At 33.5% G+C, this 127560-nt stretch overlaps 2 protein-coding genes across 6 annotated transcripts in view; both read left to right on the top strand.

Moving 5' to 3' along the window:
* Positions 1-7632: 7632 nt before the first annotated feature.
* LOC143247045 (serine/threonine-protein kinase ATR-like) lies at positions 7633-73685 on the top strand. Of its 3 annotated transcripts, none has more exons than XM_076494370.1 (20): positions 7633-7852; positions 8624-8766; positions 11732-11831; positions 18311-18430; positions 20891-21066; positions 23924-24119; positions 24299-24409; positions 32403-32471; positions 43899-44101; positions 45429-45558; positions 46424-46513; positions 50086-50193; positions 51598-51755; positions 55508-55603; positions 55812-55965; positions 57707-57772; positions 65195-65280; positions 68519-68621; positions 71492-71605; positions 72319-73685. In XM_076494370.1, exons 1-20 carry the CDS (start codon positions 7715-7717, stop codon positions 72376-72378), a joined length of 2421 nt encoding a protein of 806 aa, XP_076350485.1. In that variant the 5' UTR covers positions 7633-7714; the 3' UTR covers positions 72379-73685. The 3 variants fall into 3 exon arrangements, with proteins under 3 accessions (XP_076350485.1, XP_076350484.1, XP_076350487.1); XM_076494369.1 differs by having other exon boundaries at positions 7712-7852; positions 24299-24424; XM_076494372.1 differs by lacking the exons at positions 68519-68621; positions 71492-71605; positions 72319-73685 and adding an exon at positions 61597-61713 and having other exon boundaries at positions 7712-7852; positions 24299-24424.
* A 24680-nt stretch (positions 73686-98365) lies between these two features.
* Positions 98366-127560, top strand: part of LOC143247044 (acetylcholine receptor subunit alpha-L1-like) — a 100511-nt gene continuing 71316 nt past the window's right edge. The window contains exons 1-4 of one of the 3 annotated variants that reach the window (XM_076494366.1): positions 98366-98732; positions 113801-113845; positions 122708-122817; positions 126724-126904. In XM_076494366.1, coding sequence (XP_076350481.1) covers positions 98523-98732; positions 113801-113845; positions 122708-122817; positions 126724-126904 — 546 coding nt within the window. In that variant the 5' untranslated portion in view covers positions 98366-98522. Of the gene's footprint in view, positions 98733-113800; positions 113846-113872; positions 113890-122707; positions 122818-126723; positions 126905-127560 lie in introns of those variants that run through there. The other 2 variants (XM_076494367.1, XM_076494368.1) reach the window with 2 other exon arrangements.

Genomic DNA, 127560 nt, shown 5'->3' with positions numbered 1-127560 from the left:
GTCTTAAAGTAATGGGGACAAAATAAACTGAAGAAACAAAAATATAAAAGTTCTGAGGTTACATGGAGAATGGTACATATCATTGTGGATATCTTTGAAGTAAATGTTTTAATGTCTAATTACATGGAGAATGGTACGTATCATTGTGGATATCTTTAAAGTAATTGTTTTAATGTCTAATTACATGGAGAATGGTACGTATCATTGTGGATATCTTTGAAGTAATTGTTTTAATGTCTAATTACATGGAGAATGGTACATATTATTGTGGAATGTGGATATCTTTGAAGTAATTGTTTTAATGTCTAATTACTTGGAGAATGGTACATATTGTGGGTGTCTTGAAGTAATTGTTTTAATGTCTAATTACATGGAGAATGGTACATATCATTGCGGATGTCTTTGAAGTAATTGTTTTAATGTCTAATTACATGGAGAATGGTACACATCATTGTGGATATCTTTGAAGTAATTGTTTTAATGTCTAATTACATGGAGAATGGTACACATCATTGTGGATATCTTTAAAGTAATTGTTTTAATGTCTAATTACATGGAGAATGGTACGTATTGTGGATATTGTGAAGTAATTGCTTTAATGTCTAATTACATGGAGAATGGTACATATTGTGGATATTGTGAAGTAATTGTTTTAATGTCTAATTACATGGAGAATGGTACATATTATTGTGGATTGTGGATATCTTTGAAGTAATTGTTTTAATGTCTGATTACATGGAGAATGATACATACTGTGGATATGTTGAAGTAATTGTTTTAATGTATAATTACATGGAGAATGGTACATATCATTGCGGATATCTTTGAAGTAATCGTTTTAGTGTCTAATTACATGGAGAATTGGTACATATCATTGTGGATATCTTTGAAGTAATTGTTTTAATGTCTAATTACATGGAGAGAATTGGTACATCATTGTGGATATCTTTAAAGTAATTGTTTTAATGTCTAATTACATGGAGAATGTACATCATTGTGGATATGTGAAGTAATTGTTTTAATGTCTAATTACATGGAGAATGGTACGTATTGTGGATATTGTGAAGTAATTGTTTTAATGTCTAATTACATGGAGAATGGTACGTATTGTGGTGATTGTGAAGTAATTGTTTTAATGTCTGATTACATGGAGAATGATACATACTGTGGATATGTTGAAGTAATTGTTTTAATGTATAATTACATGGAGAATGGTACATATCATTGTGGATATCTTTGAAGTAATCGTTTTAGTGTCTAATTACATGGAGAATTGGTACATATCATTGTGGATATCTTTGAAGTAATTGTTTTAATGTCTAATTACATGGAGAATGGTACACATCATTGTGGATATCTTTAAAGTAATTGTTTTAATGTCTAATTACATGGAGAATGAATGCGTATTGTTGTGAGGATATTTGAAGTAATTGTTTTAATGTCTAATTACATGGAGAATGGTACGTATTGTGGATATTGTGAAGTAATTGTTTTAATGTCTAATTACATGGAGAATGGTACATATTGTGGATATCTTTAAGTAATTGTTTTAATGTCTAATTACATGGAGAATGGTACATATCATTGTGGATATCTTTGAAGTAATTATTTCAATGTCCAATTACATGGAGAATGGTGCATATCATTGTGTATATCTTTGAAGTAATTGTTTTAATGTCTAATTACATGGAGAATGGTACGTATCATTGTGGATATCTTTGAAGTAATTGTTTTCATGTGTAGTTACATGATGAATAATATTTACCATTGTGGATTTCTTCAGGTAGTTGTTCCCCTCATTCACCTGTGATTGGTGAGGGGACCTCCCAGGGGAGGTTCTGTTCTTTTAGTTTACCTCTTTTGGGATCTAAAGATCCACCAACATGTGTGTTGTGCATGGTGACCCATGAAGAGGAGGAGAAGATCCTGATGGTTGAGGGGTCCAACCCTAACATACCACTGTGGCCTTGAATTCCTGTAGATGGGCAGCCTTGGGGTGGCTCCCCTTGGGTCATTTGGCTGGTTCACTTGGCCTAGGGTTAACCAAGTACCAGTGTTGGATGTTCTCAGCAGGTGTTGTGGACATTGTACCTGATGCTCGTGTTTGGGTATAGTGCTCATGAAACCCTGGTGCTGCTGCAGTGTTCTTGTTTGGCATTGTAATGCATCCACTCATAGGGCTTTATTGTGGGTGGGGACAGTGGACAACGAAAAATTCTTTTTTATTATGAATCCTGCAAATAAAAAGTTAACCAAAATAGTGAAAAACAGTTTATGAGTAAACAATCACATCTTGAAGATTCTGAGCAGCAATCTTCAACATTTGTAACTTCCGTACCTTATTTTATTATACTACATTTTCTTTCAGACAAACCTTTAGGGCAAATGTCTCCCTTTTTCATTCAGAAGGGACCAAAAGGTCTCACTGGCTCTCCAAAGTTGGTCAGAAGGATTTGCTCTTGTGACATATTGGTAGAAATATCCACATCTCGAGCACAGTGAATTCCTCTTACATTCCAAGGCAATATACCTATTGAGGTTATGCCTCATTCAACTTTGAATTCGTAACAAGAAGTTATTGTTGATAGGGATTTGAAGAACATCCTGAGTCAGAGATTCCCACTGGTTTCTCCCACCACAAAGAGTTTCTTCAGTAAGGTGTATCTCTACTCCCAAAGATGGAATTATGATGCCGATCAATGTCCTCATTTTAACATTCACATCACAGCATCCACCTGCTACCAACAAGGCAGGTTATTTTAACTGCAAGGTATGGCCATACATTCCAAACCCTCTTGGATAGTTCCAGTATAAGCCATTTGATCGCTCGGAGACATCATGTCTTGGTTCCTGACATGTGCTCGTTGCAGTGGCAAGGATTATGGTGCCTATGAGTATGAAACAGACCCTTGTTGCATCACTTGCAATGGCTCTCGCCCATCTTACTTTTATTCTTGCCCTAAATGGTTGGAAGGAATAAAAAGGTACAGTGTTTAAAGACGATTCAAAACATTACTTGCCCTGAGGCTTGAAAATTGCTATCTACCGCTTTATGTTGGACTTATGCTGATGCACTTCATTCCACTACTACAGTGGGAGTGCAGACAGATCTCTCTGTACCTCCAAAAGAATCATTCTCAAAACAAACAGAAAGTCTTCTGACATCCATGGTTAAAAAAGTTAATGAATCAATGTCAACACCCATCTTTGTCTCTAACATTAATTTCAGCAAACCCCAATATCTGCTTCCTTTGGTTTTGGTTACACTTTCTTCTCCTTTCCCAAGGTGCAAAATGATCATTTGTTTGCACCCTAAGTCACTGGCATCCTCGTCTAACAACAAAGACTTGCCCAATCAACCCAGGGTAGGATCCATTGAGGTTGGTAAACCTCCCTCGAATAAAGACAATAAAGAAATAAAACATGGTCTGCACCCAATTTGCCTACACATAAGTAAAAGTAGCCACCTTGATACAATGGAACTGTTGAAGTTTACATTCTAATCTGGGTGACATCAAAACACTTATTTCTTCCTACCATCCTGTATGTCTTTCCTTACAGGAAATCTTTCTGAAACGTGCTGATACAATCACCTTTCAGCAGTTTTCTTTGTACAGAAATGACAAGCTGTGTGATGGATAAGTGCATGGAGGGGTAGCACTGTTGGTTGATCAGCATGTGCTTACCCTGTCTTTGTTACTCAACACACCCTTGAAGGCTGTAGCCATTTGTGTTTCTTTGTGTTGTACCATCACTGTTTGTTCTCTCTACCTGTTGCCTAGAGAGACCTATGATCAATCAGACCTTGATGCTCTCATTAAACAGTTGCCATCTCCAATTTTAATGCTGGGGGGCTTTAATGGAAATCGTCCCCTCTGAGGAAGTGCTGATATTGATGGGAGGGTCTCCGTAGAGTGTATGCTCTCTGATCACAACTTTTCTCTCTTCAATAGTGGTTCTTATACTTATTTTCATGCATCTAGTCAGTTCTTTACTGCTTTTGATCTCTCCATTTACTCCCCTTCACTATTCTCCCACTTTTCATGGAAGGTTGACAATAACCCATGCAGCAGTGATAATTTTTCTACAATTTTGAGAGAGACTGGCTGTGGTCAATGCCACCCAACCCATGTGCACCAATGGAAAAAGGTTCAAGCAAACTTGCTCTCTTTCACTGTTCTTACAGAACTTGATCCTGCCATCATCTGTATGCCATCAATAGACGACTGTGTGACAGCAGTAACTGACTGTATTGTACAGAAAGCTGCTCAAAGTATTCCTAAAGCCTTGACATGTTTTCCACAATATCATCATCTGTGGTGGAATCTTGCCTGCCACATGGCACAGAAGACTCAAAAATGGACGTGGGATACTTTTCATAGGTATCCCACATTCTCGAATCGCATCGCTTTCCAACAGGCCCGTGCACATGCTTGGTGGGTAATATGTCAAAGCCAGAAGGACTCTTGGATTAAGTTCACAACCAACATATCTTTTATCACCAGTTGGGCAGAGTGATCACTTCTTTCCTTTGAGCTGATTGTCTCTGTGACTATAATCGTCCCCTTATACTGGCTCTTCATCAGTCTGTCAGTACATTCGGTTGGACCTGATGATGTGCACTATGAAATGCTGTGCTATCTCTCTCCTGCTTCTCTTGCTGTTGTTCTGATTGTTTTCAACCAGATCTGGCAGGAGAATGTTTTCCTGATGCCTGGCACTGAGTTATATTCCTATCTTTCTCTAAGCCTGGGAAGGATCTGAAGATTCCTTCAAACTACCATCCAATTGCTTTGATGAAATGTCTCTGTAAGACCTTAGAGAGGATGGTTAAAGCTCGTCTTGTTTGGTTCCTTGAAGAAAATAACCTCCTCTCACCCACCCAGTGTGTGTTCTAACGACAGTGCTCCACCATAGACCACCTGATTCGACCTTAAACATTAATCAGAGAAGCCTTTCTCAAATGACAAAATCTTGTATCAATATTCTTTGATATTGAGAAGGCTTGTGACACAACATGGAGGTATGGCATTTCGCGAGACCTCCATATATATGGGTTACTTGGCCATTTACCCATGTTTATTAAAAAATTTTTTAATGGACAAGTCATTCCAAGTTCATGTGGGTTCAACACATTCCCGTTTTTATCTACAGGAACTTGGAGTTCTTCAGGGCTGTGTTTTGAGTGACACATTTTTCAGTATAAAGATTAATGCCATCACTGAACTACTCCCTCTTACTGTTGCATACGGTCTCTATGTCAATGACTTTCACATTTCATGTCAATCATCAAACATGCAGTATATTGAGCGACAGCTACAAACTGCCCTCAATTGTTTTCTGAAGTGGATCACTGCAAACAGTTTTAATTCTCTCTCTCTAAAACTGTTTATATGCACTTTTTGCCACCAATGGGGTATTCACCCTGATCCTGAACTCAGTATTGGTGAAATTGTGCTAACTGTGGTCCCTGAAACAGTTCTTTGGGCTTATCTTTGACTGTAAGCTGAGCTTCATACCACACATCAAGCAGCTGCAGGTCAAATGTACAAGAGCACTGAACATCCTCCATGTCCACTCTTTCACGTCTTGGGAAGTGGATCAATGTTCTTTGCTAAAGATATATCAGGCTATTACTTGATCAAAACTAGAGTATGGATCACTGGTCTATGGCTCTGCCAGCACCTTGGCCTTCAAGATCATCATCAGGGACTTCAGCTCTGCACCAGGGCTTTCAGCACTTCCCCTGTTCATAGCTTATACGTAGAATCTCATGAACCTTCTTTGCACCTCTGCTGTTTGCAACTGTCTTTACTGTATGCTTCAAAACTTCAGTCCTTACCATAACATTCCACCTGGGATTATGTTTTCCTTCCTCAGTGGGCCATGCTTTTGCAAAATAGACAATCATCCATTGCTCCTTTTGGCCTTTGTATCCAAGTACAGTTGGATGAATTGGGTCTTTCCTTGGATAACATTTGCTGTATCCACTGGTCAGCTCATCCTACCATGGCTTATTACAGTACCCAGATGTAACCTTTCTTTAAGTCATCTGAGAAAAGCAGGCACTCCTGATTGGAAATACTGTATGTTATTTGCAGAACATCTTTCAAACCACCCTTCCATTCCTATTTATACAGATGGTTCAAAATCAGGTGACTCTGTGGGCTCAGCCATGGTTTGGTGGTTGTGCAGAGAATCCTCTCTACAGTTTCTGTGTTCACTGCTGAACTGTATGTCATTTCTCTTGTCCTGTATCACACAGAAGCTAAGCAGTACTCAAATTGTACTATTTATACTGACTCGCTTAGTTCTCTACTGGTCCTGGAATTGTTTCATCTTAGTTCTTACTGATATTCAAAATCGACTGGCCCATTTCTTTTTAACATCTACTTCTGTCCAGTGTTTCTACATACTGGGCCACATTGGTATTTGCAGGAACGAGCTTGGTGACACTGCAGACAAATCTGTCTGCTCTGGCTCTATTACTGCTGTTTCTGTTCCATACGTGGACTATGGTCCTGTATTCAAGGCTCAGCTTCATGCCAGTTAGCAGTCGACTTGGAGTGAGCAACGTGAAAACAAGCTTTTCTAAATAAAACGTGCTATTGGACTTTGGCTATCTTGCTTTCTTAAGGACCAGAAATGGAAAGAGGAAATTGTCCTAACTAGACTACACATTGGTCACAGTTTTTTAATTCATCGTTTTCTTTTATCTGGGACTGATGCATCAATGTGTTGTCTGTTACATTAAGCCACATTTTACTGTTTCGGTGTCATTACGACTCAATTATGGCACCATTTTAAACATGTTTTGTCCCAAGGTTTATTTGTTGGACATTGTTATTGGCGATGGTGACATTGTCCACCTTTGAAATGTTTTTAGTTGTTTAAAGTCTATTAATCTTTTTAATGCTATTTAAGTTTGTTTTTTGTTGTTTTTTTACTTTATATATTAGACATTTTTTTGATGTGATTCACTTTTAAGAATCAAAGTACATCTAGTTCGATCTAAAATTAGAAAATGGCCATAACATCCAATAACTTGAAACCAGGAATGGAAAGGCCAACTTCAGGTGACTAATGCTACTGTTTAACTATCTGTTGGTCATTCTGGCAAGTTATGATGATTATAATTATGCTATAAAAAGTCCTTCACAACTTGTATTACTGTAGTTTTTTTTCTTACTGCTGTAGACTAGATGTAAAAGTTGGATTTAATGCTATTTGTGTTTTTAATTCAAAAATGTAACTTTGTTTTGTTTTATTTTAATTTCCTTTAATGAATTTTAATAATTTTACTTTACTTTTAACTTTTAACCAGATGTTTGGTGCACATAGCCTGGTTGCTAGAACACCAAATCAACCAGCCATCCATGTAATTGTTTCCATGTTTAGTTGCATGGAAATGTTACATTATATTTGGGGGGTATCATCATATCATCAGATATTATTCTTTTATCTTAGTAACAGTGAATTAGAAGTATGTTTTTTTATTATGCTGCTTTCAGCTGTGTTTTCTTTTTCATGCTAAAAAATGTTTAAATGGTTTAGAAAGATATTTAACATGATTCTCTATCTCAGTTGTGTTTTTCTTTTTGTTAGTTTACTTTTTTTATATATATATACTAGTTTTTCTGTATTTGTCAGACACTGAAATGTAGTTTGTTAAGATTTTAGGGAGTATGTGTTTGTTTTTTCTTCTAGACTACACATGTTGACAGATATGGAGAAAGCAGCCCAAGTTTTTACAGGTCTCTGCCCTTCATTTCAAAGAAGCTACTCCTCAGTCAGTGGATTGAACATTGATAAACTCTTAGAAGAGTGGAGAGGAAGAAGAAAATTGGTTCAAGTATGTGTTTCAGGTTTTACTTTTATTACAAATAGAATATATAACAACTGCAGTCTCAAAAGCTAGGAATGATTTTTTTATCTAATGATATTGATAATTTAACTTATAGTTTGTATACATTACTGATTATTTCTTTAAAGCTTTAAAGATACCAAATGAGATGTGAAGAGAAAAATAGAAAGCACTTATCATTCTTGTTTTAAAAAAAAAGTGTCTCATTATATATCGGGAGCAACTACTCTAATGATAAGAACTTCAACATTTATATCTTTGATATTGTACATTTTTTAGGTACGAGAACACATTTCTGAGTTTAAAAAACATAAATTGTTTAAAGCAGATTATACAATATAAATAATAAAGAATCATTTAATGATCATATACACAAACGTTTTAAAATAATTAGTATACTAATAATCAAAGTCTACATTAAAACAAAGATTAACATTTTACTAATCTAACCTTGAACAGGCACTTATAGTTCTGTTTGTCTCTCTAGAAATGAAATTTACTGAAATACCATGACCCAAACTTAAAGATATGCCATTTTAATTATAACAACTGTTTCATTGGTTTTCATATAATATTTGTCTATTTTTACTTAATTCTTTATTTTAAAGTCTAAAATTTAGATGAATTATATTTTATGATTATAAATGTTTGTTAATTGCATTTAACTTCCCTTTAAACAGTACTTAGTAGAGGAGATCTTGAATTAGAAATAATATTTTGTATTCATGAGTGTTGTTTTTTTACTTCTTTGTTTTACAGTCCTCACTTCGTTATCAGGAACCTCTTCTTAATTTGTACCGGGTTCTCCTTACAATAGCCAAGAACCACATTCCTGAGCAGACTAAAAAGATTGATTACGAAATTGTAACTTGCTGGTTACAAAGTGCAAAACTTGCCAGAAAGTAGGTTTTATTACACTGCAAATAAATTCTTATAATCACCTCATCTGTACTGTTCCTTTAACTTTTCAGTCAATTATTAATCTGATCTATTCTTTCATTAATATCATATAGTAACATACATTTCTTTGAAATGTGTATGGAGTATTTCAGAGGCATCAGACCTGGAGGTGTTGTAACATCCCCACTTTTACATATTTTACATGCATAGCAACTGTAAATTATTATATCAATTTTCTGGTGAGGACATGCCCTAAATCTTTACAGACTTAGCTGACTTTGACAGCAGGGGGAAACACTTTTAGCAGCTTCTTGTACTTTAAATTCCTCGTTGTAAATTTTGCGTGTCTAGTCAAGCACTCCACCTATTTCTCTCCTTCCTGCACCACTAATACTGAAGATATCACATTGAAAAGTTCCTAAACCTGTCAGTGCATGCATGTAGAAGTTATTACTCATTTCTAATTCTTTGTAAGACATTATTGAGCTTTTATGTACATTCTCACAGAGAGAATATTATATAATGTGTTTATGGGGTATCATTTTCTTCTAACACTTTGTCCACATTAACAGAATCATTAATGTTTATTAAATTATTTTAATTTATAATCACAGTAAAGTTATATATTAGTCTCACAATTTATACAAGTAGCACACCTTGGTTGTAAGCTTCTGATGAAAATTTAAACTAAATGCAGTTTTAAAAAAAAATTCGTAATCTAGTTTACTGGGTTAAGTTGGGGGAGTATTTCTCATCAAAATCTGACTTTTTGATTCTGTTGTTAGTGTCACATAGTAAAATGTTAAAGAAATAATTTATGATCCATGATGGTGAGAAAAACTACATAGAGTTTTTCTCTGCCCATACCAGCCGTTTTTACATATATATTTTAATTATGCATTGTCACTTTAGCCTAAAATTATGTCAAGTTAAAAGACATGTATTATTTGTAACCCAGTTATAAGTTTTGAAAGAAAACTTCATATTTAAAATGATTCTGTCTTCATAGATAAGGTCCATAAGTTTTATACAGGAATGATCAAACAAAAGAGGACATTACAAACCAAATTATACTGTTTCAAAAATAATTTTGTTTACCATCTGGCATTGCTTTTATTTCTCTTTTTGTCAACAGTATGATAATGGAGATTGAAATGTGTGCCATTACTCAGAATATTGTAAGAACCATTGAACTTTTTCTAGAATAGATTATTTTTGAAGTAGTGTAATTTTTAGGGATTAGCTTGATACCAGAGTAGCAAAATGTCCAAAATCGTGAGGGTACAGACCTCAAACTTTACAGAAATATGGAGGCCTACTGATGAATGTAATGAAACTAAAGCTTGTTTCAGTTGATCTGATAGATATTTGATTATGTTCTTCTATCTCACATTTTCTGTACATAAGTGAATAAATACAACATACATGTTTCAGGGGACTGTAAGTCTGGCATAAGAGGTGATGAGGATAACATTTTGTGTGTGTGGATTAATATGGTTCTTGTGCAGAACTGGGTTTGAATATGAAAATGATATTTTATTGATAATTTGACAATTACCCCACTAGCAGTTTTCTGAATTTTAAGGTAGAATTATTCTGTGGCATGGTGGGCTTTTATAATAGATTACTTTTACCAGTTACTGTGTATCTCTTATATTTCTGAATTCTAGTGTTTTTTAGTCTTGATGTTTCTACAGCATATTGGAATCCACAGAAGATGCTGTATATGATCTCTCTCAGTTAGGTGATTTGATGCAAATTAATTACAGTTGTTTTTGGCTTCTAAATGCTTTTCTGACTTAATATTGTGTGCATTATCCTGTATATGTTTTTTAGAGAAATCTCTGACATATAGTTTTCTTCTTAGAGTAATGCTAAAATAATAGGACTTGAACCCCATATAACAAAAGGTAATATGAATAAATGTATACATCTGGTTACTACTGATATCATACATAATCTACCTAGGATATCAATCAATCTAAACTTGTATACCCCTATTGAAAATATTCAAACACAGAGAATGAGTCAATGATTTTGTTGGAGTGCTGCAGCTCATGCTGCCACATAGTTGTGCTCTGTCTAACGATTGTACATCTTGACAATATTCTGACAGCACAATCTCCATTACAGAAGGCTCTTTCATGCAACTGTCATGTAGAAATTACATCTGAAACTTGATAATTAGGCTTTTCAGCTCATAATCTACAGATTACAGGATTGAACCTCATTACTGAACATGTTTGGCCTCTCAGCTGTGGGAACATTATATATTGTGACAGTCTGTCCCACTATTCAGTCTGACAAAGGTTAGTGGTGGATGGTATTGGCTAATTGCTTTCTATATAATTCATCACTCAAAATTAGAGAAGGCTAGTGCAGATGGCTCTTGTGTAGCTTTGCATAAACATTCAACAACGAGTCTCAGGACACCATGCTTTCTATAATTGATTTAATTTATGGGGACATTAGTTTCTCAGTGCTTGTTTTGGAAGTTTTTTAGCACAGGAATCTGTAAGTGCTGTATCTAGGTTTGTTTTTTTTATGATATTAAATGCTCTTTGTTTTAATTCGTGTATTTTTATAGCCACTTCAAGTTCTTGACATGCTTGAAGCTTTCATGTGTTCATCAACTAATCTTGTGCATATTAATAGCTTGTATTCAAGTTCACTGGCTAAAGTCCAGAACTGGTACTAGATTTGAATCATTAGAATAAATATTATATTTGATAGTAATTCATCTGATAACTGTAGAATTAGTACTATACACTAAGTGAAGAATTTATTTAAGAATGAGTTGTAATTAAATTATATCATTAGATTTAACTGTTATTAAAAACTAAGAAGTATCTGTGTAATAATTAATTGCACTATTATATTGCAAACATTATGATTAGAATCCATTAACTGTACAATGAATCATGTCCATTAATTTTCAGAATAGTATTTTCAACCTGTGTTTTTTAGAAGTGGTCATCAACAGAGGGCTTATAGTTGTCTGCTAGAAGCTTCAGTATTAAACATACCTGAGACATTTGTGGAAAAATCTAAGTGGCACTGGAATAAAGTAAATATAAATCTCAGTGGTAATATTTTTTGTAATTATTAAAGCAGATACTGTTCTTAGTTGTTTGTAAAACTTTTGATGAAAGTATTTAAAGTACCTCTTTTTAATATTTTTGAAATGCCAAAATTGTGAAATTGGAAGCTCCAGGATTTTGCTGTGATTTAAAATTTTTGAACTATTATGTTATAATGTAATAAATTTGAAAATTATTAATTTAGAAATATCACTTTTTTTAAACTTTGAAACTGTTAAATTATGAACATTGTATGTTCTAAATGTATACATTTGGAAGTACAAGATTCTGGAACTTAAAAGCATTAAGAATTTAACCTTGGAAGTGAAAAATTTTTACATTTGAGGCAGTAAAAAATGTTTTCTCATCAAACACCATAACATTTGGTATTTCTAAACTGTAATATTTACTTTGAATCTGAGTTTTTGTGAAGATTATAATGATGAATTTGTAATTAACAAAAATGTTACAGCAGTCTATTTATTTTGGCACTTTACTGGCAAAATTTAGTGTTTAGTTATAACAGTTTTCTGTCGACTTGCATTTTTTGAACTAATAGTAAATAAATAAATTTTATTTATGCATATGATTGTTATCAAATTAGAACCACATCAGTACAGTATTAGTATCTTATACCTCTTAAAAAAGAAACAGTTAGTTCAAATGTGAGTTGCATTACATCAAAAATAAAATTTCCAAAATATATTTATATCTTCTTACCTTACAGTTATTATTCAGCTGCTATGGTTTCTTTTCCTTTGTCCATCTAAGTATAGGTCTGATTTTTTTCTCCCTTGCTCCAGTGTTTTATTTCACCTTTAAATCTATCTCATTACACTTTTCACCTACATCAATGTGACCTCTGTTTTAAAACTGTATATAAGCATTTCTTAACAGGTGCATGTAGTACAGTTGTTGAAGATATTTTATGCATTTTTTCAGGTTATATATTTGACTATCATGAAGTAAAAAAAAAAATGTTTGGTATGTACGTTTACAGCTTGAATTCATGAATTAATGTATCCAGCATGGAAACAAATTAGGTCTCTCCTATCTCACCTCTGATATATAACATTGCTCCCAAATTTGGAAAGGAGTCGCTCTTAGTTGAGGCTGTCCATGACCTTATCTGTAGTAAGGTGGAAACATAGGTTTGATGTGGTGGTCTCCAGGGGACTGTGATGCTGAACTTTTAGGTAATCCTGGACATTCTGGAGAGAATTTAGATTTGCTTTTTCTTGTGCCTTCCTTTCATCTGTTTGCTTCTAATGAGGCTAATTTTGATCAGCTTTTACCAACTTCTTTTCTTTACTTAGTTCATTCAGTGTATCATGTTTTTTGTCATTACTTGGTGTGTTTTTTTTGGGGGTGGAAAGGTCTGAAGGTGAGTACTTAGTCCTCCCTCCATTCCCTAATACTGAGGCTCATATAGAGATGTTTACTGCTCAGTTTGGTGAGTACTTAGTCCTCCCTCCATTCCCTGATACTGAGGCTCATATAGAGATGTTTATTGCTCAGTTTTGTGAAGGGACAGCTATGTCTTGTCTGCCATGTTTGTCAGAACAGCATGTTTAACTCATTATCATGAGGTAGATACACGTTTAGACTGTCAGAGAATAGATCAGCTCCTGAAAATGTGAAGTTCCATAAAGAAGTATATGCTTAATCTGAATATATCACAGTTTTGTAGGATTTGTTTGACCTTAACTAACACTGTAATATTTACTGTATGGACACTTTTTTTTTCTCCTCATTTCAGTTGTCGACTTCAACACTTTCCTGAATTTCGTGGTTGGTATTTCATTGAAACATATTAGAGGGCATTTGTCTACTTACTGACAACCTCCATGTGTTATATGAGTCCTTTTTCTCAAACCCTTGATTTTTGCAGGCATTTCAGACCCTTCATATTCAAGGGCTTATGTCACCCATCTGCATTCGTCTTAGTTGTTGGTTGCTTGACTTTCCTCAGCTCTTACAGGAGGACTAGTTCCAATGTTGTCCTGACCCTAACAACAACCCCTTGTTTCATCGTTACTTACAATATTTTATGCCCTTATCTACAGGGTTCCATGTTCACTTGATTGGAGTATTGCCAGCAGTGTAAATGACTACTGTATTCCTTTGTGTCCTGTGGGGACTCATCTACATTAATTTTTGTACATGTAGAAAACCTTTACCACAGATCCATGGGTACTACAGGCCATTGCTTCAGAATTGATCATTCATTTCTCATATCCACTACCATTTTTTCATCATCTTATAGTATTTCACTTCCTGCAAGTCCTCAAATGTTTTAACTTCATTCCATCCATGGTTATCAGAGATGTGTTGGTCATTGGAGTGATTGAGAGAGTTGTTTTAGTTCTTACTAAGGTTTATTTCTGTATATTTGTTGTGCCCATATTGTCACGAGTTTTTTTCATTTAAATCAATTCCTAAATCTTCCACAGTTCACGGTGGAGTCATTCCTCATTCTATATTGGTGTTTTTTTGTTGGGAATGTTGTTGACCATGTTTAATGTTGCTAATGCCTATCTACATATTTCCATGGTGAAGTCATCCTGCTACTATCTATGTTTTGTGGACAAGGGTTTGGTGCTGCAGGTCATCTCTCTGCCCTTTAAACTCACACTGGTTCCATATGTTTACAGTTTATAGTTCATGTTATTTTCTTTACCCTATCTCAAAATGGAATCAGTCAATATTAGCTATCTCGTAAGCACCAGAAAAAAACAACCAAAAAAGCACCCATCTTTTCTTTCCAGAATGACTTCAAATTGTAACATAAACCTACATTCTTTTATCTCAAGAAGTTTTAAGCTCATAGCAGAATAAATCTACTTATAATTAAACCATTATCCCACCATTATAAGATGTTAATCACCTGGGAAACATGCAGCTCACATTACATTAATAAATTAAATTTACTCGTGAGTTGCTTGCTCATGAAAAAATATTATTATTACTTATTTTGCCTGAACTAAACTAAAAGGATACTTATTTTTACACTTTAGTTACTTTTATAAATATACATAAAAATAAAAAATAAAATGATTAACTATTTTCATTTTTTTCTTGCTATTGACTATTAAAGTTTACAAATCTTTTTTTTAATTAACCCCATCCCCTGGGCCTGTGCACACACCATTACATGGACATCTTGCTACTAGTAGCAGCATCACAGCACAGTCAGATACTATTTCTCTAAAGCAAAAAAGATAGAATTTATTATCAGAGCTAAACCTTCTCATTTTCTTTGGTACACTCAACTACTAGCCTTTTGGTCTCTAGTAACCCACCCTTAGGCATTGACAATAGTTCTATTCAGTCAGAACTGGACTGGATTGTGCTTATACACCTACCCACTGATTAATCTGTTACCCAGCTTTAATTTGCAATCGTATTCTGTTGATTGCACGAGATTGGCCTAATCAACCCTTATCTCATATACCATGTACCACTTTTCCCTTAGGGTTTATTTTATGTTGCTTCTGGCCTGTGGACATCACCAGTCAGAGTTATTTGCATTACACTTACAGGGGACACTTTTTCATTCTACCCATGTCATTCTGTACCCTGATAGGTCCTTCTTACCTTACCACTGGCAGCCAGGGAAAGGGATAAATACTTTTCACTGATTCATCTGACCTCTTTATTTTCACACATATAAATGATTGGGTCCCCATTGTTTCTTATGTCCAATGAAGGCCTTGAGGTGTTAGGTTGCCTAAACTAAAGGTTTTAGTGGTGCTGGACAATGGCTTTTTATTTATTGTGTCTCTTTAGTTTCCCAGGGCTTACCTCTGGTTACCTCAATGGGATGAGTGGTAGAATTGATCCATATTGATTTTTATGGGCTCCCTCTGAAGGCAAGGAAAATTCTACAAGTCTCAACTTATCAGATTCATCACATTTCTATGTTCATCGTGGCCCAGTTGAATTGCTCACTGGAGGACATTCTGAGCTTGTGTGTGAACCTTCCCCAATACTTTTATCTCACATTATTTACATAATCTGGCATTATCTTTCTTTGAGGGTTTTTTTACTACCCCTACATCTATGTTAACCTCATCTGCTAGGTTATACTGAAAGGTGAGTATTTGCATTACTAATCTTGTCTTTTTTTTTTAATTTCAAAATTCTACTTTTTGGTGAGTGTTGCCCAATCAAGTGTGCTTTTATCAAACCAAATTCACTCTAGCAACTACTGACACAGTATACTTTATCTAGGTTGTTACAGGCTCTGTGGAAATATGGTGTCACACACAACCACACAGAAACAGACTGAGTGGTATTTCTCTACTATGCTGGATTACCACTCAGAAAATATAATGAATAAAGCATAAGGGGATCCTCCCCATCTCTGATGATCAGTGGATTGAATAAATCAGGGTCAGTTTGCTTTTAGAAATTTAGGAAATTTGGTTCACTTACTTTGCTGATTCTAGAGCATTGTTTTTTAGGACTTCTCTGATGTGCACTACCCCTGCCCCCAGTTAGAAACCTTTCTACTCAGGATTTTGAGTGTATTTTTTTTTTCCAGATTTTGGTAGGAGCAGCACCAGCTTAAACAGGAGCTTACTCGTAAGAGTAGTTCAGTTTCAACACTCAGCTGTCCAGTTGGGTTTGGTGTGGTCTTTCTTCTTGATTAATGTTGGTTCAGTACATTGTTCATTGTCACTTCATAATTGTGGATGCAGAGTAGTCCCATTCTGTGTTTTTGGTTCATCACAGTTTGTTCCATATCTTTCCAGTAATTCCAGGGACAAATGGAATTTATGCTGCCCACTTGGCTAGGGAGAGAGGATGAGTGTCTGTAGTTTCAGGTTGGATAAGTTCTGTTTCCTCAGGTTAAATATTGCATGCAGTATCATGTTATTCCAAATCTGTGGTTTTGCTTTTGGACTTCTTCAGTTTGAGGAAAGGGCTTGTCCACATTGGTGTTATTTATTTACTTCTTATGATTCCAGATGCATCACTCTGTAGCTATGGGTTTTGATCCATCCTGTCTCACACACACATATATATATTATGATCCAAATGCCCTATCCACCAACATGGGATTTAGGAACCATGATCCTGTGATTCCGACCCTGAACAGTGATACCTTGGATATGTGGTTGGGGCTTGGCCAGTGATTATAACATATCATTTCAAGTTCCACATCCACTGCACAGTTTAGTTTCTGAGTGTGTAACATGCCTGTTGTGGCTGTGGTGCAGTTCCTCACTATGTTGTTAGTATTATATATTTCTTTTAGTATGTCCACAGTCTATGCAGACATTCATGTCTGAGGGAGGGACTGTGGATTGGGTCTGTCTCGAAAAAATGTCAGTATTGTGCGGAGGTATTTATGAACACTATCAATATAAGATAGAGGGCACATTGATGTAGGTATTAACTTCAACTTACTTTTTACTTGTGAACAAATTCAACACTGTAGGTTTTAGATTACATGAAAGTTAACAATTTCCAAATGAGTGTTGCTCTCTTGAATTGTAAGATTTATAGTTTAAAGTGAGTTTGATTTGTTTTGAGTATTTAATGTTATGTGGTTTGGGTTAAAATAATGAACAGTAAGTTTTCTGTGAAAAATCTTACATTTTAAAATCTTATCATATATTTCTGATGTACTAGCTTTCTATATATTTTGTATAGAAAACAATCTATATTTTTTCCCCTACTTATTGAAAAGTTATATCTGACTTTTAAACTATAACACCTCAAATTGAATGATCATGTATCACTTTTCTTACATTAATATTAAATTGTACTTGTGATAATATAGTCTTAGATCACTGTATTAAATGATCCTGTTTCCATTCAACTGTGCCTAATGTAGAACTGTACTTGTGATAGTGTAAACTAAGATCTCTGTATAGAATAACCCTGTTATTCAACTAGGTCTTTACTTGAACTGTACTTGGGATAATCTAGTCTTTGATCTATCTGTATAATATTTTGTTATTACTCATCTAGGCCGAATATATTGTATTTTATTCGTGATAATGTAGATTTGTAACCACTGTACTGAATGACCCTGTTACATCTTACTGTGGTCTAGTATTAAAGAAAAATGGAGAATAAAAATATATACCACAAAAAATGATAAATAGCCTGAACATCCTTCCTCTGTTGATATTAAAATTTAATGAAACAGAAGGGTTGATAACACAGTGTTATCAAGTAAAGAATCTTGAAAACGGATGTTGTACAAGATATTTGTAGAAACATACATGTGAATCAGTAGCAAATCAATATTATTTTAAAATTAGATCAAAATTGATATGTATATAAAAATTGAGGTTTTAAATGTTTTTAAGTTTTCAGTAGATATTGATATCAGTTAAATAGGATGATACACCAAAAGTTATATGATATGCAAACTTGTCATGTTTCTAAAATTTTAATAGCCAGCTAGTACTCTGGTGCCTGTATGCTTATTTTGTGACTTGTTATACAGAATGAACAGGAACAAGCTATCAATATTCTTCAGAAAGGAATTCAGGAACATTTTCCAGATGTTTCTCAGTTCAAGAATAACCCATCTCAAAAACAGAAAGAGGCTGCTGCTTGTGCCAAGGTAATACTGGATGCTACTTATACAGAAGTTTTAACACTTATGTTACATTACTTAGATACTTTTTGCTGATGATAATGTAGAAAATATTAAACATGTAGAACAGAGGTATACAACATGTGGCCTGAAGGCCAGATTTGGTTCACCAACTCACTATACAGCTTATGACATGAAATTATAGTGCTTAAATTTGATAGTTTTTGTTTTTTATCTGATGAATTATTTTTCATCTGTTATTAAATTTAAGAGTTTCTATCTCACAATTTAATAGAAATTTGATTAGTTTTATAGTTGGTAGAAAATATAAAGGACTTTTTTTTGTTTATTTTATAGAAAGAAATGTTATGGCCTGCCAACTCTCAATCACACTTTCAATTGGCCCCAACCAAATAGAGTCAACATTTTATAGGCTGTAGGTTGGCCTGAATTTAAAATGTGATTGATTGTCTATCTATTTTAATATTGTGTGTTATTCTTTAATGTACAAGATACAAAGTTTAAGTGTCTTACATTCAGAAGTTTATTAAACTACTTCGTGTTTGTGTTATACTAATTACAATAGCATAGCTAATAATCCATATTTTAATAGTGTATAAGTTTTAAATTCTACAATATTTAAAATCATGTATTTCTTCTGTTCTGACATCTTTTCTTCTAGCATGTCATCTTTCATATTTTTCAACCACTATTCAGAAAAGTAAAAAATTCAAAGTAAATTTCTCTATAAACTCATCATGATTTAGACAAACCAGATTTTTTTATAGCCTTCAATTCTGTTTGGTTACAGAGCAAAGAGAAAATCAGAGCCTTCCTGTCACATCATCCCTTTCATAATTCATCAGTTGTTCTCTGCTATGTTTAATGATATCTTACCTATGATCAATAGAAAGTCAAGGTTTTTATGTATCAAATGACATATTGTACAATGTTCTTAAATGTTGATGTCACTCGGAGTACAAACGTCGTTCTTACAAGAAAGTTAACAACTACATTGAATGAATTTGTAATGACTTTTGTCACATAGCCGGAAAGCCAGGGAAAATTTTGAGAAATCTATATTGTTTGGTGCATTATTTAATTAAATAAAAATTATTAAATGCATTACTATTAGGAGTCTAGCATAATTAGGATGAAGTCTCTTTAATAGTCAATAGCAAGAAAAAATGAAAATGGTTAAGCATTTTATTTTTCATGTTTATTTTTATGTATAGTTATAAAAGTAACTAAAGTGTAAAAATAAGTATCCTTTTAGTGTAGTTTAGTTCAGACAAAATAAGTAATATTTTTTTCATGAGCAAGCAACTCACAAATAATGTAATTCATTAATGTAATGTGAGCTGCATGTTTCCCAGGTGATTAACATCTCATAATGGTGGGATAGTGGTTTAGTTATAAGTAGATTTATTCTGCTATGAGCTTAAAACTACTTGGGATAAAAGAATGTAGGTTTATGTTAAAATTTAAGTCATTCTAGAAAGAAAAGATGGGTACTTTTTTTTTTTTTTTTTTTTCTGGTGCTTACAAGGTATCTAAAATTGACTGATTTCATTTTGAGATAGGGTAAAGAAAATAACATGAACTATAAACTTTTACTGGAACAAAAATTGTTTGAAATGTATTACTTAGGAGATTATAGGGACTACACAAAGGAAATTTGAGATTCTTGAGGTGACAAAAAAGTATTTTTTTTTATTTTAATATGAAAATTACTTTGCCTGTGGACTATTCAAAGTAAATGCTCAATAAATTCATGAAAAAATCTCCATTGTATTTTTTTTTAATTCTTCACTAAAAATATGATTTTTGTATGTGAATGACTTGGAATGTTAACTGAAAGTATGCCAAATTTTGTGAGGATAGATACACTGCATTGAAAGTTAGAAGTATTAAATATAAAAAGAGTAGAAATGAGTGCAAAGAGGTCTTGTGGTCAGTCAAGTCAACCAAGCCCATGTTGAGAGAGTTAACAATGGTATTTCTTTTTTGGGTATTTTAACAAAAGCAAAAATACATAATAAGTGCTTCATTTTTGAGTAATTTTTTAACTTTTCTAATGGTAAGTTATGATTTAAGAGTTCAAAGCTGAAGTTTTCCATTCTCATTTCAAAATATCTAATATTTTTGTTAAATATATACTGCCTTTGTTACACTGTTAAATCCTCCAGAGTTTTAATAGTTTATTCAACTGTAAAATTTGAAGCTTCAGTCTGATCAAATAATGTAAAATATTATTCCATCACCCCAAATTATTGGTATCTTCTCCTTCCATCTGGGTTATTAGTGTGTAGATATAAAATCATAATGTAGATTGGGTGTTTTGAATAAATTCAAATCTGAATACTGTGGTAGTTCCATCTCTGTATAAATTTTGCTTAGGACCACATGAATAATATAGAACATATGAAATAATTTAAGATAACTAAGTTCATTTATTGTAATACCACTTTCTGTTATCTTTATTAGGCAACATTAATGCTTGCCAAATATAGTGAAGAATCGGCTGTCTTGGAGAGTAATGCCCTTATTCTAATGTACCGAGATGTGGTTGCCATTCAGCCTGAATGGGAAGAAGGTCACTTCCATTTAGCCAAGTATTATGACCGAGTTATGACTACATTAGAGAAATCAGAAAAGAAAAGGTGTGTGTGCCTAGGTTGTTTATTTCACAAAATATTTTGTTGCTAAATTTCTTACACAGTATAAGTATATGTTTTTTTACACTCAGAATTTTTTCTTCATCGAACAAATTCATCATTATATCATATACATCTATGCTGAATGACTTTGCTTGACAATTTCAGAGTTATGTTGCATTTTACAAACACTGTTGAATTAACATCTTCTGATAAATTTTACTATTTTTTCCTTTAAATCTAATTTGTCTTTATATTTTTTATGTTTAACATTTTCTATACAAGCACCCTTTTCTGCACTTTGCAACCCTTTTACAGAATATCATGATAGTAGTATCAAGATCTTGAAATAAAGATGGTCACAAATAAAGTTAATAAATCAAATGTTAAAAATATGTAATATTATGTCAGTTTGAGTTCTTAATTTTATACAGTATGAAAATTGTGATGTCTACTCCCTAAGTCTCCTCTCTAATTAATTTACTATCCCTTCAAGGAATATGGAACTGATGTAAATTACTTATTATAATATTGTTACTACTCAGGCAAAGCATAATTTTTGTAGTGATTAACCCCATCGAGGCAAATTTCCCTATGGATTGGAGGCAGAGGGCATGTTATCATGTTTGTAGAGTTATATTCAAAATATTATTGAACTACTATTTTATAAATTCATGTCAGTAAATTTGGCATAAAACTATACATTATTTAATTTCTTAATTTGAAAATAAATATCAAAATAAGATTGCTAAATCAGTTTTTTTTGTCATGTGATGTGTTTGGTCATATTACATTTTATAAAGCTCACAATACAACATCTCTAGTTTCTTATGAGTTACAAACTCAAATTATTAATATTGCAAGCTGGAATATAAAATAAGAACCTCTTATATTTTCTGTGTCCTGAGTAATCATTCTGTTCAATGAATCCACCATAATTGCTCTGTCTCCTTTTCCATTTTTGAAACCATATTTTTACACATAACCCACTGCACTTCATGAGGTATACATAGCAAATCAAAAGCTCAGACTTCTCCTTCACATTCTTTTCTCAGCCTTTGCAAGGCTTAAGTACTGAAGAACCACCTTTTTTAAATATAGACAAAATGAAGATTGGATGCATTTTTTAGACCCAAATGCTGCTTAGTTGGTAGCCTTGGTACATTGCAGTGAAATTTTATGGCATTTACATAATAATTTATATATTTTTTGTCATTTCAAAATGCATATATAAAATTTAAAAAGATTATTTTGTTTTATATTTTTCTCGTGCCAAATTTAATAATGTTTACAATTTATGCCAAGCAAGTATAAACCTTAACATTTGTAGGTAGCAAAGATAATTATTTTCTTTATTTGTTCACATAGTTTTCTGTTTTATGAATAATGACTGAAATTTAAAAATTAATTTGAAAATAGTAATAATATACATACATACATAATGTAACTGAAATGTGATTTTATTTTACAAAACACTAGGTACACTATTTGTAAAAAACTAAGACAGTTGTACTTTTTAAAGGCCACTGTTGGATATGATAATATGAGCTGCTCATGTGTCACGTGATTGCAACTTTTGTGGCATTACTGGTATTCAGACACAGCTGAAAGCTCAATAAAAGATAATAAATGTAAATAGATGAATAATGTTAAATTTAAATTATGCTTTGTTCATTCTAAAATTACTGTAATATGTTAATAGGAAACTTCAAATGTTTATTTTAAGTACAGGGTGTTCGGAAAGTCACTGCGCAGTTTTATAATCATATACATGTTTTGACTGTTTTCTTTTTCTGTGATATGTAATTAAGCAATACAGGGTTTTATATATAAGTGGAAGACAAGGAAAATAAGGGATTAATGTCGAGAAAAATTACACCAGTGACAAGTTTATATAAACTATGTCAAGTGTGTGAGTGGTGAATAAACTTAGCTGAATATGTCTAATGTTACTGGGAACATTATCTCAGTTTAGTGAAAGTACATTTGCTTTGATGACTTCTGTTGTTTATTAACATGCCTTTCCTTTCCAGTTTTGGGTTTTGTTGGAAAACAGTTTTGTTTCCTAGTAAATAATAACAATTCTTCAGAAGGTATGCTCATGGGGTAGGTAATTTTATACACTAATGTCAGTTGCATATTTGCCAAGTGACTTACTACTTATATGGCAAGATTATTCGTTAGGCTTGTTTCAAAATAGCTTTAAGCTATTTAGGATAAACAAATTGTATTGTTATGTAACAATATGCAATCATTCTATAAGGAAAAGTATGATGTAGATTTATTGTCTAGTTATTTATGGTATCTACAGGTTGGTAAGCATTTGATACTAATTTAAAAGGTTTTAGAATTGTACAGATGAAGATTTGCAATTTTCAGATAAATAAAGGTATTTTTCATCTTAAGATTGAAATTACTTTTCACTCTTGGAAGTCAGCATTTTGACTTCATGTGTTCATGATGAAGTTTTTTAGTAGAAATACTTAATTAAAAAGTAATTCTGTTAGATACAAAATAGTGGTAATATTTACTGATACTCTGCAAAACAGCATGAAGATATTCTTACATTATCAGAAGTTATAGTATGACTAATATAGTGGTTACCATGGTGGTTGCAAATGAGATGTATATGGAAAGAATTGAAAACTAACATGGTTTCCACAATTTTATCCTTTGTAAAACTTTTTATACACTCAGTTTGTTTTTGTTTCAACTTTTAAGTTTGAGACTCATTACAAAAAATATTTTGGTGAATAAATACTATCTTTTATCTCTAGTAAACCCCCTCATCTTCTTTTTTGTGGAAAGTAAAGAGATAAGAATGTTATTACAATGGTATATTTATTTGATGTCAATATTTCAGTGAAGTTATTGTCCACATGGTTCAGTGCTATGGGCGCTCTCTACAGTATGGATGCAGACATCTTTTTCACTCCATGCCGAGGATGCTGTCACTTTGGTTCGACCTAGGCACACAAGTTGTAGAGCACCAGAAGAGTAAGAAACCTCCTCAGTATCTGGAACAGTGGGAAAGGATGTTAAACGTTATGACAACCAAAGTAAATAAAATCTCTTCTGTTCTTACAATTCATTGTTGTTTTTTGTTTGGTAACAAAAAAGTATTATTATTTTATTATTATGTAGAATTACAGGTAAGACAGTAACCATACCTTAAGATTTAAATTCTAGTATACCAGTTTCTATGGATTGTATTTTATTCACAGTTTTAATTTTTCAGGTCATTCCAAATTTTGTGGAAAAGCTTCCTCCATATCTATTTTATACAGCATTTTCTCAGCTAATCTCTCGCATATGCCACTCCCATCCTGGAATATCATTACAGCTTCAGGTATGTATAGAAATAGTAAGAAAGGAAGAAAATTGTATATATTTATTCCTAGAGTACTGAAGGTTAATCATACTTGATGAATTACATACGCTAATGGAGTGATGTGTTGCTACAGATATAAGTGTTAATGATATGTTTAACAGATTTATATATTGAAGTTCACAGTTCCACACTATTTAATAATACAGTTCTGTCATATTATAAGACTTGTAGGTGGAGGAACATATCATAGGCCTTTCATTTCATGTAATGAAATTATTAAATGATATAGTGCCAAAAACAACATTAACATAAGGAAGGCAGTTTTTCACTTTTCATCAGTGAAGTATAGAAATTTTGTGACTAAACAATTAGGACAACAACAGAGTCAGAAACTACACCCTAAACCAATTGGAACAATGCTATCATCTGCAGAACAGGGATTTTGATTATCAAAAGAACCCCTAACCCAGATGATCACTGAAACAAATTTTATTGTACCACTAGCTAGATAATAAAGAAAGTTTGAGGTTGAACAAATCTCATTAGCCAAAAGTTTGCAAATTACCAACTAAATTTCAGAATCATATAATTTTTTTTGAAAAATATGGGTAAATAAACTAGAGTCACACTAATTCCATCTGATCACATATGTATGAAGAGTTCATAAAAGTTTAGAAAGTTAATAAATTTCAAGCCAGAAGCCCTTGTTCTGAAAAGTTCTTAAAAAGTAAGGGAAAAAAAATTGCCTTCCAGTATGGTACATTATACCCTCTCAAATGTTGCTCCCCATACAGAAATGTTTTTTTTCATATGCAACACGTCTTGAGCATTTACATACCTTATAATCAACTGATTCAAATGCATCTCCCCTGTAAATCATCATGCAACATCCCTCTAGCAAACAAAAAGTAGTGTGACACACACTCTAGACACATGTGACACTCCTATTGAATTTTGCCAAATTATCACTTCTCATTTGGCAGTACTCATGTCAAGGTGTATTTTGTCATGCTTTTTAAATTTGTCCAATTTTATGATTTTTTTTAATATTATTCTCAAGAGACTAGGTTGTGGTTGGTAGTTCACTAACCAGTGGTATGATCCTCATCTTAACCCTCCTCCCCCCTTCCACCTGTGTTATCAAAAAAAATAATAGATATGTAGTATCTAGCTACTTCCATTCTGTGTTTATTGGTATCTAATCTTACTAATGTGTTTACAAATTCAGAGAATATTTCTATGTTAATCAGCCATTGTATAAATAAACATCATTTCAGTTATAGTATAGTCAGTGAGGCACAGTATCACCAAAATGATATAAATCAAGAGGTGTGACCCAAATGTAAAGTGGGATTTTTTTCTTTGTCAGATTCAGAAAAGTACAAGGCTTTTGAATATTGGTTCTTATGGACTTAATATAGTCCAGAATGTTTACAAAATATGAGATAACTGAATAGAACTATAGCTTTGTCATGCTAGTACTAACTCATTAATAAATAGCACAGCTATAAGAGAGAGGATGGTTTTACTCTTTTTTATTAAAGTTTGTGGTACATAGAAGTCTTGATAATAATCCTGTCTTGAAAGGACCATACAAATTTGGAATAGGAGACTTGTATAATATTTAGGTGTTAAAACCAAAACTGACTGAGTCCAAATGTAAGTGGTTCAAAAAGTTGTTTGTTAACTCATAACTCTGGCTAAAAGGTGATTCTGTAAGTCATTTCCAACTGTTCTGTAACCACTTCTAGTTTTGTATCAATCGACAGGCCTATGTCTGGTTTTTGGCAGATAAAATGATAAAATTTCTAATAGGTAGATTTGTAAAGTTTTGTATACTTTCTGCTGCTGACGTATGTATTAAGTTAGTGAATATAAATATAATTAGCGAAAGAAATCACTGCCAACCTTTCTAAGTAAACTAATATATTCAAACTGACCACTATAGCTGAGCAGTTAGTGGTATTTTAATCAATTAATTAATTAGTACATTGTTTTAGAAATAAAAACAAATGGTGGTGGGTGCTAACAAACAGTTGCCTTCTCTCTGATCAGCAGTTCAAAAATAGTAGCACTGAGAAATAGCCATAACAGAGACAGGGCCAACAAGTTTGGTGGAAGTATGAATCAAACTCCAGATGTTTGAAATGTCAAAACTGAACAAGCTTGAAGTAAAATACAAAAGACGACAACTTATGAGGCAGTAACTACCCATATTACAAATAGTTTGTCCTGCAGATTTGTACTTAGCAGTAAACAAACAAATATAACATTAGTTTTCTTAGTTGGATGTTTGATATTATAAAAAATGGTAATAATTAAAGTTGTTTTGGATTTAATATTCAATTTCCCATAATTCAGCTCCACTGGTTTTAAAAATAATATTCATTTTTTTCTGTCAAATAAGTTTTTACAAATCAGGAAGAAGAAAAAACCCTTATTTAGATCAAATTATTATTTTGTTTATGATAATGGATAAAAATACAAACAAACTAAAAAAAAGAAAGGACACTGATATCAAATGAATATGCATTCTCATTCTTCCTGATTTTTTTAGTGAAGTGTACATCTTTTAGTCTCAAAACTATGGGATGTGGTCTTTTATATGTTGCTTCTGGCTATTTTATTTCAATTTTCAGCAATAATCAGACATCATGCTGATGTTCCACCTTCCCTTAAATCTTGCCCCCCAGTGGCTCAGTGGTATGTCTGTGTACTTACAATGCTAAAAACCATGTTTCAATACCCATGGTGGGCAGAGCACAGATAGCCCATTGAGTAGCTTTGTGCTTAATTCAAAACAACAACAACCTTAAATCTTTGTGCCAGCAGTGAAATGGACATGAGATACAAGAAATTAAATTTGAAATTCATATTGCAATCCAACTCTTTGCATTTATTGAACATGTTATAGAAAATATATTAATAATTTGGGTCCTTGTTGTACTCTAACAATTTGTTAATAACTCTTTCTGTACAAATTGTGAAAATTGCCACGTGTAGCATAAAATGATTTTTACCAACCTACCAATAAAATAATTAATTTTTATATACTTTGTTTTTATGAGTGTATTACTTATATAATATGTTCTTGAAAAATATGCGAGTATATCAGTATATAACTTTATTGAATTATACTTACGTAAATGGAAGAATCCTATTTATTATGCCATATTTCAAAGTGTCTGTATTGCATTGACCTGGTTTTTCAGAGCATTCATTACAACACTTTCTTTTTTCCTTCCATTTTGGATATCACACTCTGCATCACTTTTTTGGATGCATATTTCAACCACCAGGCAAGGGTGGAACAGAAACTAAAGCATGGACAGTTTTTTCCAGGCTATTGCTTGCAACCTACATGAGGATTGCTAGCAACAAATTTCTCTTGAGTGGCAATTCCATCTGAATTATGCATTTCCACCAGTTGCTGTGTGACCATTACGACATACCTCTTGAAAGTAAATTTTTTTTTTGCAGTATTTTTGTAAACATGAAAACTATTTAGCAGCATACATGTCAGCAAGTGTAGGTCTAGCTTCTTAAACCATGCATGAGGTTTATGACTCGGCTCATAAAGCTTCAGCAACTGTTCTGCTTTATCAACTGCTCCCGTGTTTTCATTAAACTTTTCTATATAGTATAGTTTTTTTGTAAAATTGTCTGATCCCCCCCCCAAAGTAAGTTTTATCCTTTTCAACAAAATCAGCTGAATATTTTGTGGTTATCACATATACTGCTCTTTTGTCTTCCCATTTTACTATCAGAGCATTGTCATTACGAACGAAAGCTGTGTCATGACTCTCCAGATGCTCATTAGCGAGCTCTTTTGGGATTTCTCTATTAGTGTGAATAGTTGTCATCCTCATTATATTTTGAGTTTTCAAAAAATGTGCCAATCAAGTACTTGTATACCAGTTGACTACAGTTACATGACACCCTTGTTCAAGAACAGATTCTAATAAATGGACAGTTATTTATTTTTTCATTAGATGTAAGCTTATTTACTCCTTCAACATCAAGTAAAGAATATTGATTGTTGGGTAGTCTCTGTAGTACACCCTTAAGCTGTATTCACACCAATTGTTTTCACTGTTGCACATGACAAATAATTTGATGCCTTGTACATTTAGTTTTTATGAATTGGCGAAAGCCTAGTCATCCTTTCCATAGAACTAATGCTTCATCAATTAAAATATGTTCTCCTACATCCACAGTTTTCATCAAAAATTTTCTGAAAAGCTCACCAATAGCATCCAAGCATGTATAAGTTACATTTTTTGACATCATTTATTTTAGTAAAGCATAAAAATTTTACAAATGACATGCACGTCTCTACTTGTTATGGCAGCCCAGAAAAAAATGAATACCTGTTTTATAGGGCATTCTTGCCCAATACTGGTTCATATTGTTATATTTACATATTCTAGTTTAAAAATGAAGAGTAAAAAATGTAAATATATCAATTTAAATGACATCTTTACACTGGATGCCATTTACAATTTCATTAGCTTGTGGATCAGCATCAGAAAAAGTCTTTGCTTTATCCTTTACACAAAAAGCAATATAGTTTGTAACTTCACATAATAAACTTTTTCACATACTCTAAAACTCTTTTGTTATCTGAAAAGCCAGCTGTAAGGTTGATCCCAATGAAATTACATGCTAATGTAGTTCCAGTTGTAACCCAGCATCATCAAACACATTAAGAATATATTTCAGTTCTCCAGCCATTTCATTTGATTGAGGCAAGTCTTGAAAATTTTCACTGAAATCTCAATAACCATTGCTATCTAATTCCATGTCACTTTCACTACTACTGTCAATCTACCCTCATTACTTGACATTTTTTATATCATTTTACTCAAACAAATTGTAAATGTATGCAAAATAAGACATATTTATAGCTAGTTACCATTTGATCAACACTCACATGCAACTGACACCACCCTGTTATTATTTTAGTTAATTACTGCATAACTTATTTTATGAAAGTTTCTAATTGGTCAATAAAAATGAAATCATTTAGATTGAACAGCATTATGAGACATTCAATAATGTTCTGATAAGTATAATAGGATATTTTCCTTATTAAACAGTTATCATACGAGTTAAAGGCAGTTCACACTTCTTTTTCAACTTTCCTTATTGTCCTTTTGAATTGTTCATCTAAAGTGAATTTCCTAATCTGAGGCTCAACAAAACTCTACCACAAATATAACAGAATATATGTTTAGGTCCTTTACACAAACCCCTGTTGCCATAGCAATGAATAAATAATATTGAAAAGAAAAATAATGTCATCTGGTATCCAGAAATGACACATTAGCATTGTGTATCTCATAGATAATCTTTAGCCAGTTGTTTTAAGTATTTTAAGCACAAAAACAATGTGACCCATATTCAGTGAAAATGATTCACTTATGTAAAAGTTCTAGAATTATTGTAGAACGTGTAAATATTTCAAGATAATAAAACCATCACAGGCCTGTTGTAATTAAACCATCTATCTTTAAAAAAATAAAAAATATTAAGCTAAATCCTGATAAATCCACTTTGGAATATAAAATAAAAAGTGTCCCTCAGTGGTATAGTGGTACATCTTCAGTTTCAATACTTATGCTGGACAGAGCACAGATAGACCATTGTGGAGTTTTGTGCTCAATTACAAACAAAAATGGAAAGTAAGGCTTTTCTTATAAATTTGCCCAAGCAATTCTTCCAGACATTTCCAGTTACTTATACACCAGTATGTTATTCCCATCAGTAAATCTCAGAAATATTGATTTCTCAACTGAAAGGAGAAACTCTGAATCTAAAGTTATGAATTTGATGTCTGTAAGAGTGAGCAGTACCGAAGTTTATGAAGCAAATTCCTCTAGTTGTGGAGAAGTTCATAAGAATAAAGTCAGGCAGATATGTGAAAATGCTTCATATTGTACAAATACTCATGTCCAAGCCTTTGTTGAGTGGCTTTAGTGTGAACGTATATTTTCTTACTGTACAGCACATCATGGTTTTTTATAATGTTTTTTTTTCTTCTTTTAATCGTAAGTAGATGTTTCTTCTGTTGTGGAATTTTGGAGTTGTGCTTACCATCACGTTGATGGTATCTGTTATCTCAGCCTCTTTTAAAATACCAGAACTATCCAGAAAAAAAAAGAAGAAGAAAGGAGCACATCAAATGGAAGAATCTCCTTGAGGATATTAACTCTCTGTCTGTGTATCATTGACTACACATGTCACAAGGTTTAAGCAACTTAAATTTTAAAATGTTATCAAACTACTTTTTATGTTATACCAATTAGTATAGCATAAAATCATGGCTAAGAATCCATATCTTTTTAGTATATACATTTTAAGTTCTTAATTTTATAAGGCAGTATTTAAAAAAAATCCTGAATTTCTCCTAATGTGCAACCATTTCTCCATTTTAACTATCACTCCAATAACTACAAAATAGTTTTTCAAAATTCTCTCATGTGATTAATTCTGTATTCACCTCTCAAATAACATTTTCTGAATAGAGAATTGTCAATTTCACTGTAAGTACAAGCTTTTTTGTTCCTACTGGAAAGATAATGACTAACTTGGATGAATATGTAATGGCTAGAAATCCAAGAAAATTGGGATAGTTAGAAGATATTATTTTATTTTTGCACTTCATATCCTATCTTCTTTGGTGGATTATTTAAGGTAGAGAAAACAACAGATAAATGTAAAATTTTACTGAAAAGAAACGAATATATTTAGTAAGTTTAAGGGGATTATACACAGGAAATTTGAGGTTTTTAAGATGAGAAAAAGTATTTTTTAATTGTAAAATGGAATTATTTTGTATGTAGACTATTCAAAATAAATACTCATATATTGATGAATAAATCTGTGTTTTAGTTTATTTAAAATACTTCACTAAGAATATTATTTTTTGTATGGGAAAGTCTTATAAGGTTAATCAAAAGGTTGATAAATTTTATGAAGGTATACACCATACTGAAGGTTAGAATAGGATAGTTTTCTAATAGGACTTCAGCATTTTTGTACATCACATGGTCAGTCAAATTCACTGAGTCTGAGTTGAGAGAGTTAATAAAAAAGTATACAAAGAAATATTTATTCACTTACCAAATTTTAGGTATTTGTTGGACCTCATAACAACTAAACTGGCAATAAGTAAAGGTGTGAGAAGCACAAAATAGAAAATATTATAAGAGCATCTGAAGATCATCTCATTGATAAATTACAACTAACTTGATATGTACAAATGTGCATTAGAACCTGTGTAATTTTGATTAATGTGAGCCATTGAATGTCATGAGTGTAATGTATAAATAGTAATAATGGTATCAAACCTCCCCTCCCCAAAAAAGTATGCTATATTTGTTTCTTCCTTTAATAACAGTTCTTGTTGGAAAATAGTTTTGTCTGTAAAAGTGGCTGTATGGACAGTTTGTCAAATTATAAGAGAGTTTTGGGGGAATTTCAGCCCACTTGAGTGGTGTTTTAAAAGCTGGCATTTTCCCTTATAAGATGGCTTGTGAAAACTATATAAAAATAAAACTGACCTCACTGCCCACTATGAAACTTATTAGTGGAAATTATAATGTCTGGCAGTTGTGTGTAATTCTGACCATCACAATAGAAATTATCTGTCTAAAGCCAGCATGAGTTGTGAGATGTCATTTTCACAGTTTTTATGAAATTACATACATTTTTAAATGAGACAGACTTTGTTTTAAAAAATTGAAGTAATTAGAAGCAAATGTTAGAAAATATATATTATTGGAAAAAAATTATTGTTCCAAAAACACAAGTTTGTATATAAATGTGGTTTGATTACTAGTGGTAATCAAACTGTTTTCAAATTTGTTAAGGTGTTCATTGTTTTGCACCATTAACATGTGTTACTTGATACACCCTGTTTATTTACTACTAGCTTATATGCTGAATAATGAGTGATGTGTTTTACCCAGCTCTTTATGGTTCACTCATCTTATTTGTATTTTTCCAGGATATTATTGCCAGGCTGTTAGTATCTTATTCACAGCAAGTGATGTGGATGATAATGACTGTTTCAAAGGTAACTTTTGGATAGTTTGATTTTTAAGCTTGTCAAAAAAAAATTTTTTCTGCCCCCCCCCCTTTTTTTTTTCTTAAAGTTTTTAAACTACAACATGCTACCAGATAGAGAAATTGTGTCATCTTTAGCAGGTTTAGACCAAATACCATATTTTTCTGTAAGCCTTGGAAAAACATCTAAATCAGTATTTTAAATTTGAATTTATACATTTGGCTTTAACACTGCATACACTGCTGGCCAAAATCTTAAGGCTCATAAACATAAAGAAAAAACATGCATTTTGCATTGTTAGACTCAACCACTTATTTGAGTAGAGCTTTGAAAGATGAAAATAAGAAAAAGGAAAATAAAAATAAAATTTTTTTAGCATTTAATAGGGGAAATGTGAACACTATGAAATTAGTCTAAATACTAGCTGGTCAAAAGTTTAAGTCCATACTGAAACAAAGTGTTAATCGGTAAACACGTAACGAAATTTAGTCATTTGTGTTCAAGCATTAGCATTGTCAACATCTCCCACTGACATCTCCTGTGTTACATTGGGTAAAAACATGGCAAAGGCTAAAAAGTTGACAGTGTTTGAACATGGCAGAATTGTCGAGCTGCAAAAGCAAGATCTCTCTCAACATGCCATTGCTGGTGAGATTTGGCAAAGTAAAACTGAGGGATATGGAATGAGAATTTCAAGTGGTCGGCTCAAGAAAATTTCACCGGCGTTGAGCAGGAGGATTTGACGGGTTTTCCGGCAAGACACCAGCCGATCGTCGAACCAAATTAAGGCCCTTACGGACACAGAATACAGCTCAAGAACTATGAGAGAAAGGCTTTAACAACCGTAAAAATCATCAAAGACCACACCATGAAACAGCTCAGTTAAACTTTGCTGAGAAGCACCAAACATGGGACGTAGAAAAATGGACGAAGGTTTTGTTCTCTGATGAGAAAGAATTTAACCTGGATGGTCCAGATGGCTTCCAATGTTACTGGCATGATAAGGATATCCCACCAGAGATATTTTCTACACGACACAGTGGAGGAGGTTCCATCATGATCTGGGGTGCTTTCTCCTTCTATGGAACAATGGAGCTTCAGGTTATACAGGGGCATCAAACAGCAGCTGGCCACATTGACATGTTGGAGAAAGCATCCTTATTGATTGAAGGCCTCACTTGTGTGGAAATGACTGGCTCTTTTAGCAGGACAATGCTGCAATCCACAGTGCCTGCAGAACAAAGGACTTTTTCATGGCAAATAACATGATTCCTTTGAACCATCCAGCATGTTCATCCAAACTTAACCCCATTGAAAATATTTGGTGGTAGATGGCAAGGGAAGTCTATAGAAATGGACGTTGATTCCAAACAGTGTATGATCTTCGTGAAGCCATCTTCACCACTTGGAGTAACATTCCAACTAACCTTCTGCAAACACTTATATTGACCATGCAAAAGCGAATATTTGCAGTTATTTGCAGTGATGGCCATGCAACTCACTACTGAGACCTCTTGTTGAGCACTTCTTACCCTGTTTAGGACTTCTTTTTGGTATGGTCTTAAACTCAGACCAGCTAGTATTTAGGCTAATTTTATAGTGTTCACATTTTCCCTATTATATGCTAAAAAGGTTTTATTTTTATTTTTACTTTTCTTATTTTCATCTTTCCAAGCTTTACTCAAATAAGTGGTTGAGCCTAACAACGTGAAATGCATATTTTTTCTTTATGTTCATTGGCCTTAAGATTTAGGCTAACAGAATATATCTAATAGATATATAGTATCTGTAACTTGAGTTATGAAACATGAGAATATGATTATTTAGAAGTGTGATAGTAAATTAAGTAATCTCTTTGTTCAAGTCTTTGGCTTATGCAGATGAGGAATTGATGGAAGGGGGAAAGATAAAAGGAATAGAAAAGTGTGTGAATTATGAACCTAAAGAGGATATAGTTATAAGTGATTTCTTGACACAGCACGGGGATAGAATAGTCAGTGGGGTAAGTAGGGAAAAAAGAGTTAGATTATGCTACCCTAAAACACAAGTAGAAGCCATAATTGACAGAACAAGAGATGTAATGAAAGGGACTGGCAATGTTTCAGTTTTTGTAGTGCATGTAGGTGCTAATGATGTAGGGAAGAGGAAGTCAGGGGAGCTAATTAGTAAGTATAGGGGGTTGATGAAAGCATTTAAAGGTAAAGGCTATAGATTGTGCCAAGATTAAACTCTGGAGATGAAATTTTGAGTAGATCACAAGGGTGAAATGCTAAGCTGAAATTTCTATGTAAGCATGAGCAGGTTCATCTTGTGGGATTAGTTCAGTGGGAGGAGAGATTTTTGCAGTGGACAGTTTACACAAGTAGGAAAGGATGTGGTGTGTTTGCAAGAGCTATTAACTTAGCTGTAAGGGAAGTTTTAAACTAGGACTAATTAATGATGAGGGTAAAAACAAACTAAATGAAACAAAATTAGTATAGGAAATCAGTATAAAAGTAGTTATAAGAATAGGCTTAAATGTTACTGCTGTAGTTCTAGAGCTATAAGAAATATAACACAGTTTAAGGAATTGGTATGAATAGAAGATTTTATATAATGGGAATAACTGGAACATGGTTGAATGTAGATGATTTTAATGACAGAAATTTCATGGAAATATATGGATTTATTTTATTTAACAGGAACAGAGTAGCAAAAGGAGTGGGAGGAGTGGTTCTTAATGTAAAATATGAGTTAATTCTGTTAAAGATAATAACAAGGAGATTGAATCCATTTGGGTTCATGTCAGCGCATATCAATGATAAGTTAGCTGATTGGATAGAAGATTGGGTTGATGGAAGAAAACGGGGGGGTTTGTGATGATGAGAAACCCACTTGAAATAACCATTAAAATCTTTTTCTTTCATGACAAATTATACTTATAATTCAAATTGTGATAACCCACATACATTATCTTACATTTATCATAATTAAAACCTTTCTAACCTGAAGATGACCTAAGAAGGTTGAAATGGTATTCTCTACTTTATTTTAATGAAAATAGAGGGTTGTTACAAATGTAGTTCAGTCAAACAGGATTAATATCACAAGTGTTGTACCTTAGGGCTTGGTCTTAGGACCATTGCTCTTTTTGATTTACATTAAGGACATTGATGAAGGAATATTTAATCAATTGCTTACATTTGCTGAGTATATTAAGGTATTGGGTGTTGCTAGCTGTGAAGAGGGTGCTGCTTCTTTACAAATAGATTTAGATCATTTAGTGAGTTGGACAGACAAATGGCACATTGGTTTTAATTATGATAAATGCAAGATATTGTATGAGGGTTATCATAATTTGGATGAGAATATCCTTAGCAGTTTCATGAAAGAAAAGGATCTTGGTGTAATGATTGATTACTTTCTTAATTAAGCCATCCAGGCAGTCACTAGTGTTAGGGCAAATGGGATTTTATGTTATATCTACAGAAATATTGAATATGAGTCTAAAGAGGTTATAATTTCATTGTATAAGTCACTGGTTAGGCCACATTTATAGTAGTGTTCAATCTTGACTACTTAACTTGGGAAAGGCATTGAATTTTTGGAAATAGTTCATATTAAGATGGAACGGAGAGATTGTGGTATGAAGAGAGGTTAAGATCCTTAAAATTGTTTTATCTTGAAAAAAGAACAGTTGGGTGGAACTGATTGTTTAATATTGTAAAATGAATGGATAATGTTGACACACCAACATTTTTCATATTTAACAATGAGAATAATAGAACTAAGGAACACAGATACAGATTTAAGGAAGGTAGAAGCCATTTTCAGCTAAGGCAATTTTATTTTTTAATAGGGTTATTAGCATATGGAATGGGTTACCTTTGGATGTTATGGAAGCAGTAAATTTGAGTGGGTCTAAGAGAAAGATTGACTGATATATGAATGACAGGGTCTGGCTTCAAGTATATATATTTTTAATAGTTTTAGTTTAGCTTAAAGGATAGGATAGACAAGATGGACCAACTAGTCCCTAAATATAATGTTAAGCAATGTCCAAAAATGAAGCATTATACATTTTGCAACATTATTTCAGTCTTTAATCTTTGGAGCAAAATGTATGAAGTATGCTCAAAAGTGCTGCCTTTGAATTTTTTTTTTTTTAATTTTGCACAAAGATACATGAAGGCTATCTGTGCTAGCCATCTAGCCATCCCTAATTTAGCAGTGTAAGACTAGAGGAAAGGCAGCTCGTCATCACCGCCAACACTTGGGCTACTCTTTCACCAACAAATACTGGAATTGACTGTCACATTATAACACCCCCACAGCTGAAAGAGCGAGCATGTTTGGTCCAATAGGGATTCAAACTCGCAACCCTCAGATTACGAGCCGAACACCTTAACCCACCTGGTCATGCCGGGCCAGGCTGCTTTAGAAATAAGATTGCTAATGCAAAACATTTAGTTTGCTGTTGTTTTGTTTTTTATAACATTTTAAAAAAGTAAATTGGTAAGTCATTATATTTGTTTTAACACCTAGTCTTAGAGTTGGAGGGAGATGTCTGGCAAGTTGATTTCCAAACAAAGCTTTATGACACTCTTGTTTTTGTAAATTCTGAATAATAATCTTATTTCTCATGATATTTTTAACCATACTGCTTACCAGTGAGGTCACATTTGCAGTAGTTTCTAGGTTATGAGCAATAAAAACCTCTACTTCTATCCAAAATCTCTCACAAGACAATATACAGGCTACACGTTGTATAGTACCTGAATTAGGATGTTCTTAATTTTCCTCTCAATAGCAATGATCAAGGATGTTTCAATGAATCATACTCTTCTCCATAAGTTGGGTATTTGGGGTACCTGCTTGAATTGAACACTTCTAGTTAAACAAAAAAAAAAACTGGCAGCTATTTAGTTTTTAAAGGAAAAATATACTTTTTTAAACTGGGGTGTTCAGTGACATGATTATCTTCCTTTACCCTGCTCACAAAAATAAAACTTTTTCTATAATTGTGGGTTAAAAAGTGTTTACAGGGATAATTTGTATTTGCTGGTTAGCTAGTATAGAAACTTGACAGATGTTTGGAATCTGTGAGGCCAAGGCTGATGACAATGTTGATGAGAAGGAGATTGTATATCTTGCAAGAAGTATATTTCAGTAAACATCCTATAATCAGGGTCATCTAGAGGCTAGAATCTGAAGATTCAATATCATGACTGGCTGGGGTCAAAAAATCAAATAGTTTCAAGGAATATGTTATGGGAGGAAACAAGAGATTACCAAGAAAATCCACTTCCACAGGACAAATGCTGAACAGTCTACATTCCCTGTTCTCAGAGCTGGAAATAAAACAATATGAATGTGTGTGAATGAAGTTCAAGGTGTATTTAAGTTTATTTCATGGCTGAGTATTCATTGTATGAAGATATTGTTTTGTATGAGACACTTGTCATTGTATGAAGATATTGTTTTGTATGAGGCACTTGTCATTGTATGAAGATATTGTTTTGTATGAGGCACTTGTCATTGTATGAAGATATTGTTTTATATGAGGCACTTGTCATTGTATGAAGATATTGTTTTGTATGAGGCACTTGTCATTGTAAGAAGATATTGTTTTGTATGAGGCACTTGTCATTGTAAGAAGATATTGTTTTGTATGAGGCACTTGTCATCATATGAAGATGTTTTGTATGAGGCACTTGTCATTGTATGAAGGGTAGTCGTTAAAATTGTCTTTTTTTTTTCTTCTGCTTTACTGTAGTATTTGAATTGTGGAGATCTTAATATTTCATTTATTGTTTGTATATTGCATTTTTTTGTGTAAATAACTTGTAGAGGTGAGTTTTGTGAGTCTTAAGGCTAGGTTAGTGACTCTGTTTTGTTGAAGTTGTAGTTTTCTTTTGATTCTACCAAACCTGTTAAAAATGACTTGACACCTATTCTCTATTAGGGGACATATTTAAGCTAAGTAGACTTTTATTATCATTTGTGATTTTCAATCTTTATTTTTGATGCACTTAACCTTAAATGTGCAATACACTTGCTGATGAATTTATGAATGTTCAGCTCATGTAAGATAGTTGTCAAAGGTTATATTTAAAAACTTTGCTGTGGGACACAGTTTTATATCAGCATCATTTAATTTGAGTTTTACTTTTTTAATGTTTTTTGAAAAGTTTATTGAGGCTACATCAAAATATAATTTCTGTCATTTTGATTGCAGTTTTATTCTCCAGTTGTTGCATCAGTTTACTGTAGCATCAAGATATTTTTATTCTCTGTTTCTTGTTATCAGGGTTTTTGTGCGAAGTGCCTCGAACAGCAGTATTGTTAGCATAGTGGTAAAAGTGTGTATATGTTACATTTGGAAAGAGTATGTTAATAACAAAGTTATGTAAAGGAATGGTGAGAGGATATAGAGTCTTGATGGGCTCCACCATCTAATGCTAAATGATTTTCATATAATGTTGTTAGCTCAAACAGAGACTGTGTAACCACAAAGGAAATTAGATATCCATCTTAGGATTATGTTATTCACTTTCTTATTGTGTAAGTGGTATCTAATGACATTGTGCCAGACACAATCAAAAACTTTCTTTACAGTTAATAATACAGCAAGAGTAGCTTGATTATTGTTAAATGTTTTACAAATAGATTTAGTTGATTTGGCTCGGTGGTCTACAGTTTGTCTATTTTTATGGGAGGAGTTTTGGACTTTTGGAATCAGGTTGTTCTTTTCTCAATACAGAAGCAGTATATGCTATCTTATGTGCTTAAGTAACTTGTCTAAACAGCTTAAAAGAGTTATTAGTCTGAATTTATTAGGATTTGAATTATTTGTACCAGATGTTGGAATAAGTAAATGTAATAACAAGTTGTTTGATGAATTTTTGTGGATTATGTTATGAATGCTGTCAGGGCCAAAAGCTAAATTTTTTAGTGATATAAGTTAGTTTGATGCAGATATTTTTCTGTTAAAAGAGAAAGGAATATCAGATATGAGGAGCATCAGGGTAAATAGTTCAGGTCAAAGGTTATATGGTTGTCAACTTTTTGTTTGAGTTGTTGAAGTGAATTGATGCTGGTAATAGTTGTCTAACACATCACTTTTATCAGTCTGTGTTTTGGCAGTAATATTACTGTATTTAATGTGGTCAAATAATTTGTGGTTTTTCTCATAGGTTAAAGATTTAATTTTTTTCAAAATTCTTTTCGTTGATTTTTAGGATTTTGTCTAGTATGTTACAAAATTGTGGCCAATTGTCATTTCTCATGAGTACTATTTTTGTCTTAATAAGAGATTGTATTCTGTTTAACTGTGGTTTCAGTGATGTTACCATGAAATTTCTCAGACATATCTTTCAATAATTAAGTTATGTATTTATGGGTTACATTTCTACTGCTGTAGTTTGTTACTTCTTTCTGTTGTAAGAGTTGTCTTTTATGTTGCTTGGATAATGGTTTTTGTAACCTTTCTGTGTAAATGTCTTGGTTACCTTTGCATGCTGTCATTGTAATACGATCGATAAGAGATTGTCTAATAAAGTGTTGAAATTGTTACATTTGGTTTTTCATCTAATTGTAAACTGATAGGTGGTTTGAAAATATGTTCTGTCCATTAAGTTGTAAAGTGAAAGAGATAGGACAATGGTCACTGAACACAGTGGGATGTACTAAGAAGTTCCAGAAGAAAGGTGGAGTCTAATTGAGGATTATAGCAAGGTTTAGAATGTAAGGGTTGATGGCTGCATATTAGTGTGTTGAGTGGTTAGTATTAATAACATGCATTTTGTTGTTTTCCAGCAAAGTGTTAAGGACTGTTCCTCTAGTGGGAAGTTGTGAAAATTGGTGTGAGGGGCATTGAAGTTTACAACTGTAATGGTTGCATTAGTAAATAGGTTTGAAGGAAATATAATGGATTGGTTGAATAACAATACATGGCTAGAAGTGAAATGAGCTTTCTTTGTTAAGCTGGATGTTGCATAAGATACATTTGTTAATTTATGAAAAAGTGTTTGTTTCAATACCCTCTCATTGAGAGAGGTGTTATTGTTTTTTATATAACTTGCTAAACTTGTTTCATTTGTTCAAGGGTGTGAAAAAAAATTAAAGCTTGGAATGTTTATGTTACTGTTTTCTGTCACTGTGGTTTCTAAAATCATAATTATTTTGGTATCAGTGTTGCTGTTTTGGTTGAGAATCTCAAAATTTCTTGGTAACCAGATTTTCGTACTAGTTTATGTGTAGGATGTTTATTGTGTTTCTGAAGATTCTGCTTTCCACTTCAGTCTGAAATGTAATGCAGCGTAACGTAACATTGGGTTGTGGAAAGTAGTGTCTGGCAGATTCACAGATGTGATTAATGAGAGCAATGTGTTCTTTCATAGAGGTTATGTCTTGACTGAAATGTACATACCTTATTAGAGAAGCCAGTAAACTTATAGTTAAGTCACTTACACTGATGAGTGAATGTCTCGAGTGATCTTGCATTTCTCACATTACAGTAGTGTGTTTGTCTTGTCTGTGTAAGAGGTGGATTGTGAGGCTGTGTTGTTTAGTGTGGCAGAAAAGTGGATGATGGTGATGTTTAGTTTTGTGTAGTGTATGTTGTCTTGTTATTTGTGAAGGGGAAAGGGTTGGCTTACATCTGTGTGATTTGTTAGGGTGTTGGGAGTAGTGGGGCTTTGATTTGCTACTTAGGAGGTATATATGTGAGGTTGAATGTTGGTGTTGGTGTGATGGACTGGGTAGTTAAGATTTGTGTTGAACTGGGATTCATTTGGTTCTCGATGGCTTGTTATTCGGGGGAGGCTCTGTAACTTGTGGCATGGAGGTCTTGGCAGTTAACATGCTCTCGTTCAGTATGGCAATTCTCAATCTCATATATGATGGAGCACTTAACACATCTTGGGTTGGCAGTGCAGTTGGGTCTGGAGTACCAAAATCTATGACACTTGAAGCATTGTAAAACTAAATTCAGTTCTATATTTCACGTAAAAGTGTATGCAGTCATGATTGAGTAGTCAAAGTGTTTCTTGTCTTCAAAACTAACTGGTATGAGAGGTATTCGTCTTTTGTTTTAAAATGAAGAGATCCTCTATACTTTTATTACTACCAGCTCATTCTAGTTTTCATTGTTCTACTTTTGCATTTTATCCCTCTAATTACAGGTGTGTGGAGCTGGTAGGTGTTAGTGTGGAGTTTGGATAGTTACCTTGCCTCCTAATGCAGTGGTTGGTCAGTAGGCTAATAAGTTAGCTAATCTTCTGGATTCAGTGGATCTAAGTACTAAGCCATCCTTTGGTAGCATTTTAATTTCTTAAGTTTAATGTAGGGAAACAATGTCCTGAATTCACTGGCAATATATGGTTGTGAAAAGGTATTAGGAATGCCTTTAACAGTTAGGAATGTATGAGTATTACCAGTTTTGGGTGTTTTGGTAGTGATGAGTGTTGTGGTAATGTTTTCAACATTGCATGTGTCTTTGTTTTTATTTACCTTAGCTGGTAGTGATAGTATACTTACTGCATGGCTCTTCTTGTCTCTGTGCTGTTTTGTTTTCTTAATGGTAGTCTTTATTGGCGACTATACTTGACTTGGAGGAGGACAGAGCTAGTGAGTAGCTGGGTAGTGAGCAATCGATGTCAATCTTGTGTTTGTTGGCAACAGTTAAAAGGCTGTAGATCTACTTAGGATTAAGGGTAGCACCAACTGAATGAGTTATTCTTTGATAGATTGTTTAGGCAGAGTATTCATGATGAAACTTTGTAGAATGGATGGCAACTGCCTGTTGGGGGGACAAAAGTGTAGAGGATGACGTTTCAAAAGTCTTCCGCCTTTCATTTTCAAGTTAGTGTGTGTAGGTGTTGATGGTCTTTTATAGTTTCCTGATGGATTGTGGAGAGCGTGTTGTGATTGGTTGGATATCACTGTTTCTGATTGGAGAAGAGATTTCCTGTAGATTCAACCAGTGGCAGCCACAAGTTACTCACCTGTAATCTTGAATCTCTGTTCAGTGAATGTTTAATAGTGTTAATATACAATGATTCTTTGATTTTTCTTGTCTTCCAGAATTTGTCTGTGTTGATTCTAGTTTTCTCCCAGTTTATTTTGTGTCCAATTGGCATAGCGTGCTCTGCAATGGCTGAATTTTGTGTTTTCATGAGTCTTGTACTATCTTTATGTTCTTTTATTCTTGTTGGGAGTTTTCTTCTCATTTCTCCAATGCATGTATCATTGCAGGAACACGGAATTTCATAGATGACATTTTTAGATTCTCTTTAGTAGGTCGCTGCTTGTTTTTTACCAGAATGGACCTTAAGGTATTGTAGGATTTCCACTGGACTTCTATGTTGAATTTTTTTGGCTATGTGCTTCAGTTTTTCACTCAAATGATGTAGGTATGGTAGGTAAATGGTAGTAGTGGTACTTTTCTGATCCTGGTCTTTTTCAAGGAGTTTTTGATGAAGGAGGAGGTGTAACCATTTTGTTTAAAACTCTCTACAACAAGAAAAATCAAAGAATCATTTTATATTAACACTATTAAACCTTCACTTAACAGAGATTCTGGATTAGAGGTAACTTGTGGCTGCAGTTGGTTGAATCTTCAGGAAATCCCTCCTCCAATCAGGAACAGTGATAATTCAACCAATCACAACACGCTCACCACAATCCACCAGGACACTATAAAAGACCATCAACACCTACACACACACTGACTTGAAGACGAAAGGCAGAAGACTTTTGAAACGTCATCCTCTATGCTTGTGTCTCCACAACAGGCAGTTGCCATCTATTTTACAAAGTTTCATCATGAACGAGTTATGACCCTCGGAGTGGATCCACTTGTTACTGGATTATTCTTCATAACCCTGACAAGCACTGGAAGTTCTCCATCTAAAATGAAATTATAAGAAAAAAGTTATGTGGCTTTCCTTATTATGTAACTCACCTTGTGGTCAAACACTATTGAGAGGCAGTTGTTTTGATAGTAAACTGTGCTACTTTTTTGTTTCTCAGATCAAGCTCTTTTTTAGAAAACTGTTTCTTTTATTCTTGAATAAAACCACAACACCTTCTGTAGCCTGTTCATTCCATTGAATTCAGTTTTAATGACTTGCAGACTGGGTGTTAAGAAACTACATTTCTAGTTAAACAAACTAGTTTTACATCTTTTATTGTTTTATTTAACTGTAGAATAGTGTACCTGCTTTACATCTTAATTTTGGTGTCGTAAATTATATTTGTAGGTTTGCAATTTGAGTGATTGTACAAGATTTATTACATTCCTGCAGTTTATAAAGAATGAGGTGGAATTTTCTGTCGAGAAGAAAAATACCTAGTAATTTATTCATTGAATCTTAAACTAATATATCAAAGATGTTGCTTAGAGCCATGGAAAGTATTTTTGTATACTAACTGATGAGCGTTTTGTGAAACCAGTCATCTTACCAAATGAGAAGACAACGATGTCTGGAGATTTTTAACAAAGCCAATAAGGTGAAACCAGAACTTTCTAAGTTTATTAATGATGCTACTTGCCTAGCTGATCAACTTTTGGACCTGTGTAATAAGAAAGTGGAGACCATTAAACCTCTCAGTATAAATCAACACATGAGGAGCTTGCCAAGACTGATTACAGAAAGGTATGTTTTATTAATCCACACAGAATAAAATCTACCTACAAAGCAGGATAAGTGTGTGTCGAAGTCACAATAGGAAGTTAATTTGAGTTTATTTGGAATAATACAGATAATTTTGTTTATTGAAAAATCAAATATAATCTTTAATGGTCATCATAATTTGGCACCAGATGTGTACAAGAAGATAAATTCATCTTGACAGCTTACATATACTTATTAAAAACTACCCTTCTATATCACAAGTGTGTGTGAAGCCCTTTACTATAAAAATGAATTATATTTTAAATTATTTGTCAATGTCAAATTATTTTGAGCTAATTGACTAAAAACATGTGAAATTTTAAAAGTAATAAAAGAATGGTATTAAAAGAGTACTACTGGTAATGATAACAGTTATGTTTGATTTTAGAATATTATTTCACTAATTATTTTATGCTCTTCTCGTAAAATAATAGTTAATCTCAGCTTAATGTGCAAGCTGACTGTGGGTATCATACATGGATGCTTAGTTCAAAAAGATCATCTTTTACAACCTTTCTTCTAGTCTCTTTAAGTTGAATGACATTATGTACTACTTGATTTTGTTTGTTTTTTGGTGAGAAATTTAGAGACTGACATGCAACTGAGAAAAATGCATTCTCAGAAAAGTGTATGCTTCTTTATTATTTGATTACTACTGTCATACAAAGAAATTATATAATAGCATTTTGATATAATGGTTTATATTCTATTTCTGGTAAAAACAAATTGAAGTTAACTTCCAATTTTTCTAACCTGTGTTAAATTATAACTTACGTAATCATATGAATAAAGTATATAGCTGTATGAAGTAGAACTCATATAAGTAAGTAGTTTGTGACTTTAAAAACATACACATACACAGGATTTACAAAGGTCTTTGATATCATGGAAAGTCGTGAAAAAATTTTCAAAATTTCATTACTGAAACTTCTGGAAAAAATGTTTTTTTAAATCAGTTCTGGAAAAGTTCTGAATTTCAGTTTTTGTTTTAAGAAAATACTACAGGAAATGACTGGCTTAATTTACAAAATGAACAAAATGTTTGGGTTATTAAAAACAGTTTGTGTATATTTCATGTTGGTGCTACTCAGAGCATTGCAGTTTCCTCTGGATGACATTTTTGATTAACGAAAATGCAACTTTATTCTTTTGTGGCAGAAGTCAAGAGTCTTGTTAATGTTAGAATGGGTCCTGGTAAAGTTTTTATTTGCACAGTTTATGTGTTTGTGTGTGTATATATATATTGAATTGGAAGTCCAGGTTTTATAATTTTAAGGTAAATCATTGTCTGTTGATCATAATTATGCAGAGACTTTAGCCAGATACTCCTTCCTGTCCAGTCAGTTATGACAGTGACTCTCCCCAGTAAGATGGGATCAGAATGTGGCCATAATCCTTTTCCACAGACACCTGTGTACATTCAAGGGTTTGAAGATACAGTGAGTATTTGTTAAAGATTGTCACCACTATATAGTGTTTGTTTCAAAAATCTGCAGGGAGATTTTTTGTTCAGTTTTGGCCAAAGTGCTCTCTTTGTTTGATCTAACACACTTGCATTTGTTTGTGTATATAACTGTAATTGACTTGTGTTTAGGATGTTTCATTACATTCTACATGACAACCTGATTTGAGGAAAAATGTATTGACAGTTTGCTGTACACAATTGCTACCAGATCAAAGATAATTCTGTATTGTGTTTTATTACAACTTGCAGTTTTTTATAATACGTGAGATTTGTTTATAAAGGTTTCAATCTCTGGTGCAATCATTCTCAAGTACATAAGTTTTTTGGAAAAGTACATCGGGGTATTAAAGTCAGCATTCAACAGTCTATCAATGTATTTAAATTTTTTAATTTATAGTGGTTACTTATGCTTATACATATAAATCTGTGCAAACTGAGAGATTATTTATGACTAAACAGAAAAAAACGGTCAAAAGACATGAAATATATTATGCAAAATATTTGTGCAAGTTTAAGAATATCTTGTGAAATAATGGTAAAAGACATGTAGAGATGTGCCTTAGTGTTAGTTATTTGTGGGATTGTTTGATATTATTAATAAAGCTCCTCTGTTTTTGTTTGTTTGTTTTTACAGTTAATGTCAGTTTCAGTTTTTAGTATTGTAACATTCTGTTCAAGAAAAATTGTGGTCCATTTTATTCATATGTTCATGGACTTGGGAAAGAGGTGTTTGGTGTTCTTTTAACCTGATCTTCAAATTACATCGTGTTTCATCTCTATGGAAGCTATAACTTGTAAATGCATTACTAAAACTATAAATTTTCTGGCTTTGATTTTAGATAGAGATATTGCCATCTCTTCAGCGTCCAAAAAAAATCACTATCAGAGGCAGTGATGGAAACAAGTATCCTATGATGTGCAAACCAAAGGTTTGTTCTAATTTTATTTTTTAAGAGTAGTAGTGTTTCTTTATAATTTGTTTTTTTTCTTTAAAATGCTCATAGTCAGAGTTATGTCATCTGTATTATTGTGTCCATCAATTAGTATTGTCTTTTTATCTCGTAGTGAATTAAGTTTGAACATGTTCCATTCTCTGCTTTAAGTATTTGAGTGACCTTATTTTAAAGTGTTTTTTTTAAAGCTAGCTTTATATATGTAGTTATAAGCATACTTTCCCTTCTGAAATGTTACTAAGTAATTATCATGAAATTCAGAACAGTATATATTTAAATGTTTAGTGTTAATAAAACCTGAAGTGTTCAGTAAACTAACTACAAGGACCAGACATTTGTTATTATTAGCTAGCATGGGTCTGGTTTAAGAATATGATGTTAACAGAGTACTTGAATATCTTTTTTTTTTTCCCCCCTTTGTTAAATATATACAAGAACATAAAATATACTAAATTGAGCATCCTCTCCTAACTCCAACTTGGCACCCAATGTATTCATATTATATGATGCTACTTAACTCCAGAAACAGACTTTCTGACCTGTGAGAATATAACATTATGCATCATGGTGGTTAGAGAGTCATAGAGTCTAGGAATAAACTATATATTAACCACTGTTGAAATAACATTTTTTTTTTACTTGATGTCTCCATCTGCAGAGCAGACAGACCAGATCTCTTCATCATTCTAAAATAGATGTTAAGCTGTAATTGGAAACATTTCTTGCATTCATACAGTACCTCGAATTGAGAATTATTTATATGTTGTCGTTGTTTGCTTGTTTTTTTTGCAAAATATGTAACCTGCTTTATAATAACCCCACCTCTCCTGCTTTTGTTGGCAGGCCAAAAGTCATCTTAAAGTATCATTAGTTGTAAAATAAATGAAGGAGTTTTTGTAAAAAAACAAAACAAAATCCAAGATTCTAATAATTAAAGGTTTAAATTTACAGTCAATATAAAGAAAGAAGAGAGCTCTAAGACAGTCAGATTGTAAGCAAGAAAATAACCAAGGCTTTCAACTGGTGTATCTTTCAGTTTTTTAGCTTTAAAAGCTTGCAAGTTATAAAAAAATATAGTAAGTTAAATTTGACACTTTTTGGCATGACCAACTTCAAATATTCAGTTTTAAACTGTTTTTGCTAGGAATAAGCAACAAACTTCTACAAAAACCACTTGTTTTCAGATTTTTTGTGTGTGTTTATGAGAAGGAATTTTAAATATTTTTCTTCCCCAAATAAAAATAATTGTTGAAGGGGTAGATTGTAAATTAGAAAAATTCAGTTATAGTTTTATTTTGTTAGGAATTTCTTGAACAATTTTTAACAGACTATGAAACTTGCCACTTTTGATAGAGACATCCTCTTTTGTACATGTCAAGTTTTTTGTGAGTTGTATTCAAAATTTAATCAAAAACCTTTTATCATGCTATATAAATAAACTAGGCACCAAAACAAACTTTGATGTAATATATGTTTTAAGTTCTTAATTTCAGAAGGAAATTTTTTTTTTAAATCCTCAATTTTCCTTAGTATGAGAATTGTGAAATTTGTTTTCTAAACATTTGCTCTTCTATAATTTATTTACCACCCCTCCAAGAAGTACAAAATTTAATGTAAATTGCTCATTATAATATTGTCATGACTTAGGCAAAGCATAATTTTTATAGCCTTCAATTGCATTTCATTGCAGACATAAACGAGAAAATCAAACTCCAACTGTGACATCCTTTTCTTCACAAATTGACAATAGCTCTTTCTGATGTTTAAAAATACGTCAGTGAGCTTAGGTGAATTTTTAATGGTTCTTGTTGCTTAGAAATATTTTAGTACAGTAGTGCTCTTAGTATATGAGTAGGGTTAGTGTCAATGACAGCAAAAAAAAAAATTTATTTTATTTATTGTATTTCATGTGTATTCTTTATTTATTATTATAATAACAAAAACACATATAAATTAAAAATTACTACATTAGATTATTAGGTAAAATAAAGAATAATAGTACTAAAGATTGTCATGTGACACATTCTCAAGTAGCTAGTGCATTTCATAATTTGATATGGTAATGTGAGCTACATGTTCACCAAGTGCTTTACAGCTTTTATGTGGTGGGAAAATTAGTTAGACATTGTACAAAAGAGAAATAATAGTTAAATATAAACAGATGTATTCTATTAAGAGTTTAAATCTATTTATTATAAACAATTGTAGGTTCATGTTAAAATTTAGTCATTCTAGAAGAAAAAATATGATTTTGATTTATTTCAGTTTTTATTTGGTGGTTACAGGTTTGATCAATTTGACCCAATGCATATGGAGTTAGGGTAGAGAAAATAGAAAATTAAAGTTTTACTGGAGGAAACAAACATTTGTAATATATTTAGGAGATTTTAGAAACTAAGCAAATGAAATTTGAAATGTTTCAATCAGAAAAGTATTTTTATCGTAACATGAAAATCACTCAGAGTACTCAACATTTTGACTTCATATATTCATGGTGAAATGTCGAATAAAAATATTTCCTTTTTGTCTGCAAATGACTTTTAATTATTAGGGAAAACTTGTGCAATTTTTTGACAATACACAAAACGTATTAGAAGCTATAGTATGGAAATTATAAAGGTGAAGTTAAGGCCACAAACTTGGTTGATTTGGTTAAGCCTATAGCAGAACAATTAATGATATACTTGCCATGGGAAAAAAACACAAAAGATTCTGGACTTTTTAATGAGTTAGATTTTTAATAAGGAATTTCAAAATTCTGTATGCTTCCATGTTAATGGCACAGCTATAAGTCTGTATATTTACTAAACTAAAATTAGGGGTTTGGTTGTGCTATGAAAAATATACAAACACACATACCTTCTTAATAATGGCCCTACAGTGATGTTTTATTCAAATAACATATCAGTATCCCCTCCCTTCTCTTCTTGTACAACTTTCAATAGTTTGGTTAAATGTCCAAGGTCTGCAGTTTTCAAGCAAGTTCTTAAGCAGACCACAGGTACAAAAGTGCATCATGGAATTTGACAGTAATGTGGTCCATGAAAGTTATGTTTCTAGTTTTTCTTTCTATTGTCTTGAAATTGTGGCTGTAAACTTGTCATTTTCAAATCTTTGTTTATTATTGTAATGATGTGAAGAAAGACACTCAGTTTCATTTGCAATAACTTTATGTCTTAGGGAGAACTTTTGTCAAACCAGTCTTTCTTCTCTTTGTAGATGAGGACATTTATCCTGAGTGATTTGAGATTATGTTTTAAATTCCATCACTGTTAAAAATGTTTCTATGTGTGTTTCTCTGCCTCCATTGTAAACCTAGGAGACTTCACATAATTGTAATGTCTCTTGACTCTACGTATTCAACAGTCTTACTGCATGCTGTTTGAACATTTTTCTCTGTACCAATCCACTGCTTTCAGCAGAGTAGTAGTTAATTAATATGTGTCTTTAGAATCTATAAATTGCCCCTATATAACAGTCGTTGTAATAGTATTAATATAGTATAGGGCCAAGCTTAAAAAATAGCATTCTTTATTTTTTGTTTTCAGGATGATTTAAGAAAAGACTGTAGGCTTATGGAATTTACCAATCTAGTCAACAAATGTTTAAAAGAAGATCCAGAAGCTAGAAAAAGGCAGTTGTACATTAGGACATATGTGAGTTGTTGTCTGTAATTTTAATTCACGTTCCTGCTGGTGTACCTTGATATTATTTGGTTTAATTATAATTTTGATTAAGCTTAAGAAATGTTATTTAATAATATAAGAGCCAAGCATTTAACACATCAGTACTTGAAAATCTATATTTTACTGTATTTCTTGTATACTTGCATTTCAGTTATGAAAGTATTAATTAACGTAATATTAATAACAACTTTAATCAATTATGTATTTTCCACCATTTTCAATAACAGTCTGCCAGCATCTCAAATGATTTTCAACACTTACAAAAATCACGTGGATTTGAGACAAAGAAAGGCTATTTTTTTAACTCAGCGATATAAGTAAACTGTTTTTCATTCCGATGATGTTGCAAGCCTCTGAAAAGATGGTAATCTGAAGGAGCAAGATCAGGAGAATAAGGGAGATAGGGAAGTTTATTCTAGCCTACCTTTTCAATTTTTTTGAAAGTGATCCTAGCAGTGTGAGGACATGCATTTTCATGATGGAAAACAACTCCTTTCTGATTCATCAAAGCCGGTCTCCACCAACTCACTGTCAGTGGCACTTAACATTTTCATAGAATATCCATTTCTCATCTCCAGTCACTAGGTGGTTCAAAAGTGAAGTTTGAGGTTTACAAGAGTGAAAAGATGTGCAGATATCTACTCATTCTCTCAGATTATCAGCTGACAACTCATGTTACCCATTTTCCCAACTTTGAAAGTCTTCAAGTTATTGCAAATGTTCCTGAAAAGCGGAAGGAGATAAATTGAGTTTCTGGGCTAACACAATTCTTCTCGAGTGTTGGTAGAAGCAGATCATTATCGAACTCAACAGGGCACCCAGTGCGAGCTCCATCTGTCAAATTGCAGTCATCAGTTCTAAACTTATTGAACCATGTTTGACACTTCCTCGCATTCAGAATGTCATTGCCATACACCTCTTGAATGTTTTGTATAGCTTCAGTAGCACCTTTTCCTTTTCTGAACTCGTAAAACATTGTAGGACTTGTGTGTTCCTCTGACACCTCCATGATAGTTAGGGCTTCTAAAATAAATAAAATAAAAACTAGTAAAGAAACGAACTGGCTTACACTTAATACTATCAAGTTATCCCATAAAACTTATATGACTTTGAGAATAACTTTATTTAGCCAAGAAATATGCGTTTAAACTTATCCTGTTCCAAAAAAACATTATTTACGGTATGACCTGATGATAATTTAGTTGTTCTTAAAGACTTCTCTGTTGTTTTGTAACTTACTAAAATCTTAGGTTTACTATTTTGATTAAATCCAAAGCTTGGTTATTAAGAGTGTGTAGTGTTATTTTTTATCATTTGTATCTTTCTATTACTATAATGTTTCAATAAAATCTTCCAAATATTCATTTCTGTTAGGCTGTGATACCACTAAATGAAGAGTGTGGCTTGGTAGAGTGGGTTTCAAACTTGAATGGTCTTCGTCAAATTTTAAACAAAATCTACAAGGAGAAAGGTCTTTTTACGTCAGGAAGGGAACTACAGAGTATGGCGCCTGCTAATGGTGCACCATTAGAGTAAGTGCATTTATAAATATATATATATATATAAATACACATGCCAATGAAATCATTCTCATCTCAATGGATTTATAAAGTAAAACCCTAAAAATGTTGTTTAGTAACTCAATATAGGATTATTTCTCATGTCTTGTAAACGTAGAGACATAGGTTAGCACTTTGGTAAAAATCTGGGTTTTGGTCTGTTAACCCTTTTACAATGGGCTCAATATAGTATACACGAGTTCATATACACATTTGCACATGTTAACTATTTATACTATAACTTTTGATACAGTGTACCTTCATAAAATTTGCCAGACTTTTAATAAAGATTACAAGTTTCTTTTGTACACAGCAAATCAGGGTTTTTACTGAAATATTTTTTACTACAGATTTGTTTGTGAATATATCAATCCTGTTTGGTTACTAGTCCAAATGCAAAGTTATTTCAGGTTATGATTTTAAAAAATATTCTTTGTTCCTAAAATATTAAATATCATTTGTATAATTTCTAAAACCTCCTAAATACACTTCAAACATTTTTTTTCAGTAATACTTTATATTTTATGTTATTTTCTATACCTTCTGTAGGATCTGTCAATTGACCAACCTCGTAACCCTCGTAAAACTTTAGGAATTAAATATAAATTTTGTTGTTTTTTTTGTGTGCTAGAATGACTACGTATTATAACATGAAAATATGAAAATACATTGTTTAGTCTAAGTAGCATAAGTCTCATAACATTATATATATTTATTATTTTTTATTATATTTATCTTACAGTGATGCCTAGCTTACTTGTATTGACGCTGTGTGTGTGCACTCATATTACCATGTTAAATAATATAAAACTAACCTGGTTTTGGCTGTGTTTTAGTGGATTAGTATTTTGTATTGTACAGTAAAATTCAAATTATTGTACATTATGTGTGTATGTTGATTATTACTGTTTAGAAATAAGTTATGAAACATATATGTCTTAAAATATAAAACAATAAATAAAGAAGTAAAGCAAACAGTTATCTCTTTTTAGTTATGAACTCTTTACTTGGTTCTTGCTTGACATAGGCTGCTAAGCCTTTTAAAATTTTACATGTTGAGGATATAAACAGTTGAATAACCAAACAAATCATAAATGACTTCAATGACATCACAGAACTCCACTATGATTTATTAAGCCTAGTAACTAAGTTGTATTCAAGTCTAAAAAAAGTATGGAAGTTTTAGCAGACTAAAGACACAACCTACTTTCTTGAAATCTTGGTTTGAAAGAACATGATAGCCTAATCACAGATTAAAATGTCTGAGAAATCCACTGATGGGACATTTTAAATTGTCAATCGGTTATTCACATTTCATATTGTGCAGTAAGTATATATAAAGGACTGTTTACATAAGTAGAAAAAGGTGAACAGTGCCACTGTGTTTGATTCAGTACATGAGCTATATCTCAGCAGAATTAAAAGATGATGTTCCTATTTTATATTCTAGTTTGTCAATATTGGTAATTTGATTTTCCAATTTGTATGAAACTAAAGAATTATTATTTTGGCATCACACCATCTAATTTTAACCAGCACTGCATTCAATATACCACATTTATCACAAAAATCAGCATTTAGGTGTGGCCTTTAAATATTTAGTTTTAAATTAAGAAATTAACTCATATATAATATTAAAATTTGAATTATAATCTTCAATTTGATTCCAAACTTATTGACATTAATTCGTAAAATATTAGTTTAATAAAATTTTGAATGCAAGTCAACAATTGTGATGACATGGCCTTTGACCTGTGACCCATCGTGAAAGGGTTAAATAGAACAAAATATGGTAAAATATTTTGTGGTTCGGATGATTTCATGCCACAGCAATGTGAACATGTATGGTGAAACTAATGCTATACTAAAATTTTCTTACAACCTTATGAACTCATTTGGGTATCAGTGAAACTGCATGTGGATGTATTGAATGTATGTGTGTGTATGTGTATCTACACATATATGTTTTCAGCTGAGCTAGAAATTTTTTTAAGTCGTAACATTTTCTGTTAACCCTCTCTCCACAGATATATTTTTCTGAGCATGTTATGAGGTATGAGTATAGCATAAAAACATCGCTAATAAACCATATTTTCATAGTATATAATTTTTAAGTTTTTACTTTTATAAGGCAATATTGCTATGTTTTGTTTATTCTAACGTAACCAAATTACAACCTTCCAGCAACATTACAAAACCATTATTTGTTAGATGCAGGTGAATTACACTATGTAACAAGATTTTTACTTTTTCTTATTCCTGGACAGAAAGTGTTATTTCCCAATTGCTTATGCCTAAAGCAAATGGAAAAGACCTATTTTTTTCCTCAAACTTTTCTTTTGTGGCCTGGGTAATGAAATTTTCAAACTTACCCATTTTCCAAAATATTTGAGGTAGATTAGTGCTGAGTAGCTGATAGAGAATTTTCTCGAACTTACAAAAATTTTCAAGAATTTTCTAGAAGCCTTGAAGTATGATGAGTATGACTGGGAGGTTATTAAAGACTTCAAAATAGAGGCATTCCTGATGGGTCTCCAAGGAGGCTTTACCAAGTTTTCCTGTTATCTTTGCCTTTGGGTCAGCAGGGACACTGCCTCACACTACAACAGGAAGCCCTGGCCACAACGGACCGAGTTCTCTGTGGGGAGGCACAATGTCAAGTGTGAGCCATTAGTGGACCTCCAGAAGATGTTGTTCCCACTATTGCACATAAAACTGGATCTTATAAAACAATTTGTATCAGCTCTTGATAAGGAGTCTGCAGCCTTCAAGTACCTTCGAGACTTCTTCCCTAAGCTGTCTGAGGCAAAGGTCAAAGCTGGTGTCTTTGTTGGACCACAAATAAAGAAGATCCTGGAGTGCACAGAATTTCCCAAGATGCTCAGTAGAAAGGCTAGAAAAGCTAGGAGCAGCTTTATTGCAGTGGTTCAGAGCTTCTTGGGCAATCACAAACCCAAATGTTATGTGGAACTGGTTGAGACTCTGGTGAAGAACTATGGCAAAATGGTTGCAGGATGTCCCTGAAAGTCCATATCCTTGATGCTCTCATTTTGATAAATTCAAGGAGAACATGGGAGCATACTCAGAGGAGCAAGGCGAGAGTCTCCGCCAAGATATACTGGACTTTGAATGCCACTACCAAGGAGCGTATAATGAAAACATGATGGGAGACTATATTTGAGAGCTGATACGTGAAAATGATTTACATTACAGTCACAAATCTCAAAAAATTACACACTTCTAAACATTTCTGTATAACTTTAGTATAACTACCAGTAAATCTTGATTCATATGCTGCTTTATTCAGACCTTATGTAAATGAAAATGTGCAAATTTGCCTGTTTTTACATAGAAAACAGGTTAATTTCTAAATTTCATTATCCAGGTCACAAAAGCAATGTTTGAAGGGAATAATGGTCATATTCTGTACTTTTACAACATAAGCAATTAAGAAATAACACATACTATCCATGAAAAATATTTGTTACACAGTGTTATAAGAGTGATAGTCAGTCTGTTAGTATTGGTGGTAGAGTGATACTAACTCTCTTCCTTCTGGTCAGTAGTTAAAATTAGAGATGTCAGCAGATTGCTGAAATGTCTTTGCCAACAAATAATGTAAAGTTTGTTAATGTTTTCTTTAATTGTTACTTATAAATAGCATACTTTATATGAACAGTTGTAAAAAATTATATTTTAAAATACTTTTTTTTTTCTAAACTTAGGACCAAAATGGAAGCATATAAAAAAAATTTTTTACCTCACTTTCCACCAGTGTTTAGTGAATGGTTCCTGACTACTTTCTTGGATCCCACTGCTTGGTAAAGTATTTTGCTGGAATTTTTCATGGATAAATAATGTAACCATTATAGTCACTTTAAATTTGTTCAATACCCAAAATTCTATCTGAAGAGTATTCAAGCATAGATAAAAGACAGATTTATAGGTTTAACTTAAGACGGTAGTCCAAATTAAACAAATATAGATATAACAATTTTCACTTAATGATAGTTAAAATGTATGTTTTAGGTACTTGGCACGTTTGGCATACTGTCGCACTACAGCTGTGATGAGCATGGTGGGTTATGTTCTTGGTCTCGGAGATAGACATGGTGAAAATCTGCTGATGGATTCAAGCTGTGGTGATACTGTCCATGTTGACTTTAACTGCCTCTTCAATAAGGTAGTAAGACATCAAAATGGAAACATTATCCATAATTTTATTCCTATATATCTTTAATTATCTACTAACTATATTTGTCATCCTTTCTCAACTCAAAAGGTGTATTCAGTTTTGATTTTTATCACAGACATTAGACCTTGTGATTCATTTGCTTTACTAGCTTTATGCATTTAATACCATAAAATTTCTTTTCCAATACAATATATTACCTCTCTTCATAAAAAACTTTCATGACTTATACTACTCACTGTCAATGCAAATTTTTTTTGTCTCTAAACTCTCCAATACTTTTTTTCCCTCATTTTAGTGGAGTCTGGAAGTCCTTGTCACTAATTGGTTTCTAGTGATTGGGGTGGTTAACCATGTAGACCTGTCCCACTGAGTATGCATAATACCACTCAGTTGAGAGTAGGGTAGTGACATTCTGTTGATGTCATGATGCTCTTATCATGTTAATACTGTCTGTTTATTCCATTCAGTAAATAAAGCTACAAAGGCCTTTACCTGTTAATATTTTGTGTGTGTGCATGTCATGGCCTTTTACATAGCTACATTTTAAAATGTAATCAAACAACTTTATTATAATATACTGCAGTAAACTTAACATCAGGACATGTTTTATAATTTAATTATTTTAATTTCAAGATGAAATATTAAAACTTTTCCAAGTCTTCACTTCTTTGTGTTAGATGATATATTTATACTTTGAATTCTTTTTGGTTTTGTACTTTTCTTAGCATACCTTTCACACCTATCAGAGTGTCCAAAAATTGGGAATGTGAAGAATAAATAATTACAAAAGAGAATTTAAAATTTGACCCTCCTGTCATCTGTTCTTGATTTCCCATCGCTAAATATGCTCACTCTTTAAGCCTTTGGAGATGTTATAATGTGACAGTTACTCCCATTATTCATTAGTAAAAGATGGGTCAATATTTGATGTGATGATGACTTGCTGTCTTCCCTCTAGTCTTTCACTGCTAAGTTAAGAACAGCCGAGGCAGGTGGCCATCATGTATCTCTGTACAAAATTAGAAACAAACCAAATTTTATTTTTGATTTGCTAAAATATCTGTTCATTTGTCAGATGCATCAGTGAAGCCATTCCTTCTTAGGCTGTCCTTTTTATAATCGTTGCTAATAATCCTTGCAAGGCTGATGGGTATATTTGAAACTTATTACAATTTTCTGATATTGGTAGCAATAAAGTAACAGTTTGATAGTTTTCTACATGTGCCATCTATCTAAATGTTTAATAGTAGCTAAAATTTCACTATTCCTAGTAACTTACTTTGTATGGAAAGCATAAGAAGAATTCAAGAATATTTTTACTTTGACTTCGCCAAAGAAAGTGAGTCATTATTATTATAAAATGTAAAATAATTTTAATCAGATATTTAATGTATAGCTAAATCAGGACTGATTTGTCATTACCCTTGAAGGTGTCTCTGAAAAATAAATCTGCACCTAATTAAAGTTTTGTTTTGTTTTTTGTTTTTCATATTTCAGGATGTACTTGTGATGAACAGTTTCTGAGAAAAGTCATAGTAATAATGTAGTCTAGGATTTCTTTATCCAGTCATATACTTTCAAAATGCTTATAGATAACTTATTTTGTTTGGAAAGCATTAGTATTTCCAAGAGTATTGCATTCACACCAAAACTCACTTTGAAAAGACAAGCAGCTATTACAAATAAATTATTTTTTAAATTTGTTTTTCTTTTTCTGTCATTACTATAGGGAGAGACATTTGACTGCCCTGAACGTGTTCCATTTCGTCTGACTCACAATATGGTTGAAGCTATGGTATGTTGTTTTTTAATTATTTAAATTATTATTGTCATTAAATGCTATAAAAATGGTCAGTTACAAGAAAGATGTAAGTGTAGTTTCACTGGCTGTGTGGAATCTTGGCATGTTGTCTTTTGTAAACAGTAGCAAAATATCATATTTTACTGTACAGATTTGTATAAAATATGCTCCAAAGCAATATTTTAACTTAGTTATTATAGGGAAAATAACTTTCCTTTGGTAAAGTATAGTATAAGAATAATATGATTTGATTTGTAGTTAACTTCCACTCAACACAATATGCTGAAACATTGTTTGGTGTCAAGCTTCCTGTACGTGTTCCAAGAAAGGCTTGGTCTCCTGAAATTTAAAAAATGTATGGATGGAAGTTATAAGATAGTGTGGAAGATATACAGTACTGATATCTATATTTAAGGAAGGTATACTTCTGCTTCATTCATTTAGTAACATTACAGGTGTGAATTGGTGCTGCTTACATCAAAGTAGTGGTCATATCTTTCTCCATGCAATTGAAATAGGGATCTGGTGCCCTTTGCCACATGACTATTAGGGCAAAAGTAGGGATTTAACTGAATACTAATAAGGAGCTATGGAATGATTGGAAGCAGGAGGGACATAATTATGACCTAAGTAGTATCATCGCTTCTGAAAATGCAATCCAGAATTTAGTATAGTGCAAATACCTGTGGAATCTATCATGGAACCAAAAATTCATCTTGTGAATCAAAAAAATGTCATACATGTAAAAGGGTTAAAAGTGTGGGTACTGGTACCAAGAAACATCCTTTTTTATTGGTACTGAAGATACAATTGAATAATACTGTAAACCGTAAAAAGTGCTTAATAAGCATAGAAAACTCCTTCATAGGTTTATATATAGAAATAACATGTCTTTTCAGGCATGCTTCTTCAGATTAGACACTTGATGGATGAATTGACAGTATGCAGAGTGTCAATTAAAGTTTTTCAAGGATACTTGAATGTCCTCTTAGGACTATTTTCATGGTAAGGGTAGCAGTTAAGATCATATTGTATCTGATCATAAGAACAGATGGACTGGTTTAACTGGTAAGATAGGTTTGGACTTGGAGAATTGTTTCAGTTAAAGAGTATCAGGAACATGCTTGTAGCTACAGATGGGCTTATTGAACTTGTACAACCCTGATAATATGAAACTGTGATAGAACAGAACCAAAACGATAATCAGAAACAGACCTATCAGGTCACTGGTTAGATCACATTTAAAATGTAGTGTTTAATCTCGGGCTTCTTATCTTAGAAAAGACATTGAATATTTTGAAAGGGTTCAGAGAAGGGTTACTATAATGGTGCCTGGGATAAAGGGGTTGTCATGTGAGAAGAGGCCAAAGTGGTCTCTCAAACTGTTTTCTCTTGACAAAAAAGAAGAGCTTAGGGGGATCTGATTAAAGTGTTTAAGATTGTGAAGGGAGTTGACAGTTGTGATGCATCATCTTTTGTGCATCCAAACACAATACAGGTTGTAATGTGTGCAGGAAAACTTTGACATCATAAATATGGGTAAAAGTGCAATTGAAAGCCACATGTAAGGATCCAAGCACATTGCATTATTTAATCAATACCAACCAACAGTGTGAATTGACAGCTTTATGAGAAAAAAATGTATCAATTAGAAATAATGGAAAATTGCTAGTGCCTCTCAAAGTGGATATACTGTAACTACTAAATCTAGTATCACTAACAGTCATGATTATTTCTAGAATTGTGGACATTTCGACACTAAGTTTAAGGTTCATCAACAGTGCTCCAATTATATAACTTCAACTGACTTTTTAAAATCAGAAATAATATGGACCTAGAAAAGCAGAACTTGAGGTTACTTGTTCATGATGTCACAATATGGTGTGATTTTTTTAAAAAATATAATTATTCACTTGATTGTTGCTGGAAAATTCCAGGAACTTTTTCAACCTATGCACAGACCCTGCTCTTCCACTTTGACCAAACTAGCTTTGCTTCTCTTCCATTGCACATATCCTTTAGGTGAGTCTGACAGTAAACTTTTCGGTGTCTTTTTCTCATCAAGATTCAGTATATCATGGCTTCTCTTGCCTGTTTTTTTTTGTCACTAGTTTTTGGAGGAGATTCTTAGGTCAGTAATTTATCTTGCACTGCTTGCATCATTGGGAAGTATATCTCTGATTTTTGCCTTTGTCAACTGCGATGAGTTTGTGCCTCCTGTGGTCTTCAGTCATTTCCATGTTGTTTGTGTTTTATGTGACCCGTGTGTGTATGCCATGAATTTTATGTATATTCAACTAATTGCAAATTTCTCAAAGAACAAAAATGAAAAAAAATAGACAAGAATATCTCAATACATTTGCTATGAGTATCTTTTTCTCTGCATGTTATGAGGTTTTACTGAGTTACCTTCAAATTTAAATTAAACTAGTCTCTTATCATGGTATATAAATAAGTTTGGCTTAAAAACTTATGTACTCAACTTATGATCTGAGGGTTGCAGGTTCGAATTTCTGTCACCACATACTCCTTTCAGCTGTGAGGGTGTTATAATGTAACAATCAATCCCACTATTCATTAGTAAAAGGGTAGCCAAGAGTTGGTGGTAGATGGTAACTAGCTGTGCTTCCTCTAGTCTTACACTGCTAAATTAGAGACAGCTAACACAGATTGCCCTTGTGTAACTTTGCTTCTCTACTTTATTTATGACCCCTCCAAGAAGTTCAAAATACAACATAAATTATTTATTGTAATGTTGTCATCACCAGACAAAGCATAATTTTTATAGCCTTTGATCTTCTTTAGTTACAAACCTCCTCTGGCCACACTCGCCCATCACATCCTCTCATTCAGGAATTACCAATAGGTCTTTTTATGTGTAATACTGTATTACTTGTAACCAGTAGAAAGGTTTTAGTTTATCAAATGGCATACTGTGCTATGTTTAATAAATGTACACAACTTTTTCATTTAAATTTAATAAGAGTGCTATGATTTAGATAGTTTTAAAGTATGAATAGTAAATCTCCTATTTTTAAGTGATAAGTTATTGTAAGTTTAGTTACTGATTCATCAGTTGTTCAGTTGTTGTGAATTGCCATCTTTGTTTAGACCTGAATTTTTCTTATAGTTTGTAGAAAATTCTAGGCCTCAGTTAGGCAGTATATATATACATGTGTGTGTGTATATATGATCAAATTGGCACAAGTAAGAAGTTAGTGAAATCGAAAGTAAGCCTGCATGTGGAGGATTTCTTAAGTGAGTTTCACAGCTTGTATTGTAATAAAGATACAAAGGATAATAATTTTTCTTCTCAAATAATGTTCTAAAGTAATTGAACCTACCTGTATGGACTGACAAAATGAGACAATTATTTTAAAGCTCTGTATACAGCTCTGATAATCAGTAGTGTAACAAATTTTTGTATGCATATTTGACTAGTCTTAAATATATTATTTTAAAACAAATGGATTGTGTGCTGTTCATTTATTGCCAACAAATCACAGGCAGTTCAGCCTTACAACATTGTTCTCTACAAAGAGAATAGACTATGTACCTTCCAACTTAAACTTTATTCCCATGGGAAATAAATCGATGAGCTTAGCTAAATTTTTAATGGTTTTTGCATATTATTATTCTGTGTTTGTTGGTGCATTATTTAACTTCAGGAATATGCCAAAGTAGCATTCCATGTAACTAGCAAAACAACATAACAATAAAAATACAGTTTTTCATCTTATAGTTTTTCAAATTTCTTTTGTATTACCCCTAGAACTTTCAAAATACACATCAAAAGTGTTGTTGTTGTTTTTTTTAAGGTAAATGCCTCACTTCTATGTTTCACTTCCTCTATGAAATTACTAACTGAAGCTATTATCATCAACTTATACTGTTGTATAGTACAATGAAACATTTAAAATTAGGACAGCAAAAAGGTACATATCTTTTAACATTTTATTAAATATTTTTAAAAGATTTTCTTGTGGTTATATTCTTAATTGCATGTCTTTACATTTTGCATAAATAGTGTATTTTAATGTTTCAGTTTTCTTTCCTGACCTTTAGTGTTTTTATTATTTATCATGTTGCATGTCAGTGAGCATCCCCAGACACTATTATAATGTTGTTGGCAGAGAAACTTTAGCCATCAGCAATATTGTGGTGCCACATTTTGAACCAAGGATTTGTTGGCTTATATGTCTTAAAACATAAGTAATGCAATTGAGGAAAATATGAAATGAAAAGCTAAATACAGTTCAACTGTCTTATCATATTAACATATTTATAGGTGAGAAACAATGCTAAAGTCCTAGCAAGGACAGAAGTAGCATATTTTAAATAGCTTTATAACAGTAGTAGTTTGACTAGTTCTCTGTGGAATTCTTCATGCCAGTTTTAGAATAACTACTTGGAAATTGTATTTCAAGTATAAAGTGTTCTTTCTGTTGTTTATAAACGTATAGCTCAACCAAGAAATTGCAACTTTTTGTGTGTGTGCGTAGAAATTCACATAGCATTTGTCTGAGCTCCAAGAATTATATGTTTGTCATTTCTCTAAATGTGCCCTAAGAAGTTTGAAAGAATAATGTGTGAACAGAACAGTTTCTGCCTATGTGTAGAAATATAGTGCACATGAAAAAGTATTCAAATTAAAGATACTAGAAGTTAAGAATCAGTGAATTTAAACATCACGTAACAACAAACACTGAAGTTCAGTTATTTTTGTTTTGAAATAAAAGAATTAGAACTTAGACGATCTAAAATTTTGAACTACATTGTAAATTTTAATGCTAATGTTATTAACATACACTGATTGTAAGATTGCTTAATTAACTTTTGAATGAAACAAAGTAAAATATTATGATATGTGCAGAACTCCTGACCTATAAGCTTAAGGTTTATTCAGTAAAAAATTATGTAGTGCAGCAGTACCATTAGTATAAAATCAAGGTTAAATGTCAGGGATGACAATAACAAAAAAAAGGTAACTACTGCATTTCTTGTTTTTTTATATATATTCTTTACTTATTATCATAGAATTAACTACAATGTAAAAAATCAAACTTTTTTTGTCAGAGAAGGATAGATTATGTAAAATAAGGAATAACAATAGTAAATGTTCACAAAATATGCTTCCAAGTAGCCCATGCATTATGTAATTTAAAAGGGTGATGTGAGGTGCATGATTACCAAGTAATTTACAACTTACATGTTTGGAATATTTGTTAGACACAGTTCAAAGAGCAATAAGGGTTAAGTATGATCACAGGTATACTGTTAAGAGTTTAAAACTATTTAGTATACATAAATGTTTCATATTACCATTTGAAGTCATTCTAAAAAGAAAAGAGGCTCAGTTCAGTTTATTTTAATTTGTGTGTTTATGTGGTTACAAGGTTGGGAAAATTGACCATCTTCATATATAGTTAGGGTAGAGAAAATAACAGAATAAATTATAAAGATTTACTGAAACAAAAACGTTTTAAATATTTAAGAGTTTACACGAATAACATTTGAGATGTTTCAGATGAATAAAAGTATTTTTAACCTTAACACTAAAATCATTTTGAACTTGGAGCAATAAACAATTTAACTTCATTCATGGTTAAATTTTTTAGTTGAAATGCTTTGTTAAATATCATACATATTTGTCCACAAATGACTCTTAATTATTACTGGAACATGTTAGAAATTGTAGTTTGGGAACTATAAAGAGTCAGTTTAATGTCACAAACTTAGCCAATTTGGCTTAGCCTGTAGCAGCAGAGCTAATCAACTGTTACATGAGGAACCATCAAAACCTGCCATGTGGCCAGTGTTACTTCACCAGGAATACTTATCTGGAATTTATTTTGAATGAGGTTCAGAAAGCATTAAACCCCTTCTTAGTGTCAGCTGTAGAGAAAGAATTTTATACAAAATTGCCTCAGCATTGTTCCAGTGCCATTAGTGTTACACAGAAGAATCCTTACTTTCCCAGTCCAAACTACCAGCAAGTAGTGCTTTTCTCCCAATAAGAGACTGGTTGTGGACTCATCACTTGTTTGAAATGCAGGGCAAGACAATTCTCTGGAAGTGTTGTACAGGAACATATATTTGTCTCAGGAAGCAAATGAGGACATCTTCTCCTTCATTTTGTTTATACAATATCTCACATGAGTATTTCATTAAGATTGAATATTCTGGTGTCCTACCCACACTACATACTCAAACATTTGGTTCATTCTTGCGACACACTTGATTTCTTGATTAATATTCTGTTATAAAAAGAAGGTTAAGAGATGATCTTATTGAAGTTTAGAATATCTGGGGAGAATGAATATCCTCTGACTTCTTTGTGCTAAAGATCAATCACAGTCTTAATGTCATTATATTCCTTCAAATACACAGAGTGTCCAATTGGAACAGCTGCATAGACATTGTCATTATGAAGTAGAAGACTTCAAACTTTGCTTAGAACAATCTAGAAATAATCGCCAGAGGATATGAGATTTTGTGTCTGTTTTTCTTGCCAATGCCCTTGTATTGACCAGACAAAAATAGCACTCAGTTGTGTGGTCCATCGGTTCTCGCCAGGTCATGGAATTCGAAAGGTAAACCCTTACGCTTCCCTTTGTCCAGTCACGCAGCATTTCCTCAAGAGTTATGACACACAATATGTGGGGCCCATTTCTTGTCTTGGTTACCAAGAGCAAGTCTAAAGTACGCTTTATAAGCGCCTCACAAACGATGTTATATTACTTTGATGAATAAGCATGAAGCATCCACAAATATAACAGAAAGCGTCCGCTTGTTCTCACATTAACGCCTCCTTGTAGCCATGATCAGATCTGAAACAAAATTAAAACAATTTCAATATCTCTGTTGACGTTTAACACGCTTAAGACTTACTATTGTCTTACCTTTAACTAAGTTTTGGACAAACCTATCATAGCTCATAATAGTTTTGATTTTTTTAATAGTGGATTAATGTATAGTATGAGTTTCCATTGGCAACTGTGGAGGTTGACACTTCACACAAGTTTAAAAGTTAATCGGTAATTTTCTAAAAAAAATGTATTTTAATTTTTGCTTTTCTCAAGTCCAGGGTGTATGAGGACAACCTTGAAGTATCAAATGTTCCATTTCTGGCTGTCTGTTTTATCTTACATTTTAAAGCATTACATAAATATGTAGCTCAGATGTGGTACACCACACACAGATGATATGTTTAAGTAAGAAATGCATTATCTAGTCAAAGATAAAATGATTACTTTCGTAGAAGTTGGGAAAAGACAAGTTAATTGGATTGATGGATGGATAAGATTGGAGAATAAAATGTTGCTATAAAATTCATACTTCCATTGTTTACATGTTAACATTTTATGTAAAGTGATTCAGAGCTATTTCTTTTTCTTATATTATTAATGTTATCAGGGTCCTCTTGGATATGAGGGTATTTTCCGAAAAGCTTGTGAGGTAACTATGAAAGTAATGAGGAATCAGAAAGAAGCTTTGATGAGGTAATGTTTAGTATCCATGTGCTCATTCATGTATAGTTGTTTACTTACTCACAAAGTATACTATATATTTACAAAAATACATGTATTTGTATGTATAGCTGGCAGTATGTTACTTCAGATTTGCTATATATACAAGATGATTTTGGTAAAATAATCATTATTGTAAAAAGTGTATAAATAATTGTACTGTACTCTTTATTTATTAGTTGGTTTAGGAGGTTACTAACTTTAAAGTCACAAAACATATAACACATTTAACAATCAAGAGAAAAAAAACGTATTCAGTTTCAATATCTGTGTTATTCTGTAGTCATTGAATTAATTTTGAATAATGTGTCTTATCTGTAGAATGTGCCATAAAGAACTTAATATTTATAATAACATATAGTATTGTACTTTGTTAAGACACTTATATTAACAGCTGAATAAAGTTAGGTCCATGAGTGCAGCATTTATAATGAGATATAATAGTGATTTTTTACAGAATTTTACACAATGTATTTCTGAACCTTGGCTTGTTGACATATGTGGCCATCTGAAATGAAATTTTATTATTTGTGACTAACATTGAAGTTCTGCTAAATTTCTTAAAAAGCTCTATCTACTATGGGTATCTGTTGTGTACCCATCCATCTGATTACTTCATTGGGTGGTTTCTTGTCCACTTTACTCCTTGTCAAGCCTTCCAGATTGTTCCCTATTTACCAGATGAGCCTTGGTTTACAAGGTTAAGTTAACTGCTTCTCTTTCACCTCTTCTCTCGTTCGCTTCTCCCTTCTTTCTTCATTGGTCATGCTACATCCAACCTTCACATTCTGTGTCTTCATACCTACCTTTTATCAGGTCCTTGATGATCTGGTTTTAAACGTCAAGTCGCTTCCTTGTTAAAAAGCTCCACCTGTCCGTTTTATTGGTGGTGTAGACAAAGCAAGTGGCAGGTCTTCCACATTTGTTTTACTGCCAGGGGTTTCATCCCTGATTGGCCTACCTTAGCTCCTGTGGCAGAAATTCTTACTTATCCCTTTGACCATGGATCTTCAATCTCCATGTTTTCCATATATATCAGGCAGTCTTTATCTCTTACCTTTCATTTTTCTGATACTGTTTCTACTTCTCATGTTCCTGTGTTCTTTCCAGATATAGCACCTTCATTGGTATCCTACTTTTCTGGATTGGGTTATTCACTTGCTTCCATTTGAACCACTTCCTCATGTTCAGTGTTGCATCATTCCTATACTAAATAATTTATTGTCTTAGCCTGTGGACATTGATGGTTAGATTTATTTGCCATTGGTTTTATGTACCCTTCTCACTCTACCTGTCATTCCTTTATCGTTATTTTATCTCACTGTCTGTCACATCGATTCCTTTCTGTGGGAAGTGTTACCTGACCAGATATTATTTAACTATAAATCTGCACTTTCTATTCCATGGCTTTGCATGCTTACAGTTGAGATGGAGTGTTCTACAAGACCAGTTGACAGTTAATTATTTCACAGTGATTTGCTTCCTGATCATACCAGAAGAACCATTTGGTTGAGAGTAGGATAATAGTGATATGCTGGTTAGGATGCAGTGTGGCCTCTAGAGAAGTTGAGTTGTCACCTTGCTGGTTGATGTGGTCTCCTGATCACATTTACACAACTGGAGTTGAGCCACTTACTTACTGGATGAAATGGCCTTCTTCCATCATTTACACAATCAATGGAAATGAACTATTGCAATTGCAGTTCATCCCTTTGGTTGGTAGCCTTCATTTTACCTTTACATGGAGGTTGGTTCTCAGTGTTAAGTGAAAAAATCTTTGTAAGTCTTCACACTTTTTTCCTCTCCCAGTTGCTCTGTCTTTGTCTTGGGTCACAGCAGTGATACATGGGATTGTTCCAGTTCTATCTTTTACTGTCGTTCATTCTCTTTTTATGAGGATATTGTTCTCTTTGAATGGTGCTGATTTGTGCAATGATTGGATAAGTTGATTCCACATGATGGACATCCTTCCAGTACTGGATAAAAATTTCTGGGTTGCTAGATCAGTGATGATCCTTATGACATTCCCTAGAAATACATGTGGGTCTTAATCCCTGATACTTGAGTTTTAGGTGAAAACAGTATGATCCTTTTCCTACCCTCACATGGATGTTAGTATCCAGCAAGGAGATTTTTGGGTGTAGGTGACTTGCCTATTGTGGTCTGCCATACCCTAGCCACTCTACACCTCATAATTTCTGCCCATGAACAAAGAGTGTATGTAGCTCAGAAGTGGTGTAATTTATCATTTCTCATCTTTGCATCTGTTTTTCTCATTCTTGGGGTATACTTCAATATTTTCTGGAATACTTCTGTCATATCCTTGCACTGGTTCCTCTCTCTTTTCAGTATGGGATTCAAGCTAATCTAGTGTATAAATAAAACACAAGTAAATTGCCAGTACATTTGTCAAGTGTAAATTTTCTGTTTTACTTACATAATACTTTCATGTAAGGTACATTTTCTCTACTAATAAAATAGCTATTGCTGTTCAGTGCTGCCCTCTACATGCAAATTTTTTTCGGATGCTACAATTCATGAGCTCATATGCACCCCAGAATCAATTTACACAGAGTATAGTCATGTGAGCATATCATGCTACTGTTGGTTTAGGGATAACACATGATAGAGGGCAGCATGGAATGAGAACAGCTAATCTTGTCTAACAAGCATTACCTAACTTGCATTGACAATGTGCATGTGCATTCATGTTATATATTCAGTAATATAAACTTTAATATACTACTTTCATTGATTAGAGCAAAGGTGTTGGTTCAAATCCAAGATACCAAATTTTCAGAATTCAAAGAATGTTATACCGTATTTAAAAAAAGCAAATTTTACATAAGTACTGTGTAAAATCAGTTTTTTCAACAAAAATACAAAAAAATAATGAAATGAACTGAGAGAACTTATGCAAAGTTCTGATGTTATTAGCCAGTATTTAACATTTCTGACTATGAAACATGACAGCTCAGTTTACCAAGCACCTTTTCATGTTGATAGGAAATTTGTATTTAAATCTTAATTCTACTGTTTTTTTAAATTCAGAAGAATTCTAACATCAAAGGATGTTGTGAAACCTTTGAAGTATTAAATAACTTAGTTGTGTTCTTAAAACATATTTAAAGTATTAAATAACTTACAGTTGTGTTCTTAAAACATATTTCCAGATAGATTTTTATTGTTATATAACATCATTACATTTTAGTGTCTTGAAACCATTTGTTTACGACCCTCTTGTTGAATGGAGCAAATCAACTAAAAGCTTACGGTCAGTGTCTTTGGACTCTGGGGAAATCAACAATGAAAAGGTATTTTTTTCTAACTTACATATATTTGTTAAATAGATTTCTAACAATAGTTTAGTGTTTCGGTTTGTAGATGGACAACCATATAGTTTTCTGTTCATCATTTCAATATCACAGAGTATGTTTATTTATAAACAGCATTAAATGGATCAGTTATCAATTTAATTTTTAGTTTGTTGCTTTCTGTAACATATCTATCTCCCCAGTAATATATAAATAAAACATGAATATATTTGCAGTGCTTTTCTTAAGTGTAAAATTTCTGTTCAACTTACCTAATACTTCCATGATTTGGTACGTTATCTACACTCACAACAATAGTTATTCCTGTTCAGTGCTACCCTCTATATGCAATTTTATTTTTCGTACCACAAGCAAATCATCATGCAACAACCGTCCATCACTAGGAAGTACAACACTTTCCTGGCACGTGATTTCTTCTGTTTGATTTTACCAAACTATCACTTCTTGTTTGGTAGTGCTGACATCCAGATGTTTTTATTTGTGCTTTCTTTTCCGTGTTTGTCATTGATCTGACCAATTTTTGTCATTTCTTTGTACTTTCCCTTTTTTCCTATATTGTATTTTATCACATTATGATAGGTCTTTTCTTCAGGACTGAGGATGACCACAGTAAATCTTTTGAATTGTTATGCTCATGTTTCTATTTTCGTATCCCTCATGGTGCTGTCTTAAGTTTAATCACCATGGGTTTGTGTACTAGTTTTGTGTGTTTTGTCCTTCAAGCTTCTGTTTCTCTACTTCCTCATTCACTTGCCTTGACTGTTAATACTTTCAGACAACATTAGATCTGATTATACCTTAATATTCTAATTCTACTTGTCATCTTTCCTTGGTGATTTTGTTAATTTTGCCATTTGTTCTCAGACATTTCTGACTGCTCCTTCCTGACTGGTACAGATCTGTTTGTTTTTTGTTGGCTGCTTCAGCTCGTTCTGTCCTTTTTTTTTTGTTCTGGATAAATTTTTCCTGCTTGTACTTGATCTGGAGTCTCTCGTTAGTACAGCAGTAAGTCTACGGATTTACAATGCTAAGATCAGGTGTTTGATTCCCCTCGATGGACTCAGAACATAGCCCCATGTGGTTTTGCTATATGAAAACACACACACACACCTACTCTGGGTTGCTTCACTACATTCAAGGTTCTTCTAGTTGGTTCCTTTACCTGCTGTTTCATTCCATATCACCACTCTTCTGGTGACTTTCTCATTCCTCTTCTATATTTTGGATTTGGCTTTTGGTTTGATTGGCCATTTTCTTTCTTGTATCTTTTTTTCCCTTAATCAATCCCATGTGTCTTCACTCTGATTAGGCACCTTCTTTTTCCCCCATCTCACCCTCTTCCATCAAGTACTGAGATTACACCTCATACATTTTTCTCCCTTTTTCTGTTATTGGGTAGCTGTGTTTTCCTTGTTGCGGTACCACTTTCTGTGTGTCACCATTCTTCACTTCTTGGAGAGACTGTGACTGGGTATATTTCTATGTCTATACCTCTTATTTTTCAGGGGCATGTCCCTTTTTTTTCTTCTTTGTGGATCCTCTTCTGTGGCAAGAGGTGCCTTTTCAGATTTACTTAATTTAGCAAATTTTCACTGGAAATTAATGATTACAATTTTTACATTGTTGATATAGGGTGTTCCACAAGGGTGCTTGTTAGTTTTCCTTGAGATACATATGTTTCATTCATATACCTTTTCTGGACCATACTAATCCATGAACTTCATGGGCAAAGCAGAATGTGATAGCTGCCCATTCCTTGGATCAAAGAAAGTAGTGTGGTCTGCTTTTCAAATTAAGATTTTTGTGGTTTCTCATTTCACCATCTCTTATGTTGATGTTCCTATATTTACCAACAGTATGGTCCTCATCTTGCCCCCTCATTGATGGTGTTTCCCAGCAGATGGGTATTGGATGCAGTTGATTTGTTGTGTGTAGCCTATTTATACCTAAAGGCAAATTCTTTTGCTCTCACAAGATGAAAAGTGTATATAGTATGGAAGTGATAGTCTCCCATATCTGGTTTTTTACTGTGAGGATCTACTCTTTTAGGATGTATTTTATTTCCTCACACTGTTCCCTCCACCTATTTAATATGGGATTCTAGCTATTTATGGATTAGTAGTTTTCATTTTCTCTAAAATCTCAAAGTGATAGTTCAGTAGAATAAAAGAGAGGGAGTCACATATTTAAGTAAAATGTCTTACACTGACAATTAGATGAGGATTGTTGTATGGTAATTTGCATACGAGATCCAAAAATTACCACACTGATCTTTGGATATGCGAGTGCTCAAAGCTTGTGGAATGATAAAATTTGCATACAGAGAACAGCACTGAATAGGAATGTTTATGAGAGAGGAGGTAAGTACCTATCATAAATATACATCTTCAATATAGAAACAAAAAGACTGTCCATGGAAATTTCATTGTTGGGCCATAAGAAGAGTGAAAACTATTTATTAAGTTACTTGAATTTCATATAAGGTCAACTTGATATATCTCAAGTGTAATTAAAGAATTATTTTGCAAAATGTAAAGTATTATAGTTACTCAAACTTAATAGAATAATTCTGTATAGTTTTTAAAGTACTTTTGGTTTTAACTTCTTAGTTAACCATAATTAACTACAGCGTGCAAGCACGTAGAAGCTGAGAATATTCGGAATGGAAAAGTTAACATAATTACTAAATATTTGCATTCAGGGTACTTTTCAAAGATTCTGTTCAATTCTCTCACCCACTCTGTTGTGTCTACCCAAATACAACTGATAAGTTAAATATAATATTTCCTTCAGTTGTAGCAACAAGTTTTATGAAGCTTATCTGCACCCTTTGTTTCTTTTATTTACAGGCTTTAATTCATGTTCGTGACATTGAACAAAGGTTGAAAGGTGTTGTACGAAGCAAGCTGAAAGGTCAGGGATTGCCTCTGTCAATTGAAGGGCAGGTTAACTACCTGATTCAGGTTAGTTATATTGTCTGGTCTGGAATATTACACGTTCTGAAATTCACTTACTTCTATCTGAAAAGTTACAACTGATTCCAAAACTTAATATACCACATGTATATTTCATCTGCCATTTTACAAGAAAGCATAGCTGTTTTGGTACTTTTTCCTCACTTGTCTGTCCTGAAAATACAGTGCTTCCATTTTGTGTCTTTGGTTTTGGTTAAATATTTGTAAACCATTCTTTCTACTAATAGTTGACTGAAGTGTTTTTTTAAATTACAAACAAATGCAATGGCCATTGGCATTTTTGTTTTGGTATTTCTGACTCTACAATTAAAAGTTTGTAAACATAAGTTTGTAGAGTAGGCTATGTAGATAAGGTAGAGAAAAGTCTAGTATGTTGTATAATGACTGCTATTTACACAAAATATACATTAGGGATCACCATCTTGTTGTCCATTAATTCAATAAAAGCTTAAGGACAACAGCTGCAGTCATAAAGTGATAAAGAACAGATTTCATTAGTCCAGTCTAAAAGTCAGAAGAACTGCTTCAATAGCTTAATGTCACATGGCTCATTGTGAACAGCAACATCATTGAGAATTGTGTTTGAAGAGCTAAATGTAAGGTACTAGCATAGTAGAAAAGTATTCATTAAAATCATTTAATAATATTGTGTCGTGAAATGTATTGGATATATTCAAAGTTGATGATATTTTCAATTCTAGGAAGCAACAGATGAGAAGCTCCTTTGTCAAATGTATGTAGGCTGGGCTGCTTACATGTAAGGTTTTGAATTATAAACTGTCATAAAAATTCATGTGAATTATTATAGATTTGATATAATGTAAATGTTTTGTTAGCTTTTTAATTTCATTTTTGTCACAATCTGTACACGTTATGTGTTAAGTCAACTGGAGAAAATAAAGAAAATGTGTTATTTTTTAAATTTTTATAAAAATAATTCATTCTTGTATCAATTATTTACTTCTTCATAAATCACAAAGAACTGAGCTGTGCAAGTAAATTTGGTTTCATTGTTCAGTTCAGTGTTTTCAATGTTTAAAATGTTTAGATCAAAAACTTTTTTCAAGAGCAGCATTCACAATTTCTTATCCTTCCTTTGTTATATATAATGTCAAAATAATTTTTAAGTGATATTGATGTGTGTTTTAAGAATTAAATATATTGGTTGTGTATCTTTATAATTAATGGGACGACCATGACTGTTAGGTTTGCACATTGTAGGCAGCATCTCTTTGAACAAGCATTGGATGCTATTTTTTGTCAGTTTGGTTATTTTGTAGATATGAAAGTTCACTACTGAGGATTTCTGTAAACTGAGTTTTAGGATCCTGGAGGGATTTGTTATAGAAATTGGAGTCATCAAGTTGATAGTTAGTTTTTTAATGATTATATTTTTTGTCACACAGATAATACAAGTGTTAAAGTTAACTATAACTGTAGGGGACTTTCAGTAGTATTTTTGAAATAAAATGAACCTACTGTAAGGATACAGCTGGAAAAGCAAAAGGAAAACAAGGTTCTTTTATTATCCTGCAGACCCATATAAAGCTTTACTTTTTACTAATAATCACATATGGTAGCATGTATTTAAAAACATCCACTCTTTTTGGGACATATTTCTGTTCTAAAGAAAACCTGTCACTCACCTGTTGTGTCTAAAGAATACCCACATCTGAACTGTAATTGAAACATTATTTTTTAGAAACTTTGTCTGATGTACATGCACTGTGAAGACAAATATATTTAAAGGGTGTATGTTTGTGAACTGTATGTTTTATGAGAGTATTACTTCAGCCTACAATTTGGTGCTTTTGTACTCAGAGTGTTTCAATTGAGTGTATTTATATATATCAAGTTAAATCTGCTCAATGAATTACACTGGTATGATTTTATTAACAATGGTTTAAATGTTTAAAGCTGAATATACACATTATTTGCAGAAAAGTAACCTATCATTAAAATACATAGATATAAACATTTTAGAAGTATAAATTTTAAATTGCAAATCTCAAAATGTTAACACAGCTACTGATATTATATTGTGTTTTGAATAAACAAATGTCTTTCCTATTTTGGCCAAATCAATTTTTTTAAAAATTATGCAATAAACAGAAACCATATATATGAATAATATGCACCCAATTTAACTGAAGAAATAATTTTTGAAATTGTTATATATGTTTAACTATATTATTTGGTCAACAGTTTTGGTGTTTCATCGATTTTAACAGATAAGTAATAATACTCATGGAAATAGGCCACAGATACCAGACATCAAAATGTGACACACTTGTAAAATGAGCTGCCTATTGTGAGATTGAATGATACCACTTTACAGAAGGATAAATTGATTATTTCCTGAAAAGTAATTGGTTTATCTGAATATTTAGTTCTCTGAAGGGCAATTTCGAAGGAGTAAATATCACTCCTTATGTTGCTAATATTTATTCATTTAGGGCAGTGAAAGCTCTAGGTCTCTAGTATTACAATCATTAATAATTAGGTTATGAGCTATAATTCTCTATTCTTCTAGACAGATATTTATTTCTGAAATTTAAATGGTTAACATGGTTATAGGTGAGATCAAAATGTTAACACTTCTTTAAAAATAAACATAAAAAAATTTGTGATTAATACTTAACAGATCAGGAAAAAACCAAAATGTTAGTGATACCTAAACTCTAAAGAAAATCAATATGTTTGTCATATTTAACTCCTATTAGCTTTATTTTGTATAAATAAACAATAAGCTTCTTTATTTTGTATTGAATCATAACTTATTTTTTTCTGAAGTCAAGATCAAGTTAGATATTCAGACCAAATCTAAACACTATTTTCATGTTTTAATATGCACAGGTCTTTCTGGGTGCTTTTCATTTTTACAATACTTTGCCCACCTATAGATAGATCTTAACCAAACGTAGTACATGTGGAAATACATACAAGTTTTGAGTTTGTATTTAGATACTTTTATGGGCGTTTTTTTCACCATTACTTCCCCTTATCTGGAGGGATCTTCACCAAATTTGGTATGAAGGTTCATTAGATTGATGAAGAGATACATAGAAATATTCAATTTTTCATTTTTAAATTATTCGTGTACATTTTTTATTGTTTACCTTACCTTAGCATGGATGTAATTAATCTCCCTGCCAAAGTCAATGTAGATCAATTCACAGGAGGTGAGGTAGTGGTAAAATAAAAACTCAAATACGCAAAAACGTCCTTAAATCCACAAACACATACTGAAAATTTGTATTCCCCCCATGGACCAAATGAATCTCGATACCAGTATGGTCAAAAATCCATCCACAGAAAGTGAAACAATGGTAAAAAAAACAAAACAACACGCCTGTAAAAAAAACACAAAATAAAAATTGGAAAACGTATGCATACCTCCCCATGCATTAAAATTAACTTCTATAAAGAATTTGGTGAAGGTTTATTTGCAGAAATTACGGTAGTGGTGCAAATATCCCCATAAAATCTGCATAATGCAAAATATAAAACTAAACATTTCTGTGTATCTCCTAATGTATCTTCGAATCGAGTTTGGTTAAAATCCGTATAAGAGGGATGAAATAGTGGTAAAAAGCTCACGTTAAAACTGCAAAATACCAAATGCAAAATAAAAATTAATGTTTCTATTCACATGGATCCAATGAACATCCATACCAAATTTGGTGAAGATTCATCTACAGGAGGTGAAGTAGTGAAAATAATGGACAAACGTCCATGAAAAACTCAAAGTGTTTGTATCTTTCTATGGATCCATTGAATCTCCATACCACGTTTGGTGAAAATCTATTCACAGGAAGTGCGGTAGTGGTAAAATCTCAGAAGCACAAATGCACACAAAAACCTCAAAGTACAAAATGAAAAATTACGAGTATCTCAACAAGGAACCAATGAACCTCCAAACCACTTTTGGTGAAGATCAATCCACACCGTACAAGGTACTAACATGAACATACAAAAGTCGGTATAATTGTGTAGAATAGCTGGAGTACCCGTCCTCTGGGCGGAAGTTATGTGAATTCATAATTAAAGGTTATCTTACGACATTAAAAGTACTTTCCATTATATGTAATTTAAAATAAAACTCAAAACTTCGGTTCTCTATATGGATTCATTTAATCTCTATCAAATTTGGCAAAGATCAATCTACGAGCTGAAATATTAGTAAAAAAAAATAAAGTATACAAAATCACCAATAAAAACTCAAAATTGTATCTATTTTTCTGTGGACCCAATGAACCTCAATACCAAATTTGATTTTAAAAAACCGGAGAAACGCCGATATAAATGGCAAAACTGAATATTTATATGTATCTTTATAGATGCAATGAACCTGCAGACCAAATTTCGTGAAGATTCTTCTGTAGTAGTTGAAGTAGTGGTAAGTAACGCGTATAAAAACTGCAAAACCTAAAATGCAGTACTGAGAATTTGCAAATTTCCTTATTGGCCCAATAAACCATACCACATTTGCTGAAGGTCCATTGAAAGAAAGTAAGGTACACAACCCAAAATGAAACGCTGAAACTTTATATATACAGTGAAACCCCTCTAAGCGGCCACCCCTTGAAAGCGGTCATTCAATCACAGTTCCCTTTTTTGTTTACATAATCCCTAATTATGTACAGTGGAACCCTTCTAATCAGGCCAGTTTGTCTAGGTACCGAAGGTGGCTGCTTCAGAGGGGTTGCACTGTATTTCGCCATGGACCCAACGAATTTCCATACGAAATTTGTTGAAGATAATATCCACAGGAAGAGAAGTAGTAGTAAAAACCGCAAAAATGCAAAACTGAAAGGTTTTGTGTGTCCTCTGTTACGTATTAAACTTTATTTCGGACTACTTTCCGATTTATTATATATTTATTATTATTTGAATTTAGAAGTTAAGTGTTAATATGTATCAAATTTATGATATTTGTCAAAAAGACTGGTACACACAGTATTCTTTTTTAACCGAAATATATTTTAATATATAAAAAGCAATACAATTTATAATGGTTGTTACTGAGCTGTTATTAATGGTGGTGGGCCCAGCATGGCCAAGCGCGTTAAGGCGTGCGACTCGTAATCTGAGGGTCGCGGGTTCGCATCTCGGTCGCGCCAAACATGCTCGCCCTTTCTGCCGTGGGGGCGTTATAATGTGACGATCAATCCCACTATTCGTTGGTAAAAGAGTTGGCGGTGGGTGGTGATGACTAGCTGCCTTCCCTCTAGTCTTGCACTGCTAAATTAGGGACGGCTAGCACAGATAGCCCTCGAGTAGCTTTGTGCGAAATTCAAAAACAAAGAAACAAACTAATGGTAGTTTATGTAAAAGACGTGCAAATGGCCAAGTGATTAATGCACTAGATTCGTAATCTGAGGGTCACGAGCTCGAATCCCCATCACACTAAACATGCTTGCCCTTTCAGCTGTGGGGTCGTTATAATGTAATGGTCAATCCCACTATTCGTTGGTAAAAGAGTTGACAGTGGGTGGTGATGGCTAGCTGCCTTCCCTCTAATCTTACATTGCAAAATTAGGGACGGCTAGCGCAAATAGCTCTCGTGTAGCTTTGCGCGAAATTCAAAACAAACCAACTTTTACAAACTTACAGACAGTGACGTATTCAGGTAGGGGCTAGAGGGAGTCCATCTTCTTTATGGGGACCCATTGTTAATTTTATTCTATGTAGAATTACATGGGATGTAGGACCCACACAACCTTAAATCCACCACTGCCTACAGACAATACTTATATCCTGTCTGGAGAGCCAATTAATTATTTGCTGATACAACTGTACACTTCTTTTGACGGCTAGCTAGCTTGAAGCATCCGCAAGTTTTCCAGACGATAATATCTAATGTCCTCATAGAAATACTAACTTCCGAAGTTAATTCACTGAAGTTAAACGGTTTGTAATGTTTGAAATCAATAAACGTTAATGGTCAAATTCTCTATTTTTCCGATTAATAGGCGTTAATCACAAAATGTAGTTTCCGATGATTATAGCATGGTGACTGAAGCTGAGTAATAATCATCTTATCTTATTAGTGTCTCTTTTTTGTTTTGTTTCTTACGAATCACGCAAGTTTCTTTAAGTTCCAACGATGTTAGAAAACGCTAGAGCGTTTTCGTAAAACAAATATTTTTTATTCTTTCTCTCAAGAATACTCTACAAATTTCGAGAACAGGCGGGGGTTGCGCAAATTACACTCAAGAATATACGTCACATGCAAAAAAGAAAACGGTACTGAAACAAGCGTAGGCATTAAAATTAACATATAATGGTAAATATGCTACACATTTCATTGCTTCAATGAACCCTCATACTAACTTTGAAGGTCTATTCACGGGAGGTTAAGTAGTGATACAAAACTAAAAAATATATCCTCAAAAAATTGCAAAAAAGAATGTGCAACACTGTTAGTTGCCATGTATTTTACTATTGACCCAATAAACTTATATACTAAGTTTGTTATAATCCTTTCATAGAAGGTGAGAATTTAAATACTTTCATAAAACCGCCCGCATTATGCAAAATACAAAACTAAAGATTCATATACCTCACCATGAATCCAATGAACGTCCATATCAAATTTAGTGAAGGACCGTCCAGAGGAGTAAGGTGGTAGTAAAAACCGGAAGAACCGTAAATCGCAAATAATCAGTGATGACGAGAAAACCCACTTGTAAAGTAAAGTAGGTAAAAACGTATGGAAATCGCAAAATGCAAAATTGAAAATTTGTATGTTCCCCTGCATGGACTTAGTAAACCTTGAAAATCCATCCACACTCTTCAAAGCAAGAGACCACTAGTGGTACAGCGGAATGTCTTCGGACTCGCATCGCCAGTAACCGGGTTTCGAAAGCTGTGATTGCAGAGTACAGATAGCCCATTGTGTAACTTTGTGCGTAATTGAAACAAACAGTCGAAGCAATTACATGGACCCACAATATGCGTTAGTATTATGTTTAAAGACTAGCTGGAGTAGCTTTCACCACACACGTCTTCTGTTTCTCACCAAACCATTTCATTTCTTGATATAAATATTTACGTGACTAATGAAGGCAATCTCACAAAGTCTGTACCTTACAAACCAACAGCTACTTACATTTTCACTTCAGTCATCCTTAATTCTTTGAGAAAAACATTCCCAAATCCCAGATTACGAAGGCTTTGCAGTAATAACGTAGATTATAATGGCAAATCTATCAACATGCTTCACTTTTTCAAAGCACGTGGCTACCCTAATTTTCTTAATCGACCTTACAAACCAATAGCTACTTACATTTTCACTTCAGTCATCCTTAATTCTTTGAGAAAAACATTCCCAAATCCCAGATTACGAAGGCTTTGCAGTAATAACGTAGATTATAATGGCAAATCTATCAACATGCTTCACTTTTTCAAAGCACGTGGCTACCCTAATTTTCTTCATCGCATTGAAGATAATCTGCATACTAATATTAGCTTTTCAGAACTTGCTTAGCTTAAATTATATCAGTGATTATAACACCAACATTTTAAACAAGTGAAAACTTTTAGGTACACGCGTCCACACTCATTTCAACTAGCGCACTCATCAACACGTTCCCCTTATGCTTGTGTTTCACCAATTCAACAAGCAAATAACATGTATATTGTTTGAAAAGTTATACATTATAACACACGACATTACTATTAGTCACATGTTCTTTAACAAACCTGTAATTTCTCATAAACGAGGCATTAACATTAAAGACTTTTTGTTCATAATCAACTTCCTAACAACATGCAATTATCAGTTGTTACTGAAGTTATTATGTACAGTTGTCAGAGCAGCAGATGCAACACTGGTTCTTACACTGATCATATAACTCATGTTAGAGACCTAAGTCAACTTATTCTGTTAATATTCATTTCATCTGTACATTAAAAGTTGACAGTATTATTTGTAATAAATGTGATCAAATATGTGTAGAAGAAATCAACCAAATGATCGCTGAACATAAACGATAACGCTTACATTGCACGTTTATTAAAGATCAAGATAATCCTGTAACTCGGTACTTCAATAAAATTGATCATTTTCTTGATCACTTTAAAGTCCTTGTCTTAAGCCTTGCCCCTTCGACACCAATACAAAAAAAAAAAACACAATCTAAGAAGAAATAATTTTAATTTGGGTTTTTCGGTACTTTAGCTATTAACAAGCGGCTCAACTTTTTACATTTTTTTAAAAAATATCCTTCTTTTATTATTTCAAACCATTTAAGTTTCTTCTTTTTCTGCTATGTAAAGTTGTTCTGTACTTCAAGCAACTCTTGATACTGTTTTTAATCACCAGTTTTATTAGACTGTTTTTATTGTATTCTTAAATTCTCGTCGTTCTATCTCGTGTTGCATTCTATTTCTGTGTATTAACTATTTCAAAATGTTCTGTAGTTGTCATTAACCGGTAAAACTGTTTGTAGCTTGAAAAACAGCGTTTTCGCGAAACGTCGCTAAGCAAATAAATTGCTACCATAGTTTCAAAAGGTGATATTTCTCTAAAAACCTAATTTCTTTACTTTATCGCCTTTGCATTTTTCTACTTATCTATTATACTATGTAATGTATAATATCTTATTATATAATATTATATAATATCTTATTATTATTTTGTTGAGTGAAGGTTAAGGTTTAACTCCACTATACTTTACATTAGGCTAAGCATAGGTAATCCTAGTTGTATATTGTTTTACAATTTTATAGGTTTTTACATTATAATAGTCTTAAGACAAAGTTAAATCCATTTTGTTATTTCTTTATATTGAAGTAGGTTTAATGCTAATATATTCGTGTAACTTTGTATTAGGGTCAACCCAGTTTTCTACTAATTGTACGTATTTTTATACTGTATTTATCTTACGAAAATTTATATTTTAACAGTGAAATATACCCTCAAGGGTCATGGTAAATGACAAATTTTGATTCGAAGCCTTATTTGTAATACGAAAAGTTCTTAAAGTCACAAATTGAGTATTTAAAAGATAGTATGAAGATATTTCTATTAGGTTACACCCATAGTAAAGAACATATAGTAAAAATTTTCATTTTCTAAGATAGTGTTATAAGGCAAGATGAACAGATTGAAGGTAAAGCTTGTTTGTGTTTGAACAACGAATAGTGGGATTGACCGCTACATTATAACGCCTCCACGGCTGACAGGGCGAAATGTTTGGTGGGGCGGGGATTCAAACTCGTGACCCTCGGACTACGAGTCGAGTGCCTTAACCACCTAACCATGCTGGGCCGAAAAGTGAGGCCCTCTCAATTTAATTCGTAAGAAAAAAGGTTTGTACTCGAACACATTTAGAATAGGGCCAGCATGGCCAAGTGGGTTAAGGCACTCGATAGATAAGCAACCTATACCTACACAAGGAATTATTAAGTTAACAGTGTAAAACAAAGTCTTGCGGCGTAATGTGATGTTAAACGTGATATCCGGATATGGCTCATTACAACAAGCGTAGTATTTCTCTCTACGCTTGGCTGGTACAGACATGATATCCCATTCTACGCTTAAGTAAAATTTGGATAAGTCGATTCCAAGAGGCACGAGGCTGGTGTTTTCTACTTCTTCCAAATGCCGTAGATCAACCTGGAAGAAAATGAGACATTCAAATATGTTTCCCTCACTTTCAAAATGGGCAAGGTCAACTCAGAAAATCAGTTGTAGTTTTGAACCAATAATGTATGTATGATGGGTCATTAAATTTTTTTGAGATCAAGAGGAAAGGATTTATTTGCTTTATTTAGATATTTACGAAATAATATACATAAAATATATCCACAAAATAATGCATATATTAAACCAACCGGCACATAAAATCTAAAGCGGAAGCAATAAAAATAACTTTTCCCTTACGTTTATTAGTTAGAAATCTTCAATGACTCTTATAGGGCATATTAGTACATTTTCTAGAGACAAAAGTAACTTTTAGGTTGAAGTCATTTTAGCTTTTTGTTTTGTTTTCTATTGACGTTCCACAAATACATCATTTGAAAATAGATAAACGACTTTTGTCTACACAAATAACAATTAAGTTACATCATTAATGGTAAGTATAAATATTGTTTGTTGCATCAAGAACGGCAAGGACTTCTATAGTTCACTTTTTAACTGGAAAAAAGAAAAATTAAATTGTACTTTACTGTAAATAATATGTCCTAAAAAAGTCCTCATAGTTCACTTATTAACTAGAAAAGCTCACTTGTATTTTACAAAAAATAATATCGTTTAGAGAGGTCCTACCTTTTCATTCTTTAAGAGGAAAAGTTCACACATACATTTTTAGGAATGATATGACTTAATGAAGTCCTTACTGCTCAGTTTTCAGTGTGAAAAATTCGATCACACTTAAGTTGAAAATGGCAAGACTTAGATAAGACCTTAGCTCACTTTTTAACTGGAAACTTTAATGCTTACCAAAGCGATGGAGCGATAAAAGCAGATTCATGAAAAGAAAGTTTGTTATATAAGTGACAAAGTAATTTATAGATACTTATGTTTATTTTATAAAGTTTGTTATATAAGTGACAAAGTAATTTATAGATACTTGTGTTTATTTTATAAATGTAGTCGTGAGCCATACACTATTTTTTATGGAACAATTTTTTATCAACTGAATGATTTGTAAAGGTATTTCTAACGTCTTGTAGCTAAATGTTTTAACTACAGTCGCAAACGACCAGGCATGGCCAGGTGGTGAAGGCACTCGACTCGTAATCCGAGAGTTGAGGGTTCGAATCCCCGTAACACCAAATATGCTCGCCCTTTCAGCTATGAAGGCGTTATAATGTAACAGTCAATCCCACTATTCGTTGGTAAAAGAGAAGCCCAAAATTTGGCTGTGGGTCGGGAAGACTAGCTGCCTTCCCTCTAGTCTTTCACTTGTAAATTATGACAGCTGATGCAGATAGCCCTCGAGTAGCTTTGCAAGAAATTCAAACAAACATTTAGAATATACTTAGGATTTTCTGGATGCATATAAATTGATGAGGAGAGTATATCTCCAAATACCCAGTCTTTTGCCCACACACATTAAACTGATTTATAATATATTAGCTTTAGTTTCCCCTTTTCTCTCTTTTTTCAAACTTTCAAGTTCTTAAAAAAAGGTTGAGGATCATAACCAACTTTTTTCAGTCTTTTCCGGAATACCAGAAACTAAACCACTGTAGTTTATGGATTTACCGAAACCAACTAGGAATCTGTTGACACTAATGTTGATGAGTTTACCCAAACGTGTGTACATATGCTTCCTCTAGAGACAGAAGCTGTTAGGCTTTTATTACCCGTACTATAAATCACAATCTAAATTCAGTCTCATTCTCAAGAGACCGCTTCGCTTATTCATAGGTACTCCAACGTCTTTTAACCTTTCCGTAATAGTAAGAATAATACCTTATGGGAGCTGATAATAAAACAGCAAGAATTTCTGTGCCTTAGTAGATAGTTCTAAACAAAGTACAACACCTTTTGTAGAGAGAATGCTAGTCTATCTGCTAACCAGAGTACATCGCAGTGGAGAACATAATAAAGTAGTCGTTAGAAGTAGCGAAGATGAAACTAACCATATCGCTAGTTAATATGTAAATATCTTTACTTCTAATAGTTTAAACACCCTTGGTGCTGGTAACATTTCATAAAGTTAAGACATATTTAAAAACCTCTCTACGTTTAATCCATCGCTTTCCACAACGACACATATCTTTCTTCCCAAGTCAACTTCTACCCGCCCTGTTTCCAAATCCAAAATAAACTCCCATATCAAACCATTGAATTTTTTTTCCTTTAGTAACGATAGTATCAGTAATGTGATTGGATTCCTTATTTTTTATAATCCTTCCGCTGAAGTTAAACTGAACAACACCGTCACTACGTTACATGAAGCAACTCAAAGTTCAATAAGTAGTCATTTGTTATACATTATGTTTATTAACGAAGTTCCGGCTAATCTAAAGCAAAACATGAGCAATAACTTTTGGTAAAGTTAAGAAATTACCTCGTGTTAAACTAAACCTGTTCTAAGAAGTGGTTACTATAACCATTACAGTCAATAACCTCTGATTTTAGCGTTGTAAATCCGTAGACTTACCGCTGTGCTAGGAGGGGACCGATTGATGCGAAACAACACACGGATTTCCTTCACAGTAATAAATTAAGGTCCGCTGGTGGTTAAGAGAATGTTGAGTAAGGGAGTATGTTTTGATTTTACCCAACTCCTATCGAGTTCGTCATGAAGAAACATAAACAGGGGTAATCACAGTTTTTATTTAACAAAAAAGACAAAGTCAGACACAGTACAATAGTGTGATAAACTGGTTCGAGAACAATGAATATTCCTATAATACTTTCTCTTTCCAGTTCAGTGATCTTCGCCTGTAAAGTAAGCAACAAAAAATGAAATGAAACTGAAATAATCTCCAAACTTCTACAACAGAAACATAGCAAGGTTTGCATGTAAATCCATTTTACTCATCTCATCTTTATTTATTATGATATAAGCACAGTGGAGTAGTCTCTGGACAGTCTCTGATTCTCTGACAGAAAAGACAACTTATCTTCGGCCCGGCATGGCCAAGCGTGTTAAGACGTACAACTCATAATCTGAGGGTCGCGGGTTCGCATCCCGGTCGCGCCAAACATGCTCGCCCTTTCTGCCGTGGGGGCGTTATATTGTGACGGCCAATTACACTATTCGTTGGTAAAAGAGTAGCCAAAGAGTTGGCGGTGGGTGGTGATGACTAGCTGCCTTCCCTTTAGTCTTACACTGCTAAATTAGGGACGGCTAGCACAGATAGCCCTCGAGTAGCTTTGTGCGAAATTCAAAAACAAAACAAACAGACAACTTATCTTAAACTATAAAAAAACACGGCTAACTGCCAGTTAGTGGAAAAGTGTCGTCTGTGCACTGAAGAAATGGAAACACGCGCTTCTTGCTTAAGCAACTCTTTCGTATTTAAACTAAAGTGAAAGAAAATACAGACATTTCTTTAAATATAAATAAAAAGTAAAGAAAGAACTAATCTCCCGAACTACACAATTTCTTTCCTTCTTGCTTTCAGGCTAACCTAACTTTAATCCGGTGGTTGGCTGTAATTAAGCACAAAGCTACACAAAAGGCTGTCTGTTCTCTACCCACTATAAGTATCAACAACCCAGACATAGCTCTTCTACTGGGGGACCAACTTCACAGCACTGGTGTACTTATTTAGGGGCTAGAGAGTGTTCAGCCTCAGGGCTGGTTTTAATGAGGCCCTGATTTTATTCTAATTTTATTCTATGTAAAATTACATGGGATGTAAGGCTTACAAACTTTATTAGCTCATGTTCCCATACAACCTTAAATCCGCCACTTATTGACAGTCCAGAAAAAAAAATGAAAATTCTCTTGAAAGCAGAAAATTACACATGAAATGAAAACCCTTACAATGATATATTTCCCATTTAGAAGGTGATAGCTAACAGTAATGCTCATTCAGTTTAACAAACATTTTGTTAAACATACCTAAATTAATTCAAGTTTTGTATGGTGAAATAAAACGGATTCAAAACCCATAGAAAACAAAATGTTAACCCACGTTACGTAAAATATAAAAACAGGAAAACGAAGAATATAAGACTAGACGTTGCACTCTACAAACAAAAATTAAAATGTAAACCATGAGGCAAAAATAATCTATCAATTTTAACCTAGATATTAAAAGTGCATATGTACCTACACAATTGGCGATCCTAACAAAATGATAAAATATACAAAGATATACTATACAAACGAAAACTTTAATTACAGACATGATAAATATTGTACAAAGGTAAAATATGACTTTAACTACAGACATGATAATACTGTACAGGGTTAAAATATAAAAATGTGTATACATTCAAATTCATAAATTTATATGCAAGTTGGGAGGAATACTAGAGCTGCTCCAAAAAATCAAATAATCCAGTGTAGATGTTTGCTGGTGGGCTCGGGAATGATTTCTCTAGCTCTCACGAGAGTGTTTTGGATTCTTAAAAGGTCTCTGTACTTCAGTAGATGGTCTGGATGGAAGTGACATTTTACCACAGCTATCTGCCAGATCAGTATTTACTGGAATGAGTGCTGCTTTTTCATCTAGGTCAAAGTTTTAATTGGAAGATAAACTCCCTGACCGAGGATTACATAAGTTGAACAAGATAACTGCTTACTTTTCTTAGATGTACTTGTTACAGAAAATAATAATGGAACTATTTATACGAGTATTTGTCAGGAAAGCTGTTCAGCCAGTTTTTTGTTTAACAGTGAAAACAATAGGACAAGATGTCATAAGTTCACGATTTGGCAGCGTAGGAGTCTTTGCAGTGTAGACACTACTACTTTTCAAACAAAGTGGTTGTTTTCAGGAATGAGCTGCCTTCAAGGGTTGTGGAGGTAGGAAATTTAATTGAGTTCATGAAAAGATTGAATGAATACATGAGTAGTAAGGGGTTGGGAGCAGGAAGGGGTATCCTTGGTGAGCTAATAAGTTTATTTCTGTCACTTTGAAATATTATGAATTTATGATAATGTAAAGTTACCAAACAGATCTAGTCTTTTTAATGTTGGACATTGTATGTTTTAAATCATATTCTTATGTTTAATTTTAACCTGTTTGCACAACTGATTTAATTTTCAGTTGGTGTACCTTTGTTATGCTTAGCGAATTTTACTTTTCACTGATAATTCTATCTCGCCCAATAGGGTTAAAATTAACCGAAAGGTTACTAACCAACACTAAAGAAACGTAGTTTAAACTGTATTTTCCTACAAGTGTGGCGTGAGACTATCCATTACGCTAATCACTTCATATAAATTTCATTGCTTACTGAATGCTTCAGTCTGAAAACTGAAACATTCTTGCACCTGTATTAATAAAACAGGCAAGTCTATCGTTTCGTTAAGTAATGCCTTGCAGGCAGGTATCAGATTCTCGTATTTTCATTCAAAGGTTGCTCTCTGGTTGTGTTTTCATAAATTGAATCATTTTGTGCTGGAAAACACTTCTGAATGACTTTGCATAAAATTTCATATATGTGTGTGAAACCTTCACACACACAAGCACAAATGTATCATGATGTTTAGGTATCCGTAAATAATCCTCGTATCTTTTTAGTTTAGTAGCCTACATGAGATACTTTCGTAAACGGCTTGTCTGTGGTCAAGGTATAATACATACGTTGTATCATGAAATCACAACAGATAGCGGAAAAGGCTGGTGACACTACCTCCTTGCAGTAAGTGAGGCATGAAAAAAAAAATGACCAGCCTAGCTGTGATAATGGAATTATAATCACAAAATTTAAGCCATTTATCCTTCATGTCAACACCACCGATATCTTGAAGTCTAAGGGTTGTAAAGTCTTTTCAACTGTTAATTTCCTGACCAACAACTATACTAATTGTAATATTAAGATATTAGTGTTTTTTTCTACATTGTAAGAAGACATACCTGATTGGTTGGAAAGCAAGAATCACAACTTCTTTTAAATCAGTAATTGTGTAAACTATCAACTGTCATAACTACTGACCTCCAAATTAATGGCAACATTCCAGTTGATAACTGGTAATTCCCAAAACATTTCAGGTTTATCTTTTTCTGGCTTGTCAAAATCAGTCAAATAAATACTTTCATCTTCCTCAGATTCGTTAGCCTTAAGCACATATCAAAGCACAGGATGTTCAATAGATGGACACATAAGATTAAAGTTCATCTACATGTTGAAGGTGCTTCAACATGCCTCGTGAATAATGAATTTAATATGTCATTTGACTATTCTGTGTGAATGCTAGGTGTGAATCAGTCCAACCATAACAGAATGGGTTCTGTGCTGCAAGAATGTGTCAGATCCAGTGACACCACTAGAAAATTGTGCCTTATCTGTTTTGTCAAAGTGTATTTGTTGCTGTATAACAGCCTTTCCTAACTTCTGACATGCAAACTTGTGCATCTGTCAGTTGTTACATGCTATAATGTATTCCTGACGAATGTCCGATTTATTGTGTTATGCATTACGATTCCAAATAGCCTAAAACCGAGTCAAACTGTAAGTTGAATTTATGAGTGAATTAAGTGTAGAGATGTATGTAATTAATTTATGACGTTTGCCAACAAAATTGATTCACACAGTTTTCTTTCTTAACAAAATTTATTTTAATATACAAACAACAATAATGGTTATTACAAATAATGATTTGTACACAAAAGTTACACAAACTTACAAACAGTATCGAGTCTTCTATCTGATCTGTGTTGATAATATGCTTTAAGTATTTATCAAGGTTTTTTTGACATTGTCAAACAGAATTCACTTCGGAAAAAGGTCTTGTACTTGAAACATGAAAAATTATCATGATTTATTAGATATTAGCATTAATAGTCGAGCATTTAAGGTGAAAGATTTCAATAAAATAGACATTTTAAAATTCGAAGTTATAAATTTTCCAGTTCCAAATACGTTTACTACTCAAAGCTTATTAGATTCAACTGAATTTCTTCAATGTCATAAGATTTTATGGAAAAAAACTTATAAACGCACTCTCATTTTCAATAAACGATGTTTCTTCTAACGCATTTTGAACACATTCAGTTATTTGAGAAATCCAATAATATTCATGCTACTGGTTATGTTTTCAGGCGTTTTACAAAATATTAAACTTCCACGTATGTACTTTAAATTTTAAAAAAAAATGTTTTTATGTTTTATGTCCCGTTAGTTCAATTTCTTATTATATATATTCAGTTGATATTAGTTATATAAAACTAAAATACTGATATCGTTAGTTAAGCTGTCATGTTTTTTGCTGATTACTTCAGTTGTCAAAATTTACCGTTCTTGTAACTTCCCTCTTTAAGGATATTTATTAATGCTATGAGATTCGGCTTCCTTGAGTTTTATATTTACTTTTCGGCTACTTTTTGGAGTTCAATTTTGTTACTTCTTGCTGATATCCCCAGGGAATAGGATAGTTTAAGCCGCATTAGTTGTGTTAGATATATTTCACAGTATATTTAACACGTACGTTTTCTTGCCATTACATTGAACTTGCTTATGTTTTAATTAGGGTATGAAAATTATGGCCATGTATTCTGCGATTCTGTTATTGATTCCATATCAGTTAGAGTATTAATTGATAAAAATATATTTGTTGTTATTTTAGCAGAGTTATTCTTTGAAGCTCATTTATAGTAATTTACATAATGAACAGAATATTGTACACATTAATCGATCTATTTTGCAGAAAGTGATAGTTTTTTTTTTTTAATTTCGCGCAAAGCTACACGAGGGCTATCTGGGCTAGCCGTCCCTAATTTAGCAGTGTAAGACTAGAGGGAAGGCAGCTAGTCATCACTACCCATCGCCAACTCTTGGGCTACTCTTTTACCAACGAATAGTGGGATTGACCGTCACATTATAACGCCCCTACGGCTGAAAGGACGAGCATGTTTGGTGCGACTGATACAATATTATTTTGCATGAAAAACTAAACTGTGTTTCAAAACGTGCCGGAAACGCTTATACATTTCCTATGATTCAAGTCTTTATTACTTTAACATTGTGTTGTACATTCTAAACCTGCTGTTCACTAAAACTCTCAACAGGTACCGTTGTAAGCTAAGTTTACAGACACAGTGAAAGTGTTCGATATTACAGATTTTACTGTGGATAAAGACACACTTACGCTCATCACGTATTTGCTAATCAAATTTAATTAATTCTATCTTCTTACGTTCTTTTGACAAATATACAGAGGTTTAGTACATTGTGTTGAAAGGACTTTTGAGCTCCACCACGGCTGTACGTCTTGGCAACATCCCAACAGTATAGTTTCCACCGCTGAAGGCTCTGTCATAAGGCTGTCATTTCTAAGGGTCAGTCCTTCTTGCGTGCTTTTCATAAACTAATTAGCCAACCCTGGATTAACCATTAAGCAAAATAAGCACGTGCTTTGGGCACCAAAAAAAGGGGGCACCACAGAGATTTTCCCTTAGCTATGATGCCCTTCACTCTTTCACTGCCACACTTAAGTTTAATCTATTTTATTTGTAATTATCCTTATCTACCGTGTTCGGCTTTACTTTGCATTGTTAAAACAACGTTTTCTTTGGCTCGGTAAGTAACTAAAGTTTCGAAAAATTACTAAACTATGTATCTGAATTAAAAAGTAATTGATTTACGAAAGATTACTGGAAAGAGCAGTACAAAATGTTGATAAAACTTCAGGTAAAAGCTGATCATATGTTATGATGTCTGACCTGGAAGATGAAATATTTTTCTCAATCATTCCTTTTGTTGTGGCTATTTATAAGAAATTATCGGCACTGGAACTGTTTTGTTTACCTTTTACTGCTTTATTCAGTCACATTTACAGAAAAATAAAAGAATAATACCACAGAAACGTAAGTCAAACGAAATGGTGACTGATGTGGCTGGTTTTATGTTTTTTCGGTTTCTGTTTTCATACGTTATATTTGGGTTATTGTCTCGTTTGTTTTAGTTTTATTTCCGTTAGTATTGTATTATTCATGTATGTTTTGTAATATTTTCATAAGTGTGTTTCTCACTGAAGCTTTTCTGAGCCGTAGTTTTTCTAGCTAAAAACAACTTGCTGTTAAAAAACAACAAACCTCCTTTGTGTGAGTACATGTTTTGAAGTTTATCATACCAAGCAGAAATTTAGAAAGGAATGCCACAGTTTGTAGATTACATGCAATCTATTTGGGCATGTGTGTATTCCTTTGTGATTATGTAATAATATAAACAGATCTGAAGCTGAGGAATAGTCAGGGGATAAAGAGCCAACAAAATTTTGTCAAATATTCCATTTTTAGACCCAAAAATGGAGATAACAATTATATTATCCTAACTTCTTTCTTGATCTTTTCCTGACGTCATAAATTCTCGACTCGGCCCTCTGATGATATTATTTATGACATGAACGAACAATCCGAAACAGAAACACAGAGACAACGACGACAAACCTTTAGGTGTAATTCAACTATTTTGTGACTATAAATTAAGATTAGTATGTGTTATATTACATTTCTGAAAAGCTGGTAAAACAACTGACTGATCGGAGCAGTCTAAAGACGATAATTCGACCTTTTAGGTCAAATTGCATAAGACTTCTCATGTACGACACGATTCCTAACTTTGTTATGTATACGCTGTACTACTAGTAGTAGTACAGTACTGTGGCACCGTGGTCATGCAAAGATATTGTAAAGAACCAACAAATCAACAAAATCAATTTAGGATTGTCTGAAAAAGTGCATGAATTGAACAAGTCCATGTAACCTAGGTTAGTACTGAGTACTAGGGATAACGTTAGTGTTGTTATGCGAGAACTGGGTGAAAATAACGTTAGGCCTAAATAATGTAACTAGTTTAGTGTAAGCACACTGGAAACGCTACTGTAACTTGGAATAATGAAATGGGATATTCTCAATTTAAAGCCGTCGTTTTGAATTTGACTTTGCATCCAGGAGTGCAGGTAAAGTTTCAGACATATACCTGTTTTGTTTTGTTTTTGAATTTCGAACAAAGCTACTCGAGGGCTATCTGTGCTAGCCGTCCATAATTTAGCAGTGTAAGACTAGAGGGAAGGCAGCTAGTCATCACCACCCACCGCCAACTCTTAGGCTAATCTTTTACCAACGAATAGTGGGATTGACCGTCACATTATAACGCCCCCACGGCTGAAAGGGCGAGCATGTTTAGCGCGACGGGGATGCGAACCCGCGACCCTCAGATTGCGAGTCGCACGCCTTAAAACGCTTGGACATGCCGGGCCTACCTATTTTGTTTATGTATGGTTTGTTGGTTCATCTGAAGTCCCTAGGTCAAAACTGAGGTCAAAGTTAGGTTACAACTCATTCTTCGGATTATTTGATCAGGATTAAGGTACTCTAGCTTAGGCCTAACCCAGTATTTAGTAGTTCAATGTGCAGTACAGTTTACAATTGATTATATGTTATGTATGTGTACCAATACAGAATGATCACTGTGTATTTAGGCTACTACAGTATGTTTTGTTGATCACAAATTATTTTGGAATACTTTTTGGCTCACAGTAGATTTGCATATTACAATTGATATTGCTTCTTGCATACAGCCACCATAGCAACAACTTTACGAAAATTTTGCAATGACTGGGAAATTAATTCTGAAATGGAGTGAAACCAGTCTCGAATGGTTTTCAACCAATAAGAATGGATAAAATCGATAAAGGTATTTTTGAATTCATGTTTATTTGCTGATGGACCTAGTTCCTAGAATAACTTTCTGACAATATTTGTCTAAATGTAGACCTACAGTTTAGTATGTTTGACTGTTTTACCAAATTTTTTCTTTATGAATTTCAGTGTTTTTCTAATCATTATAACTATATATCATCCATATTATTTTGTGTTTTTATTAATTTTTTTCTGTATTTTTCAGACTGCAAGATGAAACGTGATTAATTAAGTGGTGCACAAAAGAGAAAACTAGCAAAAAAGAACCAACAAAATGCTTTGGATTTAGAGGCCAAGACTGGAAAGCTGACTAATTTTTTCGCTCAACTTACACAACATGATCTTCCAAATCAATTACTCAACTTATACATTATGATTTTTCAAATCAAAACCCATTTCCGCTATCAGAAGTCACTTGTACTGCGTCTGACTCTGACAAGATTGAAGTTGATCCAAACTCAACACCTACAAGTACCACTTTGTCCATTTCAAGATCAGAACATCATGACGTTGAGGTGTCACAGGCTGGCTCAACCGGCACAAGTCTCACAATTGATCTCACTTTATCTGTAAATTCTTCTGATGTCTCTAGTGTGATAATGATGCAAGTTGTTCTACAAGACAGTCTGAAGTTGAAATAATTGCTGAAAACGAAAATCTACTGGACTGTGGTAAAATCCTTCAGTCTTCAAAAGATGAAGAAACTAAAGCAAAAGATCCAGGGTTGTGGCTCGATTTCTCTGCTGATGATGTGGCTTATTGGATATTTTGTGGACCTTCTGACTGTCAGCACCATAATGGGCCATTTGACAAATCTTGTCGGACTTTCAATAGTGGCAAACCAACGAGATACTGTTCACAAAAAACTTTTCTTTTTGGGTGAAAGCCAACGGTGAGCAATACAAAAGAGAATGGTTATTATATTCACCATCAACAAGGTCAGTTTACTGTTTTGTTTGTAAACTTTTTGCCCCTAAATTTTCCTCGTGTTTTGTTGAAAGAGAAGGGTTCAGTGACTGGCGAAATACTATTGTAATTGATCATAATGAAAGAAGCACTACTCACCGAGCTGACATACTTAACTTACAGACAAGGTTTAGGCTTGCGACAAGAGTTGGAAAACAAATTAAAAAGGAGTGCAATTACTGGGAACATGTCTTGGAGCATGTAATAGTTGTTATTCGTACGCTAGCTGAACGTGGCCTGGCTTTTCGAGGAACAATTTGGTTCACTGCAGAATGGGAACTTTTTAGGGCTGCTTGAGCTCATAATTTAGTTTGATCCATTTTTAGCAGGGCACATTTCGAGATATGGAAATTCTGGAAAAGTAAATCCTTCTTATCCAAAACCACCTGTGAAGAACTTATTGAACCAATAGCTCAGAAGGTCCACGCATTCATTGTTGATGAAGTAAATTCTTCTGGTTATTTTAGCTTGTCAGTTGTCTCGACGCCAGATCTATCACATAGATTAGTTAAGTGTTGTACTTCAATACTTAAAAGATGAGCAGCCTATTGAACGCTTTTTAACCTTTCTGGAACTGAAAAGCCTGAGGAAATGGCAAACCAGGTATTGCAGAACTTACGTGAAGTTTGCATACTTAATTTTTCAAAATGTAGGGATCAGTCTTACGACAATGCTGCTAACATGTCTGGCTATTATAAGGGGATGCAGCAAAAGATTTTAGAAGAAAATAAGTTTGCCATATATGTGCCCCATGCAGCCCATTCACTAAATTTGGTAGGCTGAAGTGCTGTTGACTGCTGTCAAGTGGCAGTTACTTTTTTCTCTACAGTGCATTTGCTCTCTATATTATTTCAGCCTCAACCAGCAGGTGAAAAATTTTCAAAGCTTGTTTTGGAAATGAAAGTGTGTTAAAATCCCTCTCTGATACCAGATGGGAGACACATGCTATAACAACAACAGCAATTTTGAAGATTTAGGAAGCTTTAGAATGTCTAGTTGAAGACAAAAGGAAGACACTAGAAGAGAAGCAGACAATATTGTAAATAAGATGCAAGAGCTATAATTTATTTTAATGTTGATCATGTGGGATGAGATTTTGAAAGAGTTTCGTAAAGCAAGTGAAGTTCTGCAAAATGAGGATGTGAACTTAAAAACGTGCAGATCTGTAGGGTCATTAGGTGACCAAATACGCATTTTAAGGGATGACTTTCAAAGATTTGAAGCAGTTACAAAGGAAATACTACCAGATGTTGATTACAAAGCAGCTCAAACTCGCAAATGTATCAGAAAGAAGGTACTCAATGGCGGAGATCCATAAGAAGTATATCTGAATGCCAGAGATAAATTCTACACAATTGTTTATAAACTAGAAACCTAGATGAGAATAAAATGAGAGGTGTACAAAGAAATAGCAAGCATATTTAAGAACCTTTCAGTGTTCTTAAAGGTGAGTTTTCAACAAATTTAATAATTGCCTTAGAAACTGTACTTTGGTCAGGTATAATTCCTGTGTGATTGGCATATTTTTAAACACTTTAGTTTTTGAGTAAGAAATGAAACAAAATATGCGGGACCTGAAACTCAAGTTCCTCTCGGTCGTTCAGCTGTTTCCGTGACGTTTTACAACTATGACGTAATAGTTGCCAAACACGCTTCGTTGCGCGCCGACCATTTTGTTCCTTTCAGTGCTGGTGTTTTATGTGAATCTATCGGTGCTTTTTTCGGATTACATACTTTGTGAGACTATTTTTTGTCTTGATATTAATACTTTATGTTTGTTTTATGATAACATGGTTTGCTGCGTTGCTTTTGTTTGTAAAAACGGTTCGGCATCGGGCAAAAGCTTCTTTTCGTTTCTGTGCAAGGAGAAGGAACCGGCAAGGTGGCGACAGTGGGTGCGGATGGTCAATACGAAGAACTGGACTCCTTCACACCATGCAAAGCTTTGTCAAGATCACTTTGAACGATCATGTTTTGTGTCGGATCCCACTGTTTTGGATTCTGTGGGTTTCAAGCCAGGCAGGTTGAGACTGAGAAAACCATCGGCAGTAGACAGGATCGTCCCCACCATCTTTTCTCTTCTAGAGCTGAGGATTGATCTCAGCCTGCAGAGTACAGGTTCCACCCCTCTGAAGCCATCCCTTGCCATCACGAAAAGAACAAACTTAAAGGTATGTGTGCAGTATAAAGCGATAAACAATAACTAGTATAATATAATAATTTAAAAGTACAAGTTTTTGAAGAATTTAACTAGACATACACATTTCACATTCATGAGCATGTTTTGCATTTGTGGCACCTGAAAGTCAGTAAAACCTTCATTTCCTAGTCTAGACATTGGACAAATCTATCCCAAATAGAGTATATTCCAAGTTTAAAAGCTGGTAGATCATTCTGTAGATGTTTTTGTATCATTTTTAGATATGGGAAAGTTTGAAGAATACAATTTTTCAAATTTAACATTTCAAGATAAATTGAAATAAGACTATGTCTTGAATATGTTGAAGTAATCAAGTACATGTTATGTATTTAAACAAAAAACATTGTAGACTTGTAAACAATCAAATATAAGCTCCATAACATATTTCCATAACTCATCACAATAAAATTAATCTTAACACAGTACTTTGACATTGTGATATTAAATGTAAATCTCATAAACCTCATAAAGCATGTTGTTTTAATATATAATCTTATTTCTTCAGTATCACTCACAGTTCCGCTACTCTCGCTCGTGGAACTGTCCTCATCACTAGAACTTGTCAGATCTGTGTCAAAAGTAACTGTTCTAGGTTCATTCAGAGTAGGTTCGAATTGATATGGCGCTACTTGACACTGTTCAGAACACAAAGTCAAAACAGACTCTGCCTCTGTTTCTCCGTATGCACTGGCCATGTTTATTTACATTCAACGCGTTGGCGGTTTGTTTGGCAACTATTACGTCACAGTACTTTTCCTAGCGGCAAACGTAAAAACTAAAACGTTCGGATTGCCGCTCGGAAAGTGCTCTTTCTGCACCAAGTTCTATGTTTCATTTATTAGCACATATGTTTTATAAAAAATGTGAACCTGCAAAATTAATCAGTATGTTCTTTTGACTGCAAAGTTTTCTTTTTCTGTAAAATTCACCTTTGAAAGCTAATTGATGCTTACTTAGAGGACTTGAACACTAATCTCCCTGCCAAGCTTCAGCAGTTTCACTCATATGTGCACCATAAGTTCAGTGCAACAAAAACTGTAAAAAAAGATTCACTCATGCTGAACTTTTAAAATAATTTCAGAAGACAAAATTGAGTGTGCGTTTCCAAACGTAGACATTGCATTGCGTATATTTATAAAACTAATGGTCACAAATTGCACAGCTGAGCGTTGATTTTCTCAATTCAAGCATATTAAAAATTCCAACAGAACAACTATGCGACAAGACAGGCTGGATGCCTTGTCTCTGCTAAGTATAGAAGCAGGTTTGTTACGCCAAATTAGTTTTGAGGACTTCATCAAAGACTTTGCAGTTAAAACATCTGGAAGAAAACTTTTAAAATTTAAGTAAATATTAAGGTATAAGTAAATAATTTGCTTACAGGGTTTTAAGTTCAAAGTGAGAAATTGTTAACATCAATGTAAAAAGTTTTTAAGTGAAAGGGTTTCGAGTAAATTACTCATTTTTGTTAATATCAAAGTATGAATTTATGAACATTAAATTGGAAATTTGTCAACATCAAAGTAAGAATTGTTAACCCAGTGTGAAAACAATTATATTGTAAAAATAATTATTTTTAATTATCATTAATCAAAGAATTGATTTCCCTCATCACTTCTAAATAAAAGGCCTCAGTAATTGCTTGATTTTGATCCATGCTTAATCTGTTAAATAAATAAAAAAGTTTTTATTTCATATAATTGTGAGATCTGAACTGGAAGAAAACTGAAGAACGTTTATCAATTTTCAAACTTTTATTTCACTTTCAGCACTTATTGAGTCTTAATGTCTTGTCAGTTAAACAATGGAGGGGCCGAGGGGAGCACCATTGTTGGGCTGTGCTTAGGGCATCAGTTGCCCTTAATCCGGCCCTGCAATTGGCGTACTAGGACGACGATTTTTCAGCACCAGTTTTAACAGCCTGATTATAAAGAAATCCTTAGGTTATTCATATGGAGTAGCCTGATTATCTATTTCATTTCTAGATACTTAAGGTATACAAATATTGAATTAATATGTTGTGGAAGTAACTTGTATTGCTTTTCCAGGTGGAGTTTATTTTTCATTTTGTTGCCTGGAACACGTGAACGGCTTACATTGAACATGATTATCCCAAGTAGCCATTTGGACTCTGTCGTTTAGTAGTTGTATCTCACTAGAACTTTTCTTTTCACCTTTTTCAATCCCTTTGGAACAATTTATCACTTTATTGTATAGGCCTATATAATATATAATAATTTGGGAGTTGCAACAAGTCGTAATATTTGTCTGTATGAGCGTATAGTCGTAATGTATACACTAAAATTGTAATGATACGCTCAAATCGTAATGGTTGGCATATCTGTGAATGGGTTTGGAACGGTTGAGAACTATCCTGAACATAGTTATTTAAAACAAAAGAGGCATTTTATCTGGCTGTTTATTAATGATCATTGAAGGGTCTGGTAACGTGTAGAAAATAAACTCTTCCTCCACAGAGTAATATTTTATAATCAGTTAAAAATATAAGTTATGCCGATTATTGATTGTAGCTATAAGGTATTGTAATTTCTATGTGGTTATCGTTATTACATTTCATGGGAATCCATGTGTTGTATCGATAATTATCGTTACTGCAGAGTATCATTTTAATACTTGTGCCGATAATTTATTGTTACTACAATGTATTATTGTAATTTTTATTTTGAGTGAATAACTGATTGTTACTTCAAGGTCTTATTGTGATACTGTTCGTAATGACGAGAAACCCACTTGGAGTAAAAATGTATTCTTAAGACGGCTGGTATAGGTATTAAAACTTTAATTAAAGTAAAGAACAACGTTTTGACCTTCTTTGGCCATCTTCAGGTTAACAAAGAGAGTTACAGTATTACTATAATTCCTTAGTTATTTCAGAAACATATATGTGTATACAACAATGTTTTTACTCGAAATAATTGTCGTTTGTAAAATGCTAGGCCAAATGAATATTCCTTATTTCTTTATGTACAACACATTCTTATTAACGTTACTGATATATTATGATAACTCGAGTAAGTTATCTTAAACATGAACAGTGAGTAATTCACTTTTTTGTAAGTTGCTTACGAAGCGTTTAATTAACAGCGTATAAGACACTCAAATGTGTAAATAATATATAAGGATGAATTAGTAGCTTTTCTATGGTTGTGCAAAATAAATATATAAATTATACACAAAGCTAGTGTATGTTTCTTGTTACTAACTAGTCAACAGACTAGTCAACAGACTCTCAACATCAATGCTCGCCTACTCGTTAGAGGGCGCATCAAGAGATCGTTGCAGTCATAAATTTTGTCGAACAAACGGTGTAAACAGAAACATACACTACTGATGTAAATTTTGCATGTAATGCACACTGTTTTCGGCTTTGCGTCCTTGGTTACATGATCTGATGGAAAATTAAGGAAGAAACAATATTATTATTTTATCATGCAGATCCAACCGAAGAACCTGGTGACCGTCAACCTACTAGCATGGTTACTGTTCTCTGCAGCTCTTCGCAGTGCAGGCAACCCTGACGCCAAGAGGCTATACGATGATTTGATGAGTAGCTACAACAGACTTGTTCGGCCAGTCAGTAACAATTCAGACACTCTCACGGTTAGAATGGGCCTCAAACTATCACAACTGATTGACGTTGTAAGTGAATATTTAGTATTTGTTCATTATCTGTCAAATGCCCACGATACTGGTCTTTCAAAACTTATATTACGGGGTACGTCAGTAATGAGGAAATGTTTTCAATTTGATCAGATTTTTATTTTATTAATAAAAACGATTCTTTTCATTGAGGTGAAGTTCTTATATGTAATATCTTCGAAATGGCTTTCTCTGGAGTGAACACACGTATATGTGAACGAATCTCTCAGCACAATTTATCATGATATCACGTGACAAATACTTTGCCTTTGTACAATATTTAGATAATTTTGCTGAAGTTTAGCTTTTATGTACGAGAAAAACAAATAAAAATTACGTAGCTTTTATAATTAAAGAAATGACTAAAATTTACTCTCGTACTTAATTAGTTGTTACAAACCCTTTTTCTTTCACAGGAAGTTTTATAATATTTTAAATATCTTAGGTTTAAGTGACAGAAAGAAATTCAGCATTCTGGTGATATGATGGAGAGGAAATGGTTCTTAGCCTTACTGATGTTTGGTGATGATGTAATGGAGGAGGGATAGCTATTAGCCTTATGGATATTAATGATAATCTAATGGAGAAGAGGTAGTTAGCAGTATGAATATTTAGTCTGAAATGTACCTCAGTATCACAAATATTCATGTTTAACGTTATTTTTCACAAAGCACGGGATATTGGTCAATGACACGAAGACAATGATGTAGTTAAATGCAATTATTGTAAAACGTATTGTTTATTTTACTATTAGTTTATCAAATGTGTTATTTCTCTTAAGAAGGAGTTAACAATAATATACAAAATAATATATAAAATTAAAACTGGTTACGAATAGTGTATTAATAGTTCAAAGTTCCGTTTATATTTAATAATTTCCAATTTTAATCATGTATAAAAACTACAGAGAAAGGATACCACATTCTAGTGTTTCAACATGTATCAACATTTTACACTAACTAAAAAATGTACACCAGAAATATAATGATTGAGGCCTGTATGCGAGAAAATTCATACTGATGGTTGACCACATTATATTAAAATGATATTGAGTACTTAAATCAATAAATCATGTGAAATAACATTCAATATAAAGTTCCGGTGGAATAACATGCATCAGAACTACATTTGTAGATTTTTTATGTTTTTTTGTAGTTAGTTTGATACCAACGCAAACTAATCGCTTTTTAAAAGGGTTTTAGTAATGAAATAATAGCGTAGGGTAGGAAGTAACAAAATGAAAAATAGAATATATTTGACTAGTTTCTCACCAGCACTTTATATTCTATTTCACTTTTAAAAAGGGTCTATGAAAACACATTTCTACGCAAAATATCCATACGCTTGGATAAAGGCATATTTAGATCGGGTATTTAAAATTTTCAATATGGAAATATACATATTATATAATATTTATAATAAAACAAAGGTATTCGGACAAACTTAGGGTACTAGGATCATCCAGACAAAGATCTGCAACAAGTCATACAAAATTAGAATGAGTGGCTTAGTATGCTGTATATATCCATATTAAATACAAGTGTCGATACAACAATTAGGAGTGGTGCTTGATTGTGTAATTGTCTCCTATAAACGTTGACACAAAAGATGAAATAGGTGTGTTTGTGTAAATGCTCCATACAAGTAGAAACAGTGGTATTTGTTTAATATGTATATTCCATGTAAGCGTACATACAAAAGATAAAATAGTGGTTTTTGTGTAATGTAAATTTTAGGTGTAATATTTTATATAGAAATTGAAGTACTATCTTTTGTGTAACGTATGTGTTCTGTATAAACGTGTATAGAACATAAAATAGTGTTTTTTGTGTAATGTGAATGACAATAGATTGTTGAGATACAGATACGTATACACATTAAAATGTTCTAAAGCTAACACTAGAGTTAATTTTTCGTTTTCCAGAATTGGATAGTTCATTTAGTGACAGTTAATTTTAATAGAAAAATAACAAACAAGGTGTTCTATACCTCAGTCGTTTGATTGTGATATAGTGGCACCAACACCATAATCGCTGGTATCAACAGCTAATGTGAAAGGCTTATCAAGGTTCCATAAAAAGCACATAATAAAGGTTTGATCTTTTCAAAAGTACATTGGCATGTTTCAGATCACTTGAAGTTTTGATTTCTTTTCAGTAGGTTTGTTAATGGTACTTTGATGTCAGCAAAATTTTTACGAAAGTTTCTGTAATAACCAGCTCTTCCCAATAATTTCATCAAAATTTCCTTCTTTGTAGGAGTTGATAATTCACAATACAGTCAACTTTGGTTGAGGTGAAGAAGTATGATCGTGACCTTTCACATGAGCTAAGTAAACGACATAGTTTTAAAACAGCCACTTTTTTTGCCAACTTTACAGTAAGATTGGCTTTGTTAAGTCTCTCAAAAACATAACGTAAAACACACAAATGTTCTTCCCAGATGTTATTGTAAATTACAATGTTATCATCATAAATCCCAACATCTGAGAGATTGTTGAGACACTGATTCATCGTTCGCTGAAAAGTTGCCTGAGAAGTTTTCATCCCAAACGATGTTACATTGTACTGATGTAATTCATCAGAAGTGACAAAAGCAGAGATTTATTTCACTCTGTCAGTTAGAAGAACAGCCCCATATATGTTCAGCAGGTCACATTTGTGATGTATATGGCTTTTCCAATCTTATCAATACAATCCTACCTTCTCGGAATGGGAAAGGAATCTGTCTTTCCCAAAGCATTCACTTTGTGAAAGTCTCACACAATCTAACCAAGCCATCTGATTTAGGAACTAGTTCACAAGGAGAAGACTGATCACTTTTATAGGCTTTGTAATGCTGTTTTCCAGCATTTAAGACATTTCTTTTCACATTTGATCGGCTTTGATTGTATTCACACAATAAGGAGAAGTTGTTTAACAAGAGAAGAACCATCACATCTACATCATGAACAGCAATGCTGGTTTGATTAGGAACGTCTGCAAATATACACTCATATTCAATCAATAAACTAGCAGTTTGATTTTTCTCTTCAGATGGAAAATGACTGAGTATTGAATCAAGATTGGTTAGAATGTCGGGATTACTCAGTTTGATGTTCCTTTCATCTCTAATATTTTCAAATTTACGGGTGTCTGAGCCTGAGAGATTGTCATCAATATCAGCAGAACATTCAACAGCTAACATTTTTCAGATGCATCACAGATGTAATAAGTCTTCAACATATTGATATGATATAGCTGGGTAGCCTTTCGACGATCAGGCATTTTCTCAGCATAGTCTGTCTCATTGACTTTCCGAACAACCTCAAAAGGACCATGGTACCTAGCTTTGAGTGGATATCCTATAGTAGGTAACAATACGAAGGCCATGCCAGTATTGCAGCCATAAACGTTTTTAATTCTGGCTTGCGATAACTTCGAATTTTCTCAAACCAATTTACAAGCACCTAACAGCCTGGATCAGAACTTGGAAATGTAATCTAGTAAGTGCATTTCTTTCGGGTCATCTTACAACTATTTTTTCTTCAGCAAGTTCAAAAAGCTATCTCGAACGTTTGGTAAAGGCCCAACACAACAAGTAATGACACGACTGAAGAGTTTTTCGAAAGCAATGGGAATTTTCTGACCAATCGACAAATGTGACAAATTTTACAAAACTGAGAAACAACATGCCTAATGTTTTTGGCCAAAAGAAATGTCTCATAATTTTGTCACATATTCTGTTAACACCTACATGGACCTCCCAAAGGGAGCTGATTCGCCATTTTCAATATATCAAAATCATACACTTTGGGAACAACAATTTGATAAACTACAGCCCAGTCTTCTGAAGCCGGTACATTTGGTGGTCTCCATTTTCTCATGAGCATTCAATTTTTGAAAAGTAATAATTTGAAACTTTTTCCAGTTCATTTTTTGGTAGTGCGTACTTAAATAGTGATTATATCTGTAGATCCTTTTCTTGCTTATTGACCAATTTACTTCTAGCACATGGAAACTCACCAGATGAAGCAGACCCATTATGTCTATCATTGCCACTCACCAATGAATTATCAGTAGGACAATTATCCAAAAGATCCCTATAGAATCCAGAAATCTATAACATTGTTCTCTGAATAAGTGTATATCATTTGTTTTTGGCTTAATTTTACAGCACATGATGGAAACACGTCTGGGTTCTTTTCAACAAAAACATCATTTTCAGATGAAACAGTGATTAGCTCACTAACCACTTGGGGTTCAGCAACAACTTTCCCTCAAGCCAAGCAAAATCGTTTTCCAACAATAATAATAAACCGTTAATTGGCATAACGGGTCTTACTCCAATCACAACTGGTCTCGAAACTGGTATGATGTTTGATAAATATTATGAAGAAGGACATTAACAAAGCCACTTTGAATACCCTGAGCAATAACAGACTCACCAGTGGCAGAACTCCAGTCTAGAAACAATACACCTTCTAACAACAATGACTGAGTCGTTCTAGTAAGATAGGTATGGATATGAGATTAGCAATTTTATTTGTCAAAGACACAGAACCAACAGACACAAAAGGTTTAAATACCTCTCTAACTACATCAGCCTGTTTTATCAGTGGCCAAATGAATAACATTGGGTGATCTGGTGAAATTACGTTTGTATGAGGACACAAAAGTGTTGTTTCATTTTCTTTTTCAAAGATCAATAATTGGTTATGACACGATCACGTTTCTTACAAAAATGGCAGATAGGCCTTGATAATTTTGATGAAGTTTTTTTCTAACAGTCAGAAGATCTTAAACTCAGCTTTAGTTGGTTGAACAAATAGGTTTTTTTTTTTGTCGAAATGATAGGAATTTCTTTTTATCCAAGTAAGTTTCGGGTCGCCACGTGTATAGCCTTTAAATTTCTCAATTAGACGCATTATTGCGAATGTGCATAGATTTACACCATGGATCAAAATAAACCTCTTTTTTTTTCGTGAGCGAATTCTATATAAGTCTGACTATCTTTCTTGCGATATCTTCGAAATATTTGGCGATAAGCGTCTGGCAATAAGTCGTATGCTTTGAGAAAGGTTGCTTTAACCATACAATCTTCTAGAGACAGAGTGACATGAGCTTCTTGTGCTCTACAGTTAAAGGACCCTGTAATAATAATAATAATGACAGTTTTTCAGTGGGTCATTTCATGGTTTGGGTAATGGTCTCAAAATAGTGGAAGCATTAATCAACTTCAGTTTCATTAAATAATGGTACTTTAATATATCAGTTGAGTTCTAATTAAATAATGGTACTTTAATATATCAATTGAGTTCAAAGTCTTTCAATCTGTCTTGGTCGATTGAAGTTGATTCTAATTTCCATTTCTTTCGGCCTAACTTCACTCTCGGCTTTGACACAAGTTTGTTTAGCCTCGAGACGATTACCTTTCCTTTCTGCTTTAATTCAGGCTTGTTCCTTCTGGGCTACGATGCAGACTTACTCTTTTTGGGCTTCAGTACAGGCTTTCTGTTTCTCAGCTTCAATACGAGTTTGTTTAATCTCGATTTGTTTGAGTTTTACATAGATTTCTAACTTGTGTTTATCAATCAACTTTTATTGGCTAGAATATTCCCCTAATGTTTCCTCAAACAGCAAATCATCATCGATTAGTATTTCAATAATAATACGCTTTTCAAAATCATTTTTTCTAATTGTTTTTAAACAACTACAACTAAGTTTTGACAATTTTGAGCAATTCAACTTTGTTATATCCTTCTTGTTGTTCGAGAGAGAGTGATTCAAGAAAATCTTGACAATTGAACATGATTAAATCATGTTGTCATAAAGTGAATTAAGATTTCAATTTTAATTTAGAATGATTTCGTCTGTAATTCAAATCTCGGACACGAGCTCCCAATTTAGCATGGTACTAATATGTTTATCTCGGACGAGTCTCCGATATATTATGTTACGTACTTTACGAATTACGATTTAAAATAGCTGGAATTTTAATTTAGCAGTTAATTAAATGTCAACATGTATTAAATTCGTGATATTTGCCAACAGTATTGATACACACAAGTTTCTATTTTAGCACAAATATATTTCAATATACAAACAACAATACAATTTATAATAATGGTTATTACAAATAATGGCTTATATACAAGAGTTTTAGAAATTTACAAACCGAGTCTTCTGTCAACCCCCCAGTGGCTCACCGGTGAGTCTGCGGACTTATAACGCTAAAAACCGGGTTTCGATACCCATGGTGGGCAGAGCAGAGATAGCCCATTGTGTAGTTTTGTACTTAATTCAAAACAACAACAAGTCTTCTGTCTAGTCTGAAACTGAATATTTTGTCAACGGTTCAAGGAGAGCGAATTAATTTTAATGCATATGCAAAAATTTTACAAACAATATAAGTCTGCTAGCCAGTCTGGAACTCAATACTTTGTCGGCGGTTCACAAGGCGCCAGTTACTTTTATGTTGATACACAGATACACTTTACTTGACAGGAATGCAAGCTAGCTCTATTCTTCACACGTAAGTTTTTTCCTGCAACACAGTTTGCAATGTGAGTTTCTTGCCATATACAAGAGTATATGGTAAGTTTTTTTTTTTTTTTTTGAATTTCGCATAAAGCTACTCGAGGGCTATCTGTGCTAGCCGTCCCTAATTTAGCAGTGTAAGACTAGAGGGAAGGCAGCTAGTCATCACCACCCACCGCCAACTCTTGGGCTACTCTTTTACCAACGAATAGTGGGATTGACCGTCACATTATAACGCCCTCACGGCTGAAAGGGCGAGCATGTTTGGCGCGATGGGGATACGAACCCTCAGATCACGAGTCGCACGCCTTAACACGCTTGGCCATGCCGGGCCATAGTAACTTTGGGTAGAGTTTGTATTCTAGGTGGTTTTATGAGTTTCTTAGTTTAAAAGGTATTAGTAATTTTTATAATAAATGTTGTTAACATTTCTACATCTCCAAAGTTATTTCACTGAAGTATAGAATGTTCAAAATTATAAATATTTGGTAAATTATCTGTAATTTTCTGATTAATAAGCGTTAGTCACAGTTATAGCTTCCAAGACTAATAGTAAAATGACTGTAGCGACCACACGATATTATACTGTCTTTCTGCGTCTAACAATAGCTAGGTTTCATACACATTAAGCGAGATTCTCGAAAATTCACTTGACAATAATATTTGAAGATACGCTACTGCTTTCTTAAAGCATATATTGCTGATTTTTATACTCGAAAATATTCTACAAATTTAGAGAACAAGCAAATGCGCATTTAATAATATACGTTACATGCATTAAATTGAAACAAATGCACATATTAAAATAAATGTATAACAGTAAATTCGTTACAGATGTAAGTGCTTGGTATGTGAAAATCAAGACAGAAATTGAATTCATATTGTTTATGTTAATTTAAGTCTTCTATTCAAGCATGTAAAAAAAGGTTGAATCAGGATATTTTGTGTAATGTAAATGTAAGTATGTATACGAAAGAAGAAACAGCGAAATTTGCGAAGCAAAAATATTCCCTGCAATAAAACATATTAGTTAGAACTCTGCCGTTTAAGTAATTAAGTTTTCCCTCGTGAGCGTGAATAGAAATACTAAAATAGTTGGCCCGGTATGACCGGATGGTTAAGGCACTCGACTCGTAATCCGAGGGTCGCGGGTTCGAATCACCGTCGCACCAAACATAATGACGGTCAATCCCACTATTCGTTGTTAAAAGAGTAGCCCAAGAGTTGGCGATGGGTAGTGATGGATAGCTGCCTTCCTTCTAGTCTTACACTGCTAAATTAGGGACGGATAGCGTGGACAGCCCTCGTGTAGCTTTGCGCGAAATTCAAAAACAGACAAACAAACTGCAATCTAAATGTTCCTGGTAACACAGAGGCTGAAATAACAGTTTACCCGAGATGTAACTCTTCCGTGGTAGCGAGTATAGAAAGGTTTAATTCGTGTTTTTCTGAAGCGTAACTGTTCCGTGTAAATGTGCTTACAGAAGTTAAACATTTCATGTTTCATGTAAACGTCGATATCAAATTTAAAACTGTGATGTTTGTCTAACATAAATGTTCCATGTAAGCCTTTGATAGAAAAGTTAAAATACTGGTCTTTGTGTAACTTGAATGTTTTATGTAATATTGGATACAAATGTTACAAGTGTGATGATTGTGTAGATAAATATTCCATTTCAATATGGATATAAAATATTAGTGTTTGTGTAATGTAAATATGTCGCGTTATGATTAACGTAAAACAAATGTTTGTGAAACGCATCGTCAAACATAAAACGTTAAACCAGTAGTAATTATGTGATGTATATGTCTCAAGTAAACTTGGACAGAAATACTGAAATAGTAGTTTTGTGTACATATTTTATTTACATGTCAATAGAAAAAGTGAAGTGAGTGTGTGATTTTTTTTGCGTAATTTAAATATTTCGGGTTTGTGTAATGGTCATCCTCCGTGTAAGCGAGAATACAAAGTTAATATTATAATTTTAATGTAAATATTCTGTCCAATGATAGATAAAAAAGTTTTAAGCAGTGGTGTATGTTTAATACAACTGTTTTCTACAAGGGTCTGCACAAACATAAAATTAGTGTAAATATTCCACGTAACATTCAATAGAAAAGTGTAATCATTGTTTGTGTAATGTAAATGTTCAGTGTATACGTCGTTAAAGGAGTTAAATGAATTTTTGTAGTACTTAATTGTGCCATGTAAATGTGTACACAAAATTTGAAGTACTTTTTGTTTATTGATTGCTGGATTGTGGGTACACCAATATCTGTTCTTCCCAGTGTTAAACTCAGTTTGTGTAGGTTGACAGTTTTCGGCAGCAGCTGGTGACGTCTTACTACTTAGTATGGTGCGACTATCATTTGACACCAGCCTCAAACAAATAGCTCAGATTGTAAGTTTCGTCATTTGTGCGAGATATTTTCATGTTTTCGAATATTATAATAATCAGGTGATTTCCATCGTTGGTCCAGATAACTTTGATAGGTGCAACACCAGTCAGCCTTTCTACTCTTTTATTCTCATTCATCACCAAGAAATACCAATGACAGCTTTTTGAGCCTCGTTTTAGGGAATACCTTGAGCCATTCTACATGGAGTGATCCACCTAGAATTTTTTCCAGCATCCAGCATACTGTTTAACCAGTGTTGCATGTGTAGCTTCCATACCCTCTAACCGCCTCAAACAATAATTACAGGTTATGATCTCCATTTTCATGCTCGGTGTTGTACTTATATATGTCAAAACTGACGTTACTGTTGGTGTAAAACTGTCTACACGTATACAATCACATAAACAGTAGCACACAAACATCATTACTTGATAAGTAAAAATAAATACACAGTTAAAAATACTTTAGAATTTAATGGGAAAATTAAGAATATTAAACAAGAAATATTTCTTAGTGTCGTTTCATGTGGTGTCATTATTTACAGAAGTTCCAATTAAGTGTTAAACAAGTTGTTAAACGTGAAAGATTTTTTAGTATTGTTTGATGTGGTGTCATTATTTACAAAAGTTCCAATTAAGTGTTAAACAAGTTGTTAAACGAGAAAGATTTCTTACTGTCGTTTGATGTGGTGTCATTATAGTTCCAATTAAGTGTTAAATAAGTTGTTAAACGTGAAAGATTTCTTAGTATCGTTTGATGTGGTGTCATTATTTACAAAAGTTCCAATTAAGTGTTAAACAAGTTGTTAAACGAGAAAGATTTCTTAGTGTCGTTTGATGTGGTGTCATTATTTACAAAAGTTCCGATTAAGTGTTAAACAAGTTGTAAAACGAGAAAGATTTCTTAGTGTCGTTTGATGTGGTGTCATTATTTACAAAAGTTCCAATTAAGTGTTAAACAAGTTGTTAAACGAGAAAAATTTCTTAGTGTCGTTTGATGTGATGTCATTATTTACAAAAGTTCCAATTAAGTGTTAAGAAGTTGTTTAACGAGAAAGATTTCTTAGTGTCGTTTTATTTAGTGTTATTATAGTTCCAATTAAGTGTTAAACAAGTTGTTAAACGAGAAAGATTTCTTACTGTCGTTTGATGTGGTGTTATTATAGTTCCAATTAAGTGTTAAACAAGTTGTTAAACGAGAAAGATTTCTTACTGTCGTTTGATGTGGTGTCATTATTTATAAAAGTTCTAAATAAGTGCTTTAAAATAAATTGTAAGATAATAAAATTTTTGCAACTGAAACTATAAATATAATTAACTTAACAAAACTGTGTGTAAGGAATCCATTTTTCTAGTTAACAGTAACGTTTGTAAACAAAATGAAAGGTTAACGATAGATTCCTACTTTCAGTATTTTTATGCAAAGAAAGGCAAAATACTTGATACGTAATGTAAACCGTATTTTTGGTTTTGGAGCTATGTTAAATATACATCAGTATACTTTGTACGCTACTTAAATGACATCTGTACAATCTACCAATATATTTTGAGAAAATTAATAGTTTTCCTTATTTATATGTATTGGTAAAAAGGAAGTCTATAAGGTAATTTAGAAACATCTGTTTACCAGAAACGCTTTTCTATTCTTATGACCCAACGTAAGAAATCATGTCATGCTATATTACAAAAACACATCTGCGTTTTTTGCTTATGTTCATAACAGAAACGGCCTGGCATGGCCTAGCGCGTTAAGGCGTGTGCTTCGTAATCTGAGGGTCACGGGTTCGCGCCCGAGTCGCGCCAAACATGCTCGCCCTCCCAGCCGTGGGGGCGTTATAATCTAACGGTCAATCCCACTATTCGTTGGTAAAAGAGTAGCCCAAGAGTTGGCGGTGGGTGGTGATGACTAGCTGCCTTCCCTCTGGTCTTACACTGCTAAATTAGGGACGGCTAGCACAGATAGCCCTCGAGTAGCTTTGTGCGAAATAGGAATCGCACACCTTAACCCACCTCGCCATGCCGAGCCTGTTTTGTTATATGTTCCGTTCTGGGTTGAACTACAAGAAGAATGTTTAGTTTTGTTATATGTTTTGGGTTGAACTACAAGAATGTTTAGTTTTGTTATATGTTTTGGGTTGAACTACAAGAATGTTTAGTTTTGTTATATGTTCTGGGTTGAACTACTAGAAGAATGTTTAGTTTTGTTATATGTTCCGGGCTTAACTATAAAGGAATGTTTTGTTTTGTTATATGTTCCAGGTTTAACTACTAGTTAATTTAAGATATTTATAAACAACAAATATTTTATCTCGTACTTAAACTGGTGAATAAGGTGAAACAAATACCGTGTTTCTCCGATAATAAGACCTACCCATAAAATAAGACTTAGTGTGATTTTTGGGGATAGTTTTAATATAAGCCCTACCCTTAAAATAAGCCCTAGTTAAGAGTGGCAGGAAGAGGAAAGAAATAAAAAAATAAATTTATTAATTAGTTTAATAGTTAATTAATTAGTTTGTTTAAGTATTAATCAGTTAGTTTAATAGTTTAATAATAGTTTATTTTAAATGGTTAGTTTAATAGTTTTACTTTGTAACTTCATTTTTTTAATATATCAAAATAAGACATCCCCCGAAAATAAGCCCTAGTGTCATATTTTGGAGTGAAAATTAATATAAGCCCTGTCTTATTTTCGGAGAAACACGGTATTAGTCTATACTGAAGATAACATACAGATAAAAGGAAAAAAAAACACTACAGTTTATAAAATTGAAAGTAAATGTGGAAGAATTTATCCTTGACAACAAAACCTTTTCTAAAATATCGTTTAAATGAACACAAGTGACATGTAAAAAATATAAAAGTTAAAATTTCTACCACAGAAGAAAATGTAGATAAAACACAGCCTTCAGTAATACTGGAAGAAAACAACAGTGTTGGGTCAACTAAAAGGTATTGAAACCAATAATATTCGTAAATCTCTCAAATTAATAAAATATGCAAAATAACAAGAATTATTGAATAGAGACGAATGTTCTTGGAATATCTGTACACTAATGTGGTGTGATTTTCTCTCTAAATGTTAAGCAGAAATCCTAACCAATATGCAGATCACACGATCTATTTAAAACAACGTACCATCACGCCTTGTAGTTCACTCCTGATGTAAACGTCAAAACAAATACAGTCAACTATTTTGGAGACCATAGATTGACAAAAGTGAAACAAATTAAATGTATATTCAGTTTAACATTACACATAAGCGTCAAGAAACATCTCTTATTGTATCTTTTTTTTTTTTTATAAATGGAGGTTCATACAGCATAGCCGGATTCGAACCTTAAGTCACCAAACATGCTCACTTTTTCATCGATGGGAGCATTATTATGGGAAGGTCAATACCAATATTTGTTACTAAAAGAATAACCCAAGAATTAACACTAGCTACCTTCTTTCTAGCCAATCGCTGCTCAGATAGCCTTTGAGTATTTTTCGTGAAATTAAAAACAAAAAAATACAAATATATTCTTAAGCAACTAACAAACTTTTGAAAAGCAGCTCGGAACAAGTTTTCATGTTAAAGACATAGTACGCCTGACGTGTCTATACTAACAGTCCTGACTAATATTTGTAAGAACAAATAAAAAACAAAGGTTTTCCAGTAATTTTTTTCACCTCTCTGTTTTGACTTTGGTGGAACATACGTTGGGGTTTTAGTACGGACTTTCTATGATTACGAACTTTACCCCACAATAATATTCTTTGATTAAGATCACAGCACATTTTTAAAAGCCACTACTTCTCAGGTTGAAACTCATTTATTAAAGAACAATTTTGAAAATATTCACATAGTAAGCTGCTTACTTCTTTGTCTTTCACGAACTAGATATTAGCCATTACTTATAACGTCAGGTTTTGGAAAAGATAAAAGTTTACTCAGACTAACGATCATCTTTTTCACACATTTTCAATAATTTGAAAAATAAATTAATTTATAAAGCTATTTTGCTTGTCGCCATTTTTCCAGTTATTTGAAGATACTTAAGGATGAATTTGTAAGTAAAATAATTGTGAAAAAGTTTTATTTTATCTCGTAATGTGTATAGATTTGTACTTTACGTATGAAGTGTAATATGGTGTGTATCTAATGGACAACAAGAAAACATTTAACCTTCGGAAATGTGAAACCCAGACGTTCACATGTTTTAACTAAAACATTATTCTCAATGGAGCTGTTATTATGGATTTTATTCTAGGGAAGGAATTATTCGCCGAGGAAATTATATAGAGTTTTATTAATGGAGTGGTTTTACTAACTTGTTTTGGGTCTAGTACAAAAAGTCATGCGAAGAATAAAAGTACTGTAACCCTTTTGAACAAGGTTAAGTCTTCGGATTTACAATGCTAAAATCAGCGGTTCGATTCCTCTCTGTGTACACAGAAGATAGCTCGATGTCGCTTTGCTATAAGAAGCACACACACAGAGTAAAAGTACAACCAATATTGTATTCATTAAAAATGAAATAGGGAGAGAATCAAAATAACAAACTCCATATTTAGTTGGGGGGGGGGAATTAGTGTATTTGTAGTACAAATATTCCAACCTTTCATTTAGTAGAAGGAAATTAATTATAGAATTTAGAATAGATCCAATCAAGTCTTGTTTGATACCTTCTGTGAGGCTTAGTCACTCTAAGTGCCATTTGAAAGTTTCTTGTTTATTTTCCCCTAATTTCAACCATCACTCATCTTCCATGTTAGATGTACTTTTATTTCTTTTTTTTCACGCTGTGTTTAATTAGTATTGTACTTCATTTCAATCTCGGGCTTTCATAAAGCGTGGGATTTTTGGTACTGGTGATTAACGTGTCGATTAGAACATCCAAGGGTTCAGCTGCAACTGCTGTTTAACAAGATCTGTTATGTTCACGTGACTCTTAATTTCGGTATTAGGTTAAGAGTTGCTTTATAGCTGATGGCTGCTACTGACTGGTTGTCATCCCTCGTTGCTACTGACTGGTTGCCATCCCTCTGGTTTTGGATATCGGTGGTCGCCAGATCACAGAGACCCCATGGTGTAGTCTTGTTCTTAACTACAACAAGAACCAAACCTAAATTATGTATGGCTATGCACGGACCTAGAGAATATCTGACCAAGCGACCTAACCCTATTGTCGCATACCTGGCTGTCTAACCCTAGCGTTGCATACCTGACTGTTGTGTCGCTGTATTCAAAATACCATCAATACTGCCACACATTTTCTTCTGTTTTGTTTTTACAAACTATGCAACTAGTTGGTATTTGTATTTGGTATTATCATTATTTTATTTTAATTACTCTATTATCCTTCACTTTTTTTATTTTGTTTTTCCTTTCATGGTTCCCCTCTTCTACATGTCCTATAGGTGTCACAGAAGATTGCCAAATCATTTCTTCGTATTCAAGAACAGATTTTACATATAATTAATGTAGTTTTCGCTTCTGAACTACTTCTATAGTCCACAGTTTTTTGTTGCTGTTGTATCATGCCATATACTTTTGTATACGTTCATGTTTTATCTTCTTCTCTTAATGTTCTTTTTTTCCTCTACATTCATCCATGGATTGAATAAAGCTGCACAAACATTTGGGAAACTTTGAACTCCATCACTTGTAACTGTGACTTTCATTTTTTCATTGTATTCTATGAGTTTTTCATTTGCTAAAGTAGCTAAAATGCCTTATTGTTTGTTTTTAAGTATAAAACTAAATAATAAAATATTTAAGCTGTGCCCTTTTCAGATATTAAATTCTAATTTTTAGCATTGTAAGATCACAAGTTATGTCGCCAGAGGGCAAAATCATCTACAATGTAAATAGTTCGGCTGTTTTTCAGGAGTGTGATGTAGTGAGGTACAGCACAAAGATATCTTATGAATGCTATTAATAATGGTAATACACCACAGATAGCCAACCACGGGTATCGAAACCCGGATTTTAGCGTGTAAGTCCGCAGACATACCACTGAGCCTCTGGGGGGGCAGGTGAAAGTAAAATCAGAAAATATAAATTATTATTATATGTTATTGTTAAATGTATTAAGACTTTTATTGAAGAAAAGATTTCTAATTACATTTTCATTCATCACAATTAATTGTTTTTGTTTTACAGAATATGAAGAACCAAATCATGGCAACAAATATGTGGGTAAATCAGGTGGGTTTAGTCTTGTTTATACAACAAATATGTGGGTAAATCAGGTAGGTTTAGTCTTGTTTACACAATGCATGAGCGTATACGTAATTACAATTTGATTTTTTTCTTACTTTACGTTTTCCAATATATCATATCAGATCATCTCTCGACTAATATCCAATTTTAGGTTCAGAAAAGGAGAAAGGATTTCAAACGCTTTTAATGTTATTTAATCAATAGTGTATGTTTCATTATTATTAATTGCTTGCTGCCAACGATTCACAAGCTTCTGAATGCCACTTTTATAAAATGTTTGGGGTTTGAAGAAAAAGAATGTAGAGAGGGTAATTTTGACATCTTCATGTGTTCCAAGCTCTTTTCCATCAAGATAGTTCTGTAAACTTTGGAATAGATGATAAACAGATGAGACAAGGTCTGGAGAATAAGGAGGATGTGGAAGTATTTTTCCCAGTTTAGCTCTTCAAACTTTGCAGATGTGATCCTTGCTGTATGGGGCAGTGCATTATCCTGGTGTAACACAACATCTTTACGATTGATCAAAGCAAGCATGTTTTCTTTCAGTGAAACATTCAAGCGCTCTAACTGTTGGCAATAGAAGTCTGGTGTAATCGTTACATTGAGTGGCAACAACTCAAAGTGGATAACACTGACAATATCCCACTAAACGTTTAACATGACTTTCCTAGGGTGGAGGTCCATTTTGAGCTGTGCTTTAGCAAGTTTACCTGCACTGAGTCATTGTCTGCGACGTTTAACATTTTTATAATATATCCGTTTTTCATCTCCAGTCACTAACTTGTCCAAAAAAGGTGAGTTGTGTTCACGAGAGTGCAGAGAAGTGCAAATGTCCACTCTTGCTCGAAGATTAGCTTCTGTGAACTCATGGAGGACCCATTTTCCAAGTTTTGACACCTGTTGTAGATGACGGTGAACTGTTGAGTGGGTTGAATTAAGCTTCTTTGCTAGTTCTTCAACTTTTACGGCACAATATTCATTAAGTTCAGCTAACAGTAAGTCATCATTAAACTCAACAGGACGACCTGAACGTGGCGCATCACTTAATCTGTAATCACCTGATCTGAACCTCTGAAACCACCTTTGACACTTTCTTTCATTAAGAGACTCTGCAACATAAACACCTTGAATCTTTTCTGTAGTTTCTTCTGCACTATTGCCTTTTATAAACTCGTAAAGCATTATATGCCTCATGTGCTCTTCTGACACACCCATCTTTATAAGGGTTTATTTATTTAATGATTAAAAAAATGGAGTTGGGTTAGTTTCTTTTATTTGTCTGAACATTTTTATACACGTGGTACTACATATTTCAGTCATTAAAGCCTTCTACAAAGACAGAAATGATGATTCACTTTCTATATTAAATTTTCGGACATTACTTATGGTTGATAAATTTGATAAATTTCATAATATAAGACATGAAATTTTAGAACGAATCCAAAGTGAAATAATAAACATGTGCCAAAATATTTATATCAATGGAGAAACCTATTTATATCGTATACAGTCTGCTAGATATAAATTAATTTATATTCGAGTTTCAAAAGGACCTGCATTTATCTCCTAGACTTTCTTTAAACTAGGCGAGTTATCCACGGTAACGACTATCACTTAATAAAATTGTTTGGTCTTAGACAGTTTACATCTTAGATGTCCTCTTACACTATGCTTATAACGATAGCTATACAAAGATATTGATGGGAAGATCTTGAACACTTCATACATTAGGGATCATCTTATACTGAACTTAGTTCTGTGGTGCTACAACTATACAAACTTAGTGGAGGGAAGATCTTGAACACTTCATACATTAGGGATCATCTTATACTGAACTTAGTTCTGTGTGGCTACAACTATACAAACTTAGTGGAGGGAAGATCTTGAACACTTCATACATTAGGGATCATCTTATACTGAACTTAGTTCTGTGTTGCTACAGCTATACAAACTTAGTGGAGGGAAGATTTTGAACACTTCATACATTAGGGATTATCTTATACTGAACTTAGTTCTGTGTTGCTACAGCTATACAAACTTAGTGGAGGGAAGATCTTGAACACTTCATACATTAGGGAGCATCTTATACTGAACTTAGTTCTATGTTGCTACAGCTATACAAACTTAGTGGAGGGAAGATCTTGAACACTTCATACATTAGGGAGCATCTTATACTGAACTTATTTCTATGTTGCTACAGCTATACAAACTTAGTGGAGGGAAGATCTTGAACACTTCATACATTAGGGAGCATCTTATACTGAACTTAGTTCTGTGTTGCTACAGCTATACAAACTTAGTGGAGGGAAGATCTTGAACACTTCATACATTAGGGAGCATCTTATACTGAACTTAATTCTATGTTGCTACAGCTATACAAACTTAGTGGAGGGAAGATCTTGAACACTTCATACATTAGGGATCATCTTATACTGAACTTAGTTCTGTGTTGCTACAGCTATACAAACTTAGTGGAGGGAAGATTTTGAACACTTCATACATTAGGGATCATCTTATACTGAACTTAGTTCTGTGTTGTTAGAACTATACAAACTTAGTGGAGGGAAGATCTTGAACACTTCATACATTAGGGATCATCTTATACTGAACTTAGTTCTGTGTTGGTACAACTATACAAAGTTAGTGGAAGAAAGATCTTGAACAGTTCATACTTCAGGCATGTTCTTACACTGCCCTTACTGGTGTATATCGCTACAACTGTACAAAGATATATGGAGGGATGATTTTGAAGGGTTCACAGATTTCTGACTGTGTACAAATAACCGCGGCTTAAACAGCTAGTGACTAACTTGGGTAATAAAAGGAAATCTCGAAAAGTAGAAAATACATCAGAATCAGTCCCAATAGACAATTTTCATCAACGGTAATTCTGATTTATTTAATCCCAGTTATACTTCATTCAACGGTAATCATGATTTATTGAACCATATTTATACCTTGTGTGATATTACAGTACGAGAGGCCTGACATAATTTTAATCAATCCCTTTTTACTGGTTTCCACTACAATACGTCCTGTATGCTATTGTCAATGTTTGTTTGTTTGTTTTGAATTTCGCGCAAAGCTACACGAGGGCTATGTGCGCAAGCCGTCTCTAATGTAGCAGTGTAAGCCCACCGCCAACTCTTGAGTTACTCTTTTACCAACAAATAGTGGGATTGACTGTCACATTATAACGCCCCTACGGCTGAAAGAACGAGCACGTTTGGTGCGACCGGGATTCGAACCCGCGACCCTCGGATTGCGAGTCGAACGCCTTAATTCACATGGCCATGCCGGGTCTTATTGTCAATGAAGCCATTTGTACTGTGCTGACAATAGCGTTCAGAACACCTACAGAATTTGTAGTCTATATGTTTCGTATTCTTCTAAGCAGACATCAGCGAAGAAAGGTTGATTAAGGTCACTACTAGTCTTATTGTGATATGTTATAACACAAACCAGTAATCATTAGTTTGTTATTTTGTAGTTTTCATTATTCCAATGACTCCTAAGTATGTATAATTTTTTTTTTCATAGTGGACCTGGCCCGGTATGGCTAGGTGCTTAAGGCGTTCGACTCGTAATCTGCGGGTCGTGGATTCGAATCCCTGTCGCACCAAACATGCTCGCCTTTTCAGCCTTGGGGGCGTTATAATGTGACGGTTAATCTCAGTATTTGTTGGTAGCTAGCGCAAATAGCTCTCGTGTAGCTTTGCGCGAAAAACAAAACGTAGTGGACCTACTAATCGCTCTGTATGACTAAAAATTACTTTTTTAACAGTGGTCTAATTAGCTGCTTGTGAATATGTATCTTTTATTTTCACGTGTTGCTTCGATTGTTATGCCTGGACAATTATATACAGTTACAATTTATTAACTGAAATTTATATTTCATTGAGTGATTCCAACATTATTACTTAACAAATAAAGTAAAAGTTTTGTTATCCGTTATCTGTCGGACCTTGCACTTGTGAAGAGGCGAAAATTCCTATTACGAAAGTGTTTCCTTTTAGGTGACCTCCGCACTAGCATAGCGATATGTTTATGGACGTAAAACTTTAGAACTCGGGTTTCGATACTCTTGTGAAGCAGAGAATAGATAGCCAATTGTGTAACTTTGAGCTTAACTTCAAACAGCAGCAATCATTACGATATTTTATCGGAAAAAAATTGTACACGTTGACAGTGTTCTAAAGCATAGTATTTATACATTATTAAAACCAATAACAATTTTAAACAATGATAAATAATGTAAAAAAAACAACATTTATACGTGAAATATTTTGAACGTGGATTACACTGTAGAGACTGAAGCTTGCTGGCGTGAAAAATATGTAAACAAAGCAACAATGAGAATTTTACATTACATAACAATAAAATTTTACATTACATAACAACAAAATATAACAAAGGTCAATCTAGGCCAGGGGTGTGCAACATTTTTCGTCGGTGGGCCATATAACCAACTTCATCAATCAAGCGGGGCCACTTAAAAAACAAGCTTATTCGTGTACATGCACAATAAATTAAAAAAAAATCTCAAAATGCAAGCAATAATATTTTATATTTTTGCATGAGTGATCATTTTAGTGCGACACTTGAAATTTAGAGTCCTTGCAGAGCTTGTCAACTGACTGGTCAAATGTTCATCAGTCAGCTGACTTCTACATTTGGTTTTGATGAGCTTCATTTTGGAGAAAAATTGCTCACAGCAGTAGGTGCTACCAAAAAGGGAGGCAATTCTTTGTGCATGACGGGACAAATTGGGAAACTTTTCACGTACACAGAGTTTGTAAAAGTTTAGCAAACTGTTTTCAGAGAATTTCCTTTAGTGTCCATGTCAGCCTGCAGTTCAATGAGTTCCATTTGGCAATCATCAGGACTGTCTTCCACTGCCAAATCAAAAGGTTGAGCGAACAATTTCAATCTAATTTCAGTTTGTCTGAAATCTGGAAATCTGTTTGCAAACTCATCACGCAGCTTTTGTACACTGGTTCCATATTTGGTGCAATCCAGATTAGGAAATTCCAGTTTCCTGGTTGCAAGACATGTAAAATGGGTCAATATGGCTCTTCTCAACTGAACCTGAAAAGTTCCAATTTCTTTTCAAAAGCACAAATATGCTCAAACAACTTATTCACAAGTTGACTTTTCCCTTGTAGTTTTAAGTTTAAATCAGACAGATGCTGTGTAATGTCTGTGAGGAATGCTAAGTCATTCAGCCAGTTCTCATTGCTCAAGAAGTCCACATTCTGACGTTTGCTCTCCATGAAGAACTTAATCTCCTCTCGCAGATTCCAGAATCTCTTCAAAGTAGCAGCTCTACTAAGCCAACGTACAGCAGAGAAGTACAAAACATCTGAATACTCACTGTCCAGCTCATCTAAAAAAGTTTTAAATTGTCGATGATTTAATCCTCGTGTTCGAATATAATTTACGCATTGGACGACATTTTTCATGACTTCTGCAAAATCCAGAACTTTGGTGCACAAGCTCTCTTGGTGAATAATGCAATGGCTTACAACTACGTCTTGTGCTCCAATTGCAGTTAGAAATTTCTTGGTGAATCCATTTGTCCTACCTGTCATGGAAGGAGCACCATCTGTTGTAACACCACATAATTTATAAGGATTCAGTTCAAACTTTTCTGCAACCTTAAGCACTTGTTCACAAATATCCTGTCCTGTGGTTGTGGAGGAAAGGCTTGCCATATCTAAAACTCTTCGAAAACATCAAAGCCTGCAGTAACAGCTCTGATGAAAATGACAAGTTGGGATGTGTCATTGATATCAGTGCTTTCATCCAAAGCCAGACTGAAAGCTTCACACGAATTCAATCTCTCTTTCAAAGTTTCTTTGATGTCCTCTGAAAGATCTTTTGTCCTGCGTGAGACAGTAAAGCGGGAAAGGCTAGTTTGCTCCACCAAATATTTTTTCTCTGGACATGCATATTCTGTGAATATTGTTAAACAATTTTAATAAATTCTCCATCACTGAAAGGCTTTCCCTTTTCTGCCATACATTCACAAAGCTTAAAACTCAGTTTTGTCACCAGTTCTGAATTTTTCTTGAAAGTGGTAAAACACCTTGTTGGTTTTCAATGGATGTTTTAAATGTTCAATTTTGTCCTTTCGGGCCTGACCAACAATTTCATCAAACTGGGAGGAGTGCTTAGTTGCGTAATGTTGCTTAATATTGTACTCTTTCATGACTGCAATTGTAGTTTGACAGACGAGGCAGACAACACCTTGATTATGTGGGACAACAAGATATTTTGTGCACCATTCACTGTTGAATAACCTTCCTCATCATCAATTTTTCGTTTCTTAACTGCTGACATTTTACTAGCCCTGAAATCAAAACAAAAATTATTCTCACGAAAATAGCAAAGTAGAAAAAACATAGAATTTATTTACACATGGAACCTCTTATGGACAGAAACACATGTTTCTAAATTGGCATCCCGATCATAGCCTTCCGGTACTTAAATTAATTGAGAATAGCAAAATACAGTGTGACCTCGCCTATTCGCGGTTCGCCATTCGCGGCCCCGCATATTCGCGGGTTATGCGCGAACTGCGTTTTGTAGGTCACAGAGACTGAAAGGGCTTTTCGAGGAGATATCTGTTGTATTTACTCAATCAAGCCGTTTTATCAATTGTCGTCTTCACCAAACAAGATTGGACTGCTATTGGCTGACTGCCTCAGCTTCCCCAACGGCAAAGCACAGCCCGGTAACGCACGGTACAATTTAGTGAAATACATAACAGTATGCAATATTGCTACATTATTACTGCATCAATGAGTATAAGTATCATTAGTGTTTGGGAAGCATTTCATATAGTATATAATCGCATACATATACGTTTTAAAACTGCATCCAATATTCGGGTTTTTCGCTATTCGCGGGAGGGTAAAGAACGTAACCCCCGCGAATAACGAGGTCACACTGTACATAGAATCAGATGCATCTGAAAGCAAAAATTTTAATAAATTCAGTAAAGTCACAACAATATGCTAAATAATAATCAAATTGTAGTAACTGTAAAAGGTAATAAAATTTTCACCAATAATGAATGACGGACAGCAGAGGTTAGGGAAAATTGTCGCCAGCGGGCGAAGGCGAGGTTCAGGACATGACGTTGAGTCGTAGACAATAGTGCTAGTGCACGTCACCTATTCATGCCCTAAGGAGGCCGACCAATCGAATTCGGCCTGCTCCTCTCTAGCAAAGATAATGTTAGAAGTTTGTCGAGTCGAAGCCTGGGAATCCCGTAGGATCGATGCTTTTAAAAATATTCCATTTGCGTTGGATTACAGATCAGGCCACATGGTTAGATTACAACAACTAGGGCCACACTAAATGGCTTGGCGGGCCGGGTTGTGGCCCGCGGGCCGCCTGTTGCACACCCCTGATCTAGGCCATATCATCTTAAATTCAACCAAACTCAAGATTCGTTGAAATGTGTATCAAGTCCTTCTGTTAACTCTCTTTAATTAACTGCTTCTGCCACGCCAGAAGACAATCCTTTCTGAAAGCCAACTACGCTCTTTGAAAAAATGAAACTGTCTTGACAGTGCTACCCTTCCAAAGTTTATACCTGTGTCTTATCATTCTTACCACTAAATATAAAAGATGATGCATCATAATTATCAATTTACTTAATAATCTTAAACAACTCAATCAGATTCTATCCAACTCTTCGTTTTCTTAATGAAAAACAAGTTCAGAGTTCATAACTTATCATTGTATGACACCCTTTACAACCATTCCCAACAGTTCATTTTTCTTCTATGATAAGGAGCCCAAGGTTGAACGCAGTACTCCAAATATGACCTTAGCAATGACTTATACATTGACGTTATAACCTGTTTATACTTATATTCAACATTTCTGTATTGACAACCTAAAACATTATTCGTCCTATCCCTAGTAACAGCACGGTGATTGGACAACTAAAGAGACTATTAAATGGAACACCAAGATATTTTTCTGTCCCTTTTGTTGTCCTTTTCTCCCCAGGCTCATCATCTGCTTAAACATGTTAATTAATAAAACATATTTATTATAATTAAATCGCGTACTGCTAGTCATATTACTACTGTTTGTAACTGCCAACTAGGCATTGTATCATTTATATCAAAAGCTTAATTTCCTTTTAAAATCCTTCTACTGTTTCTCACAAATGACTCTTCTCTTTATCTATACCTTCCATCAGATTTAGAACAAATAGCCTCCACTTTCTCCTCCAACCTACAAACTCTATATAGAAGTTATACAACATCAATAGCAGCTTTCTTAAATGTATATGCCAGCCCTGAATTTCCAAAACTTGCATCTACCATATCAAACGAAGTATGAGCGCTTAACACTAAACTGTTTCAAGCTGGGAATAAATATTTAATGTTCAATACAAATATCTAACGTTACAGTGAAATTTAGTTCACTGTATTATCATTACCTTATATGCTAACTAAAGAAATTACGTTTTTATTTATAGGTAGTGACATTTACGGTTACAAAAGCTTCGCATGAATAACAAAGTTTTAATTGTATAATGTGCTTGTGACACATATGTTATAATTTCCCCTGGAACATGTGTTACCCCGACTACTATTCCTTGACAAACATTAATTGTTTTTAGTATCTTATTAGTTTTTTGTAGTTTAATTTTTAAATTTATTAGTAGCCTTCTCGTCTATCCATTGTTATATTTCAAAAGTAATCACCCGCAACGAATATGTGTATTAATTACTTTGACCTTTGTCCTTTAAACGATCTCTAGCCGTGTTTTTAATTTGTTAAGAACTGGACCCTCTACAAATGCATTGTGTACTTTTTCAGGAATGGTCTGATCACAAACTAAAGTGGGATCCTAGAGAATACGGAGGCGTTCGTCAGTTATACGTTCCTGCTGAACAAATATGGCTCCCAGATATTGTATTATATAACAAGTAAGGTTGTTTATTACACACTAATACATTATCAGTATTTTCTGGTCAAAGAAGACTAAATAAAAATTGATAATTAACTCAATTAATAATGTAGTTAATTTAATTTATGGTCTGACCGAAAGTATGCGATTTGATGCCACAAACCCCTGTAATCATTATGATATATTGATTCGTTTGTTGGATGACCTATTTGTGTTCAGTATTTTCGACTGTAACTCCAATAATTTCTTAATAGGTTAGGTAACCACTGGATATACTATGAGGGTGGGTAATGATGATTAGCTATGTTCTCTCGTGTCTCGTACTGCTAAGTTGTGGACGGCTAGCGCAGATAGCACTTTTGTAACTTTGCGCGAAGTTAAAAAAAAATCAAACAAACACATACTCTATTCTTTCTGTACATAAGTCGCCCAAATTATTTTTCAAACGTTTCTGGATGATTTATGTATAGAGGTCCAACTTTGTTTTTCAGTGGTGAACGTGACAGCTAAGAAAGCTAACATTCAGAAATCAATACTTCAAAGACAATAAGAGCCACAGGAAAGTCGAAAATCCATGAATTCCTTTCAATAAATACCAAAATTTTAGGAGCCTTGTTAAGATACTAGATCATGGGTTTGTGGCTTTTCTCTTACTAGTTATAGTTTATATTTTATCGGATAATGATGATGTAGTCAGACGTGCACACAAAATAAATCAGATTAAAATTTTCATAAAGTTTTCTCAAGGTGAACAAAAACTTTATTCCATTTACTTACAATGCTTCTCTATTATGGTTATATATAAACAGGCAATTTACTGTAGTTTACAAATAACGTTTCTTCATGATGGTTACCCATAAACAAGAAAACAATTTACTGATGTTTACCATTAACGTTTTTCCATGATGGTTACCGACAAACAAACAATCTGATGCCATCTACCATTAACGTTTCTCCATGATGGCCACTGACAAACAAACAGTTTACATTGGTAGACTATAGTTTCTTTATGATGGTTATATTAACAAATAGAAGTGTTTATTCGTGACAGTTAATTAACATTTAACATAAGAACCAACAGGGCTGCAATTTCAAGATATTTACTTTTAAAATTTAGGTATATGAAAGATATGATGTTGTCCAATCATAACTTTTTCTGGATTTTTATATTAAATATTCTAACAGTGTTTCAAGAGCAGAATTGCAAAAATGTTATATACATTTTATCTAAAACCATCAAAGATACGTAGTTTGATTCTGTTTGCATTACATCTTTTTATTTATAACAACATACAGTTCGTTTTTTCTTTGTGTTATATTTTGATCCTTAAAGTCTCAAAGATCAGATATCTGCTTGTCGACTGATATGAATTAATTATAGCACAGTTTAACTATAATCCTAACATATTCTATTAGAAGTAGCGATTGCCTGTCTGTCGCATTTAGTACATCGTAACTTAGCTTACTCATAATCCATTCAGTTCTCGTGAGAAGTGACATCTGCTTGTTTGTCGATTTGAGTATCATAATATAATGGAACTCTTGCCTATATGATACTGGAAAAACATTTTTATTACACGATATGCAATCCCCAACTTCGCGAAAGTTTTATCCTGTGAGCATGTAGATTTGCAATAATGGCCACGATTTCCCCGTTTCGCCTCCGTTTCCCGTCACGGATAATTTTATTTTTATCCATTCTCAGGAAGCAGATATATCGTCACGAAACGTCACACGCGGATCTAATGCACTTGAGCCACGGGTAATCGGCTAGTGTACAGTAACAGAGAAGCCGACAGAAACTCCAAAACATCATAAATGGCTCAAATAAGATCTATCAGTAAGTTATGGATATGCTCACATTTTTGTCAAAATGAGAAAAGACATGAAAGCGATGAATTCTGGATTTGTGAAAGAGACAGTACTGCAAGTGAAAGTGGAAAAACTGACACTACCATCAAAACGCATGAAGAAGATGGCGTAGCTGAAGTAGTAGGCATGGAAGATCCATCTTCTGCAGTGTCAACTGTTATACTGATATCCTGAAGGTGTTTCAGCTGCATCACAAAGCACTTTGGCTGGTACAGTACCTACCAAAGCAGCTCCCACCGCATCACCAACCACTTCAACTGGTACAGTACCTACAATAGCGAAACCAGCTGCATTACCAACCACTTTGGCTATTACAGTACCTACTGCAGCGAAACCAGCGCAAGCTGGCATGTAGGAGGTTTGAAAGGTACGAAAAATTTGGAAATTATCAATCAAAATATTGAGGCTTGCGGTGATAAGATGCAGAAAATGGTGAGATAGAAACTCCAGATCTTATACAATACGAAAAATGTACCTTTCAGTGCTTCTAACATACTGATGATATGTAAATATATTAATGATGAAGGATGCATCGAAACATAAGGTGTAAAACGATGATTCATGGAAGATATCTCTATTTCACTGCTGTATGTTCGTGAGACCTAAAATGGCAAAAAAGGATTTACCTTTTGATCAACAGAAGTGGAAACTCCTTTTTGTTTTCTTTTGTTTACAGAAGTAATGACAAGGAATTATATTAAAAAAATACTGAGATTTTTACATTTTGATTTGAAAGCAACGAAGAGTGACCGACTTCAAAAAGACAAATTTGTCCTGGCTTTAAAAATGTGGACTGATTTCACTGAAAACAGTATTGTCTGAGAGAGAATATTACTGTGAGCAGCTGTTTCACACAACAGCATAGTGTTGCTAGACATAAGAACATTGCACGTAAACCGGATACGTTTGGAATAACGTTTTGACTGTTAGTTAAAGTTGCCTCAAAATATATTCTGAATAGCTTCCCCTACATGTACAAAGATGAAACCCGTCCAGCTGGTCAGAGACTGGCAGATGATGTGGTACTCAGGCTGGTTGTAATATATTTTTCTTTCACTTAAATTGCCAAAAGAAGTGAAAAAAAACAAAACATTCTAGCTTGGAACATTAAAAAATCAAGTAGAGATCATCCATCATACATGCTTAACTTACAACCAGAGCTGTACGCTTATACAATGTTGAATCACGGTGACTTTGCTACGTTGGCTGTTTGCAAGTGCAAACTAAGGTATAGTGTTTTTGCATTCTAAGCTCCCTTCATACGTCATACGGTACTGGCACTACTTAAATGACACTGTGTTTTCTTCCAATCAATACTCAGTAAAAGCTAGTTCTCCTCGGTAGACAGTTGCTGTATTTTACAATGTCGAGGATCTGGCAACCATCGATTCCTTTGTTTTGTACAAGAATTGTTTTGGAGAAAATATAAGTGGAAGATATTTTATCTTGAAGCTTGTCACAGACCTCCGACAAAAGCACACGTTTAAAAACAATGAAAGTACCAAACCTGAATCTAGTGCTGCATCTAGTGAAACACATAAAGGAAAATAGTACTCCTGATAAATGTGTTCTATGTAAAGTAAATGGACAGCAAAAGTTGAAAAGTGTCTCACCTCCATGAATTCTAGCACTTAGGCATGTTTCTAACGGGAATCAAGTAATTTTCTTCCTCCATTTTTTATCAACGTTTATTGTTTATAATAATGTACCTACTAGTGTTTGCCGCTTACTTGTCTGTTTCTTTTATTATAGTTTTTAAATTCCTGAATTTGTCTTTATAATTATTTATTTTAATACGGCGTTTCGACTGTAGTTACATTCGATTTTATGTTCCATGAGTTGTACCCAGTAGTTTGTCTTTCATGTTAATACTGACGTTGTAATATGTAGCAGTCAAAATAGCAGCATTATTGCAGTTCTAGATACGGGTGAAACCGTGGCGCTTCTAGTGTTAACTTTACTAACGAATGATCTTCTTCCGTCTACTCTAATTTTAATTTTGTTGTTTATTGTTCATGAAGCTACAAGATACTATAATTATTTCATGTTTTAGTGCTGATGGAAATTACGAGGTAACAATTATGACAAAAGCCATCATCCATGATGATGGGAAGGTCGTATGGAATCCACCGGCCATCTATAAAAGTTCTTGTTTAATAGACGTTCAGTACTTTCCGTTTGATCGCCAAGAATGCCAGATGAAATTTGGATCTTGGACTTATGATGGCTATCAGGTAAAAAACCCTTATTATGAATATTTTGTGCAAATATGTGAGATACGTTTTGTTCGTAATATGGCAAACATTACCTTTAATGTTAAGAATGTTGATATATTCACGACTATAAGTACTTAATTGTTCTGTATCAGAAGTGTCGTATGTAGTGAACTTCAGGTGAAAATTCTTTTATGATTTTAATTTTTTGTCTATATTGTGGTTTATATTCATCTACGTGATAGAATAGTAATTATATTAGTTAGTGACCGAATATTATTTTTAACAAGGCCCGGCATAGCCAGGTGGTTAACGTGCTCGACTTGTAATCTGAGAGTCGCGAGCTCGAATCCCCGTCGCTTTAGACATGCTCGCCCTTTCAGCCGTGGGGGCTTTATTATGTTACGGTCAATCCCCCTATTCGTTGATAAAAGAGTAGTCCAAAAGTTAGCGGTGGGTGGTAATGAATAGCAGCTGCCTTCACTCTAGTCATACACTACTAAATTAGGATCTGCGTTAGGCAGATACCCCTCGTGTAGCTTTGCGCGAAATTCAAAATCAAACAAATTTTTAACAATAAAACAATTTTAAGATGGATTATGTAAAACATCTATTAACTTTATAGTATTTTCCAAAATGCCGTATGCTTGTTGTAAAAGTACTTTCATCTCAAAGCT

The sequence above is a fragment of the Tachypleus tridentatus genome, chromosome 3, assembly GCF_004210375.1.
Source record: "Tachypleus tridentatus isolate NWPU-2018 chromosome 3, ASM421037v1, whole genome shotgun sequence".
In the NCBI taxonomy this organism is placed as follows: Eukaryota; Metazoa; Arthropoda; class Merostomata; order Xiphosura; family Limulidae; genus Tachypleus; species Tachypleus tridentatus.
This window is presented reverse-complemented; position numbering and strand designations above follow the sequence as displayed.

Bases quoted from the DNA above. Each gene is read 5' to 3' on its own strand.
- LOC143247045 (XM_076494369.1), top strand. From the start codon at position 7,715: ATGTTGACAGATATGGAGAAAGCAGCCCAAGTTTTTACAGGTCTCTGC. The intron at 50,194-51,597 runs GTGAGTTGTTGT...CATTTCTGTTAG, and splicing joins AGTTGTACATTAGGACATAT to GCTGTGATACCACTAAATGA. The intron at 51,756-55,507 runs GTAAGTGCATTT...TTCTAAACTTAG, and splicing joins GCTAATGGTGCACCATTAGA to GACCAAAATGGAAGCATATA.